General features: G+C 44.8%; 2 protein-coding genes across 2 annotated transcripts in view; both read right to left on the reverse strand.

Moving 5' to 3' along the window:
- Window positions 1-36,481: 36,481 nt before the first annotated feature.
- Window positions 36,482-109,717, reverse strand: PTPN9 (protein tyrosine phosphatase non-receptor type 9; the record flags this gene model as incomplete). The annotated part of the gene is made up of 13 exons (XM_080690852.1): window positions 36,482-36,696; window positions 37,478-37,685; window positions 38,193-38,343; window positions 41,822-41,900; window positions 54,999-55,065; window positions 58,123-58,216; window positions 62,511-62,839; window positions 65,179-65,289; window positions 70,641-70,746; window positions 72,535-72,659; window positions 74,979-75,068; window positions 80,977-81,120; window positions 109,655-109,717. 13 exons carry the CDS (start codon window positions 109,715-109,717, stop codon window positions 36,482-36,484), a joined length of 1,782 nt encoding a protein of 593 aa, XP_080546978.1.
- A 10,355-nt stretch (window positions 109,718-120,072) lies between these two features.
- SNUPN (snurportin 1) overlaps window positions 120,073-138,692 on the reverse strand; it is a gene marked incomplete at both ends in the record, with an annotated part of 23,304 nt that continues 4,684 nt past the window's right edge. The window contains 6 exons of the mRNA XM_080691665.1: window positions 120,073-120,384; window positions 122,515-122,595; window positions 124,787-124,864; window positions 127,752-127,849; window positions 131,095-131,191; window positions 131,426-131,530. Of these exons, the coding sequence (XP_080547791.1) occupies window positions 120,073-120,384; window positions 122,515-122,595; window positions 124,787-124,864; window positions 127,752-127,849; window positions 131,095-131,191; window positions 131,426-131,530 (771 nt within the window). The remainder of the gene's footprint in view (window positions 120,385-122,514; window positions 122,596-124,786; window positions 124,865-127,751; window positions 127,850-131,094; window positions 131,192-131,425; window positions 131,531-138,692) is intronic.

The following is a 138,692-nucleotide window of genomic DNA, read 5'->3' on the forward strand; positions in this document are numbered from 1 at the left end:
CAAGTTACGTCCCCAGCCCTATTTTATGTGGTTTTTTTTTTTTTTTTTTGTATGTGTATGTGTATGGTACTAGGGACCAGGGGCATTCTACCTCTGCACTAAACCCCCAGCCCTATTTCATTCTTTATTTTGAAATAGGGTCTCACAAAGTTGTGGAGAGGCTCACACAAGTTGCTGAGGCTGGATGCGAACATGCGATCCTTCTATCTCAGCCTCCCCAAGTACTGGGATTACAAGAGTGCACCACTCTTGTAAGAGTGCACTCTATTTTTTATTCTTTATAATGAAACAGGGTCTAAGCTTCAATGTCAGCCTCAGCTATTTAGGCCCTCCACCCTGTTTAAAAAAAAAAAAAAAAAAGCCCGGCATGGTGGCGCAGCACTTGGGAGGCGGAGACAGGATCTCACAGGTTCGAAGCCAGCCTCGCTGGTTTAAGAGACCCTGTTTCCAAATTAAAAAATATAAAATAGGTCTGGGAGTGCAGCCCAGAGGTAGAAGGATTTCCAGGAACACCAGTACCACCACACACACACACACAAAAGGGCTAAGGGTGTAGCTCAGAGATAAAAAAGACAGTCAGCACAAGTTGCAGAGGGCCTTACAAAATAGGCTGGCCTTGAGCCTGCAATCCTTGTGCCTCAGCCTCCCAAGTACTAGGATTACAAGCATGTACCACCATGCCTGGAGAAAAACAAAAATTTAATGACAGTTTTAATTAATTTGATACTAAGTTGAAAAATAACATCCAATTTTAAAAACAAACACACCTTTTTTTTTTTTTTCTGGTACTGGGGGTTAAACCCAGGGGCATTCTACTACAGAGCTAAACTCTCAGCCCTATTTTATTCTTTATTTTGAAACAGGATCTCACTAAGTTGCAGAAGGCTTCATTAAGTAGCCGAAGCTGGCCGCGTTTCACCCTCAAATGCTAGGATCACAAGCACGCGCCACCACGCCTGGCTCCAAACACACCCTCTTGTCCTTTTCTAGTGTGCTCCTTGGATGTTGCCACTCCTAATATTTGCATATTCACATGATAAAAAATATATTTGTTTAACTTCTCTCAAAACGAAGTTCTAAAAGCTGGGCATGGTGGCGCACACTTGTAATCCTAGTACTTAAGAGGCTGAGACAAGAGGATCATGGTTTCCCAGATAGCCTCAGCTACTTATTAAGGACTGCTGCAACTTAGTGAGACCTTGCTTCAAAATAAAGAATAAAAATATAGGATTGTAATCCAGGCGTGGTGGCACACGCTTGTAATCCCAGCATTCGGGAGGCTGAGACAGGAGGATCACAGTTTGCAGACAGCCTCAGCTACTTAGTGAGGCCCTCCGCAACTCAGTGAGACGCTGTTTCAAAATAAAGAATTAAAAATTGGGCAGGGGGTGTAACTTGGAGGTCAAATGCCCCTAGGTTCTATCCCCAGACCTGCCAAAAAAAAAATTATATATATATATATATATATGATTGTGGGTATAGCTCAGAGGTAGAATTCCTCCTGGGTTCCATTCCCAATACTGCAAAATAATAATAATAATAATAATAATAATAATAATAATAATAATAATAACAACAACAACAACAACAACAACAACAAAAACTGTTAGTTGGGTATGGTGGTGCATGCTTATAATCCCAGTACTTGGGAAGCTGAGACAGAGGATTTCAGGTTTGAAGCCAGCCTCCACAACTTAGTGAAACCCTCTTTCCAAATAAGAAAGAAAATCAAGCTTGGAGTGTAATTCAGAGGTAGAATGCCCCTGAGTGCCCCTGAGTGCCACAAAGATAAAAATAATAAACATCAATTGTTTCAATACTTAAATGCTATCATGAGAAGAACATTGGGTCAGGAATAATAGAACAAAGGTTCAACACTTGTCAAATTAAGAGGATATGTACATTTCAACCAGTTCCCATTTCTTTTTTTTTTTTTTTTTTTTTTTTGCGGGTCTGGGGATGGAACCCAGGGGCATTCTACCTCCGAGCTACACCCCCTGCCCTATTTTTTCTTCTTTATTTTGAAACCGGGTCTCACTGAGTTGCAGAGGGCCTCACTACGTAGCTGAGGCTGTCCGCGAACCGCAATCCTCCAGTCTCAGCCTCCCGAATGCTGGGATTACAAGCGTGCGCCACCACGTCCGGCTCAGTTCCTATTTCTTGAGATTTTTCAGTTCCTCCCAACAGATAACAAGAAAGTTGGAATAGATAGATCACTTGTAAGTTTCCTTTTAGCTCTTTTTAACATTTGTTAACAAGAAATTTCTTATGCTGAATAATACCTTTATAGGAGTATTTCCCTTCCAGCCGGACATAAAAGTCTAATAGTATGCTACACTTGGGTTTTGTTCTGTTTTATGGTACTGGGGATGGAACCCAGGAGAAGCCTTCTACCTCCAGAATACTTCCCAGGACTGGTTTTTATATTTTATTTGGAAACAGGGACTCACTAAGTTGCTGAGAGTCTCACTAAGTAGCTGAAGCTGGCGTTGAACCTGTGCGATCCTCCCGTTTAAACCTCCCAAGTACTGGAATTACAAGCAAGCACCATCACACCCAGCATTTTCTAACTTTAGTATCATCACTAAGGAAGAATACACCCAGACAAGTACGGTGGCACACACCTGTAATCCTAGCTACCTGGGAGGCTGAGGCAGAAAGGTTACAAATTCAAGCAAGCCTGAACAATTTAGAGAATAATGTCTCAAAATAAAAAGAAAGATTGGCAGAGCACTTCTGTGTTCAATCTCCAATACCCTACAAACACAAAAAAAGACCGACCCAGCTATCCAAAATGAGACGGAGCCTCACCACTTATCTTGTCACAGAAACTCTAAAGATATTGGTGATAAAAATAAATAAATAAATAATTACAATAGTGGAAATTTAGTAAGCTAACACCCCTCATCTGAAGTGTGGGTTTTTTTTTTTTTTTTTGGTGTGTTTAGTGACTGAACTCGGCCATTCTACCTCTGAGATATACCCCCCAACCTGTTGTTGTTTTTTTTTTTTTTTTTTTTTTTAATTTGAAAGAGCATCTTGCTAGGTTACTGAGAGTCTCACTACTTGCTGAGAATGGTCTTGCACCTGTGATCCTCCTGTCTCAGCCTCCCAAGTACTGAGGTTAAAAAAGGCTTTTATTAGCTGGGCATGGTGGCACACTCTTGTAATCCCAGTTCCTGGGAGGCTGAGACAGAAGGATCCTGGTTCTCCGCCAGCCTCAGCTAGCTAGTTAGTGAAGCTCTTAGCAATTTAATGAGACCCTGTTTCAAAATAAAGAATAAAAAATGGAGCCGGGTGTGGTGAAGCACACTTGTAATCCCCGCCTTGGGAGGCGGAGACAGGAGGATCTGTTTCCAAATTTTAAAAAATATAAAAAAATAGGTCTGGGGGTGTAGCCCGGAAGTAGAAGGGTTTCCAGGAACCCCAGTACCACACACAAAAAAAAAAAGAATAAAAAATGGGGCTGAGGTTGTAGCCCAGAGGTAGAATGCCCGAGTTCCATTCCCAGTACCACAAAGAAAATAGGATAGGAGTTGTAGCTTAGAGGTCGACCATCCCTGGATTCCATCCCCAGACCTGCAAAAAAAAAAAAAAAAAAAGGGGGGGGGAGATAGAGGTATAGCTTGGAGAAAGAATGCCCTTGGGTTCCATCCCCAGTAACACCCCCCCCCTGCCAAAAAAAGGTTTGTTTTTGTCTTTTGCAGCTCTGGGGATGAAACCCAGGGGCATTCAACCTCCAAGCTACACTCCCTAATCTAATTTTTACTCTTTAATTTGAAACAGGGTCTAAGTTGCAGAGGGCCTCGCTAAGTAGCTGAGGCTATCCGCGAATTGTGATCCTCTGGTCTCAGCCTCCAGAATTCTGGGATTACAAACATGCAGTGTGCCACCACGTCCAGATTAAAAAAAAAAAAAAAAAAAAGTTTTATCCCAATTTCTAGGCCCAAATATTTCTCTCTTCTTTATTCCTGGAGCACACAGCTCTGAAGGAGCAGTCCTCACAAGGACTCCCAAAGGCAGCTTTACCTCTTCTTTGTCCTCATCATAACCCTCAATCTTCAACTGAAACACTATCTCGTGCATTTCTCACATCTCACAAACCTAAGCTGGGCCAACACACAGCAGCACAATCATATCTGCAAATCAGTCTTTTTTGGTACTAAGGATTGAACCCAGTACATTCTACCTCTGAGTTAGACCCCAAACACTATTTTCTTTTTTTGTGTGTGCGGTACTGGGGATTGAACCCAAGGGCATTCTACCTCCGACCTACACCCACAGCCCTATTTCTTATTGTTCTGAAACAGGGTCTAAGTTGCGGAGGGTCTCACAATGTAGCTGGGCTGGCAGTGAACCTGTGATCCTCCCGTCTCAGTCTCCCAAGTACTGGGATTACAACCATGAGCCACCATGACTCGCTTATTTTTTATTTTGAAACAAGGTCTCACTAAGTTGCTGAGGGTCTCGTAAATTGTTGAGGCTGGCCTTGAACCTGCCATCTTCCTCTCAGACCCTCAAGTACTGGAATTACAGGCATATGTCACTATACCTATCCATTTTTTGGTTCTTTGGAATGACTTCTTCTCAGTTAGAATGTCAATATTACATCAATCCTGCACCTGAGAAGACCTGGAATATTAAAATCTAAGGAAGAATACAGTAATAGTTAACATATATTGAATGTCAAGAACCCTACATAATTTACAGATATTAAACTAACTTAACCTTCTCAACAACCCTATAAGCAAAGTGTTACTATTATCTATTTTATAAGAAAATCTGAACCACAAAGATTAAGTAAACTGCGCAAGCTTGCACAGCTGTTTTGAGGCAAAACAGTGACATAAACCCAGGAAATCTGCCTCCAGAGACATTCATCCCCCAGCTACATCCCAGTCCTTTTACTTTTTGTTTAGAAACAGTTCTGTTAGATTGCTGAGTGTAGTGTGTGTGTGTGTGTGTGTGTGTGTGTGTGTGTGTGTGTGGTATTGGGGTTCCTGGAAACCCTTCTACCTCCAGGCTACACTCCCAGACACATATTTTTTATATTTTTATTTGGAAACAGGGTCTCTGAACCTGTGTGATCCTCCTGTCTCCGCCTCCCAAGTGCGGGGATTACAAGCGTGCGCCACCATGCCTGGCTCCTAAGAGTATCTTTATGTTGCTGCGGCTATCCTCAATCCTGCTTGCTATCTTCCTGTTTCAGTCTCCCAAGTACTGGATCACAAGTATGTGTCACTATGCCTGGCTAGAGCCTTACCATCTCACAGAAAAGAAATTAAGAGCCGGGTGTGTTGGCACACACCTGTAATCCCAGCATTTGGGAGGCTGAGACCGGAGGATTGCGGTTCGCGGACAGCTTCAGCTACTTAGTGAGACCCTGTTTCAAAATAAAGATTAAAATGTAGAGCTGGAGGTGTAACTTTGGGGTAGAATGCACCTGGGTTCCATCCCTAGTACTGGGGGGAAAAAAAAAGTTTCTTTACTTGTCTAAGGCACACATGCCCTTAGCAACTTCTGCTTTTTTAACCATATCACACACTTAACTAATTCATCCCCTCTGAAGCCTAAATCTAGCACAGGAAGAATCCTCTGGCAGCATTCACTTTCATTCATTCATTCATTCACTCAATTAGCAAATGCTTAGTAAACGAATATGAAGGTGGCAGATGATACTGGCCCTTGCACTACAACGACTAAAAAAAATTTAACTAGGAAGACCATATATAGCCTCACCAGTAAACAACAACAAAAAATGTAAAGTATATTCGCCCCAAAGCAACTGGCAAAAATTAAAAGAGAAAATGATGATAGTCAGTGTGGATCAGAATAGAGGTAAACACTGTTGAAGTTTTAACTGATGTCGCCAATTTGGTTAACAACTTATAGGCATTAATGAGAACTTAAAATATGCAGACCTGCTAATATAACAATTTTACTTTCAGGTCTTTATCCTAAATATCTACAAAGTACATATTTACAAGCTAAGTATGAAAATCTAAGTGTCTATCAATACCTAAATTAACCTAAAATCAAGAGCAACATTGAAAACTTACCCAGCAGTTACAAAGATCAGGTTCATGTACAAAGACATACATACCAGCAAGCCAGCTGGGTGAGGTGGCACATGCCTAGATTCCTAGTACTTGGGAGGCTGAGATAGGAGGATAGCAGGTTCAAAGTAGTATTTTCAAATATACAGTAAAGTTTATAGGCTTTATTTTTATTTATTTACTTATTTATTTTTTGCTATCCTAAGGCTGGAACCCAAGAACACTCTACCATTGAACCACATCCCCATCCCTTTTTGAGACAGGTTCTGACTAAATTATCCAAAATGGCCTCAAACTTGCAATCCTCTTACCTAAGATTCCTGAATCACTGGGATTATAGGCATATATCATGGTACCTGGCTGAAAATACTCTTCATAAAATCTTGGGCAGAAATGCTAACAAGTCAAACCAATTCATGAGCAGCTTAAGTACTACAAATCTAGAAAGAAGCAGAGATGTGTACATGGGGAAGATACTACAAAAATAAGTGTTAAGATGGTTGTGGTGGTCCAAGTTTGTAATCCTATTACTTGGGAGGTTGCAATAGAAGGATCACAGGTTCGAGGACAGCCTCAGCAAGTAGTGAGACGCCCATCAACCTAGCAATACCCAAATAAAAAAATGAAATAGGGCTGGGGTATACCCCAGAGGGAGAATGCCTCTAGGTTCCATTCCTAATAGCACAAAACACTTTTCTACTACAATCTGGAGATAGACATACACAGACTAACCCCCTTGCTCCCTTATCCAGGTATGTGACCTGAAACATGTCAACTTAATTCATCAGTTTCCTTCAAAATAGGAGGATTTCAGGTCTGCTTATCTGACAAGATAAGCAGGAGTGCATTCTGCTTATGTGAAGTTGACTACCATATCCTTTACATACAGTGATGTATAGATAAGGAAGACCTGGTGTTTTGGGGGCAGGAAATCCCCTGTTCATTCCTGGAACCCTAACAATAAGCACAGTGCTTGGCAATTAGTAGGCATTTGGTAATTATTTGTGGGATAATTATATGTGTGGCACTGGGGATTGAACCAGGGGCATTCTGCCTGAGCTAAACCCTCAGCCCTATTTTATTTTGAAACAGGGCGTCGCCAGGTTAATCAGAGTCTCACTATTTGCTCAGTGTCCTCAAATCTGCAATTCTCTTGTCTCAGCCTCCCAAGTACTGGGATTATAGTAAGTATGTGCCACGCTTGGCTCATTCTGTAAGTTCTGTTTTGGGGGGTTCTTTTTGGTACTGGGAATTGAACCCAGGGGCATTCTACCTCTAAGCTACATCCCTGGCCTTATTTTTTTATTCTTTCTTTCAAAACAGGGTCTCATTATGTTTCCAAGAGCCTCAAAACGCAGGCCACAACTTGCAATCCTCCAGTTTCTGCCTTCTGGTACACATTAAAAGTATGCGCCACCACACCTGGCTTCATCTGTAAATTCTTTTTTTATTTTTCTGCAGTCCTGGGGATAGAACTTAAAGGCATTTTATCTCCACCCCAAGCCATACCCCAAGCCCTACTTTTTCTTTTTTTCTTTTTGTGGTACTGGAGGTGGAACCCAGGGGCTTTCCTACCTCCTGGCTATACTCCCAGACCTTTTTTATACTTTATTTGGAAACAGGGTCTCACTAAGTTGGTGAGAGCCTCACTAAGTAGCTGAGGCTGGCTTTGAACCTGTGCAATCCTCCTGTCTCAGCCTCCCAAGTGCTAGGATTACAAGTGTGCGCCACCACGCCTGGCCTGTCCAAGCACTATATTTTATACATTATTCTGAAACAGGGTCTCATTGAGGAGTTGCAGAGGGCCTCACTAAGCAGCTGAGGCTGTCCACAAACCTGGATCCTCCTGTCTCAGCCTCTCAAATGGTGAGATTACTAGCGTGCACCATCATGCCTGGATATCATTCTGTAAATTCTGATTTCAGGTTTCACATATATTTCTAGTAAGGTTCTCATTTTATCATTTCTAGGTTGTGGTTGTGTTATGTTTGTCGTCTTCTCCTTTTCCTTCTTCTTCTCCCTTACATCATCAAATGCAATACTTTGTTCTTTTACAGTCATCTATGTTACATAATTGCAAGCATTCTCTTAGAGGCCAAAAAAAAAAAAAAAACCAAATTAAAATGATCAATCCAATGTGTTTTTATTCCATTTGATGTTTTGTTTCTGTCTAAAAACTTTTATATACACACCTGCCTTTGGCACCCAACCACTTACGTATTGGTGCCCAAACATCCTCAAAGATAAATTAATTATACCCTTATAGTAAATTGAAAGGGTTCTGAATCTGCTAAAAGATATCAAAGCTAGCCTGTGGGCCTGTAATTTCAGTTACTGGGGAAGCTGAGGCAGGAGGATCTCTTGAGACCAGGGATTTGAGGCCAAACCCTGAATTAGATATCCAGCGTCCCCAATTTAAGAAAAACAAGCAGGCTGTGGTGGCTGAAACCGGAGAATCACAAATTCACGGCCCAGCTCTATTTATTTTTTAGTAAAGTGCTTATTTAGCCGGGCATTTGGGAGGCTGAGACAGGAGGATCCAGGTTCTCAGCCAGCCTCAGCATCTTAGTGATGTACTCTGCAACTTAGTGAGACTCTGTTTCAAAAAATAAATAGCCGGGCATGGTGGCGCACGCTTGTAACCCCAGCATTTGGGAGGCTGAGACGGGAGGATCGCGGTTTGCAGACAGCCTCAGCTAGGTTTGCGGACAGCCTCAGCTACTTAGGCCCTCTGCAACTTACTGAGACCTGGTTTCAAAAAAAGAAAAAATAGGGCAGGGGGTGTAGCTTGGAGGTTGAATGCCCCTGGGTTCCATCCCCAGACCCGCAAAAAAAAAAAAAAAAAAAAAAAAAAAGAAAGAATAAAAAATTAGGCTGGGGGTGTAGCTCAGAAGTATAATGCCCCTGGTTTTATTACCCAATACCACAAAAAAGTGCTTATTAAAATAAACTAACAAGAGCAAGAAATGGTGGCATATACCTTAATCCCAATACTTGGAAAGCTGAATCAGAAAGATCTCAGATTCTAAATCAGCTTTAGGGTCAGGCGTGGTGGCACACACTTGTGATCCCAGCGCTTGGAAGGCTGAGAGGAGGATTGCACAAGTTCGAAGCCAGTCTCAGCTATTTAGTGAGATCCTGTTTCCAAATAAAATATAAACTAGGTCTGGGAGTGTAGCTCAGAGGTAGAAAGCCCCTGGGTTCCACTCCCAATACCACAACACACACACAAATTCAGCTTTAGCAACATTAGTGAGGTTCTTAACAACTTGGCAAGAACCTGTTTTCAAATTTAAAAAAATAGTGTTTAGGTGTATAGTTCAGAGGTAGAATGACACTGGATTCCATCCCTAGTAACACACATACACACACACGAAATAAATTAGCCAGGTCACAGTTTATGTGACATTATGTGACATAAAAGGGGAAAATATTAGAGGACACACACACACACACACACACACTATTTATTTATTTATTTATTTATTTATTTATTTTTGTAGTACTGGAGATTTAAGCCAAGAGTGTTCTACTTCAGAGCTACATTCCCAAATCTATTTTATTTTTTATTTTGTTTTATTTATTTATTTATTTATTTGGTGGTACTGGGGTTCCTGGAAGCCCTTCTACCGCTGGGCTACACTCCCAGACCTATTTTTTATATTTGGAAACAGGGTCTCTTAAGCCAGCAAGGCTGGCTCCAAACCAGCGCGATCCTCCTGTCTCCGCCTCCCAAGCGTGGAGATTACAAGCCTGCGCCACCACGCCGGGCTATTTTTTATTTTCAAACAGGGACTCACTAGGTTGAGCAGAGTATCACTATTTGCTGAGGCTGTCCTCAAACCTGTGATCCTTCTGTCTCAGCCTCCCAAGTTCTGGGATTACAGCTGTGTGCCACCACATCTGGCCAAAGAGTGTTATAATTCCAGTTATATAAAGTACCCAGAGCCAGGTGTGGTGGCGCATGCTTGTAATCCCAGCATTCGGGAGGCTCCGAGTTTGCAGCCAAGCTACCTAGTGAGGCCCTCTGCAACTTAGTGAGACCCTGTTTTAACATAAAGAATAAAAAACAGGGCTGGGGGTGTAGCTCAGAGGTAAAATGCCCCCTGGGTTCCATTCTCAGTACCAAAAAAAAAAAAAAAGAAAAAAAAAATTTTAAAGTGCCCTGTTTGCAAAGAGTGGTGTGGCACATACCTGTAATCTCAGTACTTGGGAGGCTGAGACAGGAAGAATGCAGGTTGGAGGCCAGCCTCAGAAATTTAGCAAAAGGTCTGAGGATTTGACTTGGAATTATAAAACCCTGGAGTTCAACTTCCAGAACCAACCGCCCCCAAAATATCCCCTGCTACTTCGTTTGTTCCCTATCTTTTTTTTTGAAGGTTTGAGGACAGCCTCAGCAAGTACTGAAATTCTATTCAAATTGGTAAGACCTTGTTTCAAAACAAAAAATAGGCTGGGCATGGAGCTTGGAGTTAAGAGTGTCTTGGGCTCAATCCTGGTACCACCAAAAAAAAAAAAAAAAAAAAAAAGGCTGAGTAGACTGTCACTGGGTTCTAGCACTAAAAGGAAAAGCAAACTTCATTAGCCCAAGACTATTTAAAAAGCCAACGATTAAGCCAGGCATGGTGGCGCACGCTTGTAATCCCCATGCTTGGGAGACTAAGACAGGAGGATAGCACAGGTTCGAAGCCAGCCTCAACTACTTAGTGAGGCCCACAGCAATTTAGTGAGACCCTGTTTACAAATAAAATATAAAATAGGCCTGGGAGTATAATCCAGAGGTAGAAAGCCTCTGGGTTCTAACCGCAGCACCAAAAAAAAAAAAAAAAAAAAAAAAAAAGAAAGAAAGAAAAGTAAAGGAAAGAAAAGCCAACATTCTAGGCTGAATAGAATATAAACAGAAAGTAGTCTAAATGAGCTGGGTGTGGTGGCACACGTTTATAATCCCAGCATTTTGGAGGCTGAGACAGGAATATCCCAGGTTTGCTGCCAGCCTCAGCTACTTAGGCCCTCCACAACTTAGTGAGACCCTGTTACAGACAAAAAAAAAAAAAAAAAAAAAGATCTAAATGAACTAAGATAATTATATAAAACTAGCAAGAGAAGACTTCTACCGGTAGCTACCTAAACTACAACTTAATTTATGAAGCTATAGTTGCATAGAACCACTTGTACAATAAAAGCATTAAAACAGGCCAGGCGTGGTGGCGCACGCTTGTATTCCCCGAGCGTTTGGGAGGCGGAGACAGGAGGATCGCAGGTTGGCTTAAGAGACCCTATTTCCAAATAAAAGTATATGCAAAAAAAAGGGGGGGTCTGGGAGTGTAGCCCGGAGGTAGAAGGATTTCCAGGAACCCCAGTACCACAAAAAAAGCATTAAAACAAATGTTTAAAATAATCAGAGCATTTTATTCAATATTTAACTAAAAAGTCATTTGGTTGGAGGTTTATCTTGTAGAGCCAATGCATAGCATATGTCCTAGGTTTAATCCCCAGCACCAAAAAATTAAACAAAAATCAGTTTTTTGGAATTTTCACCTTCCATATGCAGAACAATTTTTAGACTGAAAGACAGTCCTTCCTGTTAAAGATCTCAACCTTGTGGAGAGGAGCTTCAACTACCTATGCATGGCTAAATGGGTTTAAAGTCCTAAGACACAGAAACAGTCGCCAAGTCTAGCTAACTACCCACCTCCACCCCATTGGTGCAAAAGAAACCCCGCCCCACACAGCTACAGTAACCGAAAACCAAGGGAACTCCAGGAAAGGTTGTCCCTGACCACACTTGGAGTCATAGAGGACTCTCCCAGCCCCTCCCCCACATCCCTGCCGCGGAAGCGTGATTCCAGCTGCAGCCACACTCGACCGCAGACGCTCCTGCGAGGAACTTTGAGCACCTCGTCCCAATCATTTCAACCAAGAGGGGAGTGGCATCAACCACGCTCCCACTCTACTAACTATATAGTGCATTTCACGTTGCAAGGAGCGAGGAGCAGACAACGGTTCCGGCACCCGGCCCTCGAGCCCCAGGCTCGAAGCACCAGTGTAGTCCTGACACTTCCAAGGCTCCCAGGCAGCAAGGGCCCCTCCCACCCGCGGAGACACAGGGCGGGGCAGATCTAGGCGCCGTGACTCCCAGCCAGACCCGACCGCGGGCTTTCCCGAGCGACGCCTCGCTGCCAAGGAGGCGGAAGCCGGCGGGGGGGCGGGAAGGGGCGTGGCGTCGCCGCTCCGGACAGCCCCTCCGGCCAACCGGATCGCGAGAAGGTGGAGAACAGACTTCACGCCCCCTCCAGCCGCGCCCTGAAGCCACGCGCGAACCCCCCCTTCGGTCCCCCTCATCCCGGCAAGGGGAGCGCGGCCGCCGGCCCGACGCCCCGCCCACGAAGGACAGGGGGGGGTCCGCCGCAAACTGCACTTAGCGCAGCGGCCCCGCCCCTTCCCCACCACCGCACGCGCGCGCCAGCCCCGCCCCCGAGGGCCGCGCGAGAGCCCGCCCCCTCCGCGCACCGGGACTCCGCTCTCCCCCTCCCACACGGAAAGCCGCCGCTCCGCCCCCCGCCCCCCTCACACAGCCACACGCCTCCCGCCTGCTCGCTCTACGGGAAGCAGAGGAGGTCAGCCCCCCCAAAAAACACACACCCTCGAGCCTGGCGTTACCCGCCGCCCAGGCTGCCGCCCGGAGCCCGGCCCGGCGTGCGCTCACCGCAAAGCTCCTCCGGCCGCTCAGCACTGCGTGTCCCCCTCGGCGTGAGCCTCGCACTCAGCAGGGAGGCCCCGGGAACGGCGCGGGGCACAGGCCCGCCGAAGCGGACTGGCAGCCTCCTCTCCGCTCTCGAAGCGGTCACAGGCCCCGGTGCCCAGACTGGGAAGGAGGGAGGGAGGGAGGGAGGGAAACTCCGAGGGGGGAAGGGGAGGGGGAAGATGGAGAAACCGTCTCCACCGCCTGTACCGCCGCGGCCGCTTCTCTGTTACCCGGGAAATCCCGCCCACTCCCCCGGCCCGCCCCGACGAGGGAAGGCTCAGCTTCGCTCCGCCAGAGGATACGGCATCCATCCGTCAAAGACTTAACCAATCACTGCCGCCTGCCCGCCGACTTCCCGCCCCTTCCCCGTCGGCCGGGAGGGGAGGAGGAGCTGCTCACCTTCTCCACGCCCCTATTGGCGGGGAGCGCCCCTAACTCAACCCCGCCTATTGGAGACCAATTGCCGAATCCCACCCCCAAGCCCTGACACTATTGGAGGAAACAGGGAAGCCTTTCACATCTCATTGGAGAAAACCCTATATCCCGCCCCATACCGCCTCAGCCACAGGCCTAACAAATCGGCTCCCGCCTCCGCCGGTCATCGCATTGGAAGGCTACCTCCGGCTCTCCCACCGCCCCAGGAAGGTAAGTAACCGATATGGGGTAAAATGTCCGTAAGTGAAACAGGCTCCGCCTACCACACTGCCAGACCAGGTTCCGCCCCCAACAGTTGGATTGGTTATCTTGGCAGGGGTAGGAGCCTCCATTGGCCACTGCGCCCGTCCAGGAAGGAACCGATTCCGCCCCGCGTGAGGAGGCTGAACCTTAGCAGTCCTTTTGTGGAATGTTTACACTAGAGACTGAAGCTCAGAGTTCCACGGCCCAGGACAAGAAGTAACACGGAGCTCCGCAGCCGAGACCCGAGACACTGGGATTTCAAGGGGAACGGCGGTGGCATTGATAGCTCGGAAGAATCCCTTCCCAAAACAATGAGAACCTCATCCTTTAGTTTTAAGCTCGCTCCCTCCACGTAAACACACATATCTGAGGCAGCTAACAGGTGAAGAGAAAGAACTAAGGTCCGGAGCCCAACTGAGATAACCCCAGGGATCGCTGGCCCTCCGCTTGGGGTGACTGCACACTCCTAACTCCTACATTCCTTGATCCTGAATATGTAGTCCTAAGAGGGCGGGGATAACCAAAAGAACGGCCCCTAAAGCCACCGCCCTGGCAAGCCTCCGGAAGGCGGAGCTTGAAGCCAAACGTATTTGCAATCACCGGAGTAGATCTTAGAGGCGTCCTCAGACTAGAAGTACTGAAATGCAGGGGAAAACAGCTAAAGCAGGCCATGGTATAAATGAAACTTAAGGATATACTCACTCAGAGATAGGATAAAAATCCTAGATTTGGGGATCAAAAAATAAGAACGTCTGTGCACAGGCGAGTTCCAGTAGTCTCTGCTATTCGAGAGGCTGAGCCAACAGAGCGAGATTTGGTCTTAAGAAAAAAGAGAAAAAAAAGCTCTCATCCTTGTTAAGAGTGTGAAGGGCAGTCCCCAAGCCCTGTGTAGGTAATAATGCCTACAATACACAGATAAAGTCCATGCGATGCCTAGTTCCTTATTAATTAAATGAGGGTATGGTCGGGGGTGGGGGGTGCTCTCGCAGCTTCAAGAGGAGGCCGGTCTAGTCATCCCTCTCTCCTGCAAAAGGGATATTCCCTCTCGAAAAAGATGAATTCCTCTCCGTAATGACTGGCCCCAGAAAACCCATTTCTAGGTCCAACACTGCCCTCCTGAAATCCAGTGAAGACTGCCAGAAACGAGCACTGGCAACAGGTGGGTCTTCACTTCAAGACTGGGCTTGGAGCTGTGAGGTCACTGCAGCGCTCTGTGAACTCTACAAGGGGCCGACAGGTGGGGGCAGCCTTCCGGTAACCAAGCCAAACCCTGCCTCGGGACAGAGCTCTAAAAATAAGTCAGACGAACGAAAGCGACACCAGGGCCGAACCGCTCCGAGGTTATGAAGACGCGGCACTCCAGCAGAACTGACTGGAGGTTACCTTTAACTCTGAGCCCGCTTCCTCCACTATACTGGGTACCACATGGCGCTCGCACCTGGACATCAAAAACCACTCTGAACCTATGCAGAATTAGGCCACCCCGATATCCCCTGGCCACAGGGGACAAGCTGCCCTGAATCCTGCCTAAGGATCCAACACTAGATTGTTGGAGAACTTTAGATACAGCCAACTAAAGACGCAGCTGCCATGCCCGGGGCAAAAGACACGACTAGCGCCGACAGCGTCCTGAAGCTTTTATGCTCAGGGAGTCAAGGAGCGTGCAAACAGGCGAGAGGCCGCCGCGGAAGTTTGGTGCTTGGTCGCAGCCCAGGTGGACAGATCCCACGCCCTCCTCTCAACGCCTGCAGCAACCCCGGAGCTACGCTCCCAAATTCACTCCCCACTGCAACCCCCGAGATTCACCCCAAGGGCTACCAGATCTCGAGCCTCGGAGGAATCTTTGTGTCCGCCTCAGCTCTCCCCGCCCCCCGCGCCAAGGGCGCGGAGCCTGGGACTTCCGGGCGGGAGGGCAGTTCGAAGAAGCTAGGCGGGCCTCACACGTGCGGAGCGCGCTCTGCAGCGAGGAGGAGGCGGGGAGACGCCTCGGACTTCCCTCTCCCGGGTCGCTCCGCCGGGGAGGCGGGCCTATTCGTCCCACCAATCAGAAGTGGGGGCGGGACCTCGTGCCTCACGTAGACCGCGAGAGCCATCCCCCCCGCCCTTCACGGAAAAAAATCCTAGCAACTTAAATTCCAGCCCGGCCTCCGGATAGGCGGAGCTCGAGAGAATGCCATCCAATCCACATTCGAGAAGGGGAAAAGGGAATGTCGCGCAACCAGTGGAAGACAAGAGAAGGCGGGACTTCTGGAAGAGGCCGAGGTGGGTGGAGGAGGAAACGGCCCCGCCCCTCGGGTCCTCTCCAGGCCGGTTGCACAAGCCACCGGCGGAGTAGATAGTAAACAGTCTGGGCTCAGAAGTGGAGACAGGTGTAGCCCCACACTCCGGGGAGCAGGCCCAGCTCCTTCCCCGGCGCCGCACCGAGCACCAGCGCCCCGCCTCCCCGCCCGCGGCCGCCATCCCGGCTGACAGGCGCGCCCCCGGCGCCCCTCCCCGCCCGCTGATGCATTTCCTTTTCCCGATTCAGAGCGTGGAGTCTGTTTTCCCAGTTTCCGACCTTCACTGCCCCTTTCAGACCACCCCCTCGTGGGCGCGCACACTCGCCGCGCTCCCGCCCGTCCGCGGCCCGCAGCGGCACCTCGCGGGAAGGGGGCGCCCGGCGGCCGGGAGGGGAGGGGAGGGGAGGCGCCGCGCCCCCGCCGCGGCCGCGAGCGGTGGGCGGGGAAGGAGGCAGCTCGGTGCTCGGCTGCGCTAAGTCGCGCCGCCGAGTTCCCGCGGGCTCCCACGCCGGCACAGCGCTCGCCGCCGCGGCCTGGCGGCCGGCGCCCGGCTGTCCGCGGGCTCCCCCGAGCTCCCCGCCCCGGGCCCTCGCGCCGCCCGGCTGCCCCCGCCCCCGGAGTCCCTAACAACCGCGGCCGCGCGCCCGCCGCCCCCTCCGACAAGTTTGCCGGCAGAAACAAAACCCTCCGGCGCGCCGCCCGCGCGGACTCGGGCGCCCGGTCCGGCCGGCCGCCGCCCCCTGCGCGCCGCAGCCCGGCCAGGTCCGGCCGGCGCGGGATCCCACCGCCCCCCTTTCTTTACAGTATTTTTCTCTTCTTTTTTGAAGGCATAAAGGGAGAGGCGGCTCTCCTGCCGGCCCCACTCGCCGCGGGCCGCCGGAGCCTACCCAGCCGGCCGCTCGGCGCGACACCGGGCAGCGCGGCGGGCGCGGGGACCGAGCCGACCCTCCCCTCGCTCGGCCCGGAGCACACGGCGGCGGGCGGCGCCAGCACTCCTGCCCGGCCTGCCCCCGCCTACCTCGGCCGCGAGGCGCCCGGCCTCCCCGCCCGGCCCGCGCCGCCTCGGCCGGCACCCGGCCGGCCCCAGCGAGCGGCCGGCAGCCGGCCCCCCAAACGCCGGGGATTGGGGGGACCAAATTAAAAGCAGCTGTTTAACATACCTTCCGAGCCCGGCGAGGAGCACTGAATGGGGGAACGCCCCCCGCGGGCCATTGGCTCCCCGGCGCTCGCGTCAGTCACCGCGGGCCCGCCCCCTGCCCCTCGCCCCGCCTCTTCCCCTTCATTGAACGCCCCCTCCCTCCAAAAAAATAAAAATAAATGAAACGAGCCGCGAGTGGGAAGCGCAGCCGTGGCAGAAGCCCCTGGATCTCCCGCACCGCCGCCGCTCGTATTTCAAGGCCCTCGGACTGGAAGGAGGCATTCTGGGATTCGAAGTCCGCAGGGGCGCAGTCGGCGTGCCGGCCAGGCTGCTTCCCATCTCCTCCACACACAACCGATTTGGAGCTGGGTCGAGAGAGGCTGGTAGGGCACCCTAGCGACTGGCCGGAATGTTCAGGCTGCCCTGGCTGTGTGACCTAAACGCCTGGCCCACATTGTTAGACACCTAAAAATGAGCAATGCTAGCGGGAGGCCTGTGCCCGGGGCAACAGGTACTTAGGTCTAAGCACCTAGTGTGGGTAAGGCTGACATTCCCACTGTACCTGCTGCTGGGTGCAGTTGGAGACTGCCTGACATGCTCACAGAACCCTCCAAGGGTTCTAGATCCAGTGAAGGTAATAGGTGCGGTTAAGAACTTGAGGCAAAGCTGAGCGTGGTGGCACGCGCTTGTAATCCCAGCATTCGGGAGGCTGAGACCGGAGAATCGCAGTTCGCAGACAGCCTCAGCTATTTAGTGAGGCCCTTTGCCACTCAGTGAGACCCGGTTTCGAAATAAAGAATAAAAAATAGAGCACGGGGTGTAGCTCGGAAGTAGAATGCCCCTGGGTTTCATCCCCAGACCGGCAAAAACAAACAAAACAAAACAAAAAAAAAAAAAAACTGAGAAAAGAATGTATAAATTGACATCCATAAGTGCTCAGAAAAGGGAGATTCCTTCCAGGACCCCCCCCCAAAAAAAAAACCATCAAAGGGCTGTGTGAATATGGCATTCAATGTGAGTCTGAAAGATCAGGAAGAAATGAAGGTGCGAGTTATTTTCTGTATAGGGCAGCAAAGGGTAGATGGAAAACCTGTGGGGCCTTCAGGTGTGATAGTCATGAAAATCGGGTTTGGAGAGATGAAACCAAACCGTGAAAGACTTAACACCTGGTTAACACTCTTGGCCTTACACAGCAGAATGTGCCCGCAGCATGGCCACAGGACTATAGGCCCAGAACTAGGTGTAAAACAGCATCTTAGCTGGATGGGTTCTGGGGGTGGGCTCCGCGTGGGTGCCTACACGCAGGGCAGGCAGAGGCTGTTGTAATACCAAGGTACATCTTTTGGTTGGAGGAACCAAACAACAAAAGGCTTCTTTTCTCAGCCACTCATTCCAGAGAGTGCTTCCCATCCTCAGCAACCTGCAAGTCAAATCTGACCCAGGGCCTTCCCTGCATCATTTGCTGTTTACCCTAGCTCCCGCCAGAAAGGAATTATGAGTCCAGTGGTCACCCGACATGTGTCCAACAGAACTGAGCCTACATCCAGGGCTCTCGTTGTGTGAACGGGAAAGACATGTTGAGGCACTGAAGAAAGGAACCTAGTGTGGATATAAGGTGGCATATGCAGAATGCGAAGGACCTTGGAATCCTATGGGCAGGATAGGGCCTGCCAGTTAAGACCGTCCTGATAATCCAGGTGGCAAGTCATGAGTGCTTGGCCAGGACAGTGGCAGTGGAGACGGAGAGCAATGTTTGAGAAGAACTCAAGGGGGGTGGGTGACTGCTTGGTGTAGGTAGTAGAGGGAAAGCAGCAGCCAGTGGCCTTCTATGGGCAGAGGTTGAAGAGGGTTAACACTTAGCGTGGCCAGTTAATAGTCTTAGGCAACTCCCTTCCTCCTTCTGGACCTGTTTCCCTGTGAAATGTGGATGGAAATTGGAGTTAGACAGGCTCTACGGACATATCCTTTACTCAGAGTCCATGATGGACACTTCCCACTCAGGAGACAGGGCAGGTGGGAAGACACGCCGATCTAGGAAGGGCAGTGGAATATCTCAGTGCAACTGGGGACTGGAATGTGGACGGTACCTCCGTAGATGGGATCATTAAGGAAAAAGCTGTGAAGGAGAAAAGGCCAGGAGATGAGGGTTTGTATTCGCTGGCAAGCCGCCACAGAGCCAGGTTGAGGTTCATCTTCCTTAGGGAAAGGACCAAGTTTTCCTCTCTCTCTCTCTTTTTTTTTTTTTTTTTTTTTTTTTTTTTTTTTTTTGGTGGTACTGGGGTTCCTGGAAGCCCTTCTACCTCTGGGCTACACTACACTCCCAGACCTATTTTTACATTTTTATTTGGAAACAGGGTCTCCTAAGCCAGCGTGCGCAGCTGGCTTTGAACCTGCGCGATCCTCCTGTCTCTGCCTCCCAAGCGCGGGGATTACAAGCGTGTGCCACAACGCCCGGCAAGTTTTCCTATCTCTAAGCAGAGTTTTCCTGAAGTCTGGATCTTCTGTTTCATTTCCCAAGCAACTCTGCTCTAGCTGAAGGCATAACAGATACTGAGTTAATGTGAGATCAGGCAAAGTGGCCGAGCAGAAAGAATATTAATCTGGTTATTTATTTTTGCAGAGCTGAGACTGAAAGCCAGGGCTTCACATATGCTAGGTAAGTGCTCTTCCACTGATCCACACAGCCATCCCTAAGAGCCTGGATGTTTAGTCCCTGCCTCCCATTTGTCCTTTCTTATCTGTGGACCCGTCTCCTTTCCTGCTAAAGAAGATAAACAAGCCAGGTATGGTGGCACACACTTGTAATCCCAACATTTAGGAGGCTGAAACCAGTTGTTGTTGTCGTTGTTGTTTTGCAGGTCTGGGGATGGAACCCAGGGGCATTTGACCAGGGGATTGCGGACAGCCTCAGCTTCTTAGTGAGGCCCTCTGCAACTGAGACCCTGTTTCAAAATAAAGAATAAAAAATAGGGCAGGGGGTGTAGCTCAGAGGTCAAATGTCCCTGGGTTCCATCCCCAGACCCACACACACACAAAAAGAAGATAAACATAGGAATCTTTGTCATTATGAGGATCAAATATGATAATAAATGTGTTATCTTATTCTCTTATGTGAAGGTCTGAGCTTCTGTTGAAAGTTAAAAGCGCAAGCATTCTGTTTTTTTGTTTTGCTTTTGGTTTTGGTGGTACTGGGGTTGGAACCCAGGGGCCTTCTACCTCTGGGCTACACTCCCAGACCTATTTTATATTTTATTGGAAACAGGGTCTCTTAAGGCAGTGAGCCTGGCTTCGAACCTGCGCCATCCTCCTGTCTCCGCCTCCCAAGCGCAGGGGTTACAAGCATGCGCCACCACGCCCGGCTAGTATTTTGTTTTAATTTGGTATTGGAGATTGAACCCAGGGGCTTCTACCTCCAAGCTACATCCCTAGCCTTTTGGGTGTTGTTGTTGTTGTTGTTGTTGTTGTTGTTTTGCAGGTCTGGGGGTGGAACCCAGGGGCATTTGACCTCCGAGATACACCCCCTGCCCAATTTTTTATTCTTTATTTTGAAACCGGGTCTCACTGAGCTGCAGAGGGCCTCACTAAGTAGCTGAGGCTGTCGGCGAACTGTGATCCTCCGGTCTCAGCCTCACAAATGCTGGGATTACAAGTGCGTGCCACCACGCCCAGCTTGGTTATTTTTTATTTATTTATTTTTCAGTACTGGGGATGGAACCCAGGGGCATTTTACCTCCAAGCTACACTCCCTGTCCTATTTTTTATTCTTTATTTTGAAACAAGGTCTTACTGAGTGGCAAAGGACCTCACTAAGTAGCTGAGGCTGTCCATGAACCATGATCCTCCTGTCTCAGCCTCTCTAATGGTGGGATTACAAGCGCGCGCCACCACGCCCGGCTTCTGCCTCTCCTCTGGCTCCACACCTCTCACTTCCCTAACTCCAAGAGGAGTTTGTCCCCACATAGTTCTAAATCATTTCTGAACCTTTCCAGAAAATTATCCTCAAAGAGGCAAGGTTTGTCTCCCAACCACGTATATGACCTTGACTCATTGACACATATACTAAAAAATGTCACACTTTCTGATGCCCTTGATCTGTCTCAGAGGCACCACACACAGACACTCCCTAATCACAAAAAGGGCATTCATGGTTCTTTAGGATGCTTATGGCAGATGGTGATTAAGATGCACCTTAGTGACTGCCAAAAAGATAGCAGTGTCAGTGCCCTGCTGAACCTCAGACAGCTGTAAAAGACGACTATGACGCAGGTGTGCTGGCTCATACCTGTAATCCCAAAACTTGGAAGATGGGAGGATTGCAGGTTCAAAGCAAACCTCAGCAATTTAGCAAGACTGTTTCCAAATAAAAAATGAGGCTGGAGCTGGGCGTGGTGGCACACGCTTGTAATCCCAGCAGCATTTGGGAGGCTGAGACAGGAGGGTCTGGGTTCACGGCCAGCCTCAGCTACTTAGTGAGGCCCTCCACAACTCAGTGAGACCCTGTTTCAAAACAAAGAATAGCCGGGCGTGGTGGCACATGCTTGTAATCCCAGCATTTAGGAGGCTGAGACAGATGATCGAGGTTCGCGGACAGCCTCAGCTACTTAGTGAGGCCCTCTGCAGCTCAGTGAGACCCGGTTTCAAAATAAAGAATAAAAAATTGGGCAGGGGGTGTAGCTCGGAGGTCAAATGCCCCTGGGTTCCAATCCCAGACCCGCGAAAAATAAATAAATAAATTAATTAATTAAATAAATTAAATAAAATAAAATAAAGAATAAAATGCAGGGCTGGGGGTATAGCTCAGAGATAGAATGCCACTGGGTTCCATCTCCAGTACCAGAAAAAAAAATAAAAATAAAAATAAAAAATGACGCTGGGGGATAGCTCAGAGGTAGAATACCCCTAAGATCAATCCCTACTGCCATTAAAAAAAAAAAAAAAAAAAAAAAAAACTATTGACCATCAACCATGCCAAAAAGAATCCTTCATGTTCAAGGGGAAAAACTCAAGTTACTGGTTAGAATCCTAGTTTGTCCATTTCTCTTTTAGTACTGGGGATTAAACCCAAGGACATTCTACCTCAGAGTTATACCCCTAGGCCTATTTTATTTTATTTTTTTGTTTTAAAACAGGTTCTCAGCCAGGTGTGGTGGTGCATGCTTGTAATTCCAGTACTTAGGAGGCTGAGACAAGAGGATCACAGGTTAGCGGCCAGCCTCAGCTACTTACTGAGGCCCTCTGCAATTTAGTGAGACTCTTTCAAAATAAAGAATAAAAATTAGGGCTGGAGGTGTATAGCTCAGAGGTAGAATGCCCCTGGGATCAGTCCCTAGTATTACTAAAAAAAAAAAAAAAAAAAAAAAAAAAAAAAAAAATAGGGTTGGGGATGTAGCTAAGAGTTAGAATGCCCCTAAGTTCAATCCCCAGTACTGCAAATTAATTAATTAATTAATTAACTGGTCGTGGTGGCTCACGCTTGTAATCCCAGCATTCGGGAGGCTGAGACAAGAGGATAGTGGTTCGTGGACAGCCTCAGCCACTTAGTGAGGCCCTCTGCAACTTAGACCCTGTTTCAAAAATAAAGAATAAAAAATTAGGGCAGAGGGTGTAGCTCGGAGGTGGAATGCCCCTGGGTTCCATCCACAGACCCGTGAAAATAAAATAAAAGTAAGCAAAACAGGTTCTAAGTTACTGAGGCTAGCCTCCCACCTGTAATCCCCCTGTGTCAGCCTCCCAAGTATTGGGATTACAGGTGTGTGCCACCATGCCCAGCAATTTTTTTTTTGCTTTGAAGCAGAGTCAGCGAGGTTGCTGAAGAGTCTCACTACATTGCTCAGGCAATTCTTGAACCTGCCATCCTCCTTCCTCAGCTTTCAAAGTACTGGGATTATAGGCATGAGCCACCACACCCAGCTCTCCAGTTTCTTAATCTGTAAATTAAGAAACCTACTTGAATGGGCTGTTGTGAGACTTAAAACAATGGGCCTAGCACCAGTTTGGTGCACAGAACTTTCCTCCTTGTTCAGGGCAACTACTCTCTTCTGGCCATTCAAATGCAAAGTCCAGTCCTTGGGGTGGTAGTTTGGCCAAAAAGCCCTGGAACAGGCCTAAAGGATCACACAATCCTACTGTGAATAAATTCTGCCTCTCTGGCAACCACCTGGTTTGTGGCGCATATATTCTATTACTTCTGCTACTACCCACTGCCTTGAAATGTCTTCCCCTTGATAAGCATTAGTTTACCCGTTTGGGTCAGCACTAATCTAAAGCAGTAAGTAAATGTAATGATAGGTTTCCCAGTTTATTTGGCTGTTTTCAATGTATTTCCTTCTGTATACCAGTTGGTGACTTTGATTTATTTATTTATTTATTTATTTATTTATTTATTTATTTTGGTGGTACTGGGGGTGGAACCCAGAGGCTTCCTACCTCCGGGCTATACTCCCAGACCTTTTTTATATTTTATTTGGAAACAGGGTCTCACTAAGTTGCTGAGAGCCTCACTAAGTAGCTGAGGCTGGCTTCGAACCCATGCGATCCTCCTGTCTCAGCCTCCCAAGTGCGGGGATTACAAGCGTGCGCCACCACGCCCGGCTTAGTTGGTGACTGTGTGTGTGTAGTTCTGGGGATGAAATCCAGGGGTGTTCTACCTCTGAGGTATACCCACAACTCTTTTTTATTTTTTATTTATTTTATTTTATTTTTTGGTACTGGGGATGGAACCCAGGGGCATTATACCTCTGAGCTACACCCCCCTCAGCCCTATTTATTTTTTTTGAAACAGGGCCTAAGTAGTAGCTGAGGCTGTCTGTGAACTGCAATCCTCCCATCTCTGCCTCCCAAATTCTGGGATTACAAGCATGTGCCGCCACGCCCGGCTTTTATTTTTATTTTTTATTTATTTTTATTTTTTTGGTGGTACTGGGGTTCCTGGAAGCCCTTCTACCTCTGGGCTACACTCCCAGACCTATTTTCACATTTGTATTTGGAAACAGGGTCTCCTAAGCCAGTGCACGCGGCTGGCTTCGAACCTGCGCGATCCTCCTGTCTCTGCCTCCCAAGCGCAGGGATTACAAGCGTGCGCCACCACGCCCGGCTTTTATTTTTATTTTGAAACAGGGCCTCATCAGATTGCTGAAGCTGGTTTTGAACCAGACGGAGATCCTCTAGTTTTAGCCTCGCAAGTACTGGGATTACAGGTGTGCACTACCATGCCTGCCTTGATGATGATGATGATGATGATGGTGGTGGTGTGTGTGTGTGTGTGTGTGTGTGTGTGTGTGTGTGTGTGTGTGTGTGTGTGTGTGTTACTGGGGATAGGACCCAGGAATTCTATATCTGAGCTATACCCCTAGCTCTATTTATTTTATTTAATATGTATTTATTTTACGGTACCGGGGATGGAACCCAGGGGCATTCTACCACCGAGCTACACCCCCAGCCCTATTTTTAATTATTTTGAAACAGGGTCTCACTGAGTTGCAAAGGGCCTCACTAAGTAGCTGAGGCTGTCCCCAAACTGTGATTCTCCTGTCTCAGCTTCCCGAATGCTGGGATTACAAGTGTGCACCACCACGCCGGGCTTATATTATTTTGAAATAGGTCTAAATTGTGTAAGGCTGCACTAAATTGCTGAGGCTGGCTATGAATCTGCATTCTTCCTGTCTCAGCCTCCCAAGCACTGAAATTACAATTAAGTGCCACCATGCCCAGCTCCTGCTCCTATTTTTTATTCTTTACTTTGTGACAGGGTCTCACTAAGTTGCAGAGGGTCTAAGTAGCTGAAGTTGGCTGCGAACCTGCAATCCTCCAGTCTCAGCCTCCTAAGTACTGGGATTACAAGCTTGCACTACCTGTTTTTATTTTTATTTATTTTATTTTGCTGTACTGGGGATGGAACCCAGGGGCATTCTAACTCTGAGCTACACCCCCAGCTCTATTTTTTATTCTTTATTTTGAAACAGGGTCTCATTGAGTTGCAAAGGGCATCACTAAGTAACTGAGGCTGGCCACAAACTGCGATCCTCCTGTCTCAGCCTCCCAAATTACAAGCGTGTGCCACCATGCCCCCCCCCCCCACTACCTTGGTTTTATTTTGATACAGGGTCTCACCAGGGTGCTGAGAGTATCACTACTTGCTGAGGCTGTCCTAGAACTTGTGATCCTGTCTCAGCCTTCCAAGTTACAGGCAAGTACCACCACAAACAGGCTTGGTGATTTTTTTTTTTTTAAGGCAGAAATTTCCTTTGTGCAAATAAAATCTTACTTAGAACCCTAGAGTGTGAAAAATAAACCGGGTGTGTCAGCACACTCCTGTAATCCCAAGAGGTACTTGGGAGGCTGAGACAGGATTATAGTTTGAAGACAGCTTCAGCAACCTAGTGAGACCCGTTTCCAAACAAAAAGGGGGGGGGGGTTGGGGCTGGAGCTCAAGCTCAGAGGTCAAATGCCCCTGGGTTTAATCCTGTTCACAAAATATATGTCAAAGGTGGGCCTGCTTCCCTTGAAGTGAGGAGGAAGCCCAAGCACTCCAGTCCCTCACCTCTCATTCATGCCTCCTCCATGACAGCCTCTGTCCAGCAAAGATTCGAGGGAACCCATTTTTCTGAGCATTCTTCATTCATCTTGGTTACTACCTCCATCCCAGCAGCCTATGACAATGCAGCCTGACTTGTCCTCGGATATCTCTGCCTGTAGCCTCGCACAGGGACATTTCTTTCCCATCCCAAATGTCGGTGCCCCCCGAGGGTCTATCCTCCTTACTGGCTCATTCTTCACTGATCTCAAGTGAAGTGATCCAAGGTCCACTGCTCCTTTCTAAACCAAGTCCCAATTGACATCCCTGGCCTGGCATGTGCCCTGAACATCACGATTCTAGACATCATAGCCAGGCGTGGTGGCGCACGCTTGTAATCCCAGCGTTGGAGAGGCTGAGACCAGAGGATCGCGGTTCATGGACAGCCTCAGCTACTTAGTGAGACCCTCTGCAACTTAGTGAGACCCTGTTTCAAAATAAAGAATAAAAAAATAGGGCAGGGGATGTAGCTTGGAGGTCAAATGCCCCTGGGTTTTATCCCCAGACCTGCAAAAATAAATAAACAAATAAATAAATAATTAATTAATTAATTTAAAAAATCGATTTGGGAGTGTAGCCCAGAGGTAAAAGGCCCCTGGGTTCCATCCCCAGTATCACTCACAACACACACACACACACACACACACACACACACACACACACATAAATTCTGGACTTCACTGGATGCTGGGTACAAAATAAGATGTTTATGAAAAGTCAAGGAAGGAGCAGAGCTTGGTGGCACACGCCTGTGATCCCAGTACTTTGGAGGCTCAGACAGGAGGAACCCAAGCACAAGGACAGCCTCAGCAAGTAGCGAGACTCTCATCAACTAGCAAGACCCTGTTTCAAAGTAAAAATAAAATAAGGCTGGGGTTGTAATTCAGAGGTAGAACACCCCTAGCCGGAATCCCTAGTAACACACACACACACACACACACACACACACACACACACACACACACACAATGATAATAAAATCAAGAAACAGCTGGGCGCATTGGGGCACACCTGTAATCTCACTACATTTTTTTTTTTTTTTTGTGGTACTGGGGGTGGAACCAAGGGGCTTTTCTACTTCTAGGCCATATACTCCCAGACCTATTTTATACTTTATTTGGAAACAGGGTCTAAGTTTCAGAGAGCCACACTAACTAAGTAACTGAGGCTGGCTTCGAACCTGTGCGATCCTTCTGTCTCAGCCTCCCAAGTGCTGGGATTACAAGCGTGTACCACCACCCCCGGCTATCTCACTACTTGGGAGGCTGAGACAAGAGGGTTGCAGGTTCAAGGACAGCTTCAGCAAGTTGTGAGGTTCTAATCAACCTAGTGACACCCTTTTTCAAAATAAAAATAATAAAATAGGGCTGGGGTTTATCTCAGAGATAGAATATTCCTGGATTCAATTCCCAGTACCACAAAGATAAATAAAGAAAAATGGGTTGGGGGTATAGCTCAGAAGTAAAATGCCTCTAGGTTCAATCCCCAGGACTAACCAGAAAAAAGAAAAAGAAAAGAAAGCAATGAAAACAGACTCCACAAGCCGGAAGGCTATCCTTGGCTCTGCTCTGCATCTGGCCAGTCTGGAGGCTTAAGACCAACTTAGGTTTGCTTGGAGTAGCAAGCAGATTCTGCGGGGGAGGGTTCTAGGCCGTCCATGATTGCCTTCTATGTTTCCCTGTCCTGCTTTCCTCGTCGAATCGTCATAGTTCTAACAACTATGAGAAACACTACACTAAATTGTGAAAAAGTACGGCAGCTCCTAACTCTCATGCAGCCCCCCAGCTAGGATACCGTGTGGTTAGTTCTGTCTACCATGGCCTTTGCCTGAACAAGGTGGGTCTTGTGCCGTGCAGCATGCCAGATTCAGCTTCAACAGGAGGAAGAACATGACAGCCGTGGCCAAGGAGTGGTGGAGAATCCGGCCTGCTAGACTTCATTTGTGAAGAAGACTTTAGTCTTCTCGGTGTTCAGTTAAGAGCACATTATAGTCCATAGGGGGCTGAGGCAAGACGATCAAAAGTTCAAGCCAGTCAGCCTCAGCAACGTAGGGAGATCTTATATTTAAAAAAAGAAAGGAGCCGGGCGTGGGGGCGCACGCTTGTAATCCCCGCACTTGGGAGGCGGAGACAGGAGGATCGCGTTGGTTCAAAGCCAGCCGCGCTGGCTTAAGAGACCCTGTTTCCAAATGAAAAGGTTAAAAAATAGGTCTGGGAGTGTAGCCTGTGGGAGTGTATCCCGGAGGTAGAAGGGCTTCCAGGAACCCCAGTACCACCAAAAAAAAAAAAAAAAAAAAAAAGAAGAAGAAAGCAGGGGAGCTGGGGAAGCCCTGTGTGATGGCGCACACTTGTTATTCCAGCACTTGGGAGGCTGAGACAGGAGGATCTCAGGTTCACAGCTAGCCTCAGCTCCTTGTGAGGTCCTCTGCAACTTAGTGAGAACCTGTTTCAAGGGAAAAAAAAATAGGAAGCTGGGCATGGTGGCGCACGCTTGTAATTCCAGCATTTGGGAAGCTGAGACAGGAGGATTGGGGTTCACAGCCAGCCTCAGCTACTTAGGCCCTTTGCAACTCAGTGAGACCCTATTTCAAAATAAAGAATAAAAAATAGTGCTGGGGGGTGTAGCTCAGAGGTAGGTTGCCTCTGCATTCCATCCCCAGGACCATTAAAAAAAAAAAAAAAAAGGCCTGGCGTGGTGCCGCACATTTGTAATCCCTGCGCTTAGGAGGCGGAGGCAGGAGGATCACGCTCAAAGCCAGCCTCTCTGGCTTAAGAGACCCTGTTTCCAAATAAAAATATAAAAATGGGTCTGGGAGTGTAGCCCGGAGGTAGAAGGGTTTCCAGGAACCCCAGTACTACACACACATACAAAAACAAAAACAAAACCCCCAAAAAACAAAACAACGGGCTGAGTGGTGGCAGAGGGGGAAGTAGTATCTTCCAAACACTCGATATTTACAAGTGGTCTATGATTGTAACTATGGGCCAGGCACTGCTTAGGAAAAATCTGAGCTCTGTGTGGTGGTGCACGCTTGTAATCCTAGTATTCAGAAGGCTGAGACCAGAGGATTGTGGTTTGGGGACAGCCTAAGCTACTTAGCAAGGCCCTTCACAACTCAGTGAGACCCTGTTTCAAAATTAAATAAGACTAAGCCGGGTGTGGTGGCGCACGCTTGTAATCCCCGGGTTTGGGAGGTTGAGACTGGAGGATCGCACAGGTTCGAAGCCAGCCTCAGCTACTTAGTGAGGCTCTCAGCAACTTAGTGAGACCCTGTTTCCAAATAAAATATAAAATAGGTCTGGGTGTATAGCCCGGGGGTAGAAAGCCCCTGGGTTCTACCCCCAGTACCACACACACACACACACACACACAAAAAAAAAAAAAAAAAAAAATTTAACAGGCTGCGGGTGTAGCTCAGAGGCATAATGCCCCTGGGTTCCATCCCCAATACCGTACCTCCCCCCAAAAAAAAATCATGTTTTCAGGTTGGTGGGAACTTCCATTTCTGCCCTTGGTAAGTAACAGTGGTCTGTGGGATAGTGACTGAGGTCTGAGACCCATCTAAAATCTAGGTTGGGAGCTCTGGGATTTGGTTAGTTCATTCCTTGGCTCTCAACACTGTTGGCCTCACAAACCAACAGGAAACACTTAAAGACTAATGGACGAAGCAGGTGTGGTGGTACATGCTTATAATCCCAGTACTCGGGAGGCTGAGACGGGAGAGTCAAAGATACAAGGGCACAACTCTAAGGCTAATGGGCCGGTCTTGGAGATTATGGAGGCGACCTGACCCACTCTTCATCCAAACTGGGAGGCCAGTGGTAGAGAACTGAGGGAGCCTAAAGGGGCGGCAACAAGAGCCGGGCGTGGTGGCGCACACTCGTAACCCCAGTACCTGGGAGTCTCAGACAGGAGGATCACAGTGGAAGTCAGCCTCAGCAGCCTAGTGAGACCCTGTTTCCAAATAAGAAATAGGTAATCCCCGCACTTGGGAGGCTGAGACAGGAGGATCGCACAGGTTTGAAGCCAGCCTCAGTTACTTAGTGAGGCTCTCGGCAACTTAGTGGGACCCTGTTTCCAAATAAAATAGGAAATAGGTCTGGGAAGATAGCCCACAGGTAGAAAAGCCCCTGGGTTCCACCCCCAGTACCACACACACACACACACACACACACAGAGCTGGAAGTGTACCTCAGAGGTAGAATGAGCCTAGGATTAATATCCTAGTACCAAATAAAGGAAGGAAGGAGGAAGGAAGGAAGGAAGGAAGGAAGGAAGGAAGGAAAAGAAGTAGCAACAACTTGAAATTAGACACTTTTTGTGGTGCTGGGGATGGAACCCAGAGGCTTTCTACCTTCGAGCTACACTCCCAGACCTGTTTTCTATTTTATTTGGAAACAGGGTCCCAACCAAAGGGCAGCCCGCGGTCTACTAAGGGTGTTTGCATTTTCCCACAAAACTATTCTTTTAGGAGCTGAGTGAGATTTACACACCTGGAATCTTACTACTTGGGAGGTCGAGATAGGAGGATCAAAGGTTTAAGGCCAGCCTCAGCAACTTTAGCAAGACCCTGTTTCAAAAATATAAAGGGCTGGGTTGTAGCTTGGTGGTAGAATGCCCCTAGGTTCATCCCCCAATACAAAAAAAAAAAAAAAATTAGTCTCTTAGGTCAGAGGATCTCATAGTCAAGTTACCCAGTCCAGCACCTCCTTTCACAGGGGGAAGCTCGTGCTTGTTGGGTTGAGTGGTTGAAACTCAAAGCCACCAAAGAGCTCAGTGACTCTCGGAAATGTTTTCTACCTAGCCAGCGCGGCCTCCACATCTCCAATTGCTGAGTTTCTGTGGGTGCCTACTTGTCCTTTGAGGGCATGAGCCACATTACTAAGGCCACAATGCTAAGTAGTCCATCTCCCATGGAAAAGACCTACTCTATCATTTACTTGCATATTGTCACACAAAGATTGAGTGGTGGGCCTCCTAGGCTGAGGATGACCTCTTCACCTAAGGAGTCCCAACCCAGCTGACCAGGAAACACAGGATAAAGGAAGCAACATGAAAAGAGAATAGCAGGAATATCTCTTGTGCTTGAAGAATCAAAAACCAGCCGGGCGTGGTGGCACACGGGCGTGGTGGCGCACGCTTGTAATCCCAGCATTTGGGAGGCTGAGGCAGGAGGAGCGCAGTTAGCAGACAGCTACTTAGGCCCTTTGCAACCCACTGAGACCTGTTCCAAAATAAAGGATAAAAAAATAGGGCTGGGGGAGTAGCTAGGAGGTAGAATGCCCCTGGGTTCTATCCCCAGTGCTGCAAAAAATAAAGAAATAAAAATTAAAAAAAAAAAGCATGAGAATGTGAATGTGTGTGTGTGTGTGTGTGTGTGTGTGTGTGTGTGTGTGTGTGTGGTACCGGGGTTTCCTGGAAACCCTTCTACCTTTGGGCTACACTTCCAGACCTATTTTATTTTACTTTATTGAAACAGGGTCTCTTAAGCCAGCGAGGCTGGCTTTGAACCTGCGCCATCCTCCTGTCTCCGCCTCCCAAGCGCAGGGATTACAAGCGTGCACCACCACGCCCGGCGAGAATGTGAAAATTTGATGGATACTTTCTTCTCTCCTCTATCCTCTTGCTTGGTTCACTGAATCTCCTGTGTGAGAATCTTGACGTCCTGAACAGATGCTGTGGTCCCTTTGTCTTCCTCTTCCTTTACCTTTCTTTTTTTGCGGTACTGGGGATGGAACCCAGGGGCATTCTAACTCTGAGCTACACCCCCTGCCCAATTTTTTATTCTTTAGTTTAAAACAGGGTCTCACTAAGTTGCAGGGGGACTAAGTAGATGAAACTGTCCACGAACCTTGGCTGTCCGTGAACCATGATCCTCTGGTCTCAGCCTCCAGAATGCTGGGACTACAAGTGTGCGCCACCACGGCTGGCTCCTTTAATACTCTTAGCACAGGTAGGCTCACACTGGCAAAAGCTGTGAATAGCCAGGTGTGGTGGTATGCACCTCTAGCCCCAGCATGTGGGCAACTTAGGGAAGACTCATATTTACCATAAAAAAAAAAAAAAAAGCTGGGTCTGGTGATACACACCTGTAATCTCAGTACTTGGGCAGTTGAAACAGGAGGATCATAGATTTGAGGCCAGCTTGAACAACACTGGGAGACCCTGTTTCCAAATAAATATTGAAAAGGAGGCTGGGTGTGGTGGCGGACACTTATAATCCCAGCATTCGGGAGGCTGAGACTGGAGGATCATGGTTCGTGGACAGCCTCAGCTACTTAGTGAGGACCTTCGCAACTCACTGAGACTGTTTCAAAAAAGTAAAGGACTAAAAAATAGGGCTGGGGGTGTAGCTCGGAGGTACAGTAACCCTGAGCTCCATCCCTAGTACTGAAAAAAAAAGGAGGGCTGGGGGGCGTAGCTCAGCACACCAACACACAACCAGGTACAATGATACACATTAGAATCCCAGTATTTAGGAGCCTAAAACAGAAGATCACAGGTTCAAGGCTGGCAGGCGAGACCGTCAACAACACACTTCAATTATCCAGGAGGCTATGGGAGGAAGATGGCCAGTTTGTGGCCAGACTGTGCAACTTAGTGAGACCCTGTCTGAAAAATAAAATAGGGTTTGAGGGTGTGGCTCAGAGTTAGAACATCCCTGGGTCAATCCCAAGAATGAAGGAGGAGGAGGAGGAGGATAGGGCTGAGATATAGATCACTGGAAAAGTGCGTGCCTAGAATTTATGAAGCTCTGGGTTGGATCCCCAGTTCAAAAAATAAGAAAAGTAAGAAGAAGAGCTGGGCATGGTGGTGTATGCTTGTAATCCCAGTACTTGGGAGGCTGAGACAGGAGAATCACAAGTTTGCAGCCAGCCTCAGCTGCTTAGTGAGGCCCTATGCAATTTAGACCCTGCTTCTAAGTAAAGAATAAAAAATAGGGTTGTGGGTGTAGCTTGGAGGTAAAATGCCCTTGGGTTACACCCTCAGTACGAAACAAACAAACAAACAGAAAGCACCATAAACAACAGGAAAGGTAGGGTATAGCTATTGAACCCTTGGTTCTCAGGGTTTCAGCAATGGATGGATCGGGGAGGAGACATCAATTGCCTAACTCTCTAGAACCAGGGATGTGAACAAAGTTAGCTGTTCCCAAACCTGGGCCATCTTGTCACTCACTCAGCCACCGCTTGGGTGTGCCCAGAAATCTACAGTGAGAAGCTCTTGTATACCATAAAGTTTACAGGGGAGTTGGATTATAGCAATGATAGCCCAAGGCTATCCCTCCAGGCCTTCTGTCGTCCTGTCTCCTATATATTCCATTAACCCTAGGTATAATTCTGATCACTCTCATTTCTCAGATTTCAAAGAACTTCTGTTCAATTCTTATGCTTGCTTGCCCCCAAGAGAATGGAGGTTCATCAGGGCTGGGACCAGTGTAACCTGTTTATTCTATATACCGCAGTTCTTTTTTTTTTTTTTTTTTTTTTTGTGGTGCTAGGGATGGAACCCAGGGACATTCTACCTCCGAGCTACACCTCCAGCCCTATTTTTTTATTCTTTATTTTGAAACTGGGTCGTACTGCGTTGCAAAGGGCCTAAGTAGCTGAGGGTGTTTGCGAACCGTCATCCTTCTGTCTCAGCCTCCTGAATGCTGGGATTACATGTGTGCACCACCACACCCGGCTCTATAGTTCTTTTGTGTGTGTGTGTGTGTGTGTGTGTGTGTGTGTGTGTGTGTGTGTGTGTAACTGGGGATGGAATCCAGGGGCATTCTACTTCCCAGCTATACTCCCTGCCCTATTTGGAAACAAAGTCTCATTAAATAACAGAGGAGCTCAGGGGCAACCTGTGATTCTCCTGTCTCAGCCTCCCAAGTTCTGGGATTACAAGCATGCACCACCATGCCCTGTTTATACTGTAGTTTATTAATTAATTAATTTATTTTGTGGTATTGAGGATGGATCCCAGGGGCATTTTACCTCTGAGCTACACCTCCAGCTCTATTTTTTATTCTTTATTTTGAAACAGAGTCTTACTAAGTTGTGGAGGGCCTAAGTAGCTGAGGCTGGCTGCAAACCTGTGATCCTCCTGTCTCAGCCTAAGTACTGGAATTAAAAGTATGTACCATCACACCTGGCTGTAGTTCTTGATTAAAAGAAAATGAAAATGAAAAAAAGAAATGTTGGTGGATCAGGAGAAGGGTGCTGCCAGGCATGGTGGCGCATGCTTGTGATCCTAGCATTCAGGAGGCTGAGACAGGAGGATCACAGTTCACAAACAGCCTCAGCTACTTAGTGAGGCCCTTTGCAACTCAGTGAGACCCTGTTTCAAAATAAAGAATAAATACAGGGCTGGGGGTGTAGTTCAGAGGTAGAACGCCCCTGGGTTCCATGCCCAGTCCTCCCCCCCCCCCCAAAAAAAAAGAGATGGTGCTTAGAAGTGGAAGAATAGGTCCTTTGGAGTCTCTAGGTTCTTGGCTGTAGCAAAATAACTTTTCTGTGTCTCAAATTTTTTCTTCTGTCAATACCTACCTCAAATGGTTGTTGAGAGTGAATAAGATAATACCTACCCAGAAAGTACTCTGAATAGTACCTGGAATCAAGTATGCACCTAGTAAATATTAGTTGTTACTAGTTACTCAGACCACCCCAATATTTGCACACTTCCTAGGCCAGAACTGTCCTAACTGGGTAGCTGTCACTGTCCACACACACACACACACACACACACACACTCAAAATCTTCCCACAAAGACCAGGGTAGCCATAATTACAGAGTTTCCCTGGGAAAACGACACCTTTGGTAATCTGCATTCGAGGCCACATACCAGGAGACCCTATCTGGGAGAAGTATTCACCAACCTGTAACTTTGAATTCACTACAAGGAACATGAGTTCAATATCAAATACCTGGATTTTAAGAACGACTTTTACCTTGAAAGGAGAACTAAAATACCCCTAAATCCTGGTCTCCAAAGACAAAGCCTTCTTCTATTTCTGATGCAGTGAAGAGACCAAAGGCTTTGTAAGCAGACCAACTTGAGCTCCGGTACTAGAGCAAATCACTATATCCCTCCGGATCTCACCATCCTCATCTATACAGAAATGGGAGAAGCATGATGGGACAATGGAGGGAGGGTACTATGTCACTCGAGGGCTGTGTAGTGCCAGTGAGGTAATGGGGACGAACCATCCAGCACTGAGCTCCGCGCTTGGCTGGTGCTGGCCCTTTGTCTACAGTGAGGGCCTACAGACAAGGTAGTGGCTCTCAGACTACATCTCTGATTCTGGAGTTCTGGCCTCCTTGCACCCCATCCACCCCAGACCAGCTCCTGCACCCCTTCTCACCTTCCCAGCCCCAAACTGCTAAATTGATGAAGCTAAAAGGGTTTGATCATGTCGGTATATTTATATGTAAATACAAAACTGTATCGTTGTAAGATATTGAATATGAACATTACAATTATTTTCTGAATCTGACTCAGTCCATTGATGTTAAATACAAAATGAAATGATTGTAAAAAATAAGAATATACACATTCGAAGAGCTTATTACAGTATAAAATTAGCGAGGTTTGATCAGCTACCAACCTCATCTTCTGTAACGGAAGGGAAGAAGGTTTGAGGGTTCTAGGGATTTTCTTGGGAATGTGAAGTGTAAGGGAGTCTTGAATCTGTCTCTGGCACATTAGGCTGGGTGACTGGAGGCAGGCAGGAAGAGGTTGGGCGAGAAGGGGCAGACCGTAATTGCAGGGACCACCTCACTCAGCCAGGGTAAGGGGCCAAGCTTTTTACTGACGCAGAACCATCCCAGTTTGAGCTTGAGGGTCTAACAGCTAGCAGACATGAAGAGATGGACATCTCAGCAGACAGGGTGAATTTATATAATGAGAGGAACCTCCCAGCAAAAGAAAAGCAGACCCCAGCTGTCCTCCCAGGGAGGGATTCCCAGAGCAGGTTCCTCTCTCTCAAACCTGGGCTCCCTATCTTTTAAGACTTCGTACCGATTGCCTTTGGCTCTGGCTGCTAAGTGAGTTCATCTCTACACCCACCTCCCATTCCTGGAGTAGAGAGGGGGAAAACTGGGTCTGGAATCACAGTGGAGGTCTGTTCCCAAAATCAGCAAAGTACACAGAGAAAAATTGTTAGATAAGGACAATCCATGCTGAATTAAACCAGTGTCACCACGAACCAGCATTCTTGGCTCCAAAAGGCAGAATCCTAAGGGAAAGAAGTCAATACCTAAGGACGAGGGTCTGTGGCAGAAGCATGGAGACATGTGTGTGTCCTCTTCTACCACTCTGCTGCATGACAACAGGAGCCATGATTCCCAGCCCCAGCTAGTTCAGGATAAACAGTAAGGTCCATGAAGCAAGGAGCCCCAGGAACTTTACAAAGAGTATCTGTGTGTATATGTATTTATAGGATACAACCATATTATCACATACAATATATATTATATATACACACGTACACATGGACCCATACACAGTAAGTGCATGTATGCACACGCACACACAGAATGACAGAAAAGACTGGAATACACGCCCTAGGTATAAACGTGCTTGGCACTCAGGACAATCTCTGATTATGTAACTTGGTCAAGCTCTCTGGGCACAAACCTTCCCATCAAATCCTAGCAAAGGGAAGGAGTGGAAGAGAGGAGACCTCCAGAAGAAGAATGGCATCGGGAGAGGGGGAGGGAGGTTCCTTCCCCACTTACCTCGGGGCCCTGGCAAAAATCAATAGCCACAATTTGGTTTTAATAAGGCACAGTTCGATAGCAGGTGCTAGGGATTAAGAACACATTGCTGTTGCCCTTTCTAGCGGCAGTTTCACCACATTTATCTAGCCAGAGAAAAAGGCTGCCTTGCGTGCAACACGTGTGCCAGGAGACACGAGAAAGAGGCTGGTCCGTGACTTCAGCATAACTGACGGCAACCTATAGGCTCAGCGGTGTCCAGGGTAGTTTAAAGAGGGCTGGCCAGCAGGCAGAAGACTTGTGGGACAGTTACTGACCCTCCAGAGCCAGCAGGTTGTGGCCAGAGGGTACCATGCCCTCCTTCTCTGCAAATTCCAGGATGGCTTTGTAGCAAAAGTAGTACTGCTCGGGGGTCTGGATGCTGAAGGCCCTCTGGGTCCTCATGCGTGACACTGTCTGGAATACATTAAGTGTGCCAAGCTCCTCCAGCTGTGCCAGGCAGATGTCCAGTGAGCAGAAGGTACCTGAAGAAGGAAGGAAATGGTCACGTCTGGTTTACTTGTTTTATATTCCTTCCTCTACCAAATAACCCAAGTAGAACTAAATGAATGAATTAAAATGCAAGGTGCCTTGTGGAAGGAGGCCAGACATCCTTAGCCAAAAAGGACACAAGGAGACGGTCACAGAAAATGTTGAAGACCAGAGAAGTAGAATTACCTCGTCTCTCAGGACATATGGGGTAAGCGCGATGAATAAGTAGGGAGGTGACACAGAGGAACGGCCTGCCTCGATCCAGACAGACTGACAACATTACTGTACCCAATTTCCACACTATATCTTTTTCCACAGAGGCCTAACACAAATATGTTCTTCCTAACCTTCTCCCAAAGGGACCTCTGAACTAGAAAGCCCCGCAGTTTCTGCAGTACATGTACTTAAGGCAAAAGTTGCTAACTTATTCCAGAATTGAGAACCTAAAACAGGATGGGGAGCCCCTGGGAGAGGGGGCTGGGAAGAAAGCAGCTAAGCTCTCTGGGACACTCAGTCATGACAAGGTGACAAGGGCAGAAGATGACCATGACAACAGGATGTACCAATTTCCAGAGGGTTTGGTGAGTGTATATTCTTATCAGTACCTTGAACTAGGGTTACCACCAACGGAACATTAAAGAGGGATGCTCATAGCAATAAACCACCAAGATCTCAAATAAATTCTTTTACAACCACAGGTTGGTCTAAGAGCTCTGCTCTTCCTCCCGCATCCCTGATGCCTCTGCGTACGCAGAGCGGTGTCAGGCACATTACCTGTCCTACCGATGCCAGCACTGCAGTGCACCACGATGGGTGGGTCCGGGCACTGCCCCCTAGAGCGGGCGCCCAGGCTGCTCACAGCCAGGCTCTGCTGGTTTCTGACCACTCTGAGGAAGTCAATGAGAGAGGCTGCCGAGGAAGGCACGCCGTAATCTGGCCAGCTCAGGAACTGGAAGTGGGTCACCTGGCGTTTCTGCCGCTCCTTAGATTAAAAAAAGAGGCAAAAGTGAATGAGGTCGCTTCAGCCTGCCCTTGACTATCGACGTCCTAGTCTCCTACCATCAAGGCACCATCTACTACTCTCAACTTCTCCACAACTGAGTCTCTACTGCAAACCCAAAGGAAGGGCTAAATGCTTGGAAAGGGCAGAACTGCTTATGCTGAAAGTCTTAAAACTCTGCAATGCTACGCTGTGTTGAGGTGATATGATTATATTGGCTCTAAGTTGACGGTCCTCATCTTGTTCCCAGAAAGACAGAAGCATCATATAATCTGCCTATAATCCAACTATTCCCTCTATTCTTTTTGATGTTGGGAATGGAGCCCTGAGCACTCTACCTTCAAGCTATGCTCCCAGCCTGATTTTATTCAATCTTCCTGTCTCAGCCTCCCAGCTATAGGCGTGAGTCACTACGCCTGACTTCCCTGGAGATGTTTACAGTAAGAGCTCTCCCCAGCTTCAAAGGAAAAAAGAGAAACCCAGACTTACCTCTGCATTATGAATTTCTAACGTTGTTTTCTTGTAATGGTTCATGTTCTCCACGCCTAGATTGGTCACTGTGAGAAAGCCAAATCGAATCCGAGAGTCTTTTTCTAAAGGCCAGTACTGGCCACACTTCCTCCTGCCACCTTCCTCAAAGCTGAAGACAAAGAGCAAGTTCAGCCTCCATCCTGCCTCTGCACAGCAGAAAGCCCACTCCACCACGACCTGCTGCAGCCCTACGCAGCAGTCCCACATTGCTAACTTGCATTGTTAATTCTTAGCAAAAAAATAAGGAAATCTTTTCATTCTAAACAGATATAACAACTAAAGTTTCTACACATACTAATTTAGCAGATAGATACTGCGTACTTAATATACTGTGCAATTCGTCTTTAATAGTATTATTATTATTATTATTATTTGTAGTACTCAGGGGCTTCTCCCTCTGGGCTACACCCCCCAGACCTATTTTTTATTTTGAAACAGGGTTTCACCAAGTTGCTGAGAGCCTCACTAAGTTGCTGAGGCTGGCTTCAAACCTGTGATCCTCCTGTCTCAGGCTCCCAAGTACTGGGATTACAAGCGTGCGCCACCACACCTGGTACTTAGTTTCTTTTCTGATACCTCATAGGATTACTCACATATCTGGGATAAATTCTAATAGATAAAAAGACAGTAGAAAAATGTGGTGGGTCTGAGAGAACTCTTTGGCCTATACCTCAGCCACTGTATATTCTCTTCTCCAATAAGGGCTCTTGGCTCACAGAGGACTAGGAAAGACACAGCTCGTGGATGCTAGTGGGAGCTCCGTGTAAAGGTATGTCTACCTCACCACTCTTCAGTGGCCCCAAACTTCTCTACTGTGGTACTTCTCCCATTATCTCCTCTCCAAACAGAGGTGGCTGTGACAGTGCCCTAAGGAAGGGGACTGAGCAAACATTCCTTTTACTTTCCTCATCTGAAACAGGTTACATTATCATAACGATAATACTAATGAAATAGGTAATTCCTTAAACTTAGCAGATTTGTAGATAAAAATTTCAAACACATTCCTTCATTCAGAGCTTCCTGCCTGACCCATAATATTTCACCTCTCTGTTTTGTTTTGTTCTGCTACACATGGAAAAATAAATGAGAAAAAAAAAAAAAAAAGATCAAGCCAGGCATGGTAGTGCACCCTGGCAAGCCCAGTACTTAGAGGCTCAGACAGTAGGAGCGCAGGCTGAGAACAGCCTCAGCAAGTAGTGAGCCTTTCATCAACCTAGTGAGACCTTGTTTCAAAATAAAAATAAAATAGGGCTGGGGGTGTAGCTCAGAGATAGAGTGCCCCTGAGTTCAATAGCCAGTACCCCCAAAAAAAGAGAGAAAGAAAGAAAGAGAGAAAGAAAGAAAGAAAAGAAATGGTCACAAGTAGCAGGAAGAGCAGGAAGTGGTGGTACACACATAATTCTAGAACTTGGGAGGCTAAGATAGAACGATGACAGGTTTGAAGACCGTCTAAGCGAGACCATGCTTCAAAATAAAAAAATAAAATAGGGGTGGGGGTATAGCTCTGAGGTAAGAATGCCCCTGTGTTCAACCCACAGTATCACACAAAAAAAGTAAATAAATAATAAAATAAAAAAGTAGCATGAAATGGCGCATAAAGGGAACTGGTAATTTAGTAGGCAGGAAGACAGACTGGTGAAGTTCCCTTTGTTTCCAATATTTTCTTTAGAGATAGGGCCAGGACCTTAGAAAAGGCTGCAACAGGCCATAGGGTCACCAGAGCCTTGGATCTGAATTAAATGCGTGCATGTATGGTGTGTGTGTGTGTGTGTGTGTGTGTGTGTGTGTGTGTGTGTGTGTGTGTTTTAACTGGGGATTGAACCAAGGGCCATGGGTTCCATCAGGTGTCTGACACCTCCAGTCCTATTTTTTATTCTTTATTTTATTCTGAAACAGGGTCTCACTGACTTGCAAAGGGCCTTACCATGTAGCTAAGGCTGTCCATGAACCTTGATCCTCCTGTCTCAGCCTCCCAAATGCTGGGATTATAAGCACGCTCGGCTTCCTTTTTTTTTTTTGGAAAGAGAGTCTCACAAAGTGGGTGAGGCTTAAGCTTCAGTTTTACTTTTATTTTTTAATTTTTGGTGGTGCTAGGGATTGAACCAGGTTGGGTTCTATCGCTGAGCTAAACCCCTATCCCTGTTTTCTGGTTTTTTTTTCCCTCCGGATCTGGGGATGGAACCCATGGGCATTCTACCTCCAAGCAATACCCCCAATCCTATATTTTATTCTTTATTTTGTTATTTTATTGGGCGTCTGGGGATGGAAGCCAGGGGCATTCGACCTCCAAGCCACACCCCCTGCCCTATTTTTTATTCTTTATTTTGAAACCAGGTCTTATTGAGTTGCAGAGGGCCTCACTAAGTAGCTGAGGCTGGCCGTGAACGGTGATCCTCCGGTCTCAGCCTCCTGAATGCTGGGATTACAAGAGTTCGCCACTATGCCTGGCTTATTCTTTATTTTAAGCAGGGTTTCACTGAGTTGCAAAGGGCCTCAAAGTAGCTGAGGCTGGCCAGGAATCTTGATCCTCCTGTCTCAGCCTCCCAAATGCTGGGATTATCTGCGTCACCATGTCCAGCTCCCAACCCTATTTTTTTAAAATTATTATTATTATTATTTTTTTTGGTGGTACTGGGGATAGAACCCAGGGGCCTCTACTTCCAGGATACACTCCCAGACCTATTTTATATTTTATTTGGAAAAAGGGTCTCTTAAACCAGCTGAGGCTGGTTTCGAACCTGTAGGATCCTCCTGTCTCAGCCTCCCAAGCTAAGATATTACAAGCATGTGCCACCACACCTGACTCTTATTCTTTATTTTGAAACAGGGTCGCCGGGCGTGGTGGCGCACGCTTGTAATCCCTGCGCATGGGAGGCTGAGACAGGAGGATCGCACAGGTTCGAAGCCAGCCTCAGCTACTTAGTGAGGCTTTCAGCAACTTAGTGAGACCCTGTTTCCAAATAAAATATAAAAGGTCTGGGAGTATAGCCCAGAGGTAGAAAGCCTCTGAGTTCCACCCCCAGTACCATCAAAAAAAAAAAAAAAAAGAAACAGGGTCTCAATAAGTTGCAGAGGGCCTCAGTAAGTAGTTGAGGCTGGCCAGAAACCTGTGATCCTCCTTTCTCAGCTTTCTAAGTACTGGGATTACAATTGTGAGCCACTGGCTTTTTTTTTTTAATTTGGAAACAAGATTACTAAATTGATGCAGACTCACTGAGTTGCTGAAGCTGGCTTCAGACCCCAAATCATCTTGTTTCAGCCTCCCAAGTACTAGCACCACCATGCCTGGCTTAATCTTCAGTTTTTAAAAACTTCCCTCCCAGTGTTTGGTAGGCCGAGACAAGAGGATCACAGGTTTGAAGACAGCCTCAGCAAATCATGAGGCTCTTCCCAACCTAGTAAGACCCTGTTTCAAAATAAAGATAAACTAGGGCTGGGGGTTTAACTCAGAGGTAGAATATGCCCCAACATTCATTCCCCAGTAGCACTAAAAACATAAAATAAAATAAAAACTTGTTCTTGGACCACCCATGCTCGTGGTCAGGTTGAGGGTAGAAATCACTTAAGATAAAAGGGGATTAACTCACCGGGTGGTCATGACAATCACCAAGACCTTTTGCTCCCATACCATCAGCCAGAAATCACGGTAAGTATTCTCCAAGGGGCCTGGAATGAAAGGAGAAGGAACATGACTCTGGAAGCACTTCTTGCCTTCTTAGGTTCTTCTGCTTCTGGAATACTAACTGCAGATAGTAACTTCAAAGTTTTGCTAAATTGCCAAGACTGTCCTTGAACTAGCAATCCTCCTGCCTCAGCCTCCTAAACTGCAGGGATTAAAGGCATGCACTGCCATTCCCAGCTTCTTCTCAGCTCTTGATGGCACGGCTGGCTCTCAATAGCTTAAACATTTCATTTATTTATTTCTCACTTTTTTTTGGCACTGAGGATTGCACCCAGAGGCATTCTACCTCCAAGTTACACTTCCAGCCCTATTTTATTTCTTATTTGGAAACAGGGCCTCACTAAGTAGCGGTTGCAGATGGCCTTGCTAAATTGCTGAGGCGGTTGCAAACCTGAGATCCTCCTGTCTCAGTCTCTCAAGTACTGGGATTACAAACATGTGCCATTATGCCCAATTTAACATTTAATTTAAAAAATCTTTTATCAGTCATTTTATTTTGTGGTAATTCATGTCTCAGTAAACAAGGGCCATGTTGTTAAATTCTCCTTTATAATAGAATCTGCAGAAGAATGAGTAGTCTATAAGAAGTCTGAAAATGCATGTGGATCACCAACTCTATTTCAATTAAGAAAGAAATAGAACTCAGAATAATTTCTTTTACATTCCCAGTCGATTTCCCCTCTGCTCTTTGGAAATCAGGGCAGTATCAAGGGTTGGTCTGAGCTGGGTACAGTGACACATGCCTATAATCTCAGCTGCTTAGGAGATAGAGGTAGGAGGTTCGAGTGTGAGGCCAGCCTTGGCAACTCAGCAAGACCCTGTCTCAAAATAAAAATCAAAAAGGGCTGGGATAGCCGGCTGTGGTGGCGCACACTTGTAATCCCAGCATTTGGGAGTCTGAGACAGGAGGATCCTGTAGGTTTGAAACCAGCCTCAGCTACTTAATGAGGCCTTTGCAACTCAGTGAGACCTTGTTTCAAAATAAAGAATAAAGCTGGGCCTGGTGGCCCACACTTGTAATCCCAGCATTCAGGAGCCTGAGACTGGACGATCGTGGTTCGCGGACAGCTTCAGCTACTTAGTGAGGCCCTCCGCTGCTTAGTGAGACCTGGTTTCAAAATAAAGAATAAAAAAAAAAAAAAAATAGGGCAGGGGGTGTAGCTCGGAGGTTGAATGCCCCTGGGTTCCATCCCCAGACCCACAAAAAAAAAAATAAATAAATAAAAATAAAAATAAAAATGAAAGAAAGAAAGAAAGAAAGAAAGAAAGAGAGAAAGAAAGAAAGAAAATAGGGCTGGGGTGTTGCTCAAAAGTAGAATGCTCCTGGGTTCCATCCCCAGTACTGTGAAAAAAAAAAAAAGAAGAAGACAATAAAAGCCTATAATACTGTAATTCCAGTACTTGGGAGACTGATACAGGAAGAATGCAGGTTCAAGGACAGCCTCAGCAAGTTGTGAGACTCTCATCAACCTAATAAAACTGTTGAAAGTTGGGCATGTGGTGGCAGCGGCGCCATATTGCCACTGACGGCAGCAGTGGCGAATTCACCAAGTCCACTACAGCTCCATCAGCGCACTCAACAACATGCACTAATAAAAAATAAAATAAACAAAAAAAAAAAACAAAGAAAGAAAAGAAAGTTGGGCATGTCGCACACGCTTGTAACCCCAGCATTTGGGAGGTTGAGACAGGAGGATCATGGTTCCAGGACAGCATCAGCTACTTAGTGAGGCTCTTTGCAACTCAGTGAGACCCTGTTTCAAAATAAAAAATAAAAAATAGGGTTGGGGGTATATCTCGGAGGTAGAATATCCCTGGGTTTTATCCCCAGTACTGCAAAAAAAAAAAAAAAAAAAAAAAAAAAACCCTAAAAACAACAACAAATCAAAACAACAACAACAAAAAAACCTGAAAATAGAGTAGGGCTGGGGGTGTAGCTCAGAGAAAGAATGCCCAGGGTTCAATCCCCTGTATAATTAATTAATTAAATGAATAAATAAAACAAAATAAAAGCCAGACACAGCAGCACACACCTATAATCCCAGCTATCACTTAGGCTAAGGCAGAAAGATGAAAAGTTCAAGGCCAGGTGGGCAACTTAAGAGACAGACTAGGCAGGCTTGGTGGCATACACTTGTAATCCCAGCATTCCAGAGGCTGAGACAGGAGGATCATGGTTCGCAGACAGCCTCAGCTACTTAGTGAGGCCCTTTGCAACTCAATGAGACCCTGTTTCAAAATAAAGAAGAAAAAATAGGGCTGGAGGTGTAGCTGGGAGGTAGAATGCCCCTGGGTTCAGCTCTAGTACTGGAAAAAAAAAAAGAGAGGGAGAGGGAGAGGGAGGGGGAGGGGGGAGGGAGGGAGAGGGAGGGAGGGAGGGAGGGAGGGAGGGAGGGAGGGAGAGAGAGAGAGAGAGAGAGAGAGAGAGAGAGAGAGAGAGAGAGAGAGAGAGAGAGAGAGAGAGAAAGAGAAAGAGAATGCCTCAGAATAAAATAAGAAGGACTGGAGGTAAAGCTCAGTGGCTAAGCACTTGCCTGGCATGTTCAAGGCCCTGGGTTCACTCTCCAGTAATGAGGAAGAAGATGGGAAAGAAAATAAGAATGCCATTTCACATTTCCTTTTTTGTGTACTGAGGATTGAACCCAGAGGGATTCTACCTCCAAGCTACACCCCCCACCCTATTTTATTTTAATTTGGAAATAGGGTTTCACTAGGCTGATGAGAGTCTCACTACTTGCTAAAGCTGTCTTCAAATCTATGATCCTATCTCAGCCTCCCAAGTACCGGGATTCCAAGTGTACACCACCATGCCCGGCTCCATTTTCACATTTCCAACTCCCAGCCTTATCCACATCCTGTCCTGTGCTACGACAGAGCTGTTTTGTTTTGTTTTGGTTTTTGTGTGAGAGGGCTCTTTGCCTTTCCCTCCCTCCCCATTTCCTTCCTTGATGGTATACTTCATTTTCTACATTGAAACCATTGGGAGAATTGGGGTTGCCAAGCAGCCAGAGCACCTGAAAATCTAGATACTAAACTCAGTCTGGGCAGAAAGGGTCATAAGTTCCTCCAAAGCATGAGAGATTTATAGGAAAAGTTGGCTGGACGAGACAGGAGGGCCACGGGTTCGTGGCCAGCCTCAGCTACCTAGTGAGGCCCTCCACAACTTAGTGAGACCTTGCTTCAAAGTAAAGAATGAAAATTCAGGCTGGCGATGTAGCTCAGAGGTAGAATGTCCACGGTTCGATTCACAATACTGAAAACAGAGAGGTTAGACACCCTCCCTCCACTTCTGCTGTAGCTGGGGATTCAACCAAGGTCCTGGCATATACTCAGCGTGTGATCTACCACTGAGCGACATCCCACCTCCTGGCCAGCCAGTTAGACCTTTTAACAGTGCGCTTCTCTGAGAACATAAAGTTCGTGGTTTACGCTGACTTAAGTGAAACAATCCACAGAGCTGGCTTGCATAGATGTCTGAACAAAACGGATGAGAAACTGAGTCCTGGTTCTGCCATTTACTAGCTGTATGATCCACCATTTGGGCTTCAATTGGCTGTCTATAAAGTAACAAACCTTCCTTGCAGAGTATCTTTTTTGTATGTGTGGTACTGGGGACTGAATCTAAGAGCAATCTATCTCTGAGCTACACTCCTAGCCTTATTTTGAAACAGGGTCTCACCAGGTTGATAAGAGTCTATTTGTTGAGGCTGTCCTTGAACCTGTGAACCTCCAGTCTCAGCCTCCAAAGTACTGTGATTATAAGTGTTTATCACCATACGCAGCACAGAATCTCTTTAAATGACTAGACAGAGATCATGCACCTGATTTATAATAAGTATTCTCAAGAGATTACATTATTAGTAGAAATATTATATTCTTTCTTTTTTTGGTTTTGGGAATTGAAATCAGAGGCATTCTACCTCCAAGCTACATCCCCCACCCTCTCTCTCTTGCAGTATTGGGGAAGGAACCCAAGAGCATTTTACCTCCAAGATACATCCCCAGCCTGATTTTTTATTCTTTACTTTGAAACAGGGTCTCACTGAGTCCACGAACTGCGATTCTCCTGTCTCAGCCTCCCAAATGCTGGGATTACAAGTGTGCACCACCATGCCTGGCTTCCTATCTCTTATTTTTGTGGTACTGGGGAGGGAACCCAGGTGTCTTCTAACATTGGGTTATACCCTCAGAACAAACATTTATTTATTTGTTTGTTTATTTATTTATTTATGGTTCTAGGGATTGAACACAGGGCATTCTATCTCTGAGCTACAACCCCAGCTCATATTCTTATATATATGTATGTTAAAAATAATAAAAAAAAATATATTTTTTTTAACGGTACGGTAAATAGGGTACAGCCCTATTTTTTATTCTTTCTTTCTTTATTTATTTATTTTGGTGGTACTGGGGTTCCTGGAAGCCCTTCTATCTCCGGGCTACACTCCCAGACCTATTTTTACATTTTTATTTGGAAACAGGGTCTCCTAAGCCAGCGCGCGTGGCTAGCTTCGAACCTGCGCGATCCTCCTGTCTCTGCCTCCCAAGCGCGGGGATTACAAGCGTGCGCCACCACGCCCGGCCTTTTATTCTTTATTTTGAAACAGGGTCTCGCTGAGTTACATAGGGCCTCACTAAGTAGTAGCTGAGGCCAGCCTCGAACCGTGATCCTCCTGTCCCAGTCTTCCAAATGCTGGATTGCAAGTGTGTGCCATCATGCCCGGCTCAGAAACAGGGTCTCAGCCTGGCATGGTGGCGCATGCTTGTAATCCCAGCATTCGGGAGGCTGAGACCGAAGGATCGCGGTTTGCAGACAGCCTCAGCTACTTAGTGAGGCCCTCTGCAACTCAGTGAGACCCGGTTTCAAAATAAAGAATAAAAAATAGGGCAGGAGGTGTAGTTCAGAGGTCGAATGTCCCTGGGTTCCAGACCCACACACACACACAAAAAGAAGAAGAGGAGGAGGAGGAGGAGGAGGAGGAGGAGGAGGAGGAGGAGGAGGAGGAGGAGGAGGAGGAGGAAAGGAAGGAAGGAAGGAAGGAAGGAAGGAAGGAAGGAAGGAAGGAAGGAAGGAAGGAAGGAACAGGGTCTCATTAAGTTGCAGAGAGCCTCGCTAAGTAGCTGAAGCTGGTGGAAAACCTGTGATCCTCCTACCTTAGCCTTCCAATACTGGGATTACAAGCATGTGCCACCATGCCCTGCTCTATTTTATCTTTTATTTGGAAAACAGGGTTTTGCTAAGTTGCTGAGAGCCTAAATTGCTAAGGCTGGCTTCGAACCTGTGATCCTCCTGTCTCAGCCTTCCAAGTACTAGGATTAGAAACATGTGTCACCGTGCTCAGCTTATTTTTTTATTTTGAAACAGGGTCTCAGTAAGTTGCTGAGGGCCTCACTAAACTGCTGAGGCCGTCCTTGAACCTGTGATTCTCTTTTAACAGCCTCCCAAGTACTAGGATTATAGGCATGTACCACCACACCCCACTGAAATATTATATATGTAATAATCAGAATACTAATTATGATAGCTAAGGTTAGCCACACTATCCAACTAGCCCTGTCAACATCCGAAGACCCATTTTCTAGTCCTAACAGAGGGCCGAAGCCTCCAAAGGTGGTAAATACTTCTCAAAAGATCTCAGCTCACTCCCACCATCCACCCCTGCAGGGTGAGGCTCAGGTACTTTCAAATTCTGGCCTCACTTCTAACTCACTGCCTTGGCTGAGAAAGGCATTGCTGCTGGAGATGGAATGGATGTGGGTCTGGGGATGGGATCCAGGGGAATTTGACCTCCAAGCTAGACCCCTGTGCCCTATTTTTTATTCTTTTTTTTTTTTTTTTGTGGTACTGGGGTTTCTGGAAGCCCTTCTACCGCTGGGCTACACTCCCAGACCTATTTTATGTATTTTTTAAATTTGGAAACAGGGTCTCTTAAACCAGCGAGGCTGGCTTTGAAAAAGCGAAATCCTCCTGTCTCTGCCTCCCAAGCACGGGGACGACAAGCGTGCGCCACCACGCTCGGCGTTTTTCTTCTTTATTTTGAAACCGGGTCTCACTGAGTTGCAGAATGCCTCACTAAGTAGCTGAGGCTGTCTGCAAACCGCGATCCTCCAGTCAGCCTCCCGAATGCTGGGATTACAAGCGTGCGCCACCACGCCCGGCTATGCTAATATTTTTTTATAAAAGGTGTTAGAAGTCAGGAGTTGCGGGGCATGCTTGTAATCCCTGTGCTTGAGAGGCGGAGATGAAGGACAGCCTCAGCAAGCTGTGAGACTCTCTTTAACCTAGCAAGACCCTGTTTCCAAATAAGAAATAAAATAGGACTGGGGTTATATCTCAAAGGTAGAATGCCTCTGGGTTCAATCCCCAGTACCATAAAATAAATAAAATATGAAATAAAATACAAGAAGCTTTAGAGACCACCCTCATTCACAATGGCCTGATTAATGAAGCTGCCAAAGCTTTGGGTAAGTGCCAAGCCCGTCTTCAAGTGCGTGCATCCAACTGCAGGTGGCCCTATCCCAACTGCAGGTGGCCCTATGTAAGTGAGGCTAGTAGCGGCTCTTGTGCTGAACACCAAAACAAACTTATTAAGGTTGATGACAATTAAAAACTGGGAATGGGGAGGCCTCTGCAAAGCCGATAGAAAGGAGAAGCTCGACTATTTAGTGGGATGCAGCTGTGCTATTAAGGGCTATGGCAAAATAAATAAATAAATAAATAAAATTTAAAAATCTCAAGGCAAGGGAAGTCATGAGGAGTACTTATCCAAGAGCATGCAAACAAGAACAAAAGAAAATCTTTTTGGATTTCCAAGAAAATAAAAAAAAAAAGGAAAGAAATTCTCTCTCACACTCTAAAAGAATACTATCTCTTGGACAGGTTGTCAGAGCCAGCCTAAAGGATTTAACCCTTGTGTCATTACCAATTTTAAGAAGTGCCCCTCCCTCTAAACCTAAAGAAAGGAGCAGAGCCAGTTGTGGTGGTGCACGCTTGTAATACCAGAACTTGGGAGGCTGAGACAGGAGGATTGCAGGTTTAAGGCCAGCCTCAGCAACTTAGCAAGGCCCTCCACAACATAGTGAGACCCTGTTTCAAAATAAAATATGAAATAGAGCCGGGCGTGGTGGCGCACGCTTGTAATCCCCTTGCTTGGGAGGCGGAGACAGGAGGATCGCTCAGGTTCGAAGCCAGCTGCTAGGTTTGGCTTAAGAGACCCTGTTTCCAAAAAAATATATAAAAAAATAGGTCTGGGAGTGTAGCCTGGAGGTAACCCCAGTACCACCATAAATAAATAAATAAATAAATAAATAAATAAATAAATAAATAAATAAATAAATAAATAAATAAAAAAAATATGAAATAGGACTGGGGGTGTAGCTCGGAGGTAGAATTTTCATGGGTTGAATCCCTAGTATCACAAAAAAAAAAAAAAAAAAAAAAAAAAAAGGAAGGAAGGAAGAAGTTAGTTTAATGAACTATTAGAAAGTTGCAGAGAGCCCGGACATGGTGGCACATGCCAGTCTCAATACCTGGGAGGACAGACAGGAGGATCCCAGGTTCAAGGACAGTTTCAGCAAGTGTGAGACTCTTGTCAACCTAGCAAGCCTGTTTCAAAATAAAAATAAAATTGGGCTGGGGGTTTAACTCAGGTTCAATCTCTAGTACCAAAGGAAAAAATAAAAATGTTGCAGCTAAGCTGGGGGTGGCAGTGAACCTCTGTGCCCCAAACTACTAGGAAGTCTGAGGGAAGGATGTCTTGAGCCCACAGTTCCAGACCAACCTTACCAACATATCAAGAACCTACCATTTAAGCAAAGTGTGGTGTGGTGCACACTTGTAATCCCGGTACTTGGGAGGCTGAGACAAGAGGATCATGGGTTCGAAGCCAGCCTGTACAAATAAGTGAGGCCCCCCCAACTTAGTGAGACCCTATTTCCAATAGAAATAAAATTGGGCGGGGGGTTTAGCTCAGAAGGAGAATCCCTCTGGTTCAATCCCCAATGCCATGCCCCCAAAACCTATCTTTTGTTCATTCATTCATTCACAAACAGGCAATAAATGTTTCAGACTATACCTTATTTGTGTGTGTGTGTGGTTACCGGGGTGGAACCCAGGGGCTTTCTACCTCTGGGCTATCCTACCAGACCTATTTTATACTTTTGGAAACAAGGTCTCACTAAGTTGCTGAGAGCCTCACTAAGTAGCTGAGGCTGGCTTTGAACCTGCGCAATCCTCCTGTCTCAGCCTCCCAAACGCAGGGATTATAAGCATGTGCCACCACACCCAGCTATACCTTTTTTTTTTTTTTTTTTTTGTAGGTCTGGGGATGGAATCCAGGGGCATTCGACCTCCGAGCTACACCCCCCATCCTATTTTTTATTCTTTATTTTGAAACCGGGTCTCACTGAGTTGCAGAGGGCCTCACTAAGTAGCTGAGGCTGTCCCTGAACTGCGATCCTCTGGTCTCAGCCTCCCAAATCTGGGATTACAAGCGTGCGCCACCACGCCTGGCTTCTTCTTCTTCTTTTTTTTTTTTTTTTTTAACACTACTAGAGATTGAATCCAGTGCCTCACTAACACTCAGCAAGGCAGCCTACATCCTCAGCACTTTTTATTTTTTATTTAACATAGGGTCTCGGTAAATTGCCCAGGCTGGCCTCTAATCAGTGATCATCCTTCCTCAGCCTCCCAAGCAGCTGAGATTGCAGGCATACACCAATATGCCCAGATAAATCTGTAGACTATATCAGTACATATTAGGAGAACAAGAGCACCGTCACTATAGAATGGAAATACCACATAGCCAATTAAAACATGGATACAACATTCACTCGTGTAGTCTCCAACTGTCCCACTAGTTTGTATTTTTTCCCTATTGAAGATCCAATCACAAATCACATACAGTCTTTTTTTATTTTTTCCCCAGTCCTGGGGATGGAGCCCTGGGGCATTCTACCTCTGAGCTACAACCCCAGCCCTATTTTTTTTTAATTCATTTTGAAACAGGGTCTCATTGAGTTGCAGAGGGCCTCACTAAGTAGCTGAGGCAGTCAGCGAACCACAATCCTCCTGTTTTAGCCTCGCAAATGCTGGGATTACAAGCGTGCGCCACCACGCTTGGCTCACATAGAGTCTTTGTTTATCTCTTTTAATCTAGAACAGTTATCTGCCCTTCTTTTCTTTCTGGTCCTAGGGATTGTGTCTGGGCAACACATTATTATCCACTCCTTTTTTCTTTTTTTGAACCCAAGGGCATTCTACTTCCGACCTACATCTCCAGTCCTATTTTTTTTATTCTTTATTTTGAAACAGGATTTCACTAAGTTCCAGAGGGCCTCAGTAAATAGCTGAGGCTGGCCAGGCACCTGCAATCCTCCTGTCTCAGCCTCCTGAGTACTGGGATTACAAGCAGCATGCAACACCATGCCTGGATTTTTTCTTTTTTTGGCTTGAAAGACGCCAAGCCGGTTTTCTTTTGTCTTTTCTTGCCTTTCTGTGGTACTGGGTGTTGAACCCAAGGCATTCTACCTATTCTACCTCTAAGCTACATCCCATCCCTTCTTTCTGTTTTTGCTTTTTTGAAATAGGGTCTCATTACCTTGCTGATAATCTTGCTACATTGCTGAGGCTGTCCTTAAACCTGAGCTACATCTGTCTCAACCCTCCAAGTACCGAGTTTACAGTGTGTGCCACCATGCTAGGCTCCAAGCTAGTTTTCTTTTTTCTTTTATTTTTTGCAGGTCTGGGGATAGAACCCAGGGGCAATTTGACCTCCAAGCTACACCTCTTGCCCTATTTTTATTCTTTATTTTGAAACAGTGTCTCACTGAGTTGCAAAGGACCTAAGTAGCTAAGGCTATCCGACATCCTCCATCCTCCAGTTTCAGCCTTCTGAATGCTGGGATTACAAGTGTGCACCACCACACCCAGCTCCAAGTTAGTTTTCTTAAAGTATGCTCCACAATTTGGATTTGTCTGGTTTATCATGATTTTTTTTTTTTTTTTTTTTTTTTTTGGTGGTACTGGGGATGGAACCCAGGGGCTTTCTACCTCCGGGCTATACTCCCAGACCTATTTTATATTTTATTTGGAAACAGGGTCTCACTAAGTTGCTGCGCGCCTCACTAAGTAGTTGAGGCTGGCTTCGAACCCGTGTGATCCTCCTGTCTCAGCCTCACAAGCGCGGGGATTACAGGCGTGCGCCACCACGCCCGGCTCTTTTTCTTTCTTTCTTTCTTTTTTTTTTTTTTACAGTGCTGGGGATCAAAGTCTTGTACATACTAGGCGAGCATTCTACCACTGAGCTATACCACCAGCCCCAGACTTTAAAATTGATAACAACCTGGGTTTGGTGGTGCAAACTTAAAAGCCCAGCACTTGAATGGCTGAGATAGGAGTATCCCAGGTTCAAGGCCAGCCTCAGCAATTTAAGATAGGTCCCTCAGAAATTAGCAAGACCGTTTCAAAATAAAAATAAATCCCGGTATAGTGGCATGTGCTTGTAATTCCAGCACTTGGGGAGGCTGAGACAGGAGGATTGCAGGTTCTAGGCTAACCTCAGCTACTTACTGAGCACCCCTGCAACTTAGCAAGACCATGGTTCAAAATAAAGAATAAAATAGTTATAGGGGTGTCACTCAGAGGTATAATGCCCGGTTTCAATCCCATGTATGTATGTATAAATGAACCCTTCTGAGTTCAATCCCTAATACCAACCAACCAAGCAACCAACCAACAAAAAAACTGACAACAAAGGTGAAATGCATTTCACACTGCATCCCATCAAAAGTTATACAACATCCTTTTGAGTATTATTTCTATGGCAATACTAAGTCTGATCACTTGGTTAAAGAGGTGTCTGTCATATCTTTTGCTGGCCATGCTTTTGCAGTGGTCCAAGGGCTTTATACCCATGTGGTGCCCGACTCCTTAATATCTTTTATTTTGAGACAAGGTTTCATTAAATTGCCAAGATTGGCCTCCAACTTGTAATCTTTCTGCCTCAACCTCATATGTAGATGGGACTTTAAGTGTCCATCATCTCACCCAGCTTCCTTCCATCTCATTTCAGGTGATGTGGTATTGTTGAGATGGATGAAGGACAGGATGGGAGGAGTACTGGGCCCGCAGAAGAATATACAGAAACTACGTGAAATCATCCTTGACTCAGTACCTCACTCTCAGCACAGACTCCCCACACCAGAAAACATGTTTGAGTGTTCTGTAATGGGTTTAGGGACCACAAAGAACTCTCACCACAGCTGCACATTTCTAAATTGGACTCAATCTCTGGTAATCACTGGCATTCCTAGCCTCAAACTGGAGGTGAAGAACACATTATGGGCTATAGAGTTCTGATGTCCTACTTCCTCGAATTGGCCATACTGAGACACAGTCCAAAATTATCAGGAAGCCGGGCGTGGTGGCGCACGCTTGTAATCCCCGCGCTTGGGAGGCGGAGACAGGAGGATCGCACATGTTCGAAGCCAGCCGCTAGCTCTGGCTTAAGAGACCCTGTTTCCAAATAAAAATATAAAAAGAAGGTCTGGGAGTGTAGCCTGGAGGTAGAAGGGCTTCCAGGAACCCCAGTACCACAACCAAAAAATAATAAAATAAACCCCCAAATCATCAGGAAGGCAGTAGTATTGTAGGTTTATGTTATTTATTTTCTTGTGTGTGAAGGGGTACTGGAGAGTGAACTCAGGGGCATTCCACCTATGAGCTATACCCCATCCCTATTTATTTATTTATTTATTTATTTATTTATTTATTTATGGTACTGGAGATGAAGCCTGGGGGCATTCTACCTCTGAGCTACACTCCCAGCCCAATCTATCTTTCTATCTTCCTTCCTTCCTTCCTTCCTTCCTTCTTTATTTTTGCAGGTCTGGGGATGGAACCCAGGGGCATTCTACCTCTGAGGTATACCCACTGCTCTATTTTTTATTCTTTATTTTGAAACAGGGTATCACTAAGTTGCAGAGGGCCTCACTAAGTAGCTGAGGCTGGCTGTGAACCGCGATCCTCCCGTCTCAGCCTCCTGACTGCTAGGATTACAAGTGTGCGCCACCACACCTGACTCATATTCTTTGTTTTGAAACAAGTGTCACTGAGTTGCAAAGGGCCTCACTAGTAGCTGAGGTTGTCCACCATGAACCACAATCCTCCTAGCTCAGCCTCCCAAATGCTGGGATTACAAGCATGTGCCATGCACTACCACACCTGGTTTTATTTATTTATTATCATTTATAGTACTGGGGATGGAACCTAGGGACACTATACCTTTAAGCCACACCCCCAGCCCTATTTTATTTTATTTTGTGTGTATGGTGCTGGGGATTAAACTCAGGGGCATTCTACCTCTAAGATATACGCCCCCCGCCCAATATTTTACTCTTTATTTTGAAACAGGGTCTCACTAAGTTGCAGAGTACCTAAGTAGCTGAGGCTGTCTGCAAACCCAGATCCTTCGGTCTCAGCCTTCCCAAGTAGTGGGATTACAAGTGTGCGCCATCACACCCAGCTTTAATTTCTTATTTTGAAATAGGGTCTCACTAAGTTGCAGAAGGCGTTACGAAGTTGCTGAGGTTGGCTGGGAACCTGCGATCTTTCCATCTCAGCCCCTCAAGTACTGAGATTACAGGTGTGCACCAGTGCGCCTGGCTTGTTTACTTCTACTCAGGAAGTTTTAGGCATATCTTGTAAAGAAACCACCACCAAACTTTATGAAAGGCACTGTGTTCACATCAATTTAAGCTATACTTCCTTTAAAAATTATTTCATTAACTGGATATAGCAGTGTGTACCTATAATCCCAGTATTTGGAAGGCTGAGACAGGAGGATCAGAGGTTCACAGCCTCTACAATTTCGACAATCCTTCTGCAAATTAGTGAGACCCTGTTTCAAAATACAAAATGAAACAGGTTGAGGGTATAGCTCAGAGATAGAATGCCCTTGGGTTCAATCCTCAGCAACACACACACACACACAATTAACTAATTAATTAAAATTATGCCATTTATCACAAGGAATTATAGGTAGAGGGCACAAAACTAACATATGAGGGCCAGACCAGCTTACCTTGTGTACCAATGTAAGCATTCTTCTGCTTGTAGCCATCCATGAAACTGGCATTGATATAATCTGTCTAAAATAAAAAGGAGACATTACTACAAGTGCATGTAATCTATCATTTGGGTTAAAAATTATGTAATGTGTAAATATAGTGCATAGTGTGTATATTCTTGCTAGGCAAAGAAAAAAAAAGGCCAATTCAAAATCTCACATCAATTGGATGTGATGGGGCAAGCCTGTAATCCCAGTACTTGGGAGGCTGAGACAGGAGGATCTCAGGTTCCAGGTAACCCCTGCAATTTAGCAAGACTCTTGGTACCCTTGTAGATACCGTTTCAAAACAAAATGTTTAAAGGGCTGGGGATATATCTCAGAGGCACAATGTCCCTGGATTCAATTCCCAGTACAATCACCCTCACAAACAAAAAGAAAAAAAAGAAGAAAAAAAAAAAAAAAAAAAAAAACAACTGAGATACCCACAGTTTCTAGACTTAATACAAACTAATTGAGCAGAGTGTGGTGTCACAAGCCTCTAATCCCAATACTTGAGGAAGAGATAGGAGGATCCAAGGTTCAAGGACATCCTCAGCAAGTAGTGAGACTCTCATCAACCTAGGGAGACCAGGTTTCAAAATTAAAATAATAAAATAGGACTAGGGGCGTATCTCAGAGGTAGAATGCCATAGGGTTCAATGGATAGAAATCATAGAATTGAGGAAGGAAAATTGTGGAGGTATAACCTTTGTAGAAGGATAAAAGAAAATCTCAATACCAAATCAAGGAAAACACATACTCTACTCCACTCTATAGAGGTCAGACTCTCACTTCTCCAGTGAGTCTTACCACTCAGAGGACAGTCTGAACTGTCAGTACTCCACCCTCGTAAAACATCTCTACCTCAGGATCAAACCCACATTATATGTGTTCATTAGCCAGTCAGCTTACCAACTTATTACTCTATTATTTATTTAATAAGGGCTGTGGGTGTAGCTCAGCAAAAGAATATTCCTGGGTTCAATTCCTAGTCTCACACACAATAAATAATTTATATAAATAACACATGAAGCTGAGTATGGTGGCATACACTTGTAATCCCAATACTTGGGAGGCTGAAACAGGAGGATCAAAGGTTTGTGGCCAGCCTCAGCTACTTACTGAGGCCCTCTACAATTTAGTGAGACCCTGTTTCAAACTAAATGATTAAAAATAGAACTGGGGGTGTAGCTTGGAGATAGAATGTCCCTGAGTTCAATCCCCAGTGCCATAATAAATAAATAAATAAAATGGTGGAGTTTTTTTTGGTATGTGGTACTGGGAACTAAACCCAGAAGCATTCTACCTCCAAGTCCCACCCCCAGCCCTGTATTTTATTCTTTATATTGAAACAGGGTCTTACTAAGTTTCAGAGGACCTCACTAAGTAGCTGAAGCTGGCCGCAAACCAGTGATCCTCCTGTTTCAGCCTCGCAAGTACTGGGATTATAAGTGTGCACTATCACGCCCAGATCATATGTAGTTTTTAATATGTATGTATGTAAATTAATAAATTAAAGCCGGGTGTGGTGGTGAACGCTTGTAATCCCCGAACTTGGGAGGCTGAGACAGGAGGATTGTGCAGGTTCAAAGCCAGCCTCCACTGGCTTAAAAGATCCTGTTTCCAAATAAAAAATATAAAAAATAGGTCTGGGAGTGTATCCTGGAAGTAGAAGGCGCCTGGGTTTCATCCCCAGTACCATCAATCAATCAATAAATAAAAATAAATAAATTCATTAAATAATATAGTCATTTGGGGATTTAACCCAGGGATGTTCTAATATTAAGCTATATACCAATGAGACAAAATCTCACTAAATTGCTGAGGCTGGCTTCAAATTTTCAATCCTCTTCCCTCATCCTCCCCAGCTGCTGGGATTGCAGGCATGCACCACCATGCCCACCTCGCCATTTCATCACTATTACCAGAATTTAGTTGTCTGCAATTTTTTTCTAAGACAGGTGAAAAAGAATCAGAAGTACATATAATCAAAGTTGCTTTGTATGGATTCATATATACCCACCAATTGATGCAGACTATATAAGCATGCCTTTACAACTACATAAGAGTACAAAAAACATTTATTTTTTAATTTTTATTATATATTTATTTATTTATTTTTATTTATTTATTTATTTTTTTGAGGTACTGGGGATGGAACCCAGGGGCATTGTACCTTCGATCTACACCCCAAGCCCTATTTTTTAGTCTTTTTATTTTTATTTTTTTATTTTTTTTGTGGGTCTGGGGATGGAACCCAGGGGCATTCGACCTCCAAGATACACCCCCTGCCATTTTTTTTTTTTAAATTCTTTATTTTGAAACCAGGTCTCACTGAGTTGCAGAGGACTTCATTAAGTAGCTGAAGCTGTCCGCGAACTGTGATCCTCTAGTCTCAGCCTCCCGAATGCTGGGATTACAAGCATGCGCCGCCACGCCCGGCTAGTCTTTTTATTTTTGAAATGGGGTCTCACTGAGTTGCAAAGGGCCTCGCTAAGTAGCTGAGGCTGCTGTACAACTGTGGTCTTCCAGTCACCACCTCCCCAATGCTGGGATTACAAGCATGAGCCACCATGCCCAGCCTTATTTTTTATTTTTATTACTATCATTATTTGCAGTACAAGGGATGGAACCCAGGGGCATTATACCTCCAAGCTACATCCCAGCCATTTTTATTTTATTCTTTATTTTGAAACAAGGTCTCACTATGTTGCAGAAGGCCCCACCCACTAAGTAGCTGAGGCTATTCTCAAACTGAACCTTAATCTTGTTTCAGCCTCCTAAATGCTGGGATTACAAGCATGTGCTACTCAAAGCCTGGCTCAAATAACATTTATTAAGCACCTATAATATACCAGACCTTGTACTAACAGCATTCACATAAAGAATTTAATTAATTTCCACTTGATATCGTGAAAGATGGGTGTTTAGAGACTTTACTATGGTCACGGACTACTACAAAGCAAAACCAGAACTCAAAACTCCTCTCTCTAGATTCAGAGTCCATTTTCATTCTACTACAGTATCAGTGAGCTTCAATTTGAAAGAGGTTTAATTTCCCACAATGCTCCAAAAAAGATGGCATGTATTTGTCTACCTGCGTATAGCCACTTCGCTTTGTCAGCTTCACTCTAGTTTGGTCCAAGCAGGGTACATCCCCATAGCGGTTCTTCTCTAGGTTTCCTGGAGACCTGAAGGAATGAAGCAGACAAGCTAAGATAAGGAAAAAGTAGGGGGAGTGCATATACGCATGCTCAAAGACTATCAAGCTAAGCTGGGTGTCAAGTACTGTTGGCAGTGATGATACAGGAATTTTTCATTCTCTAGTTTATATATTTCTACACCACAAATGCTAAGCATGTGCAATACCACTGAGCTACATCCTAGGTGTACATTTAACTTTTTTTTTTTTTTTTGCAGTACTGGGAATTGAACTCAGGGGCACTCTACCTCCGAGCTACACCACCCCAGCCCTATTTTTTTTATCCTTTAGTTTGAAACAGGGTCTCACTAAGTTGCGGAGGGCCTAACTAAGTAGCTGATGCTGGCCAGGAACTTGCAATTCTCCTATCTCAGCCTCCCAAGTACTGGAATTAAAACTGTGTGCCACCATACCTGGATTTACATATAACTCTTTTGTGTGTGGTACTAAGAATTGAATCCAGGGGTGTTCTACCTCTGAGCTATGCTACCCCCCCCCCTTTTTATTTGGAAACAGGGCCTCACTAGGTTAATGAGACCCTCACTACTTGCTGAGACTGTCCTTTAACCTGTGGTCCTCCTGCCTCAAACTCTCAAATACTGAGATTACATGTGTGCACCATTAAGCCCAGCTCCAAATCACGGTTAGACTGGACAATGGACGAAAAATGAAAGAATCTGAAGATGTGTTCTAGAAAAAGCCCAACTTGTTGTAAATGGAGTAGCAAGGGCAATTCTTGTGAGGGTTCAGAAGAGGAAAGTGTGTGTGCGCACGCCTGCTACTGGGATGGAACCCAGGGGCCGTCTACCACCTAGCTACATACTCAGGCCTTTTTTTTTGGTACTGGGGGTAGAACCCAGGGCCTTTTTATTCTACCTCAGGGCTATACCCCCAGATGTATTTTTATATTTTATTTGGAAAAAGGGTTTCACTAAGCTGCTGAGGCTGGCTTTGAACCTGTGATCCTCCCGACTTAGCCTCCTAAGGACTGAGATTACAAGCATGCAGCACCACACCCAGCTCTATTTTTATTCTTTATTTTGAAACAGGGTCTAAGTTGCAGAGAGACTTGCTAAGTAAGTGAGGCTGCCTGAACCTGTGATCCTCCCGTCTCAGCCTCATACAAGTACTAGGATTAAAAGCATGCGCCACCATCCCCTGCATGGCCAGGCATGGTGGCGCACACTTGTAATCCCCGTGCTTGGGAGGCAGAGACAGGAGATTGCGCAGGTTCGAAGCCAGCCTCAGCTACTTAGTGAGGCCCTCTGCAACTTAGTGAGACCCTGTTTTCAAGTAAAATGCAAAATAGAGCTGGGAATATAGCCTGGAGGTAGAAAAGCCCCTCGGTTTCGCCCCCAGTACCCACACACACACACGGGGGGGGGGGGGCTGCGAGTGTAGCTCAGAAGTATAACGCCCTTGGGTTTCATCCCCAGTAGCACAAAAAAATAAAAAGAAAAGAAAAAAAAAAAAAGAAAAAACAAGAAACAGAAAGAAAGAAAATAAGAACTGAACGCAGAGGCATTATTCTACCACTGAGCTATTTCCCAATCCTTTTTTGGGGGGAAATAGAGTCCTGCTAAGTTGCTGAGGCTGGCCTCCAGCACACCTGGCTAGCCCTTTTATTTTTTACTTTGAAACAGAATCTGGCTAAATCGCACCAATCCTCTCGGTTTAGCCTCACAAGTACTAGGGATACAGACGCGAGCCACCAATCTAGAATTCTTTTTTATTTTTTTGCGGTTCTGGGATGGAACCCAGGGGCATTCGACCACCTAGCTACACCCCTTGCCCTATTATTTTTTATTCTTTCTTTTGAAACAGGGTCTCACTAAGTTGCAGAGGGCCTCACTAAGTAGCTGAGGCTGTCTGTGAACCGCGATCCTCCCGTCTCAGCCTCCTGACTGCTGGGATTAGAAGTGTGCGTCACCACGCCCAGCTTACCAATCTAGAATTCTATGCTTGGCAAAATGCAACTAAGCAAAGAAAGAAAATATGAGACTAGGAAACAAGATCCAGAAATGAAGAGAGAGAAAACTGCGGGATGAAAAGAAAAGGAGTAGGTCTGGGACAGTCACCAAGGGTGGTTGGTTGGTTAGTTTACTTTTGTGTGTGGTGTTGAGGATTGAATTCAGACATTCTACCTCTGAATCACACGCCCAGCCCTATTTTATTTTTTTATTTGGAAACAGAGTCTCGCTAAGTTGCAGAAGGCCTCGCTAAATTGCTGAAGCAACTTAGAACCTGTGATCCTCCTGTCTCAGCCTCCCAAGTACTGGAATTATAGAGTGAGCCACCAATAGTTTATTTATTTACTTATTTATTTGCCATACTGGGGATGGAAACCAGGGGCATTCTACCTTTGAGCTGCATCCACAGCCCTATTTTTTATTCTTTATTTTGAAACAGGGTCATACTGAGTTGTAAAGGACCTCACTAAGTAGCTGAGGCTGGCCACAAATCATGATCCTCCTGTCTCGGCCTCCCGAATGCTGGGATTACAAGCATGCGCTACCACACCTGGCCCACCACCAACAGTTTAGACTGGAGCAAAAAAATAAAAAGTTCTGCCAAGCGTGGTGGTGCACGCTTGTAATCCTAGCATTTGGGAGGCTTAGGTGGAGGGTGGCGGTTCGCGGACAGCCTCAGCTACTTAATGAGGCCCTTCGCAGCTTAGTGAGACCCTGTGTCAAAATAAAGAATAAAAAATAGGGCAGGGGGTGTAGCTTGGAGGTCAAATGCCCCTGAATTCCACCCCCAGACTCGCAAAAATAAATAAATAAGTAAATAAATAAATAAATAAAAAGTTCTGAAAGAGCTGGGCGTGGTGGTGCAAGCTTGTAATCCCAGTATTTGGGAAGCTAAGACAGGAGGATCACAGGTTTGAGGGACAGCTCCAGCAAGTAATGAGACTCTCATCAACTTAATGAAACCCTGTTTCAAAATAAAAATAGGACTCAGGGTAGAGTTTCGTAGAACACCCCTGAGTTCAATTCCCAATACTAAAGACAAACAAACAAAAACAAAAAGAGGAAGGGAAAAGAGGAGGGAGAGGGAAGAAAAGGGAAGGAGAGAAGAAGTAAGGAAAGAAAGATGGTTCCAGGTCAATCTGTGCAACTTGGACCCTATCTCAAAATAAAAAGGGCTGGGAGATAATTCAGTGGTAGAACATTTACCATCATGTGCAATGCCCTGGGTTTAATCTCTAGTATAGGGAAGAAAAAGAGAAAAAAGGTAAGAGAAATTATAGCAGTAAGGTAAGAAAAATAACCAGTGCTCTATTGCCAACCACAGTTAAACCAAAGTTAGGAACTAGCTAGCTGGATGGTTCTGTGGTACTTTTGTGAGAAAGAAAATCTCAAGAGGCTTAATTCCCATTAGGCAACTCTTCTCTTTTTTTTTTTTTTTTTTCCGGTAATGGGGATGGAACCCAGGGGGCATTCTACTTCCGAGCTACACCCCCAGTCCTATTTTTTAGTCTTTATATATATATTTTTTATTTTTTTTGGTGGTACTGGGGGTGGAACCCAGGGGCTTTCTACCTCCGGGCTATACTCTCAGACCTATTTTATATTTTATTTGGAAACAAGGTCTCACTAAGTTGCTGAGAGCCTCACTAAGTAGCTGAGTCTGGCTTCGAGAAACCTGTGCGATCCTCCTGTCTCAGCCTCCCAAGCACGGGGATTACAAGAGTGCGCCACCACGCCTGGCGTCTTTATATTTTTTGAAACAGGGTCTCGCTGAATTGTGAAGGGCGTAAGTAGCTGAGACTGCCTGCAAACCGCGATCTTCCAGTCTCTACCTCCTGAATGCTGGAATTACAAGCATGTGCCACCATCCCCAGCTACTTATTAATTTTTTGTTTTGAAACAGGGTCTCACTAGATTGATGAGAGTCCCACTGCTTGCTGAGGTTGTCCTCTAACCTGTGCTCCTCCTATTTCATTCTCCCAAGTACTGAGATTATGGGTGTGCGCCACTATGCCTGGCTTGAATTTTTTTTTTTAAACTTGTGTTTCAAGAAAATATCCACAGGTATGTCTATTATTTATAGGGTTCCCATTAGTACCAAGACCTTAAGAAAGTTGAGAGCATATGATATTGGCAAGAAATCATCAAAGCAGGAGCTCTCTCTTCCTGGATGAGAGAAACTACCACGTAAAGGAGAGTGATATTCAAGGAAGAGCCTTTGACGGAAGTGGGGTAGGAAAGAGCTGCTATCAGTGCCCATCACAAGTATCTTTGTAAACCAACTGACTGCTGGCCCCAACCTTTCCTACTTACATGGAACAGTGGAAAGTGCCAACAGGGTTTTCACGACGGATGTCTTCATACTCCTCATAAATTCCCCGCTTTTGCCTGGTATTAACATAGTCTACCAACTCTTGGATGGTCATGGCGTGGGGACCTGGAACATGTACTGAGTCCCAGTCTAAGGCGGGAGGGAGGGAGAACAGGATGATCTCATCGAAGGGATCTGGGTGGCCGTTCACTTGGGGTAGGAACTGGAAATTCCAAGTGGCGAGGTCAATTTTGACGTACCCACCCAGGTTTTCTGGAAGGCACTCCCTGGGCAGGTGCTGGGTAACCTCAGAAGTCTTTAATATCTGAATCTGTAAGGCCAGAAAGAACTATGTGAGTATTGGGTGTGTGTGGGGGGAGTTCAAATAGATAATGAAGATAAAGAAAAATGTGATTATATTAGGTTTGGGGAATGGAATGTGATTTGCTTAAAATACTAGGTGTATACATAAAAGAAGTAGACGACATTTCATTTGCCTGGGATTGAAATCTTATAAATTTCTCAGATGAAAGTTTGAATTTCCAGTGTGTATCAAAATCACTCCTGAAATTATAGGCCCCTTTATATACCTTCTGGAAGGAAGTGAGCATCAGTGAAAAAAGGCTTTACACTCTATTGAAAAGGCTTCTCAGTACCATCTCATGCTGACATTCTTTGTGTGTGTGTGGGGGGGGGGAGGGTACTGGAGATGGAACCCAGGGGCATTCTACCTCTGAACTACATTCCCGAGCCCTATTTTATTTTGAAACAAGGTCTTGTTAACTTGCTGAGAGTCTTGCTTTGTTGCTGAGGCTGGCCTAGAACTTGAGATCCTCCTCTCAGCCTTCCAAGTGCTAGTATTATAGGTGTGAGCTGCCATGCCCAACTAGGAGGCCAGCACAGGAGGCTTGCAGGTCATGGACGGTCTCAGCAAGGAGTGAGACTTATCAACTTAGTGAGACCCTGTTTCAAAATAAAAAATAAAATAAAATCAGGCTGAGGATGTAGCTCAGAGGTAGAATATCCCTGGTTTCAAACCTCAGGACAAAAAAAAAAATGTATAGGTAGATTATTTTTGTCAACTCCATATAAATGCTACCAATTCTAAGCCTATTGGCTTATGTGATCCTCCTGTCTCAGCCTCCTAATTACTGGGGTTACAGGCCTAAGCCACCATGTCCAGCTTCTGATAATATATTTTAAAAATTGTTATTATTTTACACTAGTATACCATTGTTTCCTATGCCCTTTCCTTCTCCTCTTCTTTTATTTTTATTTATTATTATTATTATTATTATTATTATTATTATTATTGGTGGTACTGGGTTTCCTGAAAACCCTTCTACCTCCAGGCTATGCTCCCAGACCTATTTTATACTTTTTTACTTGGAAACAGGGTCTCTTAAGCCAGTGCGGCTGGTTTCGAATCTGTGCGATCCTCCTGCCTCCGCCTCCCAAGCGCGGGGATTACAAGTGTGCGCCACCACGCCCGGCCCTCCTCCTCTTCTTTATTTGTAGCACTGGGGATTGAACCCAGAGCTATTTTATTCCAAGCCATACCCCCAGCCCTATATTTTATTCTTTATTTTGAAATAGGATCTCACTAAGTCATAGAGGGCCTAAGTAGCTGAGGCTCACTGTGAACCTACGATCCTCCTGTCTCACCCTCCCAAGTACTGGGATTACAAGCATGCGCCACCACGCCAGGCTGCCGTTTCTTTTTTCCTTCTTTGTCTGTGGCACTGGGGATTAAATCCAGGAGCACACTACCTCCAAGCTGCACCCCAGCCCTATTATTTATTTCTTGTACTGAGGATTGAACCCAGAGGCATTCTACTCCCAAATTACATCCCAGCCCATCCATCTGTCCATCCATCCATCCTTCTGTCTCCCCCTTCCTTCCTTTCATCCTTCCTTTGGAATGAAACACTGCCTTTCCTTGAACCTATAATCCTCAGGTTACAGCCTCCTGAGTACTAGGATTGCAGGTGTACACCACCATGCCTGAATCATATGCCCTTTCTTCCAAGGGCTATAATCAATGACCGAGACCAATAAACTCAGGAGATTAGAATAGAATCCAAGTAATTTAGGACAAGCCTCTTGAAATCAGAAACAACAAACTGTTTTAAGAAAAAGTGCCAGGAATAAAAGAAAGAAGAAATATAGCGAAGAACCAGTTCAAGTAACGCAATTAAATTAAATGCTGACTTTCCATTTGTAGCAGGGGTTAATTTCTGTTTTGGTGGTAGGGACTCAACCAAGAGTACGCTTCGTGTACTCTATCACTGAGCTATGCTGCTGCCCTTAAGAGTTGTTCAATATTAAAAGCCTGTTTAGCAATATGCTAAATTTTAGAAATAGTAGCCATGCTTAAATCACCACCAGGACACATTCCTTAAGTACTAGCTTATGCAAAATGCTATAAAGAAGGAAAGTCAGATGAACTGTGGTCAATTCCTAAACAAGGGACTTACAGGATAGTGAGGGAGGCAGTCCATTCCAAGATAATGAATGAAAAAAAAGATGAGTATACTAACAAAAGCAGAGAGCGTTGCTCTAGGAGAGAAGCAGGAGAAATTTTTGAAAGTAGAAAATGGCATGATTCCACAAGTAGAGATGGGAATGTATTTCTCTATCTCCAAATAAGAAAAAGTTAACTTGTCTTACCCTCTCTCGGACTTTGTCCTTCAGGAGGAGGCTGATGATGGAATAGGGCACTCGAAACCATATGGGTGCTCCCACAATCAGCACCTTTTTCAAACGAGCTGGAAATGCTCCCTGCAGAAAACACATATGAAGATTTAAGGCCTAATGGGGCCTATAACTATCCAAGCCAAAAATTTAGATTTCCTACACGTTTTTTTTGTGTGTGCAGTACTGGGGATTGAACCCAGAGGCATTCTACCTCCAAGCTACACCCTCAGCCCTATTTAGTATGTATGTATGTATGTATGTATGTATTTATTTAGCGGTACAGAGGATGGAACCCAGGGGTGGTATACCTCTGAGCTACACCCCTATCCCTATTTTTTTAAGTCATTTTTTTAATTACACACACACACACACACACACACACACACACACACACACACATATATATATATATATATATATATAACATTTTTTTTTTACAGGTCTGGGGATGAAACCCAGGGACATTTGACCTCAGAGATACACTTCCAGCCCTATTTTTTATTCTTCATTTTGAAACAGGGTCTCACTAAGTTGCAGAGGGCCTAAGTAGCTGAGGCTGTCTGCAAATTGCGATCCTCCAGTCTCAGCCTACTGAATGCTGGGATTCCAACCCTGTTTTCTATTCTTTATTTTGAAACAAGCTCTCACTACATTGTAGAGGGCCTCACTAAGTAGCTGAGGCTGGGTGAGAATCTGTAATCCTCCTGTCTCAACCTCCCAAATACTGGGATTACAAGCATGCACCACCAAGCCTGGCTCTTTTTTAGTTTTTGAAAACTCCCAAATGCTGGGATTATAAGCGTGAGCCACCATGCCAGACTCAAAGCCTTATATTTTTTGGGGTGGGGGTGGGGGTCTGGGGATGGAACTAGGGGCATTCGATCTCTGAGCTACATCCTCTGCCCTAGTTTTTATTATTTATTTTGAAACAGGCTTTCACTAAGTTGTAGAGGGCCTCACTAAGAAGCTGAGGCTCGGTGAGAATCTGTGATCCTCCTGTCTCCGTCTCCCAAGTACTGGGATTACAAACGTGCACCACCACACCTGGCTCTACTCCTCCCTATTCTTACCCATAGGGGAGTGTAAAGCCTAATTCAGGTTTCAGGAAAAGTAGTTAAAAAATTAGAAGCCAGGTGTGGTTGTGGCACACAACTGTAATCCCAGCATGTCGGAGGCTGAGCCAGGAAGATCACAGGTTCTATGACAGTCCAAAAAAACATAGTGAGGCCCTCAACAACTTAGTAAGATTCTGTTACAAAACATAAAAAAAGGAGCAGGCAAGGTGGCGCAAACTTTTATTTATTTATTTATTTTTGTTTGTTTGTTTTTTGTGGGTCTGGGGATGGAACCCAGAGGCATTTGACCTCTGAGCTACACCCCCTGCCCTATTTTTTAGTCTTTATTTTGAAACAGGGTCTCACTGAGTTGCGAAGGGCCTCACTAAGTAGCTGAGGCTGTTTGCGAACTGCGATCCTCCAGTCTCAGCCTCCCGAATGCTAGAATTACAAACATGCGCCACCACACCCAGCTGGCGCAAATTTTTAATCCCAGCATTTAGGAGCCTGAGACAGGAGGATTGAGGTTCCTAGACAGCCTCAGCTACTTAGTAAGGGCCTTTGCAACTCAGAGGTAGAATGTAGCTCAGAGGTATAATGCCCCGGGTTCAATCCCCATTACCAATAATAATAATTATTATACATATATATAACATATAAGTATGTATTTACTTACAATTTATTATATTTATAAATAATATATATCTAAATAAAATAGTAAAATAGGGATGGAGGTGTACCTCAGAGGAAGAATGACCCTGCACCTTCATGTGTCTGTGTGTGAGGAGGTGTACGGGGGATAGAACCCAGGGGTATTCTACCTCCTAGATACACTTCCAGCCCTTTTTAGTTTTTTTTTTTTTTTTTTTAAATTTACTTACTTACTTACTTACTTATTTAGCAGGTCTGGGGATGGAACCTAGGGTCATTCGCCCTCTGAGCTACACCTCTTGCACTATTTTTATTCTTTATTTTGAAACAGAGCCTCACTAAGTTAAGGAGGGCCTCACTAAGTAGCTGAGGCTGTCGGTGAACCGTGATCCTACTAGCTCAGTCTCCCAAATGCTGGGATTACAAGCATGCGCCACCATGCCCGGCCTAGTTTTTTATTTTTGGTGGTACTGGGAATTGAATCTAGGGACATTCTATCTCTGAGATATACCCGTAGCCTTTTTTTTGTGTGTGTGTGTGTGTGTGTGGTACTGGAGGTGGAACCCAGGGGCTTTCTACCTCAGGGCTATACTTCCAGACCTATTTTATACTTTATTTGGAAACAGGGTCTCACTAAGTTGCTGAGAGCCTAAGTAGCTGAGGCTGGCTTTGAACCTGTGTGATCCTCCTGTCTCAGCCTCCCAAGCGTGGGGATTATAAGTGTGCGCCACCATGCCCGGCCCCTTAGCCTTTTTTTATTTTGTTTTTAAACAGGATTTTGTTAAATTGTTGAGGGCCTCACTAAGTTGTAAAGCCTGGCCTCGAACCTACAATCCTCCTGTTTCAGCCTCCCAAGTACAATATTACAAGTGTGCACTTCCACACCCAGTTTATTTTTTATTTTGAAAAAGAGTCTAACTAGGTTGTTCAGAGTCTCAATAAATTGAGCTGAAATAGGAAGTTCACAGGTTCCAGGATGCCTCAGAAACTAGTGAGATTTTCATCAAGCCAACAAGACCCTGTTGCAAAATAAAAATAAAATAGGGCTGGGGGTGTAGTTTGGAGGTACAATATCCCTGGGCTCAATCTCCAGTATCACCATCACCACAAACACACAAAAAATCTCATCTACAGCCAGGCACGGTGGCACATGTCTGTAATCCCAGTATTTGGGATGCTAAGAAAAAAGGATCTCAGGCTCAAGACCAGCACACAGTAACTTACCGAGACCCTGTTTCAAAATAAAAGATAAGGGCTGGGGATGTAGCTCAAAAATTAAATAAGGGTGAGGATGTAGGTCAGACGTAAAAGCCCCTGCGTTCAATCCCCAGTGCCACACACACAGAGACTCAGGTAATGGCACAGCCTCCTACTCTGGAGGCTGAGGAAGAAGAATCTCAAGATTGAGGCCAGCCAGAGCAACTTAGCAAGACCTTGTCTCAAAATAAAACGAGTCTGAGGATGTAGGTCAGTGATAGGGTGCTTGACTAGCATGTTCCAGGGATCAATTCCCAGTACTACAATTAAAAATAAATTCTTCAGAGCTGGGCATGGTGGCACACACTTGTAATCCCAGCATTCGAGAGGCTGAGACAGGAGGATTGTGGAGGTTTGAAATCCAGTCTCAGCTACCTTAGTGAGGTCCTTTTCAACTCAGTGAGACCCTGTTTCAAATTAAAGAATAAAAATAGGCCTGGGGGTGTTGCTCGGAGGTAGAATGCCCCTGAGTTCCATCCCCAGTACCGTAAATAAATAAATGAATAAATAAATAAATTATTCAACCCATCAATGAAAGTGAATGAATCATAGCTACATGTCACAATATGAATTTTATTATTTTTATTTTTTTTTTCAGTACTGGGGATGAAAGCCAGGGGCATTCTACTTCTGAGCTACAACCCCAGACCTATTTTTTATTCTTTATTTTGAAACAGGATCTCACTGAGTTGCAAAAGGCCAGATAGCTGGTGCTGCCCTTGAACCGCGATCCTCCAGTCTCAGCCTCCCAAATGCTGGGTTTACAAGCCTGCGCCACACCTGGCTCACAATATGAATTTTTAAAATACAATGCTGAGTAGCTTGGAGGCAGATACCCCTGGGTTCAATACTCAATAATGAAAAAAGAAAAAAGAAATATAATGGTGACTGGAAAAAAAGGCCTAAAAAAATAATACACAGGAGCCAGGCATGGCTGTGCACGCTTATAATCGCAGCATTCGGGAGGCTGAGACAGTAGGATCGTGGTTCGCGGACACCCTCAGCTACTTAGTAATGCCGTTTGTAACTCAGTGAGACCCTGTTTCAAAATAAAAAATAGGACTGCGGGTGTAGCTTGGAAGTAGAATGCCCCTGGGTTCCATCCCCGGTACCGAAAAAAAAAAAAAATACACAGTATAATATCTCTTTTTATAATTTCTGTTATAAAGCTATACTAGTAAATAAACATTTCTAAAAATCTAGTTAAACAGTACTCCAAGTGAGGTCCTAGAACACATACCAATGTATTTCAAACTGTGGTATGTGACTCAGCAAACCCCAAATCAATTTAGTTAGTCATGACTAATTTATTTATTAGTTCTGGGGATGAACCCAGAGCATTCTACTTCCACGCTACGCCATACCACATACCCAGCCCTTTTATTTTGACTGGACCTCACTAAATTGCTGAGGAAGGCCTCAAACTTGCGATCCTCCTTTCTTAGCCTCCCAAGCACTGTGATTACACGTGTGTTCCACCATACTCAGGTATAAAAAGCAACTTAAATAAAGAGATACAGTGCATAGTGATTCAGGTTCTACATTCTGAGATGAAACTGCTCATCCTCTGAAGGCGCATGAAGCGATTACAAATGTGGTCAGATCATCAGCAGGTCTGGCTGGGCATGCCAGTAATCCCAGTGTTTGGGAGGCTGATACAGGCAGCCCACAGGTTCAAGGCCAGCATCAGTAATTTAACAAAACCCTGTTTCAAAATGAAAAAAAAAAAAAATACAAAGGGCTGGTGGTGTAGCCCAGAGATAGAAGCCCTTAGATTCAAACCCAGAACCTTCCCCCTCAAAAATTAGATAAAAAGAAGAAGATAAAAGAAGCTAGGAGTGATGACATACATTTGTAATCTCAGTACTTGGGAGGCTGACACAGGAAGACTGAAGGTTTGAGGACAGCCTCAGAAACATAGGAAGACCCTCAGGAACCTAGTAAGACCCTGTTTAAGAACAAAAAATAAAAAGGGCTTAGGTGTCACTCAGAGGACAAATGCCCATGCGTTCAATCTCCAGTACCATTAAAAAAAAAAAAAAATTGAGAGCCAGGTATGATGGCGAATGCTTGTAATCCTAGTATTTGGAAGGCAGAAACAGGAGGATCTGGGTTCGCAGTCAGCCTTAGCTCCTTAGTGAGGCCCTCTACAACTTAGTGAGACCCTGGTTTCAAAATATAAGTAAGAAAGTAAGAAAGTAAGAAAGTAAGAAAGTAAGAAAGTAAGAAAGTAAGAAAGTAAGTAAGTAAGTAAGTAAGTAAGTAAGTAAGTAAGTAAGTAAGTAAAGCAAGCAAGCTGGGGGTTTAACTTGGAGGTAGAATGACCGTGGGTTCAATCCGTTTAAAAAAGAAAGAAAGAAATGAATATAGGGTCTGAAATTTAAATCATTACTAAATCTTTTCCCAAAGAAGAGTGAAAATAAAATATCTAATCATTAAAGGAGAGCCGAGAGCGTTCTCCTACAGCCTTACCTTCAGGAGGTTTAGAACTTTCTTGCCAAGATCCAGTTCAAAGTTGGCATAATTAGAACCACACATGTCATAGATAAACACCAGTCCATTCCTCTGAGTTTCAAAGCTATAAACAAATAATTAAAACATTATTTATTTATTTGGTACTGGGGATTGAGCCCAGAGGCATTCTACCTTCAAGCTACACCCCAAGCCTATTTTTCTTTTTTCTTTTTCTTTTTGCAGTCCTGGGGATGGAACCCAGAGGCATTCTACCTCCGAGCTATACCCCCAGCCCGATTTTTTATTCTGTACTTTGAAACAGGGTCTCACTGAGTTGCAAAGGGCCTCCTCATTAAGTAGTAGCTGAGGCTGTCCTCGAACCACAATCCTTCTGTCTTAGCCTCCCAAATGCTAGGATTACAAGCGTGTTCCACCACGCCCAGTGATCCTATTTTTTATTCTTTTTAAAAAATTTTAAAGATGTTTGTTTGTTTGTTTATGGTGGTACTGGAGTTCCTGGAATCCCATCTATCTCCGGGCTACGCGCTCAAACCGATTTTTATACTTTTTTATTTGGAAACAGGGTCTCTCAAGCCAGCGCGGCTGGCTTCGAACCTGCACGACCCTCCTGTCTCCGCCTCCCAAGCGCGGGGATTACAAGTGTGCGCCACCACGCCTGGCAGTATTTTTTATTCTTTATTTTGAAACAGGGTCCACTAAGTTGCAGAGGGCCTCAGAAGTTGCTGAAACTGGTCGCAATCCTGTTATCCTCCTGTGTCATCCTCTCAAATATTGGGATTATAAGCATGTGCCACCACGCCTGGCTTACTTTTTTATTTTGAAACGGGTAACACTAAGTTGCAAAAGGCCTCAGAAGTTGCTGAAACTGGCTGCAAACCTGTGATTCTACTGTCTCAGCCTCTGCTTCCCAAATGCTGGGATTACAAGCATGTATCACCATGACCACTTATTTTTATTTATATATATTTTTTATTTTATTTTTATTTATTTTTTTTGGTGGTACTGGGGTTGCTGGAAACCTTTCTACCTCTGGGTTACACTCCAAGGCCTATTTTATACTTTTTTATTTGGAAACAGGGTCTCTTAATCCAACGAGGCTGGCTTCGAACCTGTGCTGTCCTCCTGTCTTTGCCTCCCAAGAGCGGGGATTACAAGCGTGCCCCACCACGCCCGTCTATTTTTATTTTAATTTATTATTATTATTATTATTATTATTATTATTATTATTATTATTATAGCACTGGGGATGAAACCCAGGGGCATTCTACTTCCCCCCTATTTTTTATTCTTTATTTTAAAACAGGATCTCACTGAATTGCAAAGGGCCTCACTAAATATTAGCTGAAGCTGTTCTCGAACCATGATCCTCCTGCCTCAGCCTCCCAAATGCTAGGATTGCAGCATATACCACCACACCCAGCCTTATTTTGATTCTGAAAAACGGGTCTCACTAATTTTTTTTTTTTTTTTTTTTTGGTGGTACTGGGGGTGGAACCCAGAGGCTTTCTACCTCCAGGCTATACTCCCAGACATATATATATATATATAATTTTTTTTTTTTTTTGGAAACAGGGTCCCACTAAGTTGCTGAGAGCCTCACTAAATAGCTGAGGCTGGCTTCGAACCTGTGCGATCCTGTTTCCGCCTCTTAAGCGCGGGGATTACAAGCGTGCGTCACCACGCCCAGCTTGGGTCTCGCTAATTTGGCAAAAGCATGACTACTTGCTGAGGCTGTCCTCAATCCTGTGGTTTTCCTCTCTCATTCTCACAAGTACTAGAGTTACAGGCCTGAGCCACACCACCTGGCTGATACTCCTAAATTTAATCAAGTCAATAACTGGCACTTTTCTATCTGGATGTAGGCCATCTAATAGATCATTTCAATGCTTACCTATCCACAGCTCTGTCTAGCAAGTAAAACAGAGCCTGAAGTACCACATGTTGGACTGACTTGTGGGGATGGTGCAACCTGGCAGTGAAGAGGGCAATGGAGGCTCCGGTGGGGTCCCGAACATCCTAGAGCAAATAAAACAAGAAAATGTGAAAATTAAACAGAAAATCACAACAAACTAAGGCTTATGTCTAGATAAAGATTTGACATGTATAAGAGAATGGATGCTCACAATACTTCCCTGACCTCTATCAATTGCTCTGGAAAGGGAAAGCTTTTTTTTCTTTTTTCTTTTTTTTGGTGGTACTGGGGTTCCTGGAAGCCCTTCTACCTCCGGGCTACACTCCCAGACCTATTTTTATATATTTTTTATTTGGAAACAGGGTCTCCTAAGCCAGCGCGCACGGCTGGCTTCGAACCTGCGCGATCCTCCTGTCTCTGCCTCCCAAGTGCGGGGATTACGAGCGTGCGCCACCACGCCCGGCTAAAGGGAAAGCTTTAGCAGTATCCCACATCTGATTCTTTCAGCACTGCCCCCTCCACGATGGTACTACATTCTTGTAGTTAAAATAAAGTTTCCTTCATTTTCAACTATAGAGTAATTAAAAGATGGTTCTGCACTGGCTCTGTAACTAATTTCCCAGGCAGAATAGCAAAAGAAACAAGCAGCAGGAGAGAACCATAGAACAGGATCATGGTTTCCACAACCCTTAAAAGAATAATATATCCAGGCATGGTGGCACATGCTTGTAATCCCAGTAACTTGGGAGGATGAATCAGGAGAATCATAATTTGCAGCCGCCTCAACTACTTTAGTGATGCTCTCCGCAACCTAGTGAGACTCTGTTTCAAAACAGAGAATAAAAAATAGGGCTGTAGGTGTATCTTGGAGGTAGAGTGCCTCTGCCTAGTACTGTAATAATAACAATAACAATAATGATGATGATAATGATGATATAAAACTTAATCCCAGTACCAGGAGTATGAGACAGAGGATTGCAGATTCACAGCCAGCCTCAGCAACTTAGCGAGACCTTGTTTCAAAATAAAAAGATAAAATAGGGCTGGGAGTATAGCTCAGAGATAGACTGCACAAACCTATAATCTCTATATTGGGAGGCTGAGACAAGAAGATCACAGGTTGGAGGAAAACCTGGGCAACTTAGCAACACCCTGTTTCAATATAAAAAATAAAGCAAGGTCTGGTGGTAGTACTTGGGAGGCTGAAATAGGAGGATCACAGGTTTGAAGCCAGCTTCAGCAATGTAATGAGACCCTGTTTCGAAATAAAAAATAAGACAGGACTGGAGGTATAGAGTGAAGGTAGAATGCCCCTGGGTTCAATCCCTAGTATCACACAAAAAAATAAAAAGTTTCAGTGGGAGAATTTTCCTGGGTTCAATTCCCAGTATCAAAAGAAAGTATATCATAAACTTACCAGAGAGGCAAAAAGGGTGTGTTATTTTTTTCAGTACTGAAAATGGAACCCAGGGACATTCTACCTCCAAGCTATATTCTCAGCCCTATTTTTATTTATTCTTTATTTTATTATTATTATTATTATTATTTTTTTTTTTGGTGGTGGTGGTGGTACTGGGGTTCCTGGAAACCCTTCTACCTCCGGGGTACACTCCCAGACCTATTTTTATACTTTTTTATTTGGAAACAGGGTCTCTTAAACAAGCGCGGATGGCTTCGAACCTGCGTGATCTTCCTGTCTGTCTCCCAAGCGAAGGGATTACAAGCATGCGCCACCATGTCTGGCTTTATTCTTTATTTTGAAACAGGGTCTCATTAAATTGCGAAGGGCCTCACTAAATAGCTGAGACTGCCGGGGGTGGTGGCACACATTTGTAATCTCCGCGCTTGGGAGGCGGAGACAGGAGGATCACACAGGTTCGAAGCCCCTCTCTGGCTTACTTAAGAGACCCTGTTTCCAAATAAAAAATATAAAATAGGTCTGGGAGTGTAGCCCGGAGGTAGAAGGGTTCCATTCCCATTACCACCAAAATAATAATAATAATAATAATAATAATAATAATAATAATAAATAAATAAATGGTTGAGGCTGACTGCAAACCTGAGATCCTCCTGTCTCAGACTCCCAAGTGCTGGATTACAAGTGTGTCCTACAAGGTGTATTCTGAGCACCTGTGTGCCCATTCCAAAGTTTAGGCTTTGGAATTCAATAGTCTTAATAGACCAATGAATAAACTTTTGTAAGTCTACTATACAAATGATTCTGCATAGTTCAATTATTCAGCTTTTACTCGTAATCCTAATAATTACAGTTATTAGTAATTCAATTATTACTATAATAATTTGTGCTAAACTGCATGGCTCCTTCACATCTGCTCCTGACTCTAAATAAGGTACCTAGGAACAAAGTTCAAATAGGAACACAGCAACAAAAGGTACTACAAGATGGGTCCATAAAGACTCACTAAGATGGTGAATTTTCCACTGAGGATCTCAGAACGGAGAGGTTCCTCGTGAGGTTTCAGCTTCACAATGCCTTCCTTCCTTCGTGTTTCCTACAAAGGAAGCAGAGCAAGATGAATCAGGATGAAAGCACTGTACATCCAGTAGGGCTCCACGTAACACCAAATGCGAGATACGGAATGGAGAAGTCAACTCATTAAATTATCAATTCCTTTGCCACCTCAGCTAACCATTATCAGAATTGTTGTCCAAAGCGACATTATATAATACCTAATACATATAATGTTTGAGACATTTTTCTCTGAATCAGTAAGAATCTCATTTTTAAGACCAACCAATATGACATTAGAATGCAAGATTAAGTTCTTAAACTTCTGCAGCAGCAATGACATTACACCAGGATATTGAAATATGGACCCAAAAATTGTCTGGATGCATACAAACATCCTCACACATCCTCCAGGCTTAGACCTCTCTTATTTTAAAAGGAGCCCTCTCTCCACTTGATATTCTAACAACAGCTACCATGACTTCATTTTCCTCATCTCCATGGCTAAATTCTTTTTTTTTTTTTTTTTTTCCAGTACTGGGGATGGGACCCAGGGGCATTCTACCTCCGAGCTACACCCCCAGGCCTATTTTTGATTCTTTTATTTTGAAACAGGGTCTCACTGAGTTACAAAGGGCCTCACTAGGTAGTAGCTGAGGCTGTCCATGAACCGCGATCCTTCTGTATTAGCCTCCCAAATGCTGGGATTACAAGCATGTGCCACCACGCCTAGCTCCTATTTTTTATTCTTTATTTTGAAACAGGGTCTTATTGAGTTGCGAAGGGCTTCACTAAGTAGCTGAGGCTGTCTGTGAACCATGATCCTTCTGTCTCAGCCTCCCAAATGTGCTAAATTATTTAATACTCAATTTACTAAATTCTGTGTTCCTCCCAATCTATTTATTTATTAAACTAAAAGTTCCTGCTATAGTAAACCAGGATCTATTTTTTCTGTATATGTGGTACTAGGGAATGAACTCATAGGCATTTTACCTCTGAGCTCCACCCCCAGCCCTACTTTACTTTATTTTATTATTTATTTATTTTTTTTTTTTTGCGGGTATGGGGGTAGAACCCAGGGGCATTAGACCTCTGAGCTCCACCCCCTGCCCTAATGTTTTACTCTTATTTTTTTTGGGTGGTACTGGGGTTCCTGGAAACCCTTCTATCTCCTGGCTACACTCCCAGACCTATTTTATACTTTTTTATTTGGAAACAGGGTCTCTTAAGCCAGCGAGGCTGGCTTTGAACCCACGAGATCCTCCTGTCTCCTCCTCCCAAGAGCGAGGATTACAGGCGTGCGCCAACATGCCCGGCTTAGTTTTTATTCTTGATTTTGAAACGGTCTCACTAAGTTGTAGAGGGCCTCACTAAGTAGCTGAAACTGGCTCTGAACATGTGATCCTCCTGTCTCAGCCTTCAAGTACTGGGATTACAAGCATGCGCCACCACTCCTCGCTTGTTATTTTTTATTTTGAAACAGGTATTGCTAAGTTACAGAAAGCCTAATTGCTGAGGCTTACTTTGAACCTGCAATCCTCCTGTCTCAGTCTCCCAAATACTGGGATTACAAACGCCACTGGGATTACAAACCAGCGCCACCACATCTAGCTATAAACCAGGATCTTGCTGTCACTGAATCCAGTACTTCCAGTCCTTTTGAGTAAAAAGGCTGATCACTCACATTCCATTTATTTATTTATTTATTTATTTATTTATTTTGCTTACTTGCTAGACTCTAAGCCCTATTTTTGTGTGTGTGTCTGTGTGTGGTGCTAGGGAGGAACCCAGGGCTATTCTACCTCTGAGCTATATCTCCAGCCCCATTTTTTATTCTTAATTTTGAAACAGGGTCTCATTGAGTTGCGGAGGGCCTCACTAAGTAGCTGAGGCCTACTGCAAACCGTCATCCTCCTGTCTCAGCCTTCAGAGTCCTGGGATTACAGGAGTTTACCACCATGCCTGGCTGATATCCCCTTTTTTAGAGACACACTTTACCATTGTACATCATGGTAACAACAACAAAATACTTTCTTGGAGCCAGGTGTGGTAGCACATACCTATAATCCCAGTATTTGAGATAGAAGAGTTGCAGGTTCCAGGCCAGCCTCAGCAAGTAGTGAAACTCTCATTAATTTAACAAGACTTTATTTATTTATTTATTTATTTATTTATTTATTTATTTATTTAGCAGTGCTGGGGATGGAACCCAGGGGCATTGTACCTCTGAGCTACACCCCCAGCCCTAGTTTGAAACAGAGTATCACTGAGTTTGAGTTGCAAAGGGCCTTGCTAAGTAGCTGAGACTGTCCATGAACCACAATCCTCCTGTCTCTGACTAACAAATGCTGGGATTACAAGCATGGGCCACTATACTTGGCCTTATTCTTTATCTTTTTGAAAAAGGGTCTCACTGAGTTGCAAAGGGCCCCCTCACTAAGTAGCTGAGGTTCGCTTCAAACCTGTGAGATCCTCCTGTCTCAGCCTCTCACATGCTGGGATTACAAGAATGTGCAACCACACTGGTTTATTCTTTATTCAGAAACAGGGTCTCACTAAGTTGTGGAGAGCCTCACTAAGTAGCTGAGGCTGACCACGAACCTGTAATCCTGTCTCAACCTCCCAAGTACTGGTATTACAAACTTGTGCCACCACGCCCGGTGAGACTTTGTTTCAAATAAAACAAAGCTGGGCATGGTGGCACATGTTTGTAATCTCAGTATTTGAGAGACTTACGGATACGAGAGATCATAGGCTCCCAGCCAACACCAGCTACTTAGTGAGGCCCTCTACAACTTAGTGAGGCCCTATTTTATTTTTTATTTTGTTTTTTATCCAGATCTGAGGTTGGAACCTAGGCATATTCTACCTCTGAGTTACACACCCAACCTTATTTTCTTCTTTCTTTCTCTTTCCTTCCTTTCTTCTTTCTCCCTCCTCCTCCTCCTCCTCCTCCTCCTCTGCTTCTTCTTCCTCTCTCTCTCTCTCTCTCCTCTCTCCCTCCTTCCATCCCTCTCTCTCTCCCCTCAGAGGCATTCTACCTCTGAGCTACACCTCAGCCCTATTTTTTATTCTTTATTTGGAAACAGGGTCTCACTGAGTTGCAAAGGGCCTCACTTAGTAGCTGAGGCTGGCCGTGAACCTCAATCCTCCTGTCTCAGGCTCTGGAACGCTGGGATTACAAGTGTGCACCACTACGCCTGGCTTCTTTTTTTTTAAACAGGGTCTGAAGCTGGGTGTGGTGATGCACGCTTGTAATCCCAGAGTTTGGGAGGCTAAGACAGGAGGATCGCACAGGTTCGAGGTCAGCCTCAGCTATTTAGTGAGACGCTGTCTCCAAATAAATTATAAAATAGGGCTGGGGTGTAGCCCAGAGGTAGAACACCCCTGGGTTCCACCCCCCGGTACCACAAAAAAATAAAAAAATAAAAAATAAGACAGGGTTTCACTAAATTGTGGAGGGCCTCACTATGTAGCAGAGGCTGGCCATAAACTGGCAATCCTCCTGTCTCAGTTTCCAAGTGCTGGGATTACAAACGTGTGCCAACATACCCACCAAGAAGGCTTCCTTGACCCATCTAACTTATCTGCTTCCAAGGAATGCACTTACAACATTTATATAAATGCCTTATAACAGTTCCATATTTATTTTTTACTCTCCTTCTAATAGTAATCTTTGCAACTGGAGCATAGTAGGCATACAATAAATATCTGTTGAATAAATTAATGAAATTTGACTGTGCTGACCCACACAGACAGGCATAAACTTTAGTCCTGAATTAATTCTAATACCCGTTGTCACAATTTAAATTTTTTTTTTTTTTTTTTGCAGTGCTGAAGATGAAACCTAGGGGCATTCTACCTCCAAGCTATATCCCAATCCTATTTTTTATTCTCTATTTTGAAACAAGGTTTCACTAAGTTGCAGAGGGCCTCACTAAGTAGCTGAGGCTGAATGTGAACCTGCAATTCTCCTGTCTCAGCCTCCCAAGTACTGGGATTACAAGTATGCACCATCACGCCTGGTTTCACAATCTTTTTTTAATTTATGGAGATTTTATCTAAAGAAAAATTTCTAACTCTTAAGTTACACAACACACAGTATTCTATTCTATTAAGGATGTTCCCAACTGAGCCAGGTACAATGTCGCATACCTGTAATCCCAGTACTTGGGAGGCTAAGACCTTATGAGGCCCACTGCAAATTGGTGAAACCCTGCTTCAAAATTAAAAAAAAAAAAAGTAGGGCTAAGGATCTAGTGCAGAAGGATATATATATTTTTTGTACTGGTTAAATCCCCAGTATAAAATAAAAGAAAGGATGCTGCCAACTAAGAAACAAATATAAATACATATTCAAAGACTGAATTCCCTTAACAAAGTAAAATGTTGATATATCTATATTCGTATGAGGATACTGTTAAGATATGTACCTAATACAGTTGTTCTTTTCTAAGGCTAGAGCTCACCTTCTAAAATTGCTCCTTAAGGTTAGAATTCATCTAACGCTGAGTGTGGCGGTGCACGTTTGTAATCCCAGCATTCACGAGGCAGAGACCAGAAGAGTTTGCAGACAGCTTTAGCTACTTAGCGAGCCCCTTTTAAACTCAGTGAGACCCTGTTTCAAAAAATTTAAAAAGACCAAAAACTTGGGCCGGTGGTATAGCTCGGAAGTACAATGCCTCTGTGTTCCAATACTGAAAAGAAAAAAAGAAAAAAAAAAAAAAAGAATTCATCTAGACAGGCATGGTGGCGCACGCTGGTAATTCTACAGTACTTGGGAGGCTGCGATACGATTGTAGGTTCATAGCCAGCCTCCGCTATTTAGTGAGGCTCTTGGCAACTTAGACCCTGTTTCAATGAAAAAAAAAATAAAATAAATAAATAGGGGTGGAGGTATAACTCAGAGGTAGAATGCCCCTGGGTTCCATCCCCAGTACTACAAAAAAAAAAAAAAAAAAAAAGTAGAATTCATCTGAAATGGTTTCTACAAATCTCAGAGATCCTGAAAACCAGGGGAGTAAATAGGGCAGGTGGCCAGAGGCAACTGAAGAGGGCTTGCATTCAAACTCCAAGAAGGGTCAACCACTATCCTAAAGCAGAATGGTGTCCGGCTACTTCATCTTCGGATATTACAAGTAACATCTTGATTTTTTTGTTTTGTTTTGGATTTTTTTAAATGGTACTGGGGATGGAACCAAGGGGCATTTTACCTCCAAGCTATACCCCCAGCCCTATTTTTTATTCTTTATTTTGAAACAGGGTCTCGCTGAGTTGCAAAGGGCCTCACTAAGTAGGTGATGCTGTCCCACAAACCATGATCCTCCTTTCTCAACCTCCAGAATGCTGGGATTACAAGCATGTGCCACCACACCCAGCTCATTATTTTTATTTCATTTGTTTGTTTGTTTGTTTATTTATTTGTACTGGGGATGGTACCCAGGGGCTTTCTACCTCCGGGCTATACTCCCAGACCTATTTTATATTTTATTTGGAAACAGGGTCTCACTAGGTTGCTGAGGGCCTCACTAAGTAACTGAGGCTGGCTTTGAACCTCCATGAGCCTCCTGTTTCAGCCTCCCAAGTGCAGGGATTACAAGCATGCACCACCATGCCCGGCTATTTTTATTTTTTAAATCAGTGTTTTACAAGGTTGCTGAGTTTCACTATTTGCTGAGGCTATCCTCGAATCTGTGATCCTCCTGTCTCAGCCTCTCAAGTACTGGGATTATAGGCATATAGCACTATGCCCAGCTCATTCTGGTTTTTAATCATTCTTCCTTGGCCCAGTCTCAGTTCTCACAGGATTCTTAGATATTGATCCATTTTTCATAGAATGGGGAAGAATAGTTAAGAGTAGCAATGTATGTGTGAACTATAGTTAGGAAGTTAGAAAGAATAGCAGCACTTTGAAAGCCCACCACAAGTATGTCCACCCTTGAGCCACATACTCTGTAGGAGTGAAACAACTCCACGGCTCGGAGCACATCAAACTTCCTGGCCATGAGGAACTTGACAGCCACATTCCAAGACAGCGGGGAAACGTTGTACTGAACTGTCCACTTGTTAATCTCTTCAAGAAACTGCCTGGTGGCCTGTTTGACAAAAAACAAAAACAAGAAAAAAATAAGAATAATTAGTAAAAAGACAACATGTAATAGAACAAAAAGCAAGACAAAACCCAAAAAATTAACAGACAAAAAGTATCATTCTTTTCCCAGTAAAGATAAATTCAAACTTTGGGAGCGGGGAAAAACAAATGGTAGAAACAGTCTGAAACCAAATACATTTAAAATTCACATCACAAAATGAGAACGGAAGTCAGTCAGGTCAGTACAGGACTTAGCACAGAGGCGTAGGAAGAAATACTGTGAGCTGGGCATGGTGGCACCCACTTGGCTTGTGTGTGTGTGTGTGTTACTAGGGATTGAACCCAGAGGCATTCTACTTTCAAGTTATACTTCCAGTCCTATTTTATTTTTTTATTTGAAAGCAGGGTCTAAGTTGCAGAGGGCCTCGCTAAGTTGATGTCTTTGAACCTAAGATCCTTGTGTCTCAGCTTCCCAAACACTGGGATTACGAGTGTACACCACACCTGGCACCCATCCCCTTCTTATTTAATTTTTTTGTGCCAGGTAATGTGGCACATACCTATGATCCCAGTACTTGACTGGCTGAAACAGGAGGATCACAGGTTCAAGGACAACTTCAGCAAGTAGTCAGACTCTCAGCAACCTAGCAAGATCCTGTTTCAAAAATAAAAATAAAATAGAGCTATGGTCACACCTTGGAGATAGAATGCTCCTGGTTCAATCCCCAGTACCACAAAATAAATTGAACCCAGAGGCATTCTTCCTGTGAGCTATATCCCCAGACTGCCTGCCTGCCTACCTTTCTTTCTTGTACTAGGGATTGAACCTAGGGGCATTCTACCTCTGAGCTACGACCCTAACCCTAATTTTTTTTTAATTTTTGAAAACAGTCTAGTCTAAGTTGCAGCGTGTCTCACCAAGTTCCTAAGGCTGGCCAAAAACCTCTTCTGATCCTACTGTCTCAGCCTCCCAAGTACCAAGATTACAAGGGTGCACCCCCCACCAGCTCTCTTTTGTTTTAAAACAGGATCTCACTAGGTTGCTGAGAGTCTTAGTACATTGCCGAGGCTGGATTCGAACCTGCAATCCTCCTTTTTCACTCTCTCAAGTACTGAGGTTTCAGGCATACATTGCCACGCCCAGCTCCATGTTTTGCTTTTTAAGGGGGGGTGGAGTGGCTGGGTCCTCTGAAGGATTATTACATAATGCGATATAACAATCTCAGCTGCTGATTTGGTCTCACAAGCGAAACGAATATAGCAAAACAACCAGAAAATGGTTTCCACTTTGAAATTAGCAGAACTATTTGATAGGAGGAAAACTATTGGAAGAATTTAACAAATCAAAAGGCCAACTATTATTTGTGACAATTAATAACATAAGACCTCTTCATAGCATCCCCAAAACTGGATACTAGTCTACGAGCACCCGGAGAACCATTAGTAGCCCCTCTGGAAAATGCTTTTCAGGAAGGGAACTAATGGTGAGGAAAAGACAGGAAATTTTCACTTTCACTATCTGACCCCAAGCTGGCAAGATGCCCCTTCCTAGAACTGTTCCTATCCCTGTAACTCCTTAACATTATAACCAATTTCCACTCCAGCCAAACTTCTGTTTCATCATATTAGATTTTTTTCTATTTATTTAATTGATTTATTTTTGGTACTAGGGATTGAACCCAGGATATCACTAAGTTGCTGAGGCTAGCCTTGACCCCTTCAATCCTCTTGTCTCAGTCTACCACATACTGGGATTAGAGGTATATATCTCCACACCCAATTTTTTTTTTTTTTTTTGTACTGAGGATAGAATCCAGAGGCATTTTACCTCCAACTTATACTCCCAACCCAATTTTATTTCTTATTTTGAAAAAGGGCCTAAGTACAGAGGGTATAGTCCGGAGGTAGGAAGCCTCTGGGTTCCACCCCCAGTACCACATACACACACACAAAAAAATTATAATAATAAATAATAAAATGAAATAAAATGACAAAACAAGGATGGGATTGTAACTCAGATGTAGAGAATGCCCCTAGGTTCAATCCCCAGGACCACAAAAAGAAAGGAATAAAGAAAGATAAACAGACAGCAAGCCAGAATGGTGGTACAATTCCAGTACTTGGAAGTCTGAGACAGGAGGATCTCAGGTTTGTAGTCAGCCCCAGAAACTTAGCAAGGCCCTCAGTAACTTAGATCCTGTTTCAAAATAAGGAATAAAATAGGGCTGGGAGTTGAGTATGGTGACACATGTTTATAATCCCAGTTTTGGGAGGCTGAGACAGGAGGCTCTCAGGCTCGAGGTCAGCCTCAATAATTTAGCAAGAACCATAGCAATTTAGTGAGACCCTGTTTCCAAAATGAAATAGGGCTGGGTATAGCTCAGAGGCAGAATGTCCCTGGGTCCAATCCCACTACCACCAAAAAATTAAAATAAAATAGGTCTGGGGGGTGTGCTTCAGAGGTAGAATGCCTCTGGGTTCAATCCCCAGAACCACAATAAATAAATAAACAAACAAACAAAAAATAGAATAGGGATGAGTATAGCTCATTGGTAGAATGTCCCTGGGTCCAATCCCCAGTACAAAATACAAAAAAAAAAATTTAAATTGAGATTTTGTGCATGTGTATTCTGAACTACTAAAAGCTTTCTGCATGACTACTCTGTCCCTTACATCCAGAATCTTTTCTCAGTTGCCAGTCCACAATGTGATCAACCTGAGGAGTATTTTAAATATTAACCACACCCTTATTACCAATGAACTCAGTGAAGATATACTGACTTGTTATTAAGCACCTACTACTTGTTAATTAGGTATACTTAACATTAATACTAATAATACGTAGTAATAAATAATAAAAAAGGAGGTTTGCTTCAAAAGATATAAGAAAGCATTCAGGAGGATTGTAAACTGGAGGACAGCCTGGGCAACATAGTGAGTCCTGACTCAATTTTAAAAAGATGCCAGGTGTGGTAGTGCACACCTTTAATCCTAGTACTTGGGAGGCTCAGACCGGAGGACTGCAGGTTCAAGGACAGCCTCAGCAAGTGGTGAGACTCTCATCAATCTCATGAGACCCTGTCCCAAAAAATGAATAAATAAATAAAAATAAGGGTCGGAGGGTACAGCTTAGAGGCAGAATGTCCCTGGGTTTAATCCCTAGTAACACAACACATTCAACAAACACACACACACACACACACAAACACACACACACAGGCCAACTAAGACAAATCTTCTCTTCATTAATTTCTCAATTGCAAAATGAAAAGAGAATAAGTAAAGGCAATGACCTACTTCAGAATCCTACCTTACAAATATCTAAATTGCTAAATACTGTTTAAACAACTAACAAACTAGAATATCCCAGGAAAGTCAGCAATACCTGACAAAAGAGCTCCTGATTCACCACCCAATTTATAGGACAGGCCAAAGTCCAAGAGGCCTGAGGCTACACTAAGCTTCAGAGCCACCTAACTGAGCCAGTATAACCTACACCTCTAGAAATGAAGAGAAAAGGCAAAGCAGATCAGACAAAGCACAAGAAAAGACACAAGAAATAAAGGTCATGCATGGCGCGGTGCCGCACGCTTGTCATCCCAGCATTCGGGAGGCGGAGACCTGAGGATCGCAGTTCACAGACTGCTTCAGCTACTTAGTGAGGCCCTCCGCAACTTAGTGAGACCCTGTTTCAAAATAAAGAATAATAAAAAAAAATAGGGCAGGGGGTGTAGCTCGGAGGTCAAATGCCCCCTGGGTTCCACACTCAGACCCGCAAAAACAAAACAAAACAAACAAAAAACACCTTTCAGAATATCACTCTGGCCCTGAACTAGTTGAAGTCAAATCAGAGGAATGAGTTCAGAAGAAAACAGGAAAAACTCAGAATGCTCCCCAAGAAAAGCATTTGAGCTGACCGTGAATCAAGGGGCCAGCGGCGGAATGAGCAAAGACAGAGAGGGCACAGAAAGGCCCCACTCAGGAATGGCCGGGACACTCTAAAGGGAATTTTGTTTTGTTTTGGGTACTGGGGTTTGAGCCCAAGGGCATTCTACCTTCAAGCTACACCCCAACCCTCTATTTTTATTTTTTATGATACTGGGGATGGAACGGGGGGGGGGGGGTCTACTTCCAAACTACACCCCCAGCCCTATTTCTTATTCTTTATTTGAAGCAGAGTCTGAGTTGCAAATGGCCTAAGGAGCTGAGGCTGGCTGCAAACCTGAGATCTTCCTGTCTCAGCCTCCCAGATGCTAGGATTAAAAGCATGAGCCACCACAACCAGGTTTTTTTAAAATTTATTCTTTATTTTGAAATAGGGTTTCACTAAGTTGCAGAGAGCCTAAGTAGCTGAGGCTGGCCATGAACCTGGGATTCCTCCAGTTCCGGCCTCCCAAGTACTAGGATTACAAGTGTGCACCACCTCCCAGCTTGTATTTGTTGTTGTTGTTGTTTGTTGCGGGTCTAGGGATCGTACCCAGGGGCATTTGACCTCCAAGCTACACCCCCTGGCCTATTTTTTATTCCTTATTTTGAAACACGGTCTCACTGAGTTCCAAAGTGTCTTACTAAGTAGCTGAGGCTGTCCATGAACTGTGATACTCCAGTCTCAGCCTCCCAAATGCTGGGATAACAAGCGTGCGCCATCACACCCAGCTTTGTATTTGTTTTTTGTTTTGTTTTGTTTTTGTGGTACTGGGTTTCCTGGAAGCCCTTCTATCTCCGGGTTACACTCCCAGACCTTTTTTTTTTTTTTTTTTTTTGGAAACAGGGTCTCTTAAACCAGCGTGGCTGGCTTCAAACCTGCGCAATCCTCCTGTCTCCGTCTCCCAAGAGCGGGGATTACAAGTGTGCGCCACCACGCCCGGCCTGTATTTGGCACGCCCGGCCTGTATTTGGTTTTTAATGAACTTTTCTTTTTGTAGGGGGAGTAGTATTGGGGAATGAAACCAGGAGGTGCATTGAGCTACATCCCCAGCCTTTTTTTTGAGACAGAGGCTAAGTTGCTGAAACTGGCCTTGAACTTGAGATTCTCCTGCCTCAGCCTTCCAAGTAACTGGGATTTACAGGCGTACACTACCACAGCTGACTGACTATACAATATTCTTACTAAAAGCAATGAGCAGATTAGGTTGGAGGTGTAGCTCAACAGTAGAACACTTGCCTAGCATGTGTAAGGCCCTAGGTTCAATTCCTAGCAATGGGTGAAGGGGAGAGAACAGATAAATCAATGTATAGGTAGGAGAGAAAAACCCGAATGACTAGGAGATGAAACAAGCTTATCAAACATCCAACTATTAATATTTTTCATAAATAAACCATGCCCTAATATGAAAAAGGCATGCAAGTTTCACATACTTCCTTCAAAGTTCATCTTGCTTTCTTTTTAAATAAACTCAGTAATTCCAAAGTTCTTAATGTCCTGTTGCTCCCAAGACTGTTGCCTTGAGCTGACCTCTGTCCCCCTGCTGGTCAGGATGTTATTCTTGGCTTTAAGCTCGGGAACAATTCCTCCTGGTTTAGCCTGACCAGGCCTTGCATGAAGAGAGTCCGGTGTACTGTAAACAGTGATGTGATATTTACAGATACAAATACATACACATACCACCTGCTCTGTTCAACCTCAGATTCACCCTCCTGCATCCCTGACTCTCTGGTGGAAGAGATAAACCTTTGAAAAGAAGTCAGAAAGAATGGTCTTATCAAAAGACATTCTCTATATAAAGTGAATCAGATTTCTAGCTATGTTTACACATGAATTTGGCAGCCTAACCACTGAGTATAGACTAATTTGTAACCCTGCTGGTTGCCAGAAAAACATGTCCTAGCATTTTAATAAGCAACATAAACAGGGCAAAGTGGTTATGTACCTACAATTCTAGTACTTGGGAGGTTGAAACAGAAGGATCACAAGTTCAAGGACAGCTTCAGCAACTTGGTAAAGACCTCTGCAATTTAATGAGACCCTATTTCAAAATAAAAGAATAAGCTAGGTATGATGGTACATGCTTGTAATCCCAGTCCTTGGAAGGCTGAGGCAGGAGGATCACAGGTTCAAAGTCAGCCTCAGCTACTTAGTGAAGCCTTCCTCAATTTAGTGAGACCCCGTTTAAAAAGAAAAATAGGGTGTGCGTGGCAAAGGGCCTCACTAAGTAGCTGAAGCTGTCTGAACTGCGATCCTCCTGTCTCAAAATAAATAAAAAAAACAAACAAACAATAGCACTTGGGATATCGCTCGTAGGTAGACTGCTCTGGGTTCCATCCCCACCATAAATAAATAAATAAATAAATAAATAAATAAATAAATAAATAAATAACAAAAACTAAATAAATAAATAACAAAAACTAACAACCATCTTCAACCAGCCTTTTCAATAAGAGTAAGATTCATTCTGGCATAGTCAAGAGGCTCTCTATAATTATATACTTCTCTCATATTCATGTCTAAGTAAAAACAAGTTTCCTGACTATAGTCATACTAAAGAACCTGCTATAAAACAGCTGAAAAAACGGGCATAATGGTGCGTGCCTATAATCCCAGTACTTGGGAGGCGGAGACAGGGGTATCACAGGTTCGAAGCCAGCCTCAGCAGCTCAGTGAGAGGCTCAGCAACCTTGCTTGTCATCCCAGCAGTTAGGAAGCCGAGACGGGAGGATCGTGGTTTGCAGACAGCCTCAGCTACTTAGCAAGGCCCTTTGCAACTCAGAAAAACCCTGTTTCAAAATAAAAAATAAAAAATAGGGCTGGGAGTATAGCTCAGAGATAGAATGCCCCTGGGTTCCAGCCCTAGTACTGAAAAAGAAAAAGAAAAGAAAAAAAAAAAAAGCAAAGCAAAGCTAGCTGCCTGCAGCAGCTGCAGCCAAGGCCCAGTGAGAACACCGGGGCATGGCGACCCTTTTGAGACCCTCTGTGTGGGTGCTCTGTTGCCTTCCACCATTTACTAAATTACATTATTTTAGCTCTTGGAGACAAGAGCTGAGATAAGCAAAGGATCTGGGGATGAAACCTCCTTGTCTGGCCCAAACCATCGCAGTCCCTGTCTCCTTGATGCTGCAACTCAGATACTTTCCTTTTAGTTGTCCCTCAGTGGAAAGCGTCTTGTGTGAATGTTGGGAGACCAGTGGTGTGCAGTCGCCAGTGCGCAGCCTGGGCTACTCCCAGACAGCACCAAAAGGCCCCAGTGGCTCTCTATGCCGGCCATGACACCACATGGTGTTTCACTTCCATTTCATTCTCTACTTAGGGACTTCAGATCCCTCAAACACTAGGCACCAGCCAGCCAGTGAAAGCCATAAAGGCAGCACCGATCCACCAGGCTGGTGAAAGCCTTGCAATGCTCCCCCTCTGGGGGAGTCCTCTTATCCTGCTGGAATCAGGAAAGTTGCTGCACTGGGGCTTACTTCCTGGAGACTAGGAAACCGATTACTAGTCTCCTCCGCTCCTTGCCGCTTGAATGCCTTTTTTTTTTCCCCTGAAGTAATTGGGGGCCAAGCGTGGTGTGTGTTGGAGCCAACATCTCCACCATTATCTGCAAGAAGAGCAAGACGGCCAGGCCAGAGAGGACTCTTAGAGTTTTCTGTGACAGAAGGCCAGGGATCATTTTTTTGTTTCTATTGTTGAACAAATTGGGATTCCAGGGTATGCTTTGAAAGGCAACTTTTTTTATCTTTTTTCTTTTTCTTTTTGCAGTTCTGGGGATGGAACCCAGGGGCATTATACCTCTGAGTCACACCCACAGCCCTATTTTTGAAACAGAGTCTCACTGAGTTACAAAGGGCCTCACTAAGTAGCTGGGGCTGTCCATGAACCATGATCCTCCTGTTTCAGGCTCCCAAATGCTGGGATTACAAGCGTGTGCCATCATGCCCGGCTAAAAGGCAACATTTTTTTTTTGGTGGTACTGGGGGTGGAACCCAGGGGCTTTTCTGCGGTACTGGGGATGGAACCCAGGGCATTGTACCTTCGAGCTATACACTCCAGCCCTATTTTTTTTTATTCTTTATTTCGAAACAGGGTCTCACTGAGTTGCAGAAGGCCTCACTAAGTAGCTGAGACTGGCCTCGAACCTGTGATCCTCCTGTCTCAGCCTCTCGAATGCTGGGATTACAAGCGTGGGCCACCACTCCTGGCTTCTCAGAACTCTTTATCCTAGTATCTGTGTGTTACATGATAGGAAATCTTTCTTTCGCCTAGTAAGAAACCAAATGAACTTCAAACTCAAAGCCCTACAAATCCCATCAGAAATACTAGGGCTGAATACCCATGAAGAAAGATCTAATACACCCTCCTGATTAAACCAATGGAAATGGTTCTGAAATTCAGGGACTCTTCCATTTATTACACCAAGAACCAAAGAAAAAAGCTAACTACTATTAGAGGATTAATATCACACTGAGAACAGAACAACAGGAAACCAGGGCTCACTCAGTGAATCTCCCAGTAAGAGCCCAAAGCTTCAGGCAACACTAAAGGGCCAGAATTAATTGAGCTATTTAAGATGAAAAGCTCCTCGGTGTTAATGACTTCCTACCAGAGGAAGTAAGGGAAAGGGTTTATCAGCACTCCACAGGCCATGTGTGAAGGCCCAGACCAGGAACGGCGTCTCCAATACCTGACAGGTAGGAAATGTTCTGTTCCTTCATTCCCCTCCCTCCCTTCCTCTCTTCTTTCTTTCTTTCTTTCTTTCTTTCTTTCTTTCTTTCTTTCTTTCTTTCTTTCTTTCTCTTTTCAGTACTGGGGATGGAACCCAGGGGCATTCTACCTCCAAGCTATACCTCCAGCCCTATATTTATTTATTTATTTATTTATTTATTTATTTATTTATTTATTTATTTATTTATTTATTTATTTGGTGGTACTGGGGTTCCTGGAGGCTACCTCTGGGCTACATTCCCAGACCTATTTTATAATTTTTATTTGGAAACAGGGTCTCTTAAGCTAGCCGGCTTTGAACTTGCGCGATCCTCTGGTCTCCTCCTCCCAGGCACAGGGATTGCAAGTGTGCCCCACCACACCCAGCACTTTATTCTTTATTTTGAAACAGGGTCTCACCGTGTTGCAGAGGGTGTCACTAAGTAGCTGAGGCCATCCTCCAACCACAATCCTCCTGTCTCAGCCTCCCCAATGCTGGGATTACAAGTATGTGCTACCACACCTGCCTTTTATTCTTTTATTTTGAAACAGGGTCTCTCTCACTAAGTTGCAGAGGGACTCACTAAGTAGCTGGGGCTGCGATCCTCCTGTCTCAGCCTCTGGGCAATCATGCACCACCACAGCCGGCTGTTCTATTTTTCTCAAAATGTTATTTCTGTCTCCCTTGGCTCCTGGTTCCCTGTCATATATAAGAAAGTATCAGTCACATGTTACAAGAAAGTAAGCAAATTTACTCATTAATTTGTTACAGCAAGACTTTCCTCTTAATACAGGCCAATGAGTACTATCCAGCAAAAATAACTAGGGTAGCAACTATTTGTTAAGCATTTAAAACAAACCAGAGAAGGCGCTGTATAAAGAAAGAATCATACTCCCAGGGCGTGGGGGCGCACGCTTGTGATCCCCGCGCTTGGGAGGTTGAGACGGGAGGATCGCACAGGTTCGAAGCCACCCTCAGCTACTTAGTGAGGCTCTCAGCAACTTAGTGAGACCCTGTTTCCAAATAAAATATAAAAATAGGTCTGGGAGTATAGCCCAGAGGTAGAAAGCCTCTGGGTTCCACCCCCAGTACCACACACACACAAAAAAAAAAAATAAAATAAAAACTAAAAAAGATTTTAAGAATTTTTGTTGACTCTGAGTCAACAATTTGCTAAAACTGCCAAGATTATTACGAATTTGGAGAGCACTACAGAAGCTCATGTGTCCAAAATAAGCAGGTCTATCAGACTTCATTTGTAATACTGCCTTCAGTTCTGAGTGCTAAACTTTAAGAAAGTCACTTAAAGAGCTGGGCATGGTGGCACACACTTGTAATCCCAGTACTTGGGAGGCTGAAGGATCGCAGGTTCACAGCCAGCCTCAGCTACTTATTGAGGTCCTCTGCAACTCAGTGAGAACCTGTTTCAAAATAAAGAATAAAAAATAGGGCTGGGGCTATCTATACCTTGGAGGTAGAATGCTCCTGGGATCAATGCCTAGTATGGTAAAAAAAAAAAAAAAAAAAAAAAAAAAAGTCACTAAAAATTTAGAATTAGCCCAGTAAACCATGCATGGTGGGGCATGCTTGTAATCCCAATACTTGGGAGACTGAGACAGGAGGATTGCAGGTTCAAGGCCAGCCTCAGCAACTTGGGAGGCCCTCCACAACTTAGTGAGACCCTGTTTCAAAATAAAGAATAGCCAGGCCAGGTGGCACACACTTGTAATCCTAGCATTTGGGAGGCTGAGACAGGAGGGTCTGGGTTCATGGACAGCCTCGGCTACTTAGTGAGGCCTTCTGCAACTTAGTGAGACCCTGTTTCTAAGATAAAGAATAAGGCTGGGGGTATAGCTTGGAGGTAGCATGCTCCTGGGTTCCACCCCCAGTACTGTAAAAAAATAAAAAAATTAGTCCAGTAAAAGAGCAAAATGGTAGCCAGCATGATGGCACACACCTGTAATCTCAGTACTTACTTGAGAAGCTGAGACCAGGAGTATTTAAGTTCAAAGACAGCCTTAGCAATTTAGCGAGCCACTGTATCAAAATAAAATAGGGCTGGGGCTATAAGTTCAGAGATAAAACAATGTGGGCTCAATACACACACACACACACACACACACACACACACACACACGACTGAAAGGTGAATATTTTGAAAATATAGTAACTATCCCCTTCTCCCTACTATATTTCTTCTATTTCACATAAATGAAGCTATTTGATGACTGCTTTCATTTCCATCACCTAATAACACATTCATTCTCAAATAGCCCCTCAGACACAATACATAAACATACACAAACCCTTACATTCAATTTTGACTCAATCGAAAAATTCAAATGGATCTCACAGAACTGACTTGATGATATTTAGTTTAAAATTCTAGTAGCTGCCGGGTGTGGTGGCGCACGCTTGTAATCCCAGCATTCGGGAGGCTGAGACGGGAGGATCGTGATTCACAGACAGCCTCAGCTAGCTACTTAGTGAGGCCCCTTGCAACTCAGTGAGACACGGTTTCAAAATAAAGAATAAAGCCAGGTGTGGTGGCGCACGCTTATAATCCCAGCTTTCGGGAAGCTGAGACCTGGAGGATCGCGGTTCATGGACAGCCTCAGCTACTTAGTGAGGCCCTCTGCAACTCAGTGAGACCCGGTTTCAAAATAAAGAATAAAAAATAGGGCAGGGGGTGTAGCTCGGAGGCCAAATGCCCCTGGGTTCCATCCCCAGACCCACCAAAAAAAAAATCTAGTAGCTGGCATATTAGACCTGCTGGAAATCTACACCAATCTTTCTTCCTTCCTTCCTTCCTTTCTTTCTTTTTTTGTGGTGCTGAGGATGGAACCCAAGGGCATTCATTCTACCTCCGTGCTATACCCCCAGCCCTATTTTTTATTCTTCATTTTGAAACAGGGTCTCATTGAGTTGCAGAGGGCCTCACTACGTAGCTGAGGTGGTCCACGAACCACAGTCCTGCCCTGTCTCAGCCTCCCAAATGCTGAGATTACAAGCGTGCACCATCATGCCAGGCTTATTCTTGGTTCTGAAATAGAATCTAGACCACTAAGTTGCAGAGGTCCTCATTCAGTAGCTGAGGCCAGCCGCGAACTTGCAATTCTCCTGTCTCAGCCTCCCAACTACTGGGATTACAAACATGTGCCACCACGTCCAGCTTCTACACCCAATTTAACTAGCTCTGCTTTCTTCCTGAGAATGAGCCCAAACCCTGTGCCCTAGGTAACTGAATCCTGATTCTGAGTCACATATTCAAGAAACTAGGACTCTGAAGCCAGGTGTAGTGGCACATGCCTCTAGTTCCAGTACTTAGGTGGCTGAGACAGAAAGTTCACAAGTTCAAAGCCAGTGTGCAGTAACATTGTGAAACCCAGTTTCAAAATAAAAAAATAAAATATACCTGGATGCAGTTCAGAGGTAGAACAACCCTGGGTTCAATCCCAATAACAAAGAAAAGAAGAAACAAACCAGAACTCTTTTTGAATGTCTCCTGGCCCCACAAACTCTATTAAGTAGTCAAAAAAAAAAAAAAAAAAAAAACACAGCTGGCCAGGAGACTGCAATTAGGCAATGTCAGTCATAGCATAAGATAATCTTATACCTCACCATTTCAATTCCACTCAGTCAATACTTCTAAGGTTGGGAAGCTGTCAGATAAACTCAGGAACAAACCTATAATACTCATAACTAGTATCAGCTGACCAGCTTACTATACCTAAGCAGTGATTGGTAACCTATAAAGAATGAAGACTGGAAACACTGCCAGCAATCTGAATGTCCTCACTGCAACGCTCCATTTAGAACTGGGCTCAGCTCTTTGGCAGGACTCAGGCAGTAAAATCTGGTAACTCCTAGGTCCAGATTCTCAGAGCAACTGACACTGGAGTAACATGAGCTTCCCTATGGAAGGGCCCTGTCAAAGCTGGCAGGCGTCCTGGCTCAATCAGAATAGCCTGTGTCTCCTTTCATTCAATATTGACTTGGAAGCAGAGCATGTCTCCAGGGAATGCCATCTGCAGTGGACATCAGCTGTCCCAATGTCCCGTTTTCAACCTTGTAGACACCCTGGTTCCATTTCTACTTCTCAAATAGATAAAGGTTCTGCTCTTTTTTGGGAAACGAGAAACCATGATAAATGCTAGCTAGTCTTTGAAAACAATCTCACTATTCCTCTCCCAGGGAATGGTACAGTTCTAGTCCAGAACCAAATATTTCCTGGAGCTTTTATCCAGTATCATACTAGTCTTACACCTAGTTCTGAAGTCAACACAGAAATCCAGAATTTCCTTTCCTTAAGTGTGCCTGGATGTCTAAACTCACTTATAGATGGTTTCTTCACAAAAACAACAGCAAAAACTCTAGGTGTTCTCTACATCACTAGCTCTCAAATTAATAAGTGTTCATTTGAAAGGTTGTTAAAACATAGACAACTGCTGGGTGTGGTAGTGCACACCTGTAATCCCAGTACTTCGGAGACTGAGACAGGAAGATAGCAGGTTCAAGACCAGCCTCAGTAGCTGGGTGTGGTAGTACAGGCCTGTAATCCCAGTACTTGGGAGGCTGAGACAGGAGGGTCACAAGGTCTAAGACAGCGTCAGCAACTTAGTAAGGTCCTCAACAACTTCACAAGACCCTATTTCCAAATAAAAAATAAAATAGGTCTGGGGGTGTACTTCAGAGGTAGAAGGTCCCTGGATTCCATTCCCAGTACTACAGAAAGTATAAAAGTAAAAAAACAAAAATAAAAAAGAGCTGGGCGTGGTGATGCACATTTGTAATCCCAGTACTGGGGAGGCTAAGACAGGAGGATGACAGGTTCGAGTCCAGCCTCGTCTACTTAATGAGAAGCTGTTTCAAAATTAAAAATTGGGCTGAAGGTATAGCTCAAGGTAGAATGCCCTGGTACCACACACACACAAAAGGGCTGGGGGGAGGGTGTAGTGGAGGTAGAATAGCCTGGGGTCACTCACTAACCCCCAAAAAAGACCACCAGTAACCTAGTAAGACCCTGTTTCAAGGTCAAACATAAAACGGGCTGGTATAACTTAGAGGTAGAATGTCCCTGGATTCCACCCCCAGAACAACAACAACAAAAAAAACCTTTTCAAGTAATTCCTGGATCTATAATTGGGGAAAAGGGAGGAAAATGCTATTCACATGGGGCCATTTGTATCACGACATTTGGTACCTTGCTCTACAAAGAACACTCTTATCCTCCCACAGAATAGACCTCAACTAGATATCACAGGGAGAAATATTAAGGTATTAAAACATGACAATTCACAAGCCAGGCATGGTTGTGTGCGCTTATAATCCCAGCATTTGGGAGGCTGAGACGGGAGGATCGCCGTTCACGTATAGCCTCAGCTACTTAGGTCCTCTGCAACTTAGTGAGACCCTGTTTCAAAATAAAGAATAAAACACAGGGCTAGGGGTATAGCTCAGAGGTCGAATGCCCCTGGGTTCCATCCACAGACACACCAAAAAAAAAAAAAAAAGACAATTCTCATACTAACAAGGTATTCACATAGTAGTTATTCAGCTACTTAGCGAGGCCCTTCGCAAATCAGTGAGACCCTGTTTCAAAAAAAAAAAAAAGACTAAAAATTAGGACTGGGGGTGTAGCTCAAAGGTAGACTGCCCCTGGGTTCCCTCCCCAGTATTGCAAAAGATAAAAAATAAAAATAAATAAAAAATAAAAAGACTATATAAAAAATAGGACCGGGGTATAGCTCGGAGATAATATGCCCCTGGGTTCCATCCCCAATACCACAAAAAAAAAAAAGAAAAGAAAAAGAAAAAAGAAAAAATAGATGTGGAGGTGTAGCCCGTATGTAGAAGGCCTCTGGGTTCCATACCCAGTACTGAAATAAATAAATAAATAATAAAATAAAGAAAAAAGTAATTAATGAATTAATGTCTCCACACTTCAGTCCTAATAAGCATAGACAGACCTCTTTAGTATCTGCCCATTAAGTTAGGGATATAACTCGGTAATAGAGCATTGTACCTACAATATACCCATCAATTCTGGTTTCAGAATAAATCTATAATCCTGATTGTTCTTGTTTTGTTGCAGTGCTGTATGTTAGATCCAATTCAGGGCCTCACCCAGGCTAAATACAAGCTCTAACACTAAGCTACACCCACAGTCCCTATAATCCTAGTTTTACCTATACTACCTGAACTGGATAAAAAGACAACTGTGTGTTTATGTTTTGAATGGACTTGGTATTTCAGAGGAAACCAGGATATATTCCAAAAACTACCTTCCCCAGAAAAAAAATGGAATACTTTTCTCAGAAGCAGAAAGTATGAGATCAGCCTCAGCAACTTAAGCAGGACTCTCAGCAACCTAGCGAGACCATTTCAAAAGCAAAAAACAAAAAGGGCTGGGGGTGAGCCGGGCGTGGTGGCGCACCCCTGTAATCCCAGCATTTGGGAGGCTGAGTCAGGAGCACTGCGATACGCAGCCAGCCTCAGCTATTAGTGAGACCCTTTGCAACTCAGTGAGACCCTGTTTCAAAATAAAGAATAAAAAAACAGGGCTGGAAGTGTAGCTCAGAGGTAGAGTGCCCCCCCCCATTCCATCCCCAGTACCGCAAAAAAAAAAAAAGGCTGAGGTTATTAGTTCAAAGGTAGAATGCACCTGGGTAAAGTCCCTAGTATCACAGAAAAATAAATGAAATAAATAAATAAAGCAGAGGCTAGAGAAAGTAAGAAATCTACTGCTTTGGCCTCTTTGTTTTGCAGTCTGGATCTAGGAATAACCAGTAAATAATGAACAAATAATGCTTCCCATGGTTATGGAGCTTCTCAGCCTCACTCTCCTATCCCTGCTTAAGAAACTAATGCTCAAGCTTGCTTGCTTTTCTCCTCCACCTCTTGTGTGCGTGCGTGCGTGCGTGCGTGTGTGTGTGTGTGTGTGTGTGTGTGTGTGTGTGATAGGGATTGAACCCAGGGGCATTCTATCTCTGAGCTACACCCCAGCCCTATATTTATTCTTATTTTGAAACAGAGTTTCATTAGGTTGCTGAGTCTCACTACTTGCTGGGGCTGTCCTCAATCCTCCTGTCTCAGTCTTCCAAGTAGTGGCATTACAAACATGGGTCACCACACCTGGCCATCTTTTTCATTTTATACTGCTGGGGATCAAACCTGGAACCTCTCACATGCTAGGCAAGCACTGTGCCACTGAGCTACACCCCCAGTTAGGTTAGGAGGCCTTGTCAAAATCAGATATGAAAGTGCTATACAGGTATACGGCACACTCAGTCATTCTACCAACTACAGAAGCTGAGACAAAAGGATTCCAAATTTGATGCCAGCCTGGGCAACTGAGCAAGACCTTGTCTCAAAATAAAAAATAAAGCTGGGCAGGGTGACACATGCCCATAATCCCAGTACATGGAGGCTAAAACAGCTTCAGAAATTTAACAAGACCCTGTATCAAAATAAAAATAAAATAGGGCTGGGAGTATAGCTCAGAGGTATTACACCCAGAAAAACGTTATCACATTCTACTATAACATGGGGCTTAACTGGGTATGGTGGCACAGGACAATAATCTCAGCTATTTAGAATGTTGAGACAAGCCGGGCATGGTGGCACATGCTTGTAATCCCAGAGAAGCTGAGAGAGGAGGACTGCAGTTTGCAGATAGCCTCAGCTACATAGTGAGGCCCTTTACAACTCGGTGAGACCCTGTTTAAAAAAAAAAAAAAAAAAAAAAAAAGCTGAGACACGAGGATCTTAAATTTAAGACCAGCTTATACAGTTCAGTGAGTCCCAGTCAAAAACAAACAAACAAACAAACAAACAAACAAACAAATAGGATTGGGAATGTGGCTTGGTAGTAGAGTGATTGCCTAGCCTGTGCCAGACCCTGGATTCAACTCCCAGTACCAAAATAAATAAATAGGCCTAGCCAGACATGGTGGCACACACCTGTAATAATCCTAGTACTTGGGAGGCAAAGACAGGAAGACCATTGGTTCCAGGCCAACCTCAGCAAGTGAGGCTCTCAGCAACTTAGTAAGGCACTGTTTCAAAGTAAAAGAATAAATTAAGTAAAATAGGGTTAGGTAGAACGCCTCCAAAGTTCATCCCTAGTACCCTGGGTTCAATCCCCATTACAACAACAGAAATGGATTAATATTAAGAAAATTGAAGTACCTCAATATCACTGTTTTTCCCCACACAATAAAAGGGATACAAATCAGAAAACTTGACTTAAATGCACGAATTCACAAATGTCTTAACTTTTACTTTATTAACTTATTTAATTTTGTGGTACTGTGGGAGTTTTTTATTTTTATTTTTTATAAGTGGAACATATTGAGAGTGGTGTACATTTACATTGTGCTTTGTGCCCTTCTCCCTCCATTTCCCTTCCCCCCCCAGTAGAGAGTGACCAGGTTAATCATGTTGTATTTATGCTATTACACATATTCATATGTAGCTCCTCCATTGAACAACCTCAGCTTTCTTCCTCTCCTATCCTTCTGTTCAAGCTTTGCTGAGATTTCCCCTCCTGGGAGTTTGTTTTGAGAAATTGAACTTAGGGATGTTCTATCTCAGAGTTATACCCCTGCATCTGGCCTCATACCTGCCTGAGATCCTGTCTCAGCTTTCCAAGTACTTAATTTTTACCTTTTTTAAATTGTTCAGTTCCAGCTGAGCGTGGTGGTGCACGCTTGTAAAACCAGCATTCGGGAGGCTGAGACTGGAGGATCACGGTTCTCAGACAGCCTCAGCTACTTAGTCTCTGCAACTCAGTGAGACCCGGTTTTATGGTACTGGGGGTAGAACCCAGAGTCTTTCTATCTCTGGGCTATACTCCCAGACCTATTTTATACTTTATTTGGAAACAGGGTCTCACTAAGTTGCTGAGAGCCTCACTAAGTAGCTGAGGCTGGCTTCAAACCTGTGCGATCCTCCTGTCTCAGCCTCCCAAGCGTAGGGATTACAAGCGTGCGCCACCATGCCCAGCTTGAGACCCGGTTTTAAAATAAAGAATAAAAATAGGGCAGGGAGTATAGCTCAGAGGCTGAAAGCTCTGGGTTCCATCACCAGACCTGCAATAAATAAATAAATAAATAAATAAATAAATAAATAAACAAATAAATAAATAAAAGCTTAGTTCCACCAAGCTTGGTGGCACATACAACTATAATCTAAGTATTTGAGAGACTGACACAGGCGTATCACAGGTTCAAAGCCAGCCTCAGCAATGTAGTGGAATCTTGTTTGAAAATATAAAGTAAAAAGGGATGGAGGTGCTAAGAGCTACCTCTGGGTTCAATATAATAATAAAATAATAATAAGAAGAAGAAGAAGGAGGAAGAGGAGGAAGTAGAAGTAGCAGAAGTTGTTAAGTTCCTTCCTAATGGAGTACCTGTTTTACTTTTCAATTTATTAGTAATTATTTGAAGGTCAGGTTCCTGGAAGAAAATCTTCATGTCCCTTAATATTCACAAACTAAACTGCACATGGTGGTGTACACCTGTAATAACCAGTTCTTGGGAGGCCAAAACAGGATGGCCATAGTCAAGGCCAGCCTCAGCAATTTAGCTAGGCTCTCAGCAATTTACAAGACCATTTCAAAATAAAAAATAAAATAGGGCTGGGGGTGTAGCTCAGAGGTAGAATGCTCCTGTGTTCAATCTCCAGCACCAAAAAGAAAAAAGAAAAAGAAAAAAAGACGAGTCTCAAAAACTTAGCCAGACTCTGTTTTGGAAAAATAAGAGTCAGGCATACTTGACACATGCTTGTGATCCGTTCTTGGGAGGCTGAGACAGGAAGATTGCAGGTTCACAGCTAGCTTCAGCTACTTAGTGAGGCCCTGTTTCAAAATAAAGAATAAAAATGAGGCTGGGGGTGTAGCTCAGAGATAGAATGTCCCTGGGTTCAATCTCTAGCACCACAAAAAATAAAATATAAATAAAATAAAATAACGCCAGGCGTGGTGGCGCACGCTTGTAATCCCAGCATTCAGGAGGCTGAGACCAGAGGATCATGGTTCGCAGACAGCCTCAGCTACTTAGTGAGGCTCTCAGGAACTTAGTGAGACCCTGTTTCCAAATAAAAAACTAGAAAAGAGGTCTGGGAGAATAGCCCAGAGGTAGAAAGCCTCTGGGTTCCACCCCCCCATCACCAAAAAAAAAAAAAAAAAAAAGAATAAAAATAGGGCTGGGGGTATATCTCAGAGGCACAATGCCCCTGGGTTCTATCCCCAGTACCACAAAAAAAGAAAATAATAATAATACAGGATTGGGTGTGGCTCAGAGGTAGACTGCCTCTGGGTTCAATTCTCATTTCACACACACACACACACACACACACACACACACACACACACACATTTCTAACATGCTCAGAAATTTCAAGACTGGGCAGGCATGGTAGTACAGGCCTATAATCCTACAACTTGGGAGGCTGACAAGAGGATGGCAGGTTTGCAGCCAGACACAGCAACTTAGCATGGCCCTCCACAACTTAAGTGAGACCCTGTTTCAAAATAAAAAAAATAGCCGGGCGTGGTGGCGCATGGTTGTAATCCCAGCATTCGGGAGGCTGAGACCGGAGTATCGCAGTTCGCGGACAGTTACTTAGTGACTTAGTGAGGCCCCCTGCAACTCAGTGAGACCCGGTTTCAAAATAAAGAATAAAAAATAGGGCAGGGGCTGTAGCTCAGAGGTTGAATGCCCCTGGGTTCCATCCCCAGACCCGCAAAAAAAAAAATAAATAAATAAATAAAATAAATAAATAAAATAAAAAATAAAAAAATTAAATAGGACTGGGAGTGCATTTCAGAGGCAGAATGCCCCTGGATTCAATCCCTAATACCATACACACGCAGAAAAAAACTTCCAAGACTAATTCTCATATTCAAATGAGATTTTACCTAAGTGTTAACTACAATAACATTAATATTGGCAATAATGACAATAAGAATTCTTCACCTTTCTATCTGCTCTTTTTCCTTTCTGGAAGGCCTCAATTTAACATCATGAATCATTTTGTCCTTGATTTATGGTTACTTGGGGGCCTGGGGGGGATGACATTTAGAACAGGACATGTAAGACTGTGGGAAAAGGGAAGTTCTTGGCCACAAGAAATAAGACAAAACCCCTGCCCTCGGGAAAATTGGCAAACATCTCTGAAGTCTACTATACAGCAGTTAAATTTTTAACTTTAAAAGATTCTATTAGAGCTGGGCATGGTGGCGCACGCTTGTAATCCCATTTGAGAGGCTGAGACATGAGGATCGTGGTTCACAGCCAGCCCCAGCTACTTAGTGAGGCCCTCCAAACTTACTGAGACCCTGCTCCAAAATAAAGAATAACAAATAGGGCTGGGGGTGTAGCTCGAAGGTACAATGCCCCTCGGTTCTATCCCTAGTACGGAAAAAAAAAAAAAAAAAAAGATTCTATTATAAAAAAAATAAGCCAGGCTTGGTGGCACACACTTATAATCCCAGTACTTGGGAGGCTGAGACAGGAGGATCGTGCAGGTTCAAAGCCAGCCTCAGCTACTTAGTGAGGCTTTCAGCAACTTAGTGAGACCCTGTTTCCAAATAAAATATAAAATAGGTCTTAGAATGTAGCCCAGAGGTGGAAAGCCCTGGGTTCCATCCACAGTAACACAAAAAATAAAAAATAAAAAACATAATAAAAATAAAAACAACTGCTGGGTACAGTGGCAGAGGCCTGTAACTTAACAAGACCATGTCTCAAATTAAAAAAAAAAAAAAAAGAAAAAGAAAAAAAAGAGCCTATTAGCTGGGCATGGTGGCACAGGCTTGTAATCCCAGTACCTGAAAGGCTGAAATAGGAGGATCACAGGTTCACAGCCAGCCTTAGCTACTTAGTGAAGCCCTTCACAACTTAGTGAAACCCTGGTTCAAAATAAAACAGAAAAAATAGGGCTGAGAGTACAGTTCAGAGGTATAATGCCCCTGAGTTTAATCCCCAGTAGTGTAAAGAAAAAAAATTTATATATAAAAAAAAAAAGAGCCCAGCATGGTGGCACATGCCTATAATCCCAGTACTTGGGAGACTGAGACAGAAGGATCACAGGTTCCAACTCAGTCTCAGCAATTTAGGTCCTCAGGAATTTAGTGAGAGTTTGTTTCAAAAACAAACAAAAACAGCCAGATGTGGTGGCATAAACGTGTAATCCCAGTACAGGAGGACTACAGATTCGAGGACAGCCTCAGCATGTAATAAGACTCTCAGCAACCTACCAAGACCCTGTTTCGAAATAATAAAATGGGGAGCCAGGGATGGTGATGCACACTTGTAATTCTAGCGCTTGGGAGGCTGAGAAAGGAGGATCGCACAGGTTTGAAGCCAGCCCGGAGGTAGAAGAGCCCTGGGTTCTACCCCCAGTACTACACACACACACACAAATAATAATAATAATAATAATAATAATAATAATAATAATAATAATAAATGGGGCTGGGGGTGTAACTCGAAGATAGAATGCCCTTGGGTTCCAATCCCTAGTCTCACACACACACACACACACACACACACACACACACACACACAGGGAATAGGGCTGGGGGTAAAACTCAGAGGTAGATTATCCCTGGGATCAATCCCAAGTAACACACACACACACACACACACACACACACACACACACCCCTGAGACAAAGCTCAGTGGTACAGGGTTCCAGTGTTCAATTCCCAGTACTACCAAAAATTAGTTAATTAATTAAATTAAAACCACAGGGTAGCCAGGCGTGGTGGTGAACACTTGTAATCCCAGCATTCAGGAGGGGGAGACCGGGAGTATCGTGGTTCACTGACAGCCTCAGCTACTTAGTGAGGCCCTTCTCAACTCAGTGAGACCCTGTTTCAAAAAAAAATAAGAGACTAAAAAATAGGGCTGGGAGTGTAACTTGGAAGTAGAATGCCCCTGGGTTCTATCCAGTACTGCAAAAAAAAAAAAAAAGAAGAAGAAGAAGAAGAAAAGAAAAAGAAAAAAAAAAAAGAAACAAAAAACACAGGGTGGAATTATTATTGCTTTTTTAATGGGGGGGTTGTTTATTTTGTTTCAATACCAGGGATTGAACCCAGGAGCATTCCATTTCCAGGCTAAACTCCTAGCCCTTTTTATTTTGAAACAGGGTCTTCCTAAATCACTAAGGATTTCGCTAAATTGCTGAGACTGGCTTTGAACCAATGATCCTCCCGTCTCAGCCTCCCAAGTAACTGGAATTACTTGGAAAAGAAAAAGAAAAATGCAGTTCAGTGAGACTGCCCTTGTGTTCAATCCCAGTATTAAATAAGTAAATAAATAGATAAACAGTAGCAGTAGGAGCTAACTTTATTGAGTACTCACAATGTAAGTCTTGGGCTATGTGCTTTACATGCATTTCTCTACTAATCCTTAAAATGTTACAAACTACATAACATAAACTCTAAAATAATTTTCTACAGAAAGGGGCTATAGGGCTGAGTGTGGTAGCACATACTTCTGATCCCCGTATTTAAGGGCTGGAGATGTGGCTCAGGGATAGAGGGCTTGCCTAGCATGCAGAAAGCTCTAGATTTAATACCCAGTACTGCAAATAAATAAATAAATAAGTAAATAAATAAATAAATAAATAAAACTAGCAGTGCCTTTATTCATTTATCTATTTGGTACTTACTGGGGACTGAACTCATGGGCATTCTACCTCTGAGTTATACTCCCAACTGCTTCAACCCCTTTTTTTTTCTTGCAATACTGGGGATTGAACCCAGGGGCATTCTACCGCCAAGCTATACCCCCAGCCCTATATTTTATTCTTTATTTTGAAACAGGGTCTCACTAAGTTGCAGAGGCCTCACTAAGTAGCGGAGGTTGGCTGAGAACCTGTAATCTTCTTATCTCAGCCTCCCAAGTACTGGGATTACAGGAATGAGCCACCACACCCAGCTTATTATGGCTTTATTTTTATAAACCACACTGAAAGGAGATGCTGCGGCCTATATACAAATCAGGAGAACTACCCTTCATTCCGCAAGTACTTCCTGAAGGATAAGAGCCAGTCGTTATTTACAGACAATGTGCCTACCATGGTGAACACAAGCAAAAAATTCCAACCCTCCTAGAGAATACAGTTATAAAAATCACACAAGTAAGTATGGACCTGTAATAAGTGATGTAAAGAACAGGTAAATGAGAGCTCGTAGCAGGAACTTAATCTGAGATCAAGAAGAGATTCTGCAAGGAAGTAAAAGCTGAGAGCAGTAGGATGAAGAGGAGGCTCACAATACAAGTGTTTCCAGACAGAGGGAAGCAGCTAGTACGCACACCCTGTAGCCGGAGGAAACAGCAAGAGAGCAGAACAGTAAGGCCAGTGTGCCTGACTCAGGGATGAAACGTGACAAGTTTAGGCTATAGGCTGCACACACTCCCAGGGCGATGAAAACCCACTAACAGTGTTGGGAGTGTAATTCAGTGATAGAATGTTTGTCTAGCATGTGAGTCCCTGCGTTTGATCCTCAGCAATGCCACAACAAAAATCAAAACACCACTCAAGAGTTTGTGGTTACTGTTCTGGTTGTTTTGTAGAACTGGGGATTGAACCCAGAGGCATTCTACTCCAAGCTACATCCCCAGCCTATTTCTTATTCTTTTTGTGTGTGTGTGTGTGTGTGTGGTGGTACTGGGGATGAAACCCTTCTGCCTTTGGGCTACACTCCCAGACCTATTTTATATATTTTATTTGGAAACAGGGTCTCTTAAGCCAGCGAGGCTGGCTTCAAACCTGCGCGATCCTCCTGTCTCCACCTCCCAAGTACGGGGATTACAAGAGTGCGCCACCACGCCCAGCTTTATTCTTTATTTTAAAACAAGGTCTTACTAAATTGCTGAAGCTGGCTGCGAACCTGCGATCCTCCTGTGTCAGCCTCTCAAGTACTGGGATTACAAGCATGTAACACCATGCCCAGCATAAAGGGTTTTATTAATGCTTATTTTGGAGGGGAAGATATAATCATATTTGCAATTTGACTTTGGATTCTGAAATATAGACAGATCGGGTGGGGAAAAAAAACTCCTGTTTGAACCTACACAGTAGTTTGAAGAAGGGTGATAGTAGCCGGGCGTGGTGGCGCACGCTTGTAATCCCCGCGCTTGGGAGGCAGAGACAGGAGGATTGCGCAGGTTTGAAGCCAGCTGTGAGCTGGCTTAGGAGACCCTGTTTCCAAATAAAAATGTAAAAATAGGTCTGGGAGTGTAGCCTGGAGGTAGAAGGGCTTCCAGGAACCCCAGTACCACCAAAAAAAAAAAAAAAAAAAAAAAAAAAAGGGTGATAGTGATGGTACTGGAAAGTTGAATCCAACAGATATTCAGGAAAAACTGACGATATATTGTATTCAGGAGTTGAAGGACAGAAAAATGACCCGGAAGATTTATGGGTTTGATTAGCATGACTATATAAAAGGAGATACAATACAGGAGGAATCTATTCTAGAAACATCTGTATGGCATTTCACACATCTGAAAAAGGGCACTTTTTCTTTTGCCTGAATATGTGTTAACCCAGTGTAATCTCATATTTGCTTATAAAATAAGGCTCCAATAATGTGTGTGTGTGTGTGTGTGTGTGTGTGTGTGTGTGTGTGTGTTACTAGGTGTGGAACCAAGGGACTTCTACTTCAGGTCTATACCCTCAGCCCTATTTTATTTTTTTATTTAGAAACAAGGTCTCAACTAAGTTGCTGAGGCTGGCTTGTTTTTTGTTTTTTTTTTGGTGGTACTGGGGTTCCTGGAAGCCCTTCTACCTCCAGGCTACACTCCCAGACCTATTTTTACATTTTTATTTGGAAACAGGGTCTCCTAAGCCAGCGTGCGTGGCTGGCTTCAAACCTGCGCGATCCTCTTGTCTCTGCCTCCCAAGTGCGGGGATTACAAGCGTGGGCCACCACGCCCGGCTCTGAAGCTGACTTTGAATCTGGGATCATCCTGTCTCAGCCTCCCAAGTGACATGATTACAGGCATGTGCCACCACACGGGGTTCTAATAGATTTACCATTTCCAAATGGACTCTTAAAAGTACAAAAAATTTCCAACACTGGGATATTTCAAAGATTCTTCCACAAGCTTCAAAATCAACACCAACTGAGTTCTATAATGGGTTTGAGCAAAGGGACAATATATATATATATATATATATATATATATATATATATATATATATATATATATATATATTTTTTTTTGTGCATTGTAATCATATATCACATTGGAATACAAGACTTGAGAGGATATACAAGCACACATCATCCAATTAGCCCTCATCCAGTCCCCATCCCATTCCCACCCCCTCTCTCGAGCCCATGCTTGTTTGGTGATTAACTTTGATACACGTGTTTATGTACCTCCTGCGTTTTAAAGAGGCTCCATCCTTCCCTATTCCATACCCTTTGATTGGTCACCTTAGTTGCTTCACTATAGGGCCCTTTCTATAGCTCGACCTCTTCCTGTTGCCCCTTTCCTCCTAGTTATTGCTGATTAGGGGAAGCATCTGGTTTTTATTTTCTGCGATATTTCTCTGTGCATGCCGCGTTGCAATTACCGATCCCACTCTTGACGGCCCCAGTAGTGGCCTGGCTACCCGGTGGACTGATCCAGACCTCGCTGGCTCAAGCAGCGGCCTTGCCTCATGGGAGGCCCCGATTCTGGTCTCGCTGGCCCCGACACCGGCCTAACCCCTCAGCTAGCTCCGATCCCAGCCTAGGTGGCCCCAGCACCGGCCTAGCCTCAAGGCAGGCTCCAATACCAGCCTCAGAGGCCTCAGTAGTGGCCTTGCCTCACGGAAGGCTCCAGTGTCAGCCGCTGGCCCCAGCACGGGCCTAACCCCTCGGCAGGCTCCGATCCCGGCCTCGGAGGCCTCAGTAGCGGCCTTGCCTCACAGAAGGCTCCGATGCCGGCTGCTGGCTGAGCAAAGGGGCAATATTATAAATTATAATATTTTATTATAGCCTTTGTAAGGCTGACACACATTTGCTACCATTTAAATACTTTAATGAGCCAGGAGTGGTGGCACATGCTTAATTCCAGTTCTTGGAAGGCTGAGACAAGAGGATCAATCGCAAGTTTGCAGCCAGCCTCAGTAATTTGTGTGTGTGTGTGGGGGGGGGGATATGGAACCCAGGGGCATTCGACCTTCGAACTACACCCCCTGCCCTATTTTTTATTCTTTATTTTGAAACAGGGTCTCACTAAGTTGCAGAGGGCCTCACTAAATAGCTGAGGCTGTCCGCGAACCACGATCCTCCAGTCTCAGCCTCCAGAATGCTAGGATTACACGTGTGCGCCACCACACCCAGCTTAGCCTCAGCAATTTAGTGAGACCCTCCGCAGTTTAGTAAAAGCCTACTTCCAAATAAAAAATAAAGTAGAGCTGGGGGTGTAGCTCAGTGGTAGAATGCACCTGGATTCAATTCCCAGTAACACTAAATAAATATGTAAATAAATAATATTTCAAAGAAACTTTTATAGTTTAAAGTACTCTCATGCAATATTAAAATATCAGAGTATCTGGCATAACCATAATTAGAACAATGTTGCTGTTAACGTTTGTTTCAACATTTTAAAATATAAATATGGTGGTGCATGCTTACAATCCCAGTACTTAGAAGGCTGAGACAGGAGGGTCACAGGTTTGAGGCCAGCCTCAGCTACTTAGTGAGGTCCTCTGCAACTTATCGAGACCCTGTTTCAAAATAAAGAATAAACATAGGGCTGGGGGTTTAGCTCCGAGGTAGAATTCCCCTGAGTTCAATCCCCAGTACTATTAAAAAAAAAAAAAAAAGATAAACCAGGTATGGTGGTACATGCCTGTAATCCCAGTACTTTGGATGCTAAAATAGGAGGATTGCAGATTCAAGAACACCCTCAGCAACTTCGCAAGACCCTGTTTCAAGGGTCTGTAGGTGTAGCTCAAAGGTAAAGTGTCTCTGAGTTCAACCCCCAGGACAAAAATAAAAAATAAAATAGAGCTGGGCGTGGTGGTGCATGCTAATAATCCTACTACTTCGGAGGCTGAGACAGGAGGACCACAGGTTCATGGGCAGACTCAGTAGATTAGTAAAATCCTATTCAAAATAATAAACAAAATAGGGCTGGGAATGTAGCTCAGAAGTAGAATGCCCCTGATTCAATCCCTAGTAGTATAATAAATAAAATAGGGCTGGGGAGCCAGGTGTGGTGGCTCACGCTTGTAATCCCAGCATTTGGGAGGATGAGACTGGAAAACTGCGGTTCACAGACAGCTTAAGCTACTTGGTGAGGCCCTTTGCAACTCAGTGAGACTCTGTTTCAAAATAAAGAATAAAAAATAAGGCTGAATGTGTAGCTTGAAAGTAGAATGCCCCTGGGTTCCATCCCCAGTACCACCACCAAAAAAAAAAAAAAAAAAAAAGGGTTGGGGGTGTAGATCAGAGGTTGAATGTTCCTGGGTTCAATCCCCAGTATCAAAAACAAAGGAACTTATGAACCTCCTGCCTCAGCCTCTCAAGTAGCTGGAATTATAGCTGTGCATCTTGACCTGATGTCCTTAAATCTTCAAATCTGTGTGGTGCACGGACCGGAAGAATAGTTAAGAGGAAAACGATTTGTCCCTATAAAATCAACCTAGAGCTGGGTGTGGTGGCACATGCTGCAATCCCAGTACTTGGGAGACTGAAACAGAAGGATCACAGGCTCACAGCCAGCCTCGGCAACTTAGTGAGGCCCTCCACAATTTAGTAATTAAGACCCTGTTTCAAAACAAAGAATAAAAAACAGCCCTGAGGGTGTAGTTTAGAAGTAGAATGCCCCTGGATTCAATCCCCAGTATTGGAAAAAAAAAAAAAAAAAAAAAAAAAAAGACAGACAAGAAAAGGAAAGAAAGGAAGAAAAAAGAAAACCTAAATAAATATACCTTATTACTAAAGTATTTCCCCAGTTCTGGCATGATGGACTACTTGGCCACCTGCTTGTACTAGGGTCTGACCAGTTTTAATAACACCCAACTGCAGTTACCAGGAGTTACCACTGCTTGTACAAAACAGAATTTTTGTATTTTCTTCCTAAGCTGATTTTATCTCACAGCATCAAAAGGCAAGACTGTGGTCTAGGGCCTAATATGAAAAACGTCATCTATGCAATGGGGGAGAAAAGTCAAAGGCTTTTAAAAAGCAGCTCTTAAGCCCATTAACCAATATTAGTTTGTAAAAACAGATTGTCTCCATAGAACTGACAGTGCTAGCAAATATCGGTCTTGGCAACAAAGGCAGGAGAGGTTGAAATGGATTACCAGAAAAGCTCACCTTTTTTCATTTACTTTTAATTTTTTTTATTCTTTTTTTTAATGTAGAGGAGACTGTGGCTATCTTTGACCGTGTATGGGAATTGCCAAGGAAGAGAAATAAAAACCCAGTCTCAGCTAGCCGACTTTCCCATTTTCCTCCGTGGTGGCTGGAGCCTCCAGGGCTGGGGTGGGGGCCGGGGGCGGACTTTAAGGGCTTTTTCCTTACCCGAGCCCTCAGAATGATACCGCAAACCACTTCCTCCTGGGAACTGAAGGTCATCAGCTATAAGGGACAATGGGGCTCAATGTAAGCTTCAGAAAGATGGAGTCGGACGAGGTGGGGGTAGGGAAGCGGGCGAGGAGATGCGTCCGGCTTGGGAGAGCAGGACCGGAGGGAGGGCAGGGGTCTGGGGCGCCGAGAAGGCCGGGTCTTCCAGGACCTCCCCGGTAGGTGTGCCGCGGCTGTCCGCGAGGCTGCGGTCACCGGAGCCCGGCCGCCTTCCTCCCGGCGCCCCCTCCGCAGGGCGGGCTCGGCCGCGCGGCCTTCGGCGGCGCCGGGCCGGCCGGGCGCGGACACACCCCCGCCTTACCTGCTCCTCCTCCGCGGTCAGCTCGGGCGCCCGGTCGGGCCGCGGCGCGGGCGCGGGCTCCATGCCTCGCTCGGCCCGGCTCGGCGTCCGCGTCCCGCTCGCTCGCTCGCTCGCTCGCTCAGCAGCCCGCGGCCGGCTGGCGCATGGCGGCCCGGCGCCGCCGCCTCCGCCCTGCAGACGATCGCGGCCGCGGCGGGCGGGCGGGCGGGCGCGCGAGCGAGGAGCCTGGCGCCCTGCGCGGGCCGCCGGAAACGCCCGAGGCCGGCGCTGGCGGGGCTCCGCCGGCTCAGCAGCCGCGCGAGGCCGAGGGCGGGGCCGGGGCCGGGGCGGGCAGCCGCGAGCGCGCGCCCCCCGCCCGGAGGGCCGCCCGCGCCCCCCGCGGCGCCATTGACAACTAGCGGCCCATTCACGGCGGGCGGGCGGGCCGCGCCGGGCAGCGATCTGCGGGCGGGCACCCTCGCGGCCGACTCCGCTACCTCCTGCGCCGAGGAACCCACAATCCTCCTCTGCGTCCACGTCACTCGGCCGGCGGCCTGGGGAGGCTTCCCTCGCGGGGTCCCGACGCCCAGGTGCCAGCGCCGCCCCGCACACGCGTGGCCCGTCTCCCTGCGGGCACGCTCCGGGCGGGCTCCGGCCTGGAATCCACTACCAGTGTAGCTTATGTTTTGTTTTTTTTTTGGGGGGGGGTTACTGGGGATGGATCCCAGGGATAGAGCTACACCTCCAGCCCCATTTTTTTATTCTTTATTTTGAAACGGTCTCACTGAGTTACAGAGGGCCTAAGTAACTAAGGCTGTCGATGAACCGCGATCCTCCTGTCTTAGCCTCCCATATGCTGGGATTACAAGCGTGCGCCGCCACGCCCGGGTCACTGTAGCTAATTTTAATCACACGCACACACACACGCGCACACACACACACACTGGATGATTCCTGAATCATCCAGCCTTTAGTAGACCTTTCATTTTTCACTCAAACCAGTGCAGGCAAGAGCTTGGGGGCGACACAGGACTTGGAATACTGGATACCGTGTTTGAATCAGCTTGGGGAAGTTAGGGAAAGGAAGGGTCTGTTAGGTTTTTGTATCATTCCAAAGATTCCTAAAGGGAACCAATGAACAAGAGGGAGCCACAGCTAGTCAGTCCCCGGAGATGAAGCACTGAGGCTCACCCTGAGGGAACCGCAGAAGAGATCTTGAGACAACTGAAAAGGATGCTGTGGGTTCTGATACTCATCTTAGAACTTTCTTTTCCGAGACCAGGTCTTGCTCTGTTGACCAGTGTGTTGATCACTAGGCTCAAGTGATCTTCGAAAGTAGATGGGGCCTCAGGTGGCCACTCCAGGTTCTAAGACTTCAAAAGAGACCCCCCAGTCTCACCTCATTTCTGCAGCTGATTTCAGGTTGCCCTTGGTGAGAATCAAAGAAACACTTGGTGTTTGGATCTGTTTCATTCCCAGCTATTTCTGTAAAGTAACCAGACAATCTTCTGGAAGACTATTTTATTTTATTGTGGTACTAGAGATGGAAGCCAGGAGCATTCTACTTCCAAGCTGCACCTCCAGCCCTATTTTTTATTCTTTATTTTGAAACAAGGTCTCGCTGAGTTGCAAAGGGCCTAAAGTAGTAGCTGAGGCTATCCTTGAACAGTGATCCTCCTGTCTCAGCCTCCCAAATGCTGGGATTAGAAGTGTGCACCACCATGCCTGGCTCTTCCCCTTTTAAAAAAAAAATTTGTTTTAAAACAGGGACTGAAAGCTGGGCGTGGTGGCGCATGCTTGTAATCCCAGAGCTTGGGAGGCTGAGACAGGAGGATCTCACAGGTTCAAAGCCAGCCTCAGCTACTTAGTGAGGCTCTCAACAACTTAGTGAGACCCTGTTTCCAAATAAAGTACAAAATAGGTCTGAGAGTATAACCCTCAGGAGAGTATAGCCCGGAGGTAGAAAACCTCCTGGGTTCTACCACCAAAATAAATATATACATACATACATACATACATACATACATACATACAGGGTCTGAGCCAGGTGTGGTGGCACAGGCTTGTAATCTCAGTACTTGGGAAGCTGAGACAGGAGGATCCTGGTTCATGGACAGCCTCGGCTACTTAGTGAGGCCTTTTGCAACTCAGTGATGTACCAGTATTGGGAATGGCCTAGGAAGATTTGAGAAAGCTATGATTATTAATATATTCCAAAAAATGGGTGAGGGGCAAATCTGTGAAAGGACTTGGTTTCTGCCTAGAAGCAGGCAATTATTCCAATGTAAATCAACCTAGCTAAAGGTAATTAGCAAGTCTATAGAAGAGGAGAACTAGGACTTCCTCATCCTCATTCTAAAGGCAGGTTTACATAATAACTGGATGATCTAGCTAGGATGGGAGGAGGGGTCGACCTTCTTGAAAGGAGACACCTTGCTATACCTTACTGGGGGAGGAACCTTACTACCTCAGAATTACATAAACAAGATGAAAGTCAGGGTTATAAAAGTCCCGTCCACCTGTTGTATCTTTGGTGGGGCATTCATTTGAACCCCCCCCCATGCCATTCTGGCATGGGGCTGTAACTATCTTCTGTATTTCTATCTTTTTAATAAACTTCTTTAAATCTTCAGCAAGAGTCCGGGCTAATGTGTATTTATCCTTAGCTCAGGACAAGAACCCGCACTTTTTCTGCTTTTCGGGTTTTGTTGTGGTTTGAGGGAAATTGTGTTCGGGACCCTAACCAGGGGTCCCTGGGGACAGTTTCCCCAAAACCATAACATTCCCAAACTGTAACAGACCTTGTTTCAAAAGAAAAATAAAATAGGGCTGGGAGTAGCTAGGAGGTAGAATGCCCTAGGTTCAATCCTCAGTATCAAAGACAAAAAAAAAAAAAAACAAAAAAAAAACCAGCATCCATATTTTATTCCCTACCAAGGCCAAACCTCTCAGCACCTGATGAAAAAATAATACAATTAATGTGGCTCTAATGTAAAGATGAGGTATAATCACAGAATCCCATATAGTCATACCAAGGGGGAAATTAGTCCAAGCAGTTATACTGAGGGAGAAATCTCAAGGGGGTGTCCACTTCTCTTGTGGAGCATATCAGAAAGAATCAAATAACATTTGCTAGCAAGATGGTAGCATACACCTGTGATCCTAGTTCTTGAAAAGCTGAGACAGGAGGATCACAGGTTGAGGCCAGCCTCAGCAATTTAATGAGATCCTGTTTCATAATAAAATTGGAGCCCAGCATGGTGGCGCATGCTTGTGATCCCAGCATTTGGAAGGCTGAGATGTGAGGATTGTGATTCGTGGACAGCGTCGGCCTACTTAGGCTCTCTGCAACTCAGTGAGACCCTGTTTCAAAATAAAGAATAAAAAATAGGGCTGGGGGTGTAGCTCAGAGGTAGAATGCCCCTGGGTTCTATCACCAGTACCGAATAAAATAAAATAAAATTGGGTTTGGGGTATAGTTCAGGTGTAGAATGCCTCTGGGTTCAAAACAAAAAAATAACTTTTTGTTTAGTACGGTGGGTGGTGCACACCTGTATGTAATTCTAGTACTTGGGAGGCTGAAACAGGAAGAATGCAGCTTCCAACTCAGCCTCAGCAATTTAGTGAGGCTCTCAGCAGCTGAGATCCTGTTTCAAATTTTAAAACTTATTTTTTAGAGCTGGGAGTATATTTCAGAGGTAGAATGCTCTTGAGTTCAATCCTCAGTACCACCCCCACCCCTTCCAAAAAAAGAAAAAAGAAAAAATGTAGCTCAGATATAGAATGCCCCTGGGTTCAATCCCCAGTACCAGGGGAAAAAAAAAATCTGTAAATAAAAAAATCCCTCCTCCAGCCAGGCACGGTGGCGGATGCTTGATTGCAAAGGGCCTCAGCTACTTAGGCTCTTTGCAACTCAGTGAGACCCTGTTTCAAAATAAAGAATAAAAAAATAGGGCTGGGGGTGTAGCTCACAGGTAGACTGCCCCTAGGTTCCATCCCCAATACCACAAACAAAACAAAACAAAAATCAGCTGGGTTTAGTGGCACAAGCTTGTAATCCCAGCATTTGGGAGGCTGAGACCAGAGGATGAGGTTCAAGGACAGCCTGGCCTACTTAGGGAGGCCATTTGTAACTCAGTGAGACCTGGTTTCAAAATAAAGAACAAAACATAGGGCTGGGGGTGTAGCTCTGAGGTCAAATGCCCCAGGGTTTCCATCCAGTGGGATCCAAAGACCCATAAAAGCAGGCCCCCAGCTGAGTGTGGTACTGCACACTTGTAATCCAGTACTTGAAAGGCTGAAACAGGATCAAAGGTTCCAGGCAAGCCTCAGCAACTTGTGAGGCCCTCTGCAACTTAGTGAGACTGTTTCAAAATAAGGAATAAAAAATAAAAAATAGGGCTGAAGATGTAGCTCAGAGGTAGAATGTCCCTGGGTTCCATCCCTGGTACTACCAAAAAAAAAAAAGCAAGTACTTTCTAAATAAGAGCAAATGTATGGTTAAGAATTTAACCATAAAGCTGGGCGTGGTAACATGCTTGTAATCCCAGCATTTGGGAGGCTGAGACAGTAAGATCTCAGTTCGGTTTGCAGCCAGTCTCAGCTACTTAGCGTGAGGCCTTTTGCAACTCAGTGAGAACCTGTTTCAAAAATAAACAATAAGAGCAGGGGGTGGCGTACGCATGTAATCCCAGCATTCGGGAGGCTGAGACTGAAGGATCACAGCTGGCAAATAACATCAGCTACTTAGTGAGGCCCTCTGCAACTCGTCAAAATAAAGAATAAAAAAATAGGGTAGGGGGTGTAGCTCAGAGGTCAAATGCACCTTGGTTCCATCCCCAGACACCCAAAAAATAAAATAAAATAAAATAAAATAAAATAAAATAAAATAAAATAAAATAGGGCTGGGGGTATAGTTCAGGGGTAGAGTGTCCCTGAGTTCCATCTCCTGTGCCAAAAAAAAAAAAAAAAAGTACTTGGGAGGCTGAGACAGGAGGATACAGGTTCACAGCCACCTCAGCTACTTAGTGAGATCCTCTACAACTTGGTGAAATAAAAAATAAAAATAGGGCTGGAGTGCGGCTCGGAGGTAGAAGACCCCTGGGGTCAATCCCCAGTACCAAAAAAAAAAAAAAAAAAAAAAGAGCTGGGTGTGGTGGCACACACTTGTAATATCAGCATTTGGAGGCTAAAACAGGAGGATCAAGGTTCATGGACAGCCTCAGCTACTTAGTGAGGCCCCCTTCCCTGCAATTTAGTGAGACCCTGTTTAAATATAAAGAATAAAAAATAAGGTTGGTGGTGTAGCTCAAAGGTAGAATGCCCCTGGGTTCCATCCCCAGTACTGCAAAAACAAAACAAAACACGCAAAAAACCTTAACCATAAAGCCGGCTGTACTGGCACACACCTATAATCCAGTACTTTGAAGACAATAGGATCTCAGATTGGAGATCAGCCTCAGCAATTTAGCAAGAGGCTCAGCAACCTAGCAAGATCCATTTCAAAACAAAAAATAAAAGATAGGGCTGGGGGTGTAGGATGCCCTGGGGTTCAATTCCAGTACCAAAAACCCTTGCCCAGAGAACTGGCCCTTGCCTTGGCTCCTGAGAGGTAACCTCTGATCCTCTGGAATGTCCTGTCTAATACTGACTTTATTTACCTGGAAGGTTTAGGGTATACTGAATAGTCAAGAGTGTAGCACTGTGTTGGAAGAAGAGGGGAACTGGATCACAAATTACCAGCTAGACCTCCAGAAGGGCTGAAGATTGAGGTCAGCCCTGTGGGTAGACAACCTACACTGATCCACATGACTGAGCTCAAATAAAATCACTGGACACAAAGATTTGAGCAAGATTTCCTGGTTGGCAATCCTTTGTGAATATTGTTACATGCAGTTACCGGGAAAATAACCGTGATTCCACTGGAAAGAACAACTGAGAACTGGAAGCTTTGTGTTTGGAACTTTCCTAGATACTAACTGCCTCAAATGTCTCTTCCCTTGGCTGGCTTGATTCAGTTTTCTTTTACTGTAATAAACCGCAACCATGGGTGTAACAACTTCATTTTTCTTCTCTTTTGTAGTAGTAGAGATTGAACCCAAGTTTCTCCTACCTCTGAGCTACACACCAGCCCTTTTTATTTTTTACTTTAAAACAGGATCTCATTAAATTACCACGCACTGGCCTCAAACTTGCAATTCTCCTGTCTCAGTCTTCCAAGTACTGAGATTACAGGCCTGTGACACCACGCCCAGCTATAATAGCTTTCAATGAGGTCTGTGAGCCTGTCTGGTGAATTATCAAACCTGAGGGTGGTCTTAGAGGCCTCCAAACTTGTAACTGGTGTTAGAAGATAGGGTGCACACACCTATAATCCCAATAAGTGGGAGGCTGAGATAGGAAGAGTACTTTTGAGAGTAAATTGAGTCCTGAAAACTAAAATCCAGTGATATCAAGCTGTGCTTGTTGCCAAGTGTGGTGGCACAGACCTATAATCTCAGTACTTGGGAGGTAAAGACAGGATTGTAGGTTTGAGGACAGCCTCAGCAACAAAATGAGACCTTATTTCTTTTCTTTTTCTTTTTTTGGTGGTACTGGGGATTGAACCCAGGAGCATTCTACCTCCAAGCTACAGTCCCAGCCCTATTTTTATTCTTTATTTTGAAATAGGTCCAGTAAGTTTCAGAAGGCCTCACTAAGTATCTGAGACTGGCCAGGAACCTGCTATCCTCCCAAGTACAGGATTACAGGATCTGGCTTGAGACTGTTTTAAAATAAAAAAAGGCTGGAGGTATGGTTCAGAGGTAGAATACCCCTGGGTTCATTCCCCAGTACCATAAATAAAGTTGTGCTTATTGATAAGTTTGGCTGACATGTTCTTTGACTCATGCACGCATCTGTCTCTGGAGAGGGTCCTTTGGGGAAGCAGTCTTTCCAGGCTCCATTATTTCTGAGCAGAGCCTGGCCATGTTGCTACTGACACTAGCATGCACAGCCTCGGAACTGATTAATTGGTTGCTGAGAATCCACACTAAAGCACTCAGAAGATCATCAAACAGAGACTAAATGTCTAGGCAGCCTACAACATGTGCCTTGGCAAAAGGAACAATGTTCTTATTACAAAATTGATGTAGATTTAGGAAAGAACTTATTGATGTAGCAAACATTCAAATCAACAGCCAGCAGAATCATCACTGAGTGAGGGCTGAAGGGGGGGCTTCTTCCTTCTCCAATTTTACAGAGTCAGCTTAAGCAGCTCTCTAAAAGCCAAGACTGGAACTAGTTCCACTGGATGTGCAGAATTTGTGTAATGAGGCTCTGCTTAACCACTACTTCTGGCCAGATCGGTTCCCAGAACTAATCAACTCCAAAAGAGCATTGCATAGAAGACAAGATCTGACCTGGATCCTTCTGAAATTGTGTCCACAGGACCCTACTGCTGTTGGGAGAGTGTGGTGAGGTCCTTTTGTCCTACAAGAGAAGTCCTAGAAAGGTGAAAAGCAGATTGAGGTCACGGGAACTGGGACACACTTCCTGAACACAGAGCAGAAACTAATCAGTTAGTTTTACACAGCCCCCCAATTTACAGATCTAAATGGATCTTGCCCCAAAGCTCTTCTGGAGCCCCCTTGCACTCATGACATAAAATCTAAATCCTGCCAGCGTGGTGGCGCACGCTTGTAATCCCAGTATTTGGGAGGCTGAGACAGGAGGATTGCACAGGTTCAAAGCCAGCCTCAGCTACTTAGTAAAGCTCTCAGCAACTTTGTGAGACTCTGTTTTCAAATAAAATATAAGCTGGGTGTGGTGGTGCAGGCTTGTAATCCAGGAATTTGGGAGGCTGAGACAGGAGGATTGCAGACAGGCTTGGAGATAGAATGCCCCTGGGTTCCATCCCCAGTACCACACACAAAAACAAACAAACAAACAAGAAGCTGCTACTTCTTCTCAGCCTCCTCCTCCTTTTTTTTTTTTTTTTCAATGGTGGTGGTTTGGAGGTTGAACCACCCAGGGGCATTCTACCTCAGAGCTACATCCCCTGCCCTATTTTATTTTATTTGTGGTACTGGGGGTGGAACCCAGGGGCTTTTCTACCTCCAGGCAATACTCTGAGACCTATTTTATACTTTATTTGGAAACAGGGTCTCACTAAGCTGCTAAGAGACTGACTCAGTAGCTGTGGTTGGCTTCGAACCTGTGTGATCCTCCTGTCTCAACCTCCCAAGCGCTGTGATTACAAGTGTATGCTACCATCTCCGGCTCCCTGCTCTATTTTACTATTTTTTTTAAATCTATAGAAATATGAAAGTTTATTTAATTTTTTTTTGTGTGGTACCGGGGATAGAACCCAGGGGCACTGTACCTCCGATGTACACCCCAGCTCTGTTTTTCAGTCTTTTTATTTATTTTGAAACAAGGGTCTCAATGAGTTGTGAAGGGCCTTGCTAAGTAGCTGAGGCTGTGATCCTTGGGTCCCAGCCTCCCAAATGCTGGGATTACAAGCTTGCACCACCACGCCTAGCTTTGAAAGATTTTTTTAAGTTAAGGAAAGACAGAAGACAAAAACAGCTCCCCCCTCACAGGGGAGGAGGTCCCCAAAAGCAAAATGATCCTTATTTTTTATTTTAAAACAGTATTTCTAGCCAGATGTAGTGGTGCGTGCTTGTAATCTTAGTATTTGGGAGGCTTAAAGGATTGCAGATTTACAGCCAGTCTCATCAATTTAGTGAGGGTCTCTGCAACTTTGTGAGACCCTGTTTCAAAAAAGAATAAAATAAGTAGGGCTGGACCTCTGTTTTGAATTCCCAGTTAAACAAAAAATAAATAAATAAGCTGGGCACAGTGGGGCACACCTGTAATCCCAGTTCTTGAGAAGCTGATGCAGGAGAATTGCAGGTTTGAGGATAACCTCAGCAATTTAGTTAAGACTCTCAGCAACCTAGTGAGACATTGTTTCAAAGCAAAAAAAAATTTTTAAAGGGTTGGGATTTAGCTTGGAGGTAGAAGGCCCCTGAGTTCAATCCCCAGCAACCCCAAAATACAAAATGAGTATGATGGCACATGCTTGTAATCCCAGACTTGGGAGGCAGAAACAGGAGGATTGTAGGTTTGAAGCCAGCCTCAGCTACTTAGTGAGGCACTCCACAACTTAGTGAGACCCTGTTTCAAATTAAAAAATAAAAAATTTGGCTAGGGGTATAGTTTGGAGGTAGATCCCTGAGTTCAATCCCTAGTACTGCAAAAAATAAAATAAAATAGGGCTGAGGTGTAGCTCAGAGGTAAAACACCTCTGGGTTCAATCCCCAGTACCACACACACACAAAAAGAAAAAGATAAGTAAAAAGAAAAAGAGAAAGAAGAAGGAAGGAAGGAAGGAAAGCAGGCAGGCAGGCAGGCCCTAAGTTGCTAGGCTGGACTTGATCCTGTAATTCCCCCTGCCTCAGCCTTCCATGCACTGGAATTACAGGCATGGATGCCTGGCTCACCAATCCTACTTTGTACTCTTGCTATGCTGAACCTACTTCAGTTTCCAGAACAAGTCCTGCCCTGCTCTGGAGAGGTGCAGCGAAGCACACACTGCTTTCTCTGTGAGGAACTCCTCCCTTCCTGGTGTGCAGAGCTGTGCCTGCCTCTCCTCAGAGCCTCACCTAGCTCTCATCTCCTCTGTGCAGCCTCCTCTGCTCTTCCTTTCATCCTGTTCCCATGCTCTTCCTGTACTAAAACCATCACGTCAGAACATGATGAGCCCCACACACTGGTGGTTTATTTTTACACTGGACTGTGCATTCCTCAAGGTCAAGGACTGAGTTCTGTTCACCTCCAAAACCCACTCTACATCTCAAGGACCTAGCACAAGGTTTATCTCCTAGTAGGAGCGCAAACATTTGTGAAGGAGCGAACCCCACTAGCATTTTATCTTCAACAATGTCTAAACCAAAGAAAATCACACTTGTCTTCTCAGAAGAGGGAACATATTCAAATACTAAGAACTGCAGTTCCTGGTAAGACCTTTCAGAAAATGCTGCTACCAACAGCACCAAGTGAAACTCAGCAGAATGTCTGAGTTCAGAAATAGGTGAAATGGGCTAAGACTTGAATAGTCATGGTTTAAAAAGTAGTCTGGGGAACAGGGAAGGTAGGGGATAAAAAATGACTGTCTAAAGCATAAAAATCACAAAACAACTTAAGAATTTCATATATTTACACTGTGGTTCTGAGATACACTTATTACAGTAGTTGATCAAATCAATCACTTCTGCCCAATCTAGGACCCCCCCCCCCATGTGAGCCAGCATTTCAGATAAAAGACAAGCTGTTTTCAGATGGAGTGGAGTGGCTTTGAGACGTCCATGCTGATATAAAGTCACCTGTTTTGTCACTGTCCTCCTCCCCAGTCTTCCTTCTGGGGCCAGGTGCCATGGTGACCACAGGAGACCCCTCTAGTTCTCCATGAGGCCCCCAGTGTGGTCTGGGCTGCGGGGAGAGCTCTCCACCTGGGGGGTGGACAGATGCTCCAGTTCATAGTGCCCATTTTCAGAGGCCTTGTGTGCGAGTTTCTCCTTCTGGCTCTTCTTGTACTCAATAATCTGCTGGAGCTGGTGTCCAGCGTACTCTGGCTTTGTAGTCAGCGGGCCAGCCGGCACAGCCACACCAAGAACATCTGACACCATGTAGGGGCGCAGCCAGCCCACCAAAGGAGTGCTTCCAGGGCTATAGTGGGTCTGCTTGTGGTAGAAGAGAAGCCCATCTACCTACGAGAGGGAAATGGGGGATCACAATGACTTCTGGGACATGCGGTTTCAGAGGCCATGCACACAGAGGCAGCTCTTTTTGTGTGTTATTACTAGAGGAAAGAGTCCTCACTTTTCACATGTGTAGTTTCTCTTAATGAGGAAATCGCCTAGAATTTGTGTGTGTGTGTGTGTGTGTGTGTGTGTGTGTGTGTGTGTGTGTGTGTGTGTGTGGTGCTAGAGATTGACATTCTACCTCTGAGCTACTCCCCCAGACTATTTTTTTTTTTTAATTTGGAAACAGGATCCCACTAAGTTGCTGAGAGCCTCACTAAGTTGCTGATGATGGCTTCAAACCTGTGATTGTCCTGTCTCAGCCTCCCAAGTACTGGGATTACAGGCATGTGCCACCACACCTGGCTTGAAAACTAAACTTTAGAAAATAAAAACAGAAAATAGCACTTTCTTGTTCACAAAGTATTTTCCAACTATCTCACCTTCTTACCTACCAGAAGAATGTTTTAGAGGCAGGGTTGTGTGGGCTCAGGGAGTTCGAGGGGTCTCCCTAAAAACACAGTAAGTATAAAGCAGGAATTCAAGTTGAGTCCAAGTCTTCTTTCCACAAATTCCAAGTACTTTACACCACCCAAAAGTCTGTCATCTCCAAGGGGCTGAGTTCCCCACACATGGACTGCAATCAGGGGTAATGGGCAGGCCCTCTGAGGCACTAAACTACTAAGCACAGGGATGTGGGCTGTCCCGAAGCTCTGCTTCTCCAGCTACTGTTGGCTGCCTAAACCTCCCCCTAAACTACTGGCAAGCCGTATTGTGGGAAGCTCAGTTCCTCAACGGAAAGACCTCCTACAGTTCCTTATTTACTTTTCCATGATTCAGTGGCTCGTCTCTAAAAAGCACTTATTGCCACTGGGGTATAAGGTTTATAAATAAAGAGTGCTCTTACCACCTTCTTAATTGACTCCCAGAAATGAAGGCAACTCAGCCTGTGCCATTTCCTCATTTGGGAAGCTGTAATCCTTTACAAAATTAGATCCAGTTCAAGCAAATACTTGCAGGTGACTAGGCAGAATTTGAAAGGGTATGACGGGAAAGGAAATTTTGTTTGAGTCAGGAGAGGGTAACTGCAGGTTCTGAGGATATTGAAAAACCATCCAGGACCAAGAAGCTTCTGAGGACAGGAGACCAGTGCTGAAAGAGGGCACGTCCTGGGCAACCTGCACAGGCTGGCTGCCCTGCTCTCACGCCACTGCTCAGGAGCACTGCCAAGCCAGGAAGCATTTGTGCTTTAGCCAAGAGAGGATTCGGGGTTTGAACATTTGTTGGGGACGGCCACAGACATCCCTTTACTTTACAACCAACTATGGTGGTCAAATAAGGAGACTGGTTCTCATGCCTGTAGCAAGAAGAGGCACATAAGAAGGACCTAGAGGCTGGGCATGGTGGCGCACGCTTGTAATCCCAGTACTTGGGAGGTTGAGACAGGAGGATCGCATAGGTTCAAAGCCAGCCTCAACTACTGGGTGAGGCTCTCAGCAACTTAGAGAGACCCTGTTTCCAAATAAAGTATAAAATAGGTCTGGGAGTGTAGCCAGAGGTAGAGGCCCCTGGGTTCCATCCTCAGCACCGCATAAAAAAAAAAAAAAAAAAAAAAGAAGGACCTAGAAATGGAAATACTTAAGCCGGGCGTAGTGGCGCACGCTTGTAATCCCAGCATTCGGGAGGCTGAGACCGGAGGATCACGGTTCGAGGACAGCCTCAGCTACTTAGTGAGGTCCTCTGAAACTCAGTGAGACCCTGTTTCAAAATAAAGAATAAAAAATAGGGCAGGGGGTGTAACTCGGAGGTCGAATGCCCCTGGGTTCCATCCCCAGACCCGCAAAAAAAAAAAAAAAAAAAGAAATGGAAATACTTTCCTCACTCTGGGCTTCAGTTTCTCAGAGGGAACTGGATGAGCTGCCCATTAGGGCCCTTCCAGCTCTGGAAATCAGCCTGTCAAGCAAGGGTAGAGCTAAGGCTCTGAAGGTCAGCAAGACCAGCAAAAACATACCCTGTCTCATGTAACTAAGTCTTTATGTAGCCTATAGCCATGTCAAAGCAATAGCTAGTCAAAGCAACAGACAATGGTTTCATTACCTCAAAAGGGAAATCCATAGACAGCACCTTACACAGGCTCTCAGGGGTACAGGGGAAATTCTTTAGCCCCACAAATTTAAACTGAAATATAAATTAGAACAAAGAGTTAGTACAATTTACAAATGATACTGGGTATAGTAAATAAATAAAAAGTTATGAAAGAAGTCTAATCCTTCCCTAACCCCTTCCCTCAATCTATTCTCTGAACTACTAGGTCAGTGGTCTCAACCATTTTTTTTTTTTTTTGTGGTACTGGGAATTAAACACAGGGCATTCTACCTCCAAGCTAAACCCCAGATCTACTTTTTAGTCTCTCTCTCACTCTCTCTCTCTTTCTTTTTGCGGGTTTGGGGATTGAACCCAGGGGGATTTGACCTCCGAACTATACCCCCTTCCCTATTTTTTATTCTTTATTTTGAAACAGGGTCTCACTAAGTTGCGGAGGGTGTCACTAAGTAGCTGAGGCTGTCTGCAAACCGCAATACTGTCTCAGCCTCCTGAATGCTGGGATTACAAGTGTGCGCCACCACACCCGGCTTAGACTTTATTTTGAGACAGTATCTCACTAAGTTGTGAAGGGCCTCACAAATTGCTGAGGCTGGTTATGAAACTGCAATCCTCCTTGTCTCAGTCTTCCAAATACTGGGATTACAGGCGTGTGCCACTCTGCCCAGCTTCAACTTTTTTTTTTTTTTTTTTTTTTTTGGTGGTACTGGGGTTCCTGGAAGCCCTGCTACCTCCGGGCTACACTCCCAGACCTATTTTATACTTTTTTATTTTTGGAAACAGGGTCTCTTAAGCTAGCGCGGCTGGCTTCGAACCTGTGCGCTCCTCCTGTCTCCGCCTCCCAAGCGCAGGGATTGCAAGCGTGCGCCACTATGCCTGGCAAGCTTCAACCTTTTTTATACACAAGAATTATCCATGAGTGGAAAGGGACATAGAGCTTTTAAAATTACTGATGCAGCATGGTGGCACACACTTGTAATTCCAGGACTTGGGAGGCTGAGACAGGAAGATCACAGGTTCGTGACCAGCCTCAGCTACTTAGTGAGGACTTATGCAACTTATGAAACCCTGTTTTAAAATAAAGAATAAAAAAAAAAAATAGTGCTTTGGGTGTAGCTCGGAGGTAGAATGCCCCTGGGTTCAACCCCCAGTTCCTCAAAAAATATAAAATAAAAATTACTGATGCAGCTAAGCATGGTGGTGCACGCCTGAAATTGCAGTACTTAGGAGGCTGAGATAGGAGGATTACAGGTTTGTTGCCAGCCTCAGCAACTTAGACCATTTTAAAATAAAAAATGAAATAGGGCTGAGGGTGGAGCTCAGTAGAATACCCCAGGGTTCAATCCTTAACACCAAAAAAATTAAATTATTGATGCAAGGCAGGCATGGTAGCACACTCCTGGAAATCCTAGATACTTGGAAAGCTAAGGTAGGAGGATCAAAAATGCAAGGCCAGTGTCAAAAACTTAATGAGAGCCTGTCTCAAAGAATAAAAAGGGCTGGGGTATAGGTCAGTGGAAGAACACCCCAAGTCAAATCCCTAATCCCCACACACACACACACAAATTACTTTTTGCCAGGTCACAAGGTCACATCCTGAGATTCTGATTAAAATGGTCTAGGTGGGGAACAGACTTTTTTTCTTTTTTTAAGGTACTGGGGATGGACCAGGGGCATTCTACCTCTGAGCTATATAACACCACCCCTATTTTTTTTATGCTTTATTTTGAAACAGGCTCTCACTGAGTTGCAAAGGGCCTAAGTAGCTGAGGCTGTCCACGAACCACGATCCTCTGGTCTCAACCTCCCAAATGCTGGGATTACAAGTGTGTGCCACCATGCCCGGCTTTTTATGGTTATTAAGCTCATACTCTTCCCATTATACCATGATGCCTCAAAAAAGATAATTTCAAGCCAGGCATGGTGGAGCACACTTGTAATCCCAGTACTTGAGAGGCTGAGACAGGAGGATCGAAGGTTCAAGATGAGTCTCAGTGCCGGGCGTGGTGGCGCACACTTGTAATCCCCACACTTGGGAGGCAGAGACAGAAGGACTGCACAGGTTTGAAGCCAACACACACACACACACACACACACACACACACACACACACACACACACACGGCTGGGGGTACAGCTCAGAGGTAGAATGCCTGTGTTCAATCCCCAGTACCACACAAAAAGAAAACTTTATTCATAATATTATATTCAGATAGCAGTCCAATAAAAGTCAACAAGGACTCTATAATGCTAACGCCAGGCTTACAGGGTTGAGCTTGGTTTTCTCTCCCAGTCCTTCTTCTTCTGGCAGTTTTGAATGCATCCAGTAGAATCGGAAATCTGTCTGTCACAGAGAAGTAGAAAAGAAAGACGAAATATTGCTCATCTCAAACTCTAATAGGAGCCACACACCCCATTGTAAGTGATGATTTACAAAGACATAGCCCTTCTGCCATTATCTCCACTTTACTTAAAACCGTAGGTCAGCCAGGCACAGAATCCCAGTACTTGGGAGGCTAAAATAGAAGAATCATGGGTTTCAAGCCAGCCTCAGCAACTTAGCAAATTCCTTAGCAATTTAGTGAGACCTGTTTCAAAATAAAAAAATAAGCACTGGGTGTAGTGATGCAAAGAAGGATCATAGGTATGCAGCCAGACTCAGCTACTTAGTAAGGCGCTGCTTCACAACTCAGTGAGACCCTATTTCTAAACAGAGAATAAAAAATAGGGCTGGGGGTGGAGCCTGAAGGTAGAATGCCACAAGGTTCAATCCCCAGTTCTGCCAATAAATAAATTAATAAAATCAGGCTGTGACAGTGTACCTCAAGAGGTAGAATGCTCCTGGGTTCAATCGCCAAACACACACACACACACACACACACACACACACACACACACACACACACACCAGACGAGCCTCAGTAACATAGCTAGAATCTTAGCAATTTAGCAAGACCCTGTTTCAAAACTTTAAAAGTTAAAAAAAAAAATGGCTGGGGTATAGCTTGGAAGTAAAATGTCTATAATTTCAATCTCCAACAGCCCCCAAATGACCTATAATATAGATGAAATTTTTCGTAAACTATTTAGTTCCCTGAATATAAAAATGATATATGCTCTTCTATAGTTATATAAGCCTTGTGGTTCTCATTTTCTTTTTTTGTGGTACTAGGGATTGAACCCAGGGGTATTCTACCTCTAAACTCATTCTACTCTCATAGCCCTTTCTATGTTGTTGTTGTAGTTTTGAGGAAGATAATAATAGTACTTGGCCTAGCCAGGCATGGTGGCACACACTTGTAATCCCCGCGCTTTGGAGGCTGAGACAGGAGGATCACAAAGGTTCGAAGCCAACCTTGGCTACTTAGGCTCTCAGCAACTTAGTGAGACCGTGTTTCCAAATAAAATATAAAATAGGTCTGGGAGTGTAGCCTGAAGGTAGAAAGCCCTTGGGTTCCATCCCCAAGTACCACATACACACACAAAAAATAATAATAGTACTTGACTTAAAGGGCTATTATAAGAGATTTAATGAGACAATGCCCACAAATTGCTGCATAATGCAGATCCTAACTATTAAAGTTTGAAAGATGAACACTTTAGAATTCTGAGTACAATCACAACCTGACATAATTTGGAAGGCTACTATCATGGAAATAAACAACCTATTCCTGAGCATGGTGGCACATGACTGTAATTCCAGTACTTAGGAGGCTGAGACAGGAGGATCACAGGTTCAAGGACAATCTCAGCAACATAGTGGGACTCTCAGCAACCTAATGAGATTTTGTTTCAAAATAAAATTTAGCCAGGCATGGTGGCACATGCTTGTAATCCCAGCACTTAGGAGGCTGAGACCAGAGGATCGCAGTTCGCAGACAGCCTCAGCTACTTAGTGAGGTCCTTAGCAACTCAGTGAGAGCCTGTTTCAAAATAAAAAAATAAAAAAATACGGCTGGGGGTATAGCTCAGAGGTAGAATGCCTCTGGGTTCCATTCCCAGTGCCGCAAAAAATAAATAAATAAATAAATAAACATTAAAAAGGTTAAGGAGCCAGATGTGGTGGCACATGCCTATAGTCCCCCCAATACTTGGAAGGTTAAGACAGGAAGACCAAAGGTTCACAGCCAGCCTTAGCAACTTAGTGAGCTGTTTCGAAATAAACAATTAATAGGGCTGGGGATATAGCTCAGAGGTAGGCTGTCCCTGAGTTCAATTCCTAGTACCACAAAAACAAACAAACAAACAAACGAACAAATAACAAAGGGGTTGGGTGCAGTTCAGAAATAGAATACCCTTGAGTTCATTCCCTAGTACAAAAACAAAACAAAACAAGTCTATGGTGACAACTTGTGATTTTCTCACAGAAGTCTTTCATGAAGATTGTCTGGAGGCTTGTTAAACCACAGACCCACCCCTGCAGTTGATGGTTCTACAGGTCTGAGAAACGTGCATCTCTAATAACTTTGTGATATGACTGGTCCAGAAACCACACACTGAATACGACTCTAGTAGATTGATTAATAGAAAGCAAAAAGGAGTACAAAAAAAACAAAAAAACCAATGGAATACAACAGAGACAGTGGAGGGAGTGTTGCCAACAGCCACAGGGGCCTGGGCAGACCCAGCCTCACTCTGATGACCGCTGTGGACACCACAAAATCACAGTGTGAGGCAAATGCTGGGAAAGTGAAACTAGAGGGAGGAGCAGGAGTCGCTCCCTGCTTGGGAAGCCTCTAGAGCTAGCCTTTGAGAGCTGAGGGCTGCGTCACACCATGAAGCTCTGGCATGTTCCGGGCAGGATGTGGCTGATGAAGGAGCGAGGCTGCGGAGGCTATTTGATGGCGCCTTACTTTCCACCTTCTCTTCCTGGCGCTGCCTGCATGAGGTGGCATCCTCTCCACCTCACTATTTGCCCTGCCAGCAGTCCTGCCACTCTCTAGAGAGCTGAGGGGGCGGCTGCAGCTGCTACCAAGTCCCAGCCTACACTTCTGCTGTTTCTCTTTCCTCCTCACAAGAATTGCTATAATTCCCTTAGTTCTTCCTATTTCCTTTTTAAAGCTAAGCTTATTTAAACACATTCAAAGATGCAGGGAGCATTTAGATAATGTTCTGATATACCACATCCTGTACACAGCAAGAAGTTGGTCACGTACCAAACCCACATGCTGAGCCTCTTTCCCGGGAGCAGAGGAGACAGGCAAAGACATGAAGGGAGTATCATTCCTTACCTGACAGTCATAAAAAGGGTGTCCCCGCCAGCACATCACATCCAGAACGTAGTAGGTCTGGTTCACCTCACTGTAAATGCAATCTAGAATGGTATAGTCTGGAGATAAAAAGCAGAGTCAGGATTCCTCTTCCAGCCAGGGTTCCCTCCTCCTTCACAATCTAGGGAGCCCCATCTTAGCAGCCAAGTCCAACAATCCTTAGTGATTACAGTAATCGCTAGCACAAAGGGCTAATGATTCATTAGGGAGAAAGTTCCTCAGAGCACTTTCTGGCTACCTAGTATAGCTTAACCCATTAATGTCCTATCATCCAATAAAGAGTTGAAAATTCTGCCAGACCTGGTGGCGCATGCTTATAATCCCAGTATTTGGGAGGCTGAGACAGGAGGATCTGGGTTCACAGACAGCCTCAGGTACTTAGTAAGGCCCTCTACAACTTAGACTCTGTTTCAAAATAAAGAATAAAAAATAGAGTAGGGTGTGTAGCTTCGAGATAGAATGCCCCTGGGTACCATCCCCAGTACCACACACACACAAAAACAATAATGATAATAATAATGATAATAATAATAATAGTCCAAAGGCATTTTTGTTTGTTTGTTATCATACTAGGAATTGAATCCAGGGGCATTCTACCTTTGAGCTACACTCTTTTTTTTTAGAGGGTAGGACTACCTCTGAGCTATACCCCCAGCCCTATTTTTTATTCCTTATTTTGAAACAGGGTCTCAATAAGTTGCAGCAGGCCTCACTAAGTAGCTGAGGCTGTCTTTGAACCGCAATACTCCTGTCTCAGCCTCCCAAATGCTGAGATTACAAGCATGTGCCACCACTCCCGGCTACCCTTTTTATTTTGAAATAGGGTCTCGCTAAGTTCCTGAGTGTCTAGCTAAGTTGTTAAGGCTTATGATCCTCCTGTCTCAGTCTCCTAAGTACTGGAATTATAGGTGTATGCCACTAAACCAGCCTCCAAAGGCATGTTGACCTTAATTCAGAGTTTCACTGTCCAGCCCTGCCCCAATGCAGGATCCATCTATTCTGCAACTCAAGAGGCCTGACCGTGAAGAGGAGGGCCTAAGTCCTGGGTCAGGATAGTGTCTGGGCACAATTTCAAAAGTATACTTTATTTTTATGTACTTATTTTTGTGTGTGTGGTACTGGGGTTCCATTCCAAATACTGGGATTACAGTCATGTGCTATTACATCCAGCTAACGGCTCACTTTAAAGTAAACTTTTGAAAGCCAGGCATGGTGGCGCATACTTATATTCGCAGTACTTGGGAGTCTGAGACAGGAGGATCGCGGGTTCCTAGCCAGCCTCAGCTACTTAGTGAGGTCCTCCACAACTTAGTGAGACCCTGTTTCAAATTAAAGAATTAAAATAAAAATAAAACAGGGCTGGGAGTATAGCTCAGAGGTAGAATGCTCTTGAGTTCAATCACCAGTACCACAAATAGAAAAAAGAAAAAGGAGCCAGGCTTGGTGGCACACGCTTGCAATCCCAGTATTTGGAGTGCCGAGACAGGAGGATCACCAGTTTGAGGACAGCCTCAGCAAGTAGTGAGATTCTCATTAACCTAGCTAGACCCTGTTTCAAAATAAAAGTAAAATAGGAAGCCGGGTATGGTGGTGCACGCTTGTAATCCCAGCATTCGGGAGGCTGAGACCAGAGGATCGCAGTTGGCAGACAGCCTCAGCTACTAAGTGAGACCCACTGCAACTCAGTGAGACTCGGTTTCAAAATAAAGAATAAAAAATAGGGTAGGGGGTGTAGCTCGCAGGTAGAATGCCCCCTGAGTTCCATCCCCACACCCGCAAAATAAATAAATAAAATAAAAAAAAAATAGGGCTGGGTATGTAGCTCAAAGGTACAATGACCCTGGGTTCAATCCCCAGTACAATCAATCAATAATCAACAATCAATATAGTAGGTTTTAGCTGGGCATGGTGGCGCACGCTTGTAATCCCTGTGCTTGGGAGGCTGAGACAGGAGAATCACACAGGTTCGAAGCCAACCTCAGCTACTTAGTGAGGCTCTCAGCAACTTAGTGAGACCCTTTTTCCAAATAAAATATAAAATAGGTCTGGGAGTATAGCCTGGATTTTTTTTGTGTGTGTGTGTGGTACTGGGGGTGGAACCCTTCTACCTCTGGGCAACACTCCCAGACCTATTTTTATATTTTTTATTTGAAAACAGGGTCTCTTAAGCCAGCAAGGCTGGCTTCAAACCTGCGCGATCCTCCTGTCTCCGCCTCCCAAGTGCGGGGATTACAAGCATGTGCCACCACACCTGGGTTAGATAGTAGGTCTTTAAAATTAACCAAAACTGGGTACGTGGTGTTACATGTTTGGAATCTCAGTATCTAGGAGGCTGACACAGGAAAATTGCAGGTTCAAGGACAGCCCAGCAACATATTGAGACTATCAGCAACCTAGTAAGAGCCTTTTTCAAAACAAAAAATAAAAAGAGCTGGAGATATAGCTCAGAGGTAGAATATCCCTGAGTTCAATTCCTAATACTAATAAATAGTAGGGAGGCAGAGACAGAAATATTGCAGGTTCATGGCCAGCCTCAGCTACTTAAGTGAGACCTTCTGCAATGTAGTGGAACCCTGTTTCAAAATAAAGAATAAAAATTAGGATTAGAGGGTGTAGCTCAGAGGTAAAATCCTCCTGAGTTAAATCCCCCAGGACCACAAAAAAAATAAAATAAAACAGGGCTGAGCACAAATGTAGAATATCTCTAGGTTTAACCCCAGTACCATAATAAGTAAGTAAATAAATAAATAAATAACAAATATATTTAACCAAACAATGAACATTATTTTTTACAAACGTTAAAGCTTAATAAACGGCCGAGCGTGGTGGCACACACTTGTAATCCCAGCTCTTGGGAGGCTGAGACAGAAGGATTGCACAGGTTCAAAGCCAGCCTCAGGCTGGGCGTGGTGGCGCACGCTTGTAATCCCCACGCTTGGGAGGCAGAAACAAGAGGATCGCGCAGGTTCGAAGCCAGCCGCGCACACTGGCTTAGGAGACCCTGTTTTCATATAAAAATGTAAAAATAGGTCTGGGAGTGTAGCCCGGAGGTAGAAGGGCTACCAGGAACCCCAGTACCATATGAAAAAAAAAACAAAACAAGCCAGCCTCAGCTACTTAGTGAGGCTCTCAGCAACTTAGTGAGACCCTGTTTCCAAATAAAGTATAAAATAGGTGTGGGAGTATAGCCCGGAGGTAGAAAGTCTCTGGGTTCCACCCCCAGTACCACAAAAATAAATAAATAAATAAATAAATAAATAAATAAATAAATAAAGCTTAGTAAACAGACATCTTACATAGGTACCTTTTGCATTCGTTGAGTTTCGCCTGTTGCCTCCTGGCAGAAGGGAAGAAAATCTATTGACACAGTAGCCACTCTTGGTGTAGGCACTGGTAGAACCCTGTGAGGACAAAACTACCATTCTTGTTAGGCATCCAGGTCACCTTACCCTTGTGCTTCCTGATTCTGCAGAGGTGTCACCAGCCAGAGAAGGCTCTCAAATCCTTCCTGCAGGAAAGCCTTTTGAGCCCCACTCCAGAATGACTGCTGTGACAGATAAGGAAAACAGAGCATACAGCATTCCCCCCACCACAGACCAGGCCTGAGGGCAGAGGGGCAGGAGACAGCTACTCACCCTAGAAGCCACAATGAGAGCTCTTTTTCCAACAGGGCACACAACCACAATCCATTCCTGCCCCAAATCTGAAGGGACATCAATTAACCACTCAGAGAGCATCAACTGGAATACAAAAAAATGGCATTAAAGATGAGCAAGGGTACGCTGTTATAAAGATTAAGCATTCATGCCCTACACATACAACATGAATAAAAGTAAAAGAAAAGCTGAACACGGTGGCATACGCTTGTAATACCAGTACATGGGAGGCTGAGACAGGAGGATCACAGGCTCATGGCCGGCCTCAACTACTTAGTGAGGCCCTTTGCAACTTAGTGAGATCCTGTTTCAAAATAAAAGAATAAGTTGGGCGTGGTGGTGCACGCTTGTAATCCCCGCGCTTGGGAGGCTGAGACAGAAGGATTGCACAGATTCAAAGCCAGCCTCAGGCCGGGTGTGGTGGCGCACGCTTGTAATCCCCGCGCTTGGGAGGCAGAGACAGGAGGATGGCGCAGGTTCGAAGCCAGCCACATGCACTGGCTTAGGAGACCCTGTTTCCATATAAAAATGTAAAAATAGGTCTGGGAGTGTAGCCCGGAGGTAGAAGGGCTACCAGGAACCCCAGTACCACCAAAAATAAAAATAAATAAAGAATAAAAAAATAAGGCTGGGAGTATAGCTCGAGGCAGAATGCCCCTTGGTTCAAGCTCCAGTACTGTAAAAAAAAAAAAAAAAAGGCAAAGAGGGCACAAAGGCTGAGAGAAGAATCTCAACTCCAAGTGCTCGTGGCAGTCCAACTGGTCTCCTGCACAGTGGACTGGATGGAGGCCGCGCACTGGAGACTTGGCTTCTCTGCAGTCGCACCTACACTCACTGTGCTCGTCCCTCACACGGGTCAGGTTTAATCTGTTCTGTTTTTGTTTGTGGTGCTACCTCACCTCTGGGACCAGGATGATGGGGCCCTCTTCTTTTCTTTACTTGCCAATCACATACCAGCAACATAACAATTGTTTCACAAAGTATATCTCAGATATAAATAAGGTTTCTGATGTTGAGATGCTTTTTTTGGGGGGTGGGGGATCTGGAGATGGAACCCAGGGGCATTTGACCTCCGAGCTACACCCCCTGCCCTATTTTTCATTCTTTATTTTGAAACCGGGTCTCACTGAGTTGCAGAGGGCCTCATTAAGTAGCTGAGGCTGTCCGTGAACCGTGATCCTCCGGTCTCAGCCTCCTGAATGCTGGGATTACAAGCGTGCGCCACCACGCCCTGCGAGATGCTCTTAAATCACACCATCATTTCCCAAACTGACACTTCAAACACAGTACTACAAGAAGTCTTTATTTTTTCTTTGCAATAATAGGGACTGAATCAAGAGATGCTTTACAATTAAGCTATATCCCCACCCCTTTTGTATGAGACAGGGTCTTTGTAAGTTGTCAAGGCTGGCCTTAAACTTATAATTCTCCTGCCTTAGCCTCACAAATTCTAGGATTACAGGCATGCATCACTGCACCAAGCCCCTGCTTAGTGTGTGTGTGTGACTGGGGATGGATCCCATGGGCATTCTACCTCCAAGCTTCACCCCCAGCCCTATGTTTTATTCTTTATTTTGAAACAGGGTCTCACTGAATTGCAAAGGGCCTCACTAAGTAGCTGAGGCTGGCCAAGAACCGTGATCCTCCTGTCTCAGTCTCCCAGATGCTGGGATTACAAGTATGCACCACCACATCCAGCTCCCTACTTAGTATTTCTTGATACTATCTTACTGCCAACTTTGACTCCCTTGTCCACTTCTGCTGCCCCATAGCTCTTTTAAAAGTTATCAGTGAGAACTGGGTGTGGTGGCGCACGCTTGTAATCCCCGCACTTGGAAGACTGAGACAGGAGGATCGCACGGGTTTGAAGCCAGCCTCAGCTACTTAGTGAGGCTCTCAGCAACTTAGTGAGACCCTGTTTCCAAATAAAATATATATATAAAAAAAAAGTTATCAGCGAGCCGGGCATGGTGGTGCATGCTTGTAATCCTATCATTCAGGAATCTGAGACTGGAGGATCATGGTTTGCACGGACAGCCTCAACTACTTAGCAAGGCCCTTTGCAACTCAGTGAGATTCTGTTTCAAAAATAAAAAACTAGCCGGGTGTGGTGATGCATGCTTGTAATCCCTGCACTTGGGAGGTTGAGATAGGAGGATCGAGCAGGTTCGAAGCCAGTCTCAGCTGGCTTAAGAGACCCTGTTTCCAAATAAAATATAAAGTAGGTCTGGGAGTGTAGCCGGAGGTAGAAGGCCCCTGGGTTCCATCCCCAATACCACCCCCCAAAAAAATTTAAAAAATTAAAAATAAAATAAACTAAGCCAGGCATGGTGGCACACACTTGTAATTCCCACGTTTGGGAGGCTGAGACAGGAGGAAAGCACAGGTTCGAAGCCAGCCTCAGGTACTTAGTGAGGCTCTCAGCAACTTAGTGAGACCCTGTTTCCAAATAAAATATAAAAATAGGTCTGGGAGGATAGCCCAGAAGTAGAATGCCTCTGGGTTCCACCCCCAGTACCACAAAAAAATAAAATAAATAAATAAATAAATAAATAAATAAATACTAAAATATAGACCGCCGGGCGTGGTGGTGCACACTTGTAATCCCAGCATTCAGGAGGCTAACACTGGAGGATTGAAGTTTGCGGACAGCCTCAGCTACTTAGTGAGGCCCTCTGCAATTCAGTGAGACCCGGTTTCAAAATAAAGAATAAAAAGTAGGGCAAGAGGTGTAGCTCGGAGGTCAAATGCCCCTGGGTTCCATCCCCAGACCCACAAAAAAATAAAAATAAAAAATAAAAATAAACTAAAAAATAGGACTAGGGGTGTAGCTCAGAGGTACAATGCCCCTGAATTCCATCCCCAGTACCGAAAAAACAATAGAATAAAAATAAGAGCTATCAGTGGCTGGACATGGTGGCACACATTGTAATCTCAGTACTTGGGAGGCTGAGCCAGGAGGATAGCAGGTTCACAGGCAGCCTCAGCTACTTAATGAGGCCCTCCACAATTTAGTGAGATCTTATTTCAAAATAAAAATAAAACTGGGTGTGGTGGCACACATTTGTAATCCCCACGCTTGGGAGGCTGAGACAGGAGGATTGCACAGGTTCGAAGCCAGCCTCAGCTACTGAATGAGGCTCTCAGCAACTTAGTGAGACCCTGTTTCCAAATAAAAAGTATAAAATAGGTCTGGGAGTATAGCCTGGAGGTAGAAAGCCCCTGGGTTCCACTCCCAGTACCACCAAGAAAGAAAGAAAGAAAAAGAGAGAGAAAGAAAAAAATAAAATAAAATAGGGCTGGGGATGTAGTTTAGAAGTAGACTACCCCTAGGTTCCATACCCAGTACCACAAAAAAATAAATATAAATAATAAATAAAAGCCATCAGAGACCTCCTCATCCTTCCACTCTACTTGCCCTGTGTAATACTGCCAGCTGCATCTTTTTTTAGTATTGGGAATTGAACCCAGGGGCATTCTATCTCCAAGCTAAACCCCCAGCTCTATTTTATATTTTATTTGGAAACAGGGTCTCACAAAATTGTTAAGTCTGGCCTTAAACCCACAATCTTATCTCAGTCTCCCAAGTACTAGTATTATAGGCGTGTACCACCATATCCAGTAAGGTAATATTTTGGGGTTTCTTCTTTTTCTTTCTTTTTTTGGGGGTACTGGGTATTGAACCCAGAGGCATTCTCTCTCTGAGCTACACTCCCAGCCCTATTTTATTTTTATTTTAAAACAGGGTTTCGCTAGATTAATGAGAGTATCTCTCTCCTCTCTCCTCTCTCTCTCTCTCTCCCTCCCTCCCTCCCTCCCCCCCCCCTCCCTCCCTCCCTCCCTCTCTCTCTCTCTCTCTCTCTCTCTCTCTCTCTCTCTCTCTCTCTCTCTCTCTCTCTCTCTCTCTCGGTACTGGGGATGGAACCCTTCGAGCTGTACCCCCAGCCCTATTTTTTTTATTCTATATTTTGAAGCAGGTTCTCACTGAGTTGCAAAGGACCTAAGTGTGCCACCATGCCTGGCTCTGAGAGTCTCTTCTTGCTAAGGCTGTCCTTGAACCTATGATCCTCTAGTCTCAGCCTCCCAATTGCTGGGATTACAAGCATGCGCCACCACGCCCAGCTCCCCAGCCCCTATTTTATTTTCTACTTTGAGATTGGGTCTCCCTGAGTTACCGTGCACTGGCCTTGAGCCTGTGACCCCATCCCGAGTACTGGGATCACAGGCATGTGCCACTACACCCTGAGTTCCCTTAGCCCTGTGACAGTGCTGTTTTGTTTCTTGCCATCATTCCTCCACGCACTCCCTCAAAACACTTAACCTTCAGGGAACTGTTTAGATCCCCGGAGGTAGATCTCATCTACTTCTACAGCTTGACCTGTCACTTCTAAGAGGATGCCCTCTAATTCTCAAGACTCCCCCTCCATCTCCAGACTTCCTTCTTCCAGACCTATCTTGCCAACTACCTACTTGGTATCACTTTTTCTGCATGACCTTTCTGTACCTTAAATCTAGAATATCTATACAGAATTCACTTTTTGTTGCCTAAGTACTTCCTACCTTTGAAACACCCACCCTTCCCCTTCTCATCTCATATCCTTGTTAACAGCACCACTCTGTCACTAAACCGTGAATTCCAGCAATGAGCCAGGCATGGTGGCACAGGCCTATGATCCCAGTACATGGAAGGCTGAGACAAGAGAACTGCAGGTGTGAGGCCAGCTTCAGCAACTTAACAAGACCTTTTTCCAAATAAAAAATAAATGGGTCTATAGCTTAGAGGTATGATCCTAGGTTCAATAACCAGCACCATGGCGGGGTGTGTGTGTGTGTGTGTGTGTGTGTGTGTAAATCCAGGCATAAGAAACTCTCCCTTACAGAATAATAGTAACACAACACCAAAAGCACAAGTGACAAAAGAAAAAATAGCCGGGTGTGGTGGCGCTCACCTGTAATCCTAGTACTTGGGAGGCTAAGATATGAGGATCATAGGTTTGCAGCCTACCTCAGCAACTTAGCAAGGCCCTCTACAACTTAGTGAAATGTGTTTCAAAGTAAAAAAAAAAAAAAGAAAAGTTTCTTGCTCATCTGCCGCCTAGGTACTCGGTTCTTCCGAGGAAGTAAAGGCCATGATGGAGTGAGGCCCTCACTTCATCTGGCAGCTAGCACCACATCCTGCAGCCCACTCCATGGACGCAGTCTCCAAGCTCATCAGCATCTACTCCGCCCTAATCCTGCACAACAATGAGATGATCACCATGGAGGATAAAATCAATGCCCTCATTAAAGCAGCTGGTGTAAATGTTGAATCTTTTTGGCCTGGCTTGTTTGCAAAGGCCCTGGCCAACGTCAACATCTGGAGCCTCATTTGCAATGTAGGGGCTGGTGGACCTGCTCCTGCAGCTGGTGCTGCCCCCGCAGGAGGTCCTGCCCCCTCTGCTGCTGCTCCAGTTGAGAAGAAAGTAGAAACAAAGAAAGAAGAATCTGAGGAGTCTGATGACAAAGGCTTTGGTCCTGTTTTTTTTTTTTTTTTTGGTGGTACTGGGGGTGGAACCCAGAGGCTTTCTACCTCCAGGCTATACTCCCAGACCCATTTTCTATTTTATTTGGAAACAGGGTCTCACTAAGTTGCTGAGAGCCTCACTAAGTAGCTGAGGCTGGCTTTGAACCTGCGCGATCCTCCTGTCTCAGCCTCCCAAGCGCGAGGATTACAAGCGTGCGCCACCACACCCTGCGGGCTTTGGTCTTTTTAACTAAAACTCTTGTAACATGTTCAATAAAAGGCTAAATTTGCAGATAGCTTGAAAATCGGCTCTGCACACACAAAAAAAAGTAAAAAAAAAAAAAAATAAATAAAGCTGGCCAGCCAGGCATGGTGGTGCATGCTTGTAATCCCAGCATTCTGGAGGCTGAGACAGAAGGATCATGGTTTGTGGCAAGCCTCAGCTACTGCTTAGTGAGGCCCTTTACAACTCAGTGACACCCTGTTTCAAAATAAAGAATAAAAAATAGGGCAGGGGGTGTAGCTCAGAGGTAGAATGCCCCTGGGTTCCATTCCCAGTACCACACACACAAAAATAATAATAAATAAGATAAATGAAAAATAAAGCTGGGCTTGGTAGCAAAGAAAGTCGGAGACCAGCCTTGGCAACATAGTGAGACTGTTTCAGGAGACAGACAGACAGACAGACAGACAGACAGACAGAGTTGTGTATTTAGCTCAGAGGTAGAATGTCCCTTGGCTCAATTCCCAACACCACACATACAAAAAAAGGACTAGGTGTGTAGCTCCATGGTGAAGTATTTATCTAGGATATGCTAGGATTCGGGTTCAATTCCCACTACAAAAAAGAAGAGGGAGAAAGGGAGAGATGAAAGCCATATGTTCACACAAAAACTTGTACATAGCCAAGCATGGTGGCACATGCTTGTAATCCCAGCATTTGGGAGGCTGAGACAGGAGAATCCCGGTTCATGGTCAGCCTCAGCTACTTAGTGGGGCCCTTTGCAACTCAGTGAGACTGTTTCAAAATAAAGAATAAGCCGGGCGTGGTAGCGCACACTTATAATCCCCGCGCTTGGGAGGCTGAGACAGGAGGATCGCACGGGTTCGAAGCCAGCCTCAGCTACTTAGTGAGGCTTTCAGCAACTTAGTGAGACCCTGTTTCCAATAAAATATAAAAAAGGTCTGGGAGTATAGCCCAGAGGTAGAAAGCCTCTGGGTTCCACCCCCAGTACCACCAAAAAAAAAAAAACAAAAAAAAAAACAAAATAAAGAATAAAAAATAGGACTGGGGGTGTAGCTGGGAGGTAGAATGCCCCCGGGTTCCATCCACAGTATGGCAAAACAAACAAACAAAAAACCCCCACCAAACTTGTACATATAATAGCAGTGTTAATCGAAATAGCAAAAACTAAAAGCAATTCAGCATAGTGGTACACACTTTGAGGCTGAGGCAGGAGGACTGCAGGTTCAAGGACAGCATCAGCAAGTAGAAAGATGCTTATCAACCTAGTGAGACCATTTCAAAATAAAAATAAAATAGGGCCAGGGGTGTAGCTCAGAGGTAGAACACCCCTGGGTTCAATCCCCAGTATCATAAAAATAAAAATAAAAAAAATAAATGGAAGCAACTCAAAAAGCAATTTAGTAAGATGGGCGTGGTGGTACACACTTGTAATCCCAGCATTTGGGAGGCTGAGACAGGAGAATCATGGTTTGTGGACAGCCTCAGCTACTTAGTGA

Source organism: Muscardinus avellanarius, assembly GCF_963383645.1.
Source record: "Muscardinus avellanarius genome assembly, chromosome: 3".
NCBI lineage: Eukaryota > Metazoa > Chordata > Mammalia > Rodentia > Gliridae > Muscardinus > Muscardinus avellanarius.